Source organism: Aplidium turbinatum, chromosome 10 (genome assembly GCF_918807975.1).
Source record: "Aplidium turbinatum chromosome 10, kaAplTurb1.1, whole genome shotgun sequence".
Taxonomy (NCBI): Eukaryota; Metazoa; Chordata; class Ascidiacea; order Aplousobranchia; family Polyclinidae; genus Aplidium; species Aplidium turbinatum.
The window spans coordinates 8,791,978-8,931,691 of record NC_137481.1 but is presented as its reverse complement, the minus strand read 5'-3'; the positions used below and the strand labels follow the sequence as shown (position 1 = coordinate 8,931,691).

General features: G+C 38.3%; 6 protein-coding genes across 6 annotated transcripts; 2 read left to right on the top strand and 4 right to left on the bottom strand.

The window, feature by feature from the left end:
- The first annotated feature begins 20,189 nt into the window (after positions 1 to 20,189).
- Positions 20,190 to 40,184, top strand: LOC145777928 (lysosomal alpha-mannosidase-like). Its single transcript, XM_082589290.1, has 24 exons — positions 20,190 to 20,315; positions 20,480 to 20,582; positions 21,396 to 21,569; positions 22,156 to 22,349; positions 26,223 to 26,355; positions 26,892 to 27,037; positions 28,435 to 28,551; positions 29,055 to 29,249; positions 29,457 to 29,532; positions 29,904 to 29,996; positions 30,209 to 30,324; positions 30,643 to 30,771; positions 31,114 to 31,224; positions 31,855 to 31,953; positions 32,028 to 32,169; positions 32,429 to 32,508; positions 32,734 to 32,787; positions 32,966 to 33,063; positions 33,462 to 33,533; positions 33,729 to 33,897; positions 34,135 to 34,356; positions 34,742 to 34,891; positions 38,504 to 38,618; positions 39,374 to 40,184. The coding sequence occupies exons 1-24, from the start codon at positions 20,220 to 20,222 to the stop codon at positions 39,499 to 39,501; spliced, it is 3,012 nt and encodes a 1,003-aa protein (XP_082445416.1). The 5' UTR covers positions 20,190 to 20,219; the 3' UTR covers positions 39,502 to 40,184.
- A 10,805-nt stretch (positions 40,185 to 50,989) lies between these two features.
- Positions 50,990 to 60,886, bottom strand: LOC145778201 (rabenosyn-5-like). The gene is made up of 10 exons (XM_082589655.1): positions 60,760 to 60,886; positions 57,791 to 57,931; positions 57,305 to 57,405; positions 56,874 to 56,913; positions 56,457 to 56,618; positions 55,921 to 56,114; positions 55,614 to 55,684; positions 52,565 to 52,757; positions 52,206 to 52,390; positions 50,990 to 52,127 (listed from the first exon to the last, which is right to left on the bottom strand). The coding sequence occupies exons 1-10, from the start codon at positions 60,884 to 60,886 to the stop codon at positions 51,599 to 51,601; spliced, it is 1,743 nt and encodes a 580-aa protein (XP_082445781.1). The 3' UTR covers positions 50,990 to 51,598.
- LOC145778202 (uncharacterized) lies at positions 53,230 to 55,545 on the bottom strand. Its single transcript, XM_082589656.1, has 2 exons — positions 55,330 to 55,545; positions 53,230 to 54,164 (listed from the first exon to the last, which is right to left on the bottom strand). Exon 2 carries the CDS (start codon positions 54,080 to 54,082, stop codon positions 53,570 to 53,572), a length of 513 nt encoding a protein of 170 aa, XP_082445782.1. The 5' UTR covers positions 54,083 to 54,164; positions 55,330 to 55,545; the 3' UTR covers positions 53,230 to 53,569.
- A 12,524-nt stretch (positions 60,887 to 73,410) lies between the features above and the next one.
- On the top strand, positions 73,411 to 122,460 carry LOC145778587 (isoleucine--tRNA ligase, cytoplasmic-like). The gene is made up of 29 exons (XM_082590104.1): positions 73,411 to 73,562; positions 78,784 to 78,940; positions 79,242 to 79,361; positions 81,488 to 81,679; positions 82,088 to 82,237; positions 83,366 to 83,521; positions 84,247 to 84,342; positions 84,874 to 84,996; positions 85,305 to 85,495; positions 89,187 to 89,387; positions 89,669 to 89,792; positions 90,377 to 90,534; positions 91,023 to 91,158; positions 91,437 to 91,519; positions 92,246 to 92,376; positions 105,689 to 105,780; positions 107,100 to 107,177; positions 107,560 to 107,675; positions 109,397 to 109,499; positions 110,623 to 110,809; positions 112,283 to 112,433; positions 112,829 to 112,949; positions 113,363 to 113,536; positions 119,137 to 119,257; positions 119,755 to 119,909; positions 120,320 to 120,374; positions 121,063 to 121,227; positions 121,744 to 121,890; positions 122,314 to 122,460. Exons 1-29 carry the CDS (start codon positions 73,444 to 73,446, stop codon positions 122,367 to 122,369), a joined length of 3,858 nt encoding a protein of 1,285 aa, XP_082446230.1. The 5' UTR covers positions 73,411 to 73,443; the 3' UTR covers positions 122,370 to 122,460.
- Positions 101,001 to 103,396, bottom strand: LOC145778691 (uncharacterized). The gene is made up of 3 exons (XM_082590242.1): positions 103,268 to 103,396; positions 102,485 to 102,883; positions 101,001 to 102,105 (listed from the first exon to the last, which is right to left on the bottom strand). The coding sequence occupies exons 1-3, from the start codon at positions 103,288 to 103,290 to the stop codon at positions 101,421 to 101,423; spliced, it is 1,107 nt and encodes a 368-aa protein (XP_082446368.1). The 5' UTR covers positions 103,291 to 103,396; the 3' UTR covers positions 101,001 to 101,420.
- Positions 122,461 to 128,923: 6,463 nt separating the features above from the next.
- Positions 128,924 to 131,027, bottom strand: LOC145778809 (uncharacterized). Its single transcript, XM_082590393.1, has 3 exons — positions 130,877 to 131,027; positions 130,132 to 130,509; positions 128,924 to 129,927 (listed from the first exon to the last, which is right to left on the bottom strand). Exons 1-3 carry the CDS (start codon positions 130,897 to 130,899, stop codon positions 129,249 to 129,251), a joined length of 1,080 nt encoding a protein of 359 aa, XP_082446519.1. The 5' UTR covers positions 130,900 to 131,027; the 3' UTR covers positions 128,924 to 129,248.
- Between the last annotated feature and the right edge of the window lie 8,687 nt (positions 131,028 to 139,714).

Here is a 139,714-nt window from a genome sequence, read left to right as displayed (position 1 = left end):
TAGTTTTTTCGAATTGGCTCTAGCTTCTGAGATATTCGACAATGCAAGTATTTTTAAAATCGTTGCCCAAAATATTTTAACGAGAAAATTATTCACTTTTAGCACTGTTTGCTATTGTCATAATTGCGTTTGTCTAGTTTAATTGGTTGATATTGCAGGAAAGTTCAAAACACAAGCAAAGGTTGAAATGAATTGTGATTTCCAAGGTAGGCATGAAAATGGTCGCGAATCAGTGGTCTACATAACAAGAAAAATAGCCTGAAAATCATGTGTTTATTAGTGCAGCTTTGTAAAAGGTAGAGATATTGAAATTGAAATTACTTTTTTAAGTTTTTAAGTCATTGCTAATGTCTACTCTTTGCTTCAAAGAATGCTTTTCTGATCTATAGGCTGATATTTAATATAGGCTAATAAAATGTGTCTCAAGTAGGATCCGGTCCCAACGATCCAGATATATTTTACCGCAACTGTGACAAGTATGTTAGCCCAGAAACGGGTTTTAGTGCAAGAATTGATACTTCATAAAGACCAAGTGCATTTTCGAAATCAGGAGGCTTGAAATACTTTAAAATCACTCTCACCTTTTGTACCAAAATATTTTTGTTGGCCTGTGTAGTGTGTGGAAATAATTAAAACAATTGAAACAAAAGGCCAAGTAGAACAAACATAAGAAAGGTTGACAGAATGTCTGTAGCCTGTTGAATCACGTTAACAATTGAAGTACAATGTAGGCTAACATACAATCATGTTAATTGACTTATCTTCAAATAACATTTTATTGACAACTCGTTTTAGAGCTTGACAACTTTTTGGCAAAGTATTTAAGATTTAATTTAGTTAAAAAAATTCAATTTAATTGGAAGCACTTTTTTCCCGCTTTCGGAATTTTATTTTCCAACATATGAAATTCAATGTGCATTGTAAAAAATCATCTCAATTTCTCATGTAGGCCTAGGCTACTGTACTTTGTAAATGTAGCGATGCAGCCTATCATTGACAGAATAGTTGATCACTTGAACGGCTTATTCTTTGACCTAAACGTGCTAAACGTTTTCAGACCATTGCAAAATATTCACATTTTGGCGTCAGAAGTTTGATAACATCTCATTTTAAATGGGTAATCATTATTCATTCATTGCAATTTAGATGCATAACAATGATAATGTCGAAGGCCTTTTTCTATCAAGCGTCTATCAAGTGACGTGCAGTTCAATTACACATGTTACTGCATTACTTGTTTCAAAGTTTTGAATTGCAAAATTTTTTTAAAAACCGTAAGATAGAACAAGTTAGAATATATGAACTAGCTAATTCATATTAACTGCAGATAAATATGAATTAGATAAAACAAGAAAAATTATAAAAAGATACTGTCTAAATCAGTGGTTCCCAAACTGTTTTAAAAGTTTTGCGTGGTGGACCGTTTGGAATTACTTTGCGACCCTTTAAAAATCAATAAAAACATAAAAAATACACGAGAAACAACTCTGTCTCTGCATGTAGGCTATTGGAAAAAAATCAATTAAGGTTATGGAAAAAATGCAAAAAAATCTCAATTTAAAAAGAAGATAAAAACAAAAAATTACTATTAAAAAAACAAAAAAAAAATCTCAAATACAAAAGCTTAATGAGATGAGCCCATTTGTTTTGCTGCAATTAATTGATCAATCTTGGGTTTGGTTGTGAAAAGCGCAACTCTTGCTTCGTGTGCAACACCCAGTCGATTTCGGTACAGTAGCCTAGCCTATGTTATTTGTCTTTCATCTCGATGAGAGTGGAAAAGGCTGCCTCACACTTGTATAGTGACAGCAAAAGAAATAAAGATTTTTAGAGCCACCTTGGAAAGATTTGAATAGGCTGGCCCATTTTTATCCCAAAGTCATTGCAATAGATTTTTCGACGAAATAATTCCTATTGTGTTAATTCGCTTGCTTGAAATACAATCACACCTTACGTAATAACTGCTTAAATTTGTCTTGATGGCCGTTGTAGATAACTGCATGCAGTTTTAAAGTTGCATGTGTAGCTACAGTGCTTATAACAACATTGAATATTGAAACAAAATCACTAGAAAAAAACAAACAGCTTTTCTTTTGCGGACTTTTTGAAACTGCTGCAACAACCTCAGTTTGGGAACCGCTGGCCATTACAATACCTACTTGCACGGCGTTTGAGGCTTTCAACTTTTTTGTTAAGGGCAACCATCGACAACATCTTGCTTGTTATTAGTGTTTTGAAAATTTGTAGCCTACCTCTCCAATTAGCAAAACAAAAATAAAGGATGAAAAATCATGTAAAACTTGAGGATCAACTTCCCCGGTTGCAACTTTCCAAAAGGTACCATAAAAAATCCACTATGTTAAAACTTCGGAAGAACAAAGGAAAAACGCAAATTGTAGCTAAATTAAATCATCAGTTTGGCATCGACTGACTTGGCGCAGAGGGTTAGGGCGATGGTAGCCATTTCATTGATGTGGGTTTGATTCTCACCACTGCTATTGCTGTTTTTTCTTCTGTAATCACCAAACAAAGTTTGAAGTAATAAATGTTAAAGTGTCTGTCTACCCTACTGATCAGCGTGACTCTGATTGGTCAAATTTCAAAGTATGGAATTTTTTTTATGGTAGGCTACCTTTTGGAAAGTTGCTCCCCGGTTGATCGTCAAGCCACTTGACATAGATATATTTTATCATGTTTCATTTATTTTCTTCCCGACAAAATAACTGGCCTTCGCACACTTGAGGACTTGACAAGAAATTGGTTCCTATAGTCCTTTCGTACTGCTGACCACAAACTCTCTGCTTCATACGAACGAAGACGATCATCGTTAATTCTTTGCAGCTAAATATCTGACATTATATATTTTAGTAAATCTTTTCTTGTGTGCATGTTTATGAAATAAACATCTGAGCATGACTGTACGACCCATGCAAAGTTTCACTCTAAAGTTAAATGGTGTGACCAGCAGTGGCATTACTCAACTGCTAAGGAGGGCGTTGTTGTTAGTTATGTTTACATGAGCATCGCGTTTTCTTCAATAAAAATATAGGCCTATAGTTCTTTATCATCTTCTACGAGGATTATCTTCTAATATACTTTTCTTTGGGTTTGTAGCCTACTGAACCTGCTAAGGCTCAACTGCTAAGGAGGGGGTTAGTGTTAGTTATGTTTACACGAGCATGGCATATTTTCTTCAATAAAAAATATAGGCCTGATGAAAATTTTCGGAATCGGATTGGTGGAGTCTGGTTTCATGGAGTAGGAGTAGAGTCGGAGTCTCAAAAATCGCACTCCGCTCAACACTGGTGTAGGCTTTTTGCTCGTTAAAACTCTCTGTTTTAGGCTATCTGCTTGATAAAGAGACCCTGAGTGACTGAGTCTCTATAGTTGAGGTTAATTTAAAGTGTTTCTGTCTTCGGTATGATTGCCTAGGGGGGGGGGAGGGGGGAAGAGAGGCGGATGGCTCCCTGACCTCAATTTTTCTGTGGATGGAGGAGCAGCTAGGGAGGCAATGGTGCCCTTTTAAGGTCATGTAAGCTACTGCACAAATTGATTTATAACAATTTCTGTTATTCGCTTTTAGCTTATCATTATACCCTTTCATTTTTGCCTCCAAATAATAATCACGACACAAAATTCTGTATCATCGTAGGTTACATCATTATAACATAGCATGATGCCCTTCCGTGCCATTGTTCTTTTTATACCGGTCACTTCTAGTTCTATCACTACTCGATAATGAGCTGATAGATGAGTATTATCGCTATATCTTATGTAGGCCTAAAAGTGGTGGGATAGCGCAGCGGGTAAGGCTCTCGCTTTCCAGTTATGCAATCCTCGCTCGACTCCCGGCTTATGCTGGTTGTTGACAATCACAGCTCACCTCTACCCAGGGTGTAATAAATTGGGAGGTTGTAGTTTCTGAAGTAAAGGTGGCCGAGAGAAAGGAACTGGCCAGTGGCCACCCTACTCTCGTTAGTCCCGATAGAGGGCTTATAGTAGCTAATAATGAGAACCTTATCTTCTGATCCCTCAATGCTTGGATTCAAGTATGTGACTCAGACTCACCTTTACCTTCTTATGTAAAAACTTTAAAAAAAAATTGGCCTTTCAGGAACAAAAGTGCCCCTTTTTCATGATCCTCCCCCCAGTCAAAAATCGTTCCGGTGCCCTTGTGCGCAATAGCCTAAATAAAGAATGCGCAGCGTTTTCCTTAGCATTTCGTGCCCCCAAATCACAGCAATTGATAGCTCAGTTGGTTTGTGCGTGACTTCGTGAACGAAGAAGCTTCAAGATCAAGCGGCGCTGGTTCGACTCTCGGAGTATGCGCTTGAGCAACGCACGCTAAGGATTGCTCTCCATTCAGCAGCACCTTGCCTAATGGATGGAATAATTCTCTGGCAACAACACTTCAACAATCGGAAATTTCACTCTGTCAATCTCGGTAACCGGCCCTGCTTTAAAAGCCTTTACAAGTATGCGAGCGAAACTACCAGGAATAATTTATTGTAGTGGACGCTGCTTTTCAGCATACACGCTCATACGTAGCCATCAATGGGATGGCGACATTCCTGGGTGAAGTCGGCAAGGAATGATCGGACACGAGATCAACTTTGCTGCTGTATCTCCGCTGACTCAAATCCCACCAAGTAGTGCTTGCTCACAAGTATATTTGTTTATGATTTTAATCTTCGACTAATCTCCGATCCAATAACACAAAAAGCAAGAAAAGAAAACACCCGAATGGATAACGTTCCACCACCGAAAACTGGACATAAAGTATCGTCGCTTCTACATTATTAACAGTCTTGAGTCAGAAATCATAGCTGCTGCAGCAAAATCATAGCATAGGCCTACAGACTTTTGATCACAAATACAAAACTGATTCAAACGTTATATTAGCGGCAGCAAAAATAGAAGCAGTAGCGACAATAAAGCTGGTACATAGATCTCTGACCCTTAGTATACCGACATACTGATATCATTCTGATTTTGATATCTTGATTTTTTATACTGATTTAAAATCATGATTTAAGCTTCTTTAAGAAAGGTTCTAGTTTGGAATAGCGAGTTTTACATACGATCATACAACGCAACACGACTGCAAATGTACATAACGATGAACCATGGTAGGAATTCGGCATAGCGCCTTACAAAAGGTTGATTACCGTACTGGATTGAATTCCCGAGACGTGCAAAGCAGTTTGCGGTATGTGCTCAAAGGCTAGAACTTTCTGGAACAATTCTAATGACGTGGAACGTGACGTCAGAGACAGAGCTCTCTGGCGCTACACTATCAAAGCTTATGTCAGTCCGAGGATAAAAAATTCAAAACCAACCAATCACTCGTCCATCGACTGCCAATCATCACACTGAATCGGTAGGCACTTTAACATAGGATGGTTTTCCGTGCAAACCAACTACCACCATTTCGCCGCGGCGCATTGGTTAAGAAAGGTAGGACAATTTTCCTTATAAACTCAATTAATTACAGTCATTAAGGTCCTTCTTGCACTCAGTTTAGTTGCAGAAGAAAAAAGAACATTAGCAGAGGGTGGGAATCGAACCCACGCAATCGAAATGACTATTTCCTTGCCCTAACCTTAACCTTTTGCCCTAACCTTAACCCTGGGGAGGAAGACAAGCACCTTCACGTGGTCCCCCCGTCAGTAACATACAAAATTATATAAAATACGTATGCGAAACGAAGCTTGTCAAACAAGAGCTAATGAGACTGTTCAGCGCAGGGTAGGTAGGGAAATGCCCTTTTCAGGGCACGGCAGTGCTCGCACTGTCGAAAAGTACCGACGACCCACCGTACTGCAGCTGAACACCGAGGGCATCACGGCCAGCAAGCTCAACATCATCGAGCACCTGGCCACCAAGCATCAAGCCCTCATTATCCTCCTCCAGAAGACTCACTGCACATCTGTTGATAAGTTGGTACTAACCAACTTCACACTCGCAGGCGCAACCTGCAGCAGGAAACACGGCCTCGCCACGTTTGTCCATGACCGGCTGAGCTGGTCCTTGGTTGACCAATCCCAAGCTCAATCGGTGATCGAGTGGCTTTGTGTAGGGGAGACCGGGGATAGTTCGGACGCGGGGATACCTCGGATAAGGCATTTGACGTCACAGTAGAGTATTGTTAAATCACGTTTACCAAAGCTTTGTGGCTCCATTACAAATCAGGATAAAGTTTGCAAGTATGTCTGGTTTTCTTAGAAAGTTGAGGCCGAAAAAGTAATTTTATCAGTGATATCAAGATTTCAAAATTGTACGTGTAAGGTCATAATTCCGTTGCAGTTAACCAAAACAAACTTTTTATTGATTGAGGTTGTAGTTAGAAAGCCATACTCCGATAAGCAAGTGATGATTTTGACTAGCAGTTAATCAGGTAGCCATATTTTCTTCATTTACCTGTAGTCACGTGGTCGGGGATACTTCGGACACAATGGCCGAAGCATCCCCGTGAAAAAAATCAAACTTAAACAAAATCTTATTTTCAGATTTTTTCAATAATTTATTGGATTTTAAAGACATAATGGTTCGGAAATATAAAAGAAAAACAAATATTCTGTATTAACTGTCAAATCAACTCAAAACGTCTGCATAAAATTGCTGTCCGAGATGACCCCAGGAATGTCCGAAATTACCCCGGTACCGGGGTGACTTCGGACATTTGAGAACCGTAGAAATTATGCTTTTTATAAGCATTTCCGGTTTGCTGAAACAAACGATACTCCTACTCTTTTTTGGCAAAGTTTTACGGTTTACAACAAAATAACATTTACGAACTTGCTGTGTAATTTAAAAAAAATATGAGCTGTTTTCAAAAAATCGTCCGAGCTATCCCCGGTCTCCCCTAGATGTAGCAGGCTACAACATCGTCAATGTCTACAAGCCCCCACCTTCGCGGATAACATCAACAGCCATCCCAGTGTTCCCTCACCCCAGCCTCTACGCTGGCGATTTTAACTGTCACCACACTGACTGGGGCTACAACTCCATCAACAACGACGGAGAAAGTCTGGCCGCTTGGGCAACCAACAACAACCTCGCCCTCTTATACGATCCTAAGGGCGCACCGAGCTTCCACTTGGGTCGTTGGAACACTGGCACGAACCCAGACCTGGCTTTCGCAAGTGATGACCCCAATGATCGCCAGCCGGACAGACGTGTGCTAGAGAAGTTCCCAAGGTCTCAACACCGACCCTCGCTAATCACGCCCCCCCTGCTTGCCACACCTATTCCGAGCAAGCCTGTCAAGCGATGGAACTTCAGAAAGGCCGATTGAGAATACTACAGCTTCCTCACAAACGAAGCTACGCAGTACCTCCCATCCCCACACACCATCAAAGTGGATAAAGCCTACCAGGACTTCTGTGATGCAATCATATCTGCGGCAAAAGACTCCATCCCGCGAGGTCGACGGAAAAACTACATACCTTGCTGGGATGTGGAGTGCGACAGGCTCTACCGCGACTTCCTCCGTTCCCCCCAGGGCACCGCCACCACCAACTCAGCAACAGGCCTGCTGGCAAGATTGGATTCAAAGAGGAAGGAGCTCTGGACAGTGGTCACAGCGGTAAACCATAATCTCTTCGTGGGAAAATTGTAACATAAGATTCTCGGATCCGTTCGTCTGTATGTAATGACCGAAAAAGAAATACTCCTTTGAAACGTCTATTCAAAAAGTGTATTTCTGTAAAATTAGCCCGCGGCTATCGAAAATGGGGTGCAACGCGATACACCACTAAAAACTTGTCACTACGATACAAACTACTGAGATAAAGACGGAATTTTCGTCCAGCTGGCAAGCACTAAGCAAACAGTTAAATATGCGACCAACTTTCAAGCAACAATTTTACAAATGACTAGAATACATTGCTATATCTCAAACTCACGTACGCAGTTACTGTGACGTCATAGTAAAACATTGTGAAGTAATTCTCAACAGGTGTGATACAAGTCTTACGAATGATGGTGCAATCTTGGCTCATTTTTTAGGAAAAATTCCATGACGTAATACGCTAAGATTCAGTAGACTTGAACGGTTTTATATGACGTTTGATTTGGTGAACCATTGTCGGGAACAGACAGTAGCCATAGACTCAACCGACTTCACGCACTCCAGCCGCACAGCATGGAGTACACTCAACAACCTCACTGGCAGATCACGTGCCTCTCGTCGCCAATGCCCCATTTCAGCAAATGCCATCGCCTCACAACTTGTGAAAAATGGAGTGCACAGAACGAGAGACCGTGAATCAGATAAGTCCGTCCTCAAGGAAATGACGGACCTCTGGAAGGTCCCAACACCTGTCGAGGGCAACATCTCTGGTGAGTTTACCCCAGAAGAATTTGCCTCCGCCCTCCAGTACCTAAAGCCAGGCAAATCCCCGGGCCTTGACCACCTATTCCCGGAACTAATACTCCAAGCTGCCCCCTCTATGAGGTCTTATTTAAAAGACTTCCTTTCCTGCTGCTTGCATCACCTGCGCATCCCAAGAATCTGGAGAAGAGCCCTAGTGGCTGCAGTCCCAAAGCCGAAGAAGCCCCGAGGGGATCCGAAGAGCTACCGCTCCATCTCTCTGCTCTGTATCCCCTTCAAGATACTCGAGAGACTTATCTACGCCCGTGTCGAACCGATAATAGACCCTCAGCTCCCTCGGGAACAAGCCGGCTTTCGCCACGGAACATCAACCGTAGACCAGGTCACTCTGATGACCCAAGACATCGAGGACAGCTTCTCGGCAAAAAAGAAGGCTGGTGCCGTGTTTGTCGATCTCACGGCTGCCTACGACACTGTATGGCACAGCGGCCTTACCTGCAAACTACTCCGTCTCCTTCCTGACAGGCACATGGTCCATATGATTATGGAACTTGTGCAAAACCGCAGCTTTACCCTTTCCACCGGTAGCGGCCGATGAAGTAGACTACGTCGACTCAGGAACGGCGTCCCACAGGGCTTTGTCCTGGCTCCCCTCCTCTTTAACACTTACATTTATGACCTGCCTGATACCATCTCCAGGAAGTATGCTTACGCAGACGATCTGGCTCTCTTGCATCCAGCCGAAGATTGGCAGTCAATGGAGAGAAACCTAAGCCAGGACATGTCAACTGTATCAACATATCTCCAGAAATGGAAGCTACAGCTCAGCAAGGCAAAGACAGTGTCGACGGCCTTCCATCTAAACAACAAGGAAGCAAAACGTGAGATCAACATATTTTACCACCGATGACGAACACCTGCCCTACTGCGCCGAACCCACCTACCTCGGCGTAACCCTGGACAGGTCACTCACGTACCGACGACACATGGAGTCACTGCTCAAAAAACTATCTGAGCGCGTTGCACTTTTGAGGCGACTGGCGGGTTCCGGCTGGGGAGCTGATGCGAAAACCCTTTGCACAGCTACCTTGGCCCTCGTCCATTCTACCGCTGAGTAGGCTACTGCGCACCAGTGTGGTGCCGCAGCTCCCACATCCGCCACATTGACACCGCCATCAATGACGCACTACGCACTGTAACTGGATGCCCGTGTCCCACTCCAACGGACTGCCTTCCCATCCTTGCAGACATCCAACCTGCTGAACTTTGCCGTAAAGGAGCCATGATTTCCCTTGCTCGTCGCGCACTGGACCCCGACCACCTCCTCCACAGTACATTCCAGCGCCTACCTGGAGAACAGCAGCGACTGAAATCAAGACGCCCATTTGTGCCCGCCGCACGACAGCTTCTGAACAACGTTGAAGATCCTGGAATAAGTGCGGCACACTGGACGAACTACACATGGAACATGGAGTGGCAAAACAACACCTCCCGACTCCGTGATTTCCTACCCGACGTCGATCCCCACCCTCCGGGAATGTCCCTCGCAAGACTTGCGTGGGACCGACTTAACCGCCTACGAACCGGCGTCGGTCGCTTTCGTTCAGACATGTGCAGATGGGGCCTGGCTCCCTCAACGGGATGCGAGTGTGGCGCCACAGACCAGACAGTAGACCATGTGGTCACAGCGGTAAACCATAATCTCTTCGTGGGAAAATTGTAACATAAGATTCCCGAATCCGTTCGTCTGTATGTATCGACCGAGAAAGAAACACTTCTTGAAACGTCTATTCAATAAGTGTATTCCTGTAAAATTAGCCCGCGGCTATCGAAATCGAGATGCAATGCCTTACACCTCTAAAAAACTGTCACTACGATACAGATTACTTGGATAAAAGACGGAGAATTTGTCCAGCTAGCAAGCACCAAATAAACCAGTTGAATGTGCGACCGACTTCCAACACACAACTTCAAGAATGAATCAGAAAAATTTGTGATAACTCAAAGGCACATCAGCAGTTCGTGTGACGCAATATTTCATGTTTAAACAGGTTTCAACAGGTTTGACACAGGTCTTACGAACGATGGCGCAATTTCGGCTCATGTTTTAGGAATTTCCATGACGTAATATTCAGTAGACTTGAACGGTTTTTATATGACGTTTGACCAGGCGAACAACCGTCTGGAACATAGCGGCCCCTAGTTATGACAGTCTGACATGGCATAACTAAAAAAGAATTGACGACAATTGTGAGCCAATGAATAAAAACACATGATACACAAATTGTTTGAATCACTCACGTTTAAGTTAATACGCAAATACAAAGGGCATGCAAAGAATGAACAGCAATAAGAATAAACACGACGATACATGAAATTGGTACCATAGGTACACACTAAAATGACGCTATATACAATGGTTGCGATAATAACCGACTGTTCCGGGCTCAGACAAGGGTCGGCCACCGCAGACAAAACCAGGCTCAAACCCTAACACTTAGGTGTTCTTTACGGGGGCGAGGCACGAAATATCCCTCAACACATAGTCTACTTTCACTTTCCCCGTACTCTCATCATAGTTGCAGACGGCAACTTTAGCTCTACGAACCACAGGCTTCCCTTTCCTAATTTGTGGAACTACCTCATGCACCCTCCCAAGTTGATACTTCCCACGTTTACCAATGTCCTGGAGAGAACCTACCACTACAAGCTGACCAGGCTCCAAATTCTCGGCCATTTTTAGCCATTTTTTCCGGCCCTGAAGACCTGGCAAGTAAAAATCGATCCATTTACTCCAAAACTGATGAGAAAGTGACAAATTGAACCGATAATCCCTTCTTAGTTGGTCACGATCATGTGGTTGCCCAACAGCACAGTATGGGTCTAAGTATGGGGTCAAAAGTGAGGCAGGGGTGATGACAGTAAAATCCCTAGGGTCGTCACTCAAAGGTACCAAAGGGCGTTCGTTCACGATCCGAACGGCACTGCCTGTGTACGTAAGCAGTTCAATAAAATTGGGCTTACGACTTGAAGAGTCCAAAATGTGAAAAAATGCAATTTTAAATTGTTTAACCATTGCCTCCCAGGCGCCACCTTGCGCCGGAGCATACAGAGGTATAAATTCCCAGTTTATCTCTCTCTGTCTCAGGGCGTTGTAAAATTCAGCTGATTCTATCAACTCGGGTAACTTCTTAGATGCTGCCTGAAAGGTACTTCCATTGTCGGAATAGATAGCATTAACCTGCCCACGTAAATCTGTAAACCTTGTAAAGGCAAGTAAAAAATCACTCAGCGACAATGACGTAACCAGCTCAACATGAATAGCGCGAGATGCCATACATGTGAACAAGAGTCCCCAAGCTTTTTTGTGACTTCTACCTTCAACAAAGGTTAAAGGTCCAAGATAGTCTAAGCCGCAATCAAAAAAGGGTTTCCTATGCGCAGTTGTGCGAGACAAAGGTAAATCAGACATGAGCTGCCTTATAGGTCGAGCTTTCTCAATCGCGCATACACCACAGTCATTAAGATACCTCTTCACGGAGGCATTACCATTAGCGATCCAAAACTTCTGTCGCGTAGACAACAAAGTGTGCTGTACTCCACAGTGCGCATTTTCATTATGATGCGACAGTACAACAAGCCTTGTGAAGGGGTGCTTCGAAGACAAAACAATCGGATGCTTTGCTTCAAGAGAGATCTCGGGAGAATTACTTAAGCGCCCTTCAATGCGGATTACACCAGCGTCATCTACACAAGGTCTGTACTTTTTAAGTGAACGTAATTCTTTCAAGCGTTCCTTCTCACGTTGCGAAGCGCCAACACTACCTTGCTTTATCACTTCCTCAAGGGCATCTGGCGATCATTTGGTCATTAAATGTACCACATCGCCATACACGCTCTTCTGAACAAACTTCACAGCCAACTCTGAAGCACTGTTAAGATAAGATGCATCCAGTTTTGGCTTCACAAAGCTACGCTTTCTCGTTTTACAGCACAAAAATTCAACAAAAGCAACCAAATAAGCGATTCTCTTTTTCATAACATACAAAGAAGGTGCGGCCTCGATCAATCTGTGAAGACCACCCTGTCCAACGTCAAGCGACTCCTCTTCGTCACGAAGATATAGGCTATGGACAGGTACTGGAGTGGCATTTTCTACAGATGGAATTTCCTCACACTGGTAGAGAAGACTAGAACCATTTAACCACAACTCTCGAAATTCTTTCTTTGTAATAAGATTTGGCCTTGTGCCAACATCAGCTGGGTTCATATCGGTAGGGCAAAAACGCCAATCCTGGGCTCCAGACAACAATAAAATATGCTCAACTCGACGCGTAATAAACTTATTCAAACGTAAATCAGGGTTTTTAACCCACTGCAACACAGTACGAGAATCACACCAAAAATACTTAAGGCAGTCGGGCATCTTCAATGCCTCGTAGGCCTGCTTCACGAGTCTTGCTGTATTCAAAGCGGCAACAGGCTCTTTCCTAGCTATCGGCCAAGAAAACTGATTTTTTACAACAATGGTAGATTTACCCAGAACGAAAGACACACTCGGAACTCCGTTAACCAGTCTACGTAAGTAAACAACAGAAGAGAAAGCTTGATTCGAAGCATCACTAAACCCATGCAATTGATATGAAACAATATCATCCGGACTGCACACACCAGAGTTTGCAAAATACCATCTCGGTAACGAAAAATCCTTAAGCAGGTCCAAAGAGCGAAGCCACGACTCCCACTCTTTAACAAAGCTATCAGGGACCTCGGTGTCCCAATCAAACTTGTCTATCGCCAATTGCTGAAGTATAAGGCGTGCTTTTAGAAAAAATGACGCTCCAAAGCCTAGCAGATCAAAATTTTGTCCAAGCTGACTGAGCATACTTCGGCGCGTGTGTTTAGCTAAGGGCTTTAAGGAACATGCGATACGCATCTCGTCAGACTCGGTTTGCCACACACAACCCAATATCTTCGCTGATGGCAAAGTCATATTTTCAGTCTGAAAGTCAATGTCACGAATCAAAGGTGAAAGCATCTCATTATCCAAATTTGACAAGACAATCATAGCCTCCTTGTTAGCACTCCACTTACCAAGTTTAAACCCACGGCTATCAAACAAAGCAATTGATTCATGAGTGATTTGCTGAGCTTCCTCTAAGGCTAAGCTATCAGCCGAAAATATAAAATCATCCATGTACATATTATTTGCAATATTGCAGAGAGTCAATTCACCAGCACTGCTGGGATTCTGCTCGATCATTTTCTTTATAGCCAAGCAAGCGATATACGGACTACTCTTTATTCCCCAAGGGTGTACACAAAAACGAAATGGTACCATCCTACCATTTTCAAGGTCATCATCTTCAAACCACAATATACGAAACAAATCCCTTTGCGACTCAGGTAACTTTATTTGAAAGAAGCATTTAGTCACATCAGCCATGAGACCAAATCTACCAAGCCGAAATCTAGCCAAGACATCTACCAGAGGGTTTAACAAGTCAGGACCCGAAAACATTACATCATTAACACAAGTTCCTCGAAATTCAGACTTGCCATCGTAAACAATGCGCTTTTTTAATTGTGACGTAACAAAGTATGGTAAATACCATTCAAATCCCTTGACATTTCCTGCTTCACCAGTATGCTCAATATAGCCATTTGATTTAAGATCTTTCATGGTGTCAGTAAGGAAATCACGAAGTTCAGGTTGTTTTAAAGCTTTCTTCCTTAAAGCAGCAACTCTATCTGACGCCAACACAAAATTGTTAGGTAGATCAATATCTTCCTTCAACGGAACAGGTATCTCAAATCGACCATCTTTCAACTCAATATTCGGTTCAACAAGTTCTCTAGCCAACTTATCATTGCGAGACAATTCACAGGTTTCATTTTGCAACGTCAAATCCTGAATGACTTTATTCAGGTCTGCTATTTCCATATCACGAGACTCAATTTTACGCTGAAAGCCAGAGATTACATCCGACTCTGAAGACGTCTGCACTCTGCACACTTTAGCAACGCTTTCATCTAAGGGTGACTTACCACCACAAGCCAACCAACCGAGAGGAGTGAGCAAAGCATGTGGTTCACTACGATTTTCACCAACACGCTCTTCTTTTGCACACATCAAATAAGCGTTGTCGTTGCCAATCAGTACATCTACAGTACTACAATCATTCAAATGAAACATATTCACGACATGAAAATGACGAAAACCATTTAAATCTTGTTTATGCGGTAAAGTTTTAACATCGTCAGCCCAAGCTGGGTTAACCACCGAAGTTATATATCACAAAACAGTTCATCTGTCTCTAACGACTGGATGTTGAGTTTGACAAGGTCAGCACAAGTAGCTTTCTGACCAGCCAGGGTATCCATTTTAAACGACGCTTTATCGTACGGTTTAAGATCAAGTTCACACACCAAATCACTCGAAACAAACGTCAACTGCGAACCAGGATCATGCTGACAATACACCAACTTCGATTTGCCAGTCATTGGATTCAAAACACGAGCAGCAGTAACGCGGTTAAAGGCTGCTTTAACATTTCCAATCTTAACATGACGCACAGGAACTCTGGCACGAGCATCATCTTTCCCAACAGAATCCAGAGAATCATGTGACGTCACATAAAAATCATGCAGAAGAAAATAGTGTTTCCTATCGTTGTTAGGCCCACACTTACGACAGTTATTTGCATGAACGCAATCCCTAACCATATGCTGGCGCAAACAATTCAAGCATTTGCCAGCTTTCACAATGACATCTCTCCGATCTTTAGGTGTCAAGCGCAAAAATTCTTTACAATTAGACAAAAAATGATATTCAACTTGACCACGTGACGAACAACAAATGCATGCCGGTAGGTTTTTACGTCTGGCTTCACCACCGCGCGGTGCGCCAACAACAGTCGAGTACTGCGAACTCCCTGACATCACATCATCATGGGGTTTTACCGACGTCTGCCTAACCGGACATGAAGGCAATTTTCCTTTGCCAAACTTTTTAAATTGCTGCGACTCACCAGAATCGCCCATTAGCATAATGCTAAAATCAGTCGACTTACGCGTTTCCTCCCGTACTACAAATTCAAACAAACTCTGAAAAGTAGGCTCATCAGTGCCACCATACTGATCACCTAAAAAGTCAAGATAACGCTGCTTAGCGTCAAACGGGAGTCGCTTAGCCAAATCCAAAACAAAACGTCCTTCCAATTTGTCACGCTGACCATAAGCTTGCGCGTAAAGCAAACACTGCGATAATTCATCTTTAAACTCTTTCAGATCACTGGAAGAGGTCGAAGTCAATTTGCTACCATAGCGATACTTTCTAATTTCCGGTTCTGCAAAAAGACCTCCACGAACCCCAAAACGCTGGGACAAGCGAGCTAATGACATTTCTATCCTGTCTTCCTCTGACAAGCCAGGGGTGTCAGAAACCAAATTAGCAATCGTTTGCGCAGCTGTCCTAACACAAGCTGCTTGTAGGCTAACAAAGTCAAACAAGTCCCCTTAAAGGGCGAAGCTGCCATTAAGGCCGTAACACGATTTTTAAAGAAGATAAATGGCATATTATTATCATCGTAACCAATCAAGGCCGCCTTATCGAAAAACGTCCTACTATTTTGGTATTCAAAAAAGCAATCCTGCTGTTGAGAACTCGATTTAGCGGGAGAAGACAACCTATATCCCTTAAGGGGCTGAGTGGGCTCAGTCACGTGCACAGCCCGATCACGATCCTCACACACGTTAAAATCAGGAGACGCGATACGCCTCTCACAACCACCCAAATTACGTGTAGCTGGGCGATCAAAACCTAGCGGCGCAGAAAACTGTGAAGGGGGCAAAGCATTACTACTAATGGCGGCCCCGTGACCTGTACGCTCTGGGGGAGGAGTTCGGTTGTAATTCGCAGACCTTGGCTCTACAGCATTCGGAAGACCCTTAGCCGCGGCCCCGAGACCTCCTGAAACAGCTGGAAAACGTGTGGATTGCCCTGGTCCACTCACAGGTTGAACGGGCGTTTGGAAAAGGTTATGTAAATTAAACTGCGATTGATGTTCATTTCTGGAATGCCTAGAAGAGCCCTTCTTAGAGCTACGCCGAGAGCCCACCTCTGATCGATATTCAGCTAAAACTACCTCTTTACGTTGTTCAGCCCTCAACTGAGCGTCTTTGAGTGCGAACTCAGCAGCTCTCGCGGCTGCCTCAGCTCGAATGGCCTCAGCTCTCGCGGCAGCCTCAGTTCGTATGGCCTCAGCTCTCGCGGCAGCCTCAGCAGCTCTCGCTTCGGCCTCAGCTCTCGCGGCAGCCTCAGCTCGAATGGCCTCAGCTTGTATCTGGAGCTCCTCTCGTCTTAGCTGCAAGTTAATTTGTGCCACTATCCGAGACGAAGTCCTAGACATCCCAGTGCTTACATTTGAGGCGCTATCCTCAGGATGTATGTCAGCATCCAACATATCTGAGAACTCACTTTCTTTTTGTTCAAAGTTATTTTTTAACGAGTTAAATTCGGGATCTACCCTATCACGAAGTTCTGCCAAGATTGCAGAGTTAAAGATTTTAGTCGAAAGAGCATGGAAATGCCGTAATTCCTCTTCTAAAGTAGATAACTTAGATCTAAAATTTAACAGTTCCTGCTTATCACTCAAAGAACCTAGGGCTACAGAAAGTTCCCCAATTTCAGTCAAAATATCCCTTCTAAGATGCCGGGCCTCTCGAACTGACTTAGCCTCATCGTTACTGGGTCCCTCCCCAGAATGGCCTGCCCGACCGCAAAGAACATCATCAGGCTTAAACTCAGTCGAGTCTACGGTGGTCGAGTCCTTGTCGCCACCGAGTGTAGACATATTAAATGTTGGGGCTAAATTTAACAAAAAACAAAAATTAAGTTACACAAACACACAAATTTATTAGGCTACAGTAGTTATAAAAAACTTAACTGCAAAGACCGTAAAAATACAAAAAAGAATTTAAATGCACGATACCGTAGCTGTACGAGTATGAAGTCCTAAAGTCCACAAAACTTGCTTGGATTCTTCCACTTGAATCTACAAGCACAGATGGATTGTCTTTTAATCTTCTTTCTTGCCAATGAATGTCAAAGTTATTTTTCTTCAGTACCAAACTGAGAAGAAATGTCTTTACTTTTCTTTACTTCTGTAAGAGTGTAGACTACCAACCAACAAATCTTCTTTTATTATTTCTTGTACTTCTAAGTAGTTCTTTTGCACTAGCTGACAACAAACACGTCGTTTATTTTTATGCCTTCAAGTGCTTCTTGGCCTACCCGCTAACAAAAATCGGCTTTTATTTTTATTTTTTGCTTTAAATTCTTCTTGACCTACCAACTGACAAAAATCGTCTTTTATTTTTATGCCTTCAAGTGCTTCTTGGCCCACCAGCTAACAAGAACTCGTCTTTTATTTTTTATGGTCACAACTCACAGCGGTAAACCATAATCTCTTCGTGGGAAAATTGTAACATAAGATTCCCGAATCCGTTCGTCTGTATGTATCGACCGAGAAAGAAACACTTCTTGAAACGTCTATTCAATAAGTGTATTCCTGTAAAATTAGCCCGCGGCTATCGAAATCGAGATGCAATGCCTTACACCTCTAAAAAACTGTCACTACGATACAGATTACTTGGATAAAAGACGGAGAATTTGTCCAGCTAGCAAGCACCAAATAAACCAGTTGAATGTGCGACCGACTTCCAACACACAACTTCAAGAATGAATCAGAAAAATTTGTGATAACTCAAAGGCACATCAGCAGTTCGTGTGACGCAATATTTCATGTTTAAACAGGTTTCAACAGGTTTGACACAGGTCTTACGAACGATGGCGCAATTTTGGCTCATGTTTTAGGAATTTCCATGACGTAATATTCAGTAGACTTGAACGGTTTTTATATGACGTTTGACCAGGCGAACAACCGTCTGGAACACCATGACTGCCCAATCCATCAACCACCACATGGAACGCTTGGACTGAAGGCCCTGGATGACGAGACTGTCGAGTGGCTGATGACATCATGCCCAAACACATAGTCCGGAAGAACAGCTCATACGACGAAGAAGAACCCATTAGGCCACGCTGCTTGTGGCGATACATTCACTTAATTTTCTTTGTATCAAAAATCTTTCGAGTAGATCGGTCAGAATATCACGTGCTGAGTCGTATGACTGAAATCAGCTGATTCCCAAGGAAAACTGTCTTATGTCAAAGTGCCTACCCACTGCATCAGCTGTTGCAAGGCTGTTTAAATTATCAATAGTGTTGCCAGATTTTAATTTTTACCCAAAATTAGGATGTTTTGTTTTTGAAACTGAAAAGTAAATTGAAATGAAAGTTGATCAAGTTTGGTTTTTAATAAGAGGTTTATTGTTGAGATTTTAATTAATTCAAAAATTATTATCGATTATCAGCCTCCATAATTATTTGAAGAAAAATTTATCACCAATATTTTCAGTTCTCGAATATTTAATCAACTTTGTTGAATATCTGTTTTTTTTGTTTTTTTTTCATATCTTTATCTCCCTACTTTATCCTGCATTGCACGGGAAAGCGGACTTGAGCGCTATGCATCGTCCCACAGGGGCTATTTAGCTTTTAGATCAATATAGGGGCTATAGGCTATACGCTATAGATCAATATTTTTGGTACCATGTGGCAGCGCTGATGTTTACATTTTACACCAGCTCAGGTAGTAAGAATTTTTAAGATATTAGAAATATCAGTTGTTCAGTTCAGTTTGTTTTTATTTCTGATCATCACAACGAAAAAACAATATATGACAAACATAGCAGAGGTCTAGAGAATGGTAGAAGCGATAAAACGCGGACGTTATAACGTGCATGATACCAAAGCAGGACGATCAGTTTAAAATATGGCATGGTCACAACACCTCAAGTATGGGGATCGATGTCAAGGTAGGCAACCTATCCATTTCGTGATTTACACCTGTCGGCTCTATCTATAGTTTTGATATGCACAATCGAACTTCATATTGTTGTTTTGCAGCAAGGTGGTTTGGTTGGTTGGTTTTGAATCTTTATCCTCGGACTGACAACTTAGCCTTGATAGGTTACCGTACCGTACTTCTGGTAGTTTCGCATACTTGTAGAGGCTTTTGATGCAGAGCCGGTTACACAGATTGGCAAAGTAAAATTTCTGATTGTTGAAGTTTTGTTGCCGGGGAATTATAATACAATACCTAACCTTACAATAGCCTACTAACAAAAACGATACAATGGATATTATTAACACAGCATAGAAATATAAACAGTTTGTTGAAGGCTTTTATTAAAATCGTGGAGATCATACTGGTAGTCAGTTAATTGCGTACTGCTTAGTTGTAACCGTAGGCATATTTGCATTCCGTAGGCCACCACAGCAGATTGAGTGATACATGCATATAATATTTTGAGCGCTCTTCTCGCAACATCTCTGACAGAAACTAAATTAAGAGAACGTTTAGCAATTTTCATCGTAGCCCAGTGGTCCAGAATTTGGGAAGCAGCCATCTTAACGACGTGAGCTCAATTTACCCACGCCACCACTTTTTCTCGTCTTTAAATATCAAAGTTTAAAGCAAGCACAGCAAATTACGTTTAAACTAAAAAGATAGCACAGGCTGATGTATAGGAGTGGCGGAGAATCGTTCCCTTCTTAATAGGCCCACCCATTTCATAAGTCCAAAATTGTCCAGTCTCGAGGTGGTCTTAATAAGCGTGAACTGTTGTACTAATATGGAGATATGCATAGAATAATACAATTGTCCTTGTTTTTATACAGGAAGCTTAAACTTATTATAGTTATTAGCTTTTTGAGTTATTTTTCCACGTTATTAGTAATTAGTATACTATTGACATAATGTCATTAAAAGAAATATTGGTGTTTGAAATTTTAACAAGTACGTTTCTTGTAACAAATATATTTGGAAATGAAGATTTAACTTGCAAATACCAGGTAATGTTCTTGGGGGTTAATCTTTATGGAATATTATTGTTTTTGTAGACTGATTTGGTTTTGTTTTGACATTTAATTTTTCCTTTTATTCATCATGACTCAACTTTCTATGTATAGGCCTACAGTGCAGGCAATTGAGTTTATGATTTTGGTATAAATTTCAGAATTGCAATTTGGGAAAAGAAGGCCACTTAAATGTTCATCTTGTTCCACACACACATGATGATGTGGGATGGCTTAAAACTGTTGACCAGTATTATTATGGAGGTAACTTTTTATACATGAGTAAGATAGGTCATATTGACCTGTAACGTTAGATTTTAAGTGGTACAATTGCAAGCATAATTGCTATAAATTACATTATACAGTATATATCTATTTTGGTTCAGTTCAGTTCAGTTTATTTTTTTGTTTTGTTGGCGAAAAAGAAAGACACAAAAAGCAAAAACACAATAAACACAAATAATTCGCATAACAAGGATGGCAGCGAAAGACCAAAAGGTCACCAAAGTCAGCTGCCACCCAAACATTTAAACAAAAGACCCAAAATTAAGAACATTAACACATACGGTATATAATATATAGCACAATACCAGCACTTTAATTTGTAAAATTGGTGTTTGGGTTCAAACGAAAAAGTACTGTAGTGACATTTTTTGTTTTCTTATAACATGTAAAACGATTTTTTTAAGGAAGTTGTTTTTATAACTGCACTAGATTCAAGTGGTATATTGTAGATCATCTCAATAAATGGTTAGCCATTGCTGTTGATTTACTTTTTGTCGTACATACTGGTACTCCATAAAACTAGCAGTTTTTTGTATTGCTTATGCTTGATAGTTCATTCCACCATATTGTGTTAAAAGGCAATTTTAATATTAAATTATCAGGTCGATTAGAATTCCTACTTGGAGGGTGGTGCATGAATGATGAAGGAGCCACTCACTACAATGCAATTGTTGACCAAATGACTTTGGGACTAAACTTTCTAAATAACACTTTTGGTTCGTGTGGTCGCCCCAAAGTCGCTTGGCAGATATAATAAATATTTTGAGTCATTATTTTCACTGTTTGTTGCAGCAAATCAAACAGTTGATCAATCTGGTGTGCAATACATTCTTGACACTGTCATTCCATCCTTGCTTGCTGATGAAACAAAACGATTTATTTATGTTGAAATGGCATTTTTTTCTCGTTGGTGGAATGAACAAAATGCAGCCATGCAATCACAAGTGAAATCACTAGTCCAGCAAGGTCAATATACAACAATTTTTCTTATTGGTTAATGGTTAACTGAAGTCCACAAATAAAATTAAAACATTGTAGTCTAATTTGTGTGACATCATATTTATGACTGTTCACGAATAATTTGAAAAATATAATTTCATTGTAATCTACAGTATAATTTAAATAAAGTAGAATTATCATTGACTCAATTAACAGCTGGGTTGAGTAATTAAGTTTTTGATTATTTTGACAAAATCTTGTGTTTGAATTTGTATGGGAATTTTCATTACATGCTATAAAGTTTTTATTATTATCATACCAACCAACTGATGTTGTATTGTGTATTGATATAGTGAGTATTGTATTGTGTAGTGAGTATTGATAATGAAATATTTTCCTTTCATATCGATATTAAAGTGTGGTAAACTTTTGTCAAAAACTGTGGTCTGTTGCCTTTAGCAAGGTCATTGCTGTTGGAAACTCGCCTGTTTGATTTAATGTCATTTGCATTGGTCAGTTCTGTAGGATGTTATGACCCAATAATGTGCAGCTTTGTAAAATAGTTTATCCCACCATATTGTGTTAAAAGGCAATTTTAATATTAAATTACCAGGTCGATTAGAATTCATACTTGGAGGGTGGTGCATGAATGATGAAGGAGCCACTCACTACAATGCAATTATTGACCAAATGACTTTGGGACTAAACTTTTTAAATGACACTTTTGGTTCATGTGGTCGCCCCAAAGTCGCTTGGCAGATAGATACGTTTGGTCATTCAAGGGAGCAAGCTTCCTTATTTGCCCAAGTAAGTTAGTGTTGCTTAGTATTCTGTTTTAAAAACCTACTGGCCGCATTTAATTATGATCGGTTTTAACAGAGAGCTTGCTTTGTGAACAAAAAACTGCGTTTTTTTAAACATTTTAAAAACAAATGTTATACTATGACGCAAAGCAGAGAGAGGGCCCAATTTACAATGCGAGTTTTTCAGAGAAGTTGGCTAAAGGCATATGCTTACCCCTTTGTCATTTGAACACGAGTCACAAGCATATACATTTGTTATGACAAAAAACCGAAATTATCTAATCACAGAAGGCTGTAAAAAAGTAATTAGTCCCACAGTCACATTTACAAATATGAGACTATTTTTGTGGACACTCTAAGATTCTGATGAATAAATTCCATATATTAGTCGGTGTGCCATATTTAATCACTAGTGATTTAACCCAAATTTGTTATACGTTTGGTTATATGCTTTCATTATCATGTTTAAAAATTGACAACTAAGTTCAAACTTTGACTTGTTTAAATAACGTGATTCGTTCTTATGGTGGAAATTAAGCTAATCTAGCCCCCTGAAGAAGTCAGTTCTGTCTGATTGACGAAACGTTGGAATAAAAGAAGATTATCATTACATCTTGTAATAGTTTAGCTTAGTTTGCACCAGAAGAACGAATCATGTTATTTAACTAAATCCCTGGTGGACAGCCTCATTCACTTTTTAGCTTTGACTTGTTTGTTGTGAATTACAAGAAAATAAAAATCGATAGCTTTTTGTTATGAAGAAGACTGTTGTACTGTAGAACAGTGTAGATCAAACACATGTAAATCAGGGCTGTGGAGTCGTATTCAAAACATTGTACTTCATACCCTTGATACAATATATACCTGACTTAACTGTAATCAGAATAAGAAAGATACGGTACTGATGGAGACCAAAATAGTGCCTCATATTGCTTCATTGTCTCTGCGGTTGGATGCCAATAGGCATTGTGGTGTGTGGTCTTCAATCTTTATAGTTAATGTCAGGCTCTTTCTTAAAGCGAGTGACATGGAATTTCTTGCTGGTATGCTCAGCCAGTAAATTCAAACATCTGCAGACGTTGAATCAATGTAGAAAATGACTACTTTGCTGTCTAGGTGAGAGAACACCAATTTGTTCAATAAACACTCCAATAAGTTTCTGGGCAGCCGATTGTAGCATCGAATAGACAGCGATAGACACGTGTTTCGCCCATGAGGCTGGGCTCATCAGTATCGCACCGTATGTGTTGAACTGTTTTATTCGCAAGAGTACAAACAAACATAGCCAGGTCGAAGACTTTAAGAAACCGGCCTGCCACACCCCGCGGCGGCGGGGAGCGGCGTGATTTATGGGGTGACAATGCACCCGGAGGGTTAAGTCCACCAGCTTAGGTCGCGAGGGCCAGGCTGGGGAGTCGAGGTACCTGTGGAGGGAGAGTGTGGATCGAAACACTATATGGCCCGTCCGCAAATTTAGAATGGCGGAGCGGGCCAGGGAGACAGGCTCTTTCTGCATAGCCCAGAATGAAGCCCTGCGACGGACCGGGCAACCCGTCGCGTGTGGACGCTGGAACCGGCAGTAATTGACCGCCGGGCAGCGCCCACGTCTCCTTCACGCGTCCTCGCGCAGGTACTTTGACTCTTATACCCGGTCTGCCAGTAGGCAGAGCGGATAAAATTTGGGGTCTACCACGAGGAAGAGAGTCGAACCATTTAAGGATAATTTGGCTCTCGTGGCAGACGAATATTCAATAAAAATGTGGAGCAGAGGCTCGATGAATCAATATACTGTAATAAAAAAAAAAAGATATGTAATTAATACTCACTGGAGAAGAGTAAGCTTTCATTCGGCGAGCACGGATGTGCACTGGCCAGACGTTGAGGCAGGTTCGCCCAGCTGGGTCGGGGAGGCTAGCGATCGAAACCAGAGGCACTGATAGGCTACATTATCGGTAAAAATAGAAAATTGGGGTAGAAGTTTTGAGGCTGCATCGAGTTGATCAGGGGATCGTGTTGATCAATGCATTGAAAGCGGAGAGATGTTGATCCGAGCGGGCAAGAACAGCGTTACAAGGCGAAAGCAGCGTATGACAGTTCGAAACAATTGATTGATTAGTACATAGAGAATCTAGTGATGATTGAAATTGCTTAATTGCTATTAAACCAGTCTCAAGTCACAATGTACATGAGGTATTTCATTTCCTTCCTTTTTACTTTAGAATGATTGTTTTTGAAGAGACTGGAGTATCATATAAAAGAAATGGCGCAGGTTTATAGAAATAAGGTGATGTCATAAGGTGATCAATTTTAAGCCAATATCGTTATAAGGTTATAACGTCTAAACGGTTTGCTGTCTTGCGCGCTCGGATACTTACTGCAACGTTATTAGGGAATAAGTTTCTGATCGCTGATGTCGTCTTTTCTATGACGTAGCCCCTCCACAAGTGAGCCCGGCGTTCCAAGCTTTCCAGACGCGGAAGGATCCTTCGATTGAGAGGGAAGCCACTTTTCTAGCCACCTCTGCTACCCCACGAGAAGGAACGCCCAAGGCCGTCAGAGCTCGAGAGCTCGTCGGGGCATAGCTCCCAAGGGAGCCTACGACAAACGGAAGTGACAGGACGTCCCTGCAAGGGCGCTTCCTGTCTTCCTTTATGTTGACACATAACTCGCCGTACTTGTCGTGTTTCCTGTCGGCGGCTTTTCGAAGAGAATCCGCGCCGTTGTCGAACGGACATGTGACGTCACATACGACCGTGACACCGTCAGGGCGTTGCAAGACGATGTCAGGACGCAGATCGGCACCGCCCGCTTCCACGTGCTGTGGAACCGTACTATCTATGGAAAGCCCGGGTTGCCATTCGGCAGGCACGTGCCCCACGATCTCCCTCAAGTGTTAAACTGTTTTATTTGCATCAACAGCGCACGGGTACAAATAATTGACACGGCGAGAGAGCACAAACAAACATAGCCAGGTCGAAGACTTTCAGAAACCGGCCTGCCACACCCCGCGGCGGCGGGGAGCGGCGTGATTTAGGGGTGACGATGCACCCGGAGGGGTAAGTCCACCAGCTTAGGTCGCGGGGGCCAGGCTGGGGAGTCGAGGTACCTGTGGAGGGAGAGTGTGGATCGAAAACGTTACATGACCCGTCCGCAAATTTAGAATGGCGGAGCGGGCCAGGGAGACAGGCTCTTTCTGCATTGCCCAGAAAGATGGCCTGCGACGGGCCGGGCGACCCGTCGCGTGTGGACGCTGGAACCGGCAGTAATTGACCGCCGGGCGGCGCCCACGTCTCCCTCACGCGACCTCGGCGCAGGTACTTGACTCTTATACCCGGTCTGCCAGTAGGCAGAGCGGATAAAATTGGGGTCTACCACGAGGAAGAGAGCCAACTATTTAAGGATAATTTGGCTCTCGTGGCAAACAAAATTCAAATAAAAATGTGGAGCAGAGGCTCGATTAATCAATAGAAACAAAAAATATAGGTCGGAATGTAATACATACTCACTGGAGAAGAGTAAGCTTTGATTCGGCGAGCACGGATGTGCACTGGCCAGACGTTGACGCAGGTTCGCCCAGCTGGGTCGGGGAGGCTAGCGATTGAAACCAGAGGCGACGACAGTCATCACGGTAGGGCAGTGATTCAACATGTGGGGGAGAGTCTCTTCCGCTTTCCCACACGCATGCCACTTCGGTAATCGACCGCCGCTTTACCAGTCAGTTTAACTCTTTTCTTTGTGGAAAGAAAAGAGCCAACAAAACCAGCAGGTGCCAGGGGTAGGACATGTGAAGAAGGGGTGTTCTTCCCAAACACTCCAATGTTGCAACATAAAAAGACAAACGTATTTTTAGAGTAACAAACATCATGTGTACACTTAGATGGGTTTTGATGGACTGTTTTTTGGCCGATTGGATTTCGAAGATAAAACGGTTCGTGAAAAGCAACATAAGATGGAAGAGATTTGGATCGGAAGCGCAAACCTATCTCCACCAGACGCAGATCTCTTCACAGGTTTGACGCATGCAAGAAGAAGCGTCACTCTCTATTGCTCCATATTGAGCAGCAAACTTGATTTTTTTAAGCCACATGCTTTAAAAGTTCAACCTCTCGATTTTTAAATTTTGGAAATGCCGAGTTCATTGAGTTTACACTGATTTTACATTTCAACTTCGTTTAAAATCTATTAAAACAACAAAAGCTTTCTTTCAATTGGGTAACGTCTTGAATTTTACTCCCGACTTTACAGACTATCTCTTTCGAGCTCTATAATAACGGTTCAGTTCTTGTAGAGTTAACATTCCCTGGTCCCAGCATCTCACCACATTATAACCTGTACTACGTATGCGTTGTGTGGTGTGGGAGAGATAAAATTAAAAGGAGTTAAGAAATATTTAGGTTATTTCAATTCAGCGGGGTTAGCTTTGCTTTTGTTGTTCCCCTAAAAAGATCCACCCTAACAAATTGTATAATTTTACAGCCAAGGTACATGCATAATGTTGCGAAATGTATGAGCTAAACGTTATTATCTTGTATATTTTCTATGGCAGGTGTAAATGAAAACGGTTATGGCCCCCCAAAAGGATTCTGTTTTGGTGTTTATTGTAAGGACCAACCGATCATGGATAATCCTAAACTAGAAGATTACAATGTTGATGAAAAAGTCGATTTGTTTGTGGACACGGCCCATGCTCAGGTACAGGACCAGTAACCACCTTTTCATGACGTAGCGGCCTACCGGTAACAGTTCTTAAATCTGCCCCTTTCTGATAAAAAGAAGCAAGCCCGAAAACACTGTTCTGAGAAAATTGATGAAACGCGTTTATTTTTACTCAATACAATTTATCAAGCACTGAAAGAACAAACTTTGCTGAAAGAGAGGCTTCATTTGTGAGCTTTGTTTTGTCAGAAAAATTTTTCCATTATTTAATTGTCCATATTCCATTTTCTCTAAAATGTGGGTTATATACTTCTTTTTGTCATAAAGGGGCAGAAATCTTCAGGATTCCCCTTTCCTTTGCGTGTACAAAAATTGTATAAATTAGCGTGCAGACACCCTTCCACTATCCACTATACTGCCACGCTTTGAGTCATTTTTTTACATAGTTCTGTCCGTTACAGCTGTGGTTTTGTTTTGTAAAAATAAACATAGACTGATATGCAACGTGGCAGCATGCAGGAATTCGTCTCCTGAAGTAATCACATGTGAGTTAGTGCTTCGTAGGAAATGTATTTTCTTTCCAAAACCTCTCTTGCTTCCCTGTTCTGCATTACAGCGTCGCATCGGTTTAACGTTACCAGACCTTAAATCACATCAACGAAAATAGTTTTTGCCAACTTGACAATCTCACTCGAACGGGGCATGCAATGGAAAATTGTTCATAAATTTCACCATTCATTTGGTATAAAGTGTAAACCAATCACGCACTTGAGTAGAAACTAGAGAGGCTACTTTCACCATAAGTTAGCGAAGCAACACGGCATTTATCATGATAAAAGGAACCAAAATAGCAAACGTTTTCGGCTACATATCTAGCCCTTGTCAAGCTTTTAAAAAACTACTTTGCATTGCTCGAATACGAAATGATATGAATATACAGTCTTGCGCAGAAAACGGTTCAAACATTGGAGAAAACTGTTTTACATTGATCAAATACAAAATGATCAACAAAACATAACGATGCAAAACGAATTAAGCATTTGAAAAAAATATTTTGGGAAGAAAGGAAGGAATGTCAGAGATTAGATTATGCATCAAGATAAATGGAAGCACAGCACATGATAATTTAATTGAAGACTGTGCACAAATACGGAGCTCCGCCGGCAAACAACTGCCTGTTGAGCCCTGGATTACAAGATTTGATGTTAACTCGGACAAATACTTACAAACAATCTCCAAAGATTGCGATAAGGATGACTATTTACATACGATTGGCAATTTCGAATGTAATCTTTTATAGCACTATTTTTACTAAATTAGCTAATTTCAAGTGCTCTCCCAATCTAACACTGAGTCTCAAAAGTTTCACAGGAAATTATGGACAAAACGTAAAATTCGTCTCGTCACTGATCAGTTTATTGACATTTCTCTAGGCCAAGCATTTCAAGACCAATCACATAATGATGACCATGGGGTCCGATTTCCATTACGAGAACGCAAGGATGTGGTACAAAAACCTGGACAAGCTCATCAAATACGTTAATGCCGCGGTGAGCGACTTAAAACCGGTGCTGTAGGCAAAAACCTCCAGTGAAACTTTCATTACAAACGAAGGGTTGTGAATGAAGTGCAGAGATTTTTGCGTTTAATTTTGACTTCGTGAAAAGTGCTGCGACGACTCCAAATCGCTTGGTTCTTCAAATCTTCATGGAGCTTTTGTTGTACGATTTAAATACTGAAATACTATAAACACAACACTAATCACGACTGAACCGCGATGCTAGACAGCTCTAATCCAACATTTAATCCTTTGAACACTGAGACCTCCTGTCACAGTTTTCATCTAGGAGTCTTTCACTGCAATGTCAAAAATAATTGTTTGTAAAATTTATAAATGCTACAAAATGCTAAACACGATTTTCTTGACTGTTGACGGTAGTTGTAAACCTGAAGGTTTGTTGTCTTTTTTTGTGCATTAGTGTGCTGGTATATAAAATTTATTTCTGATTAAAGATTGTGTACAATCTTAAACATATTTGTATCAAATTTCCAGCACAGAAATGTGACAGTTTTCTACTCCACACCATCGTGTTACTTGCACGCATTGAACCAAGCTAAAACCGACTGGACGGTAAAATCAGATGATTTTTTTCCCTACGCCGACAGCCCTCATAGCTTTTGGACCGGCTACTTCACCAGTCGGCCAGGATTAAAAGGATACGTGAGAAACAGTAACAATGTTCTACAGGTTTGTGTTTTTCGAAAATGTGCGCCTCATTTGTACGTATTGTCAGAGTTCCTTGTGCAAAAGCGCAAGCCGTTGGGCTAAAGCTGTTTACAACATTTCGACGACTTGTTAAAATTTAAGTTGGCTTACTATTTCAGAAATACAGGTTTAGGGATTTTGCTTCGATTCTACCGTTTTAGAAATTAAAATTGTCTTGCGTATGTCTAGGTATGCAACCAACTGGAGGTATTAGCCCAGTTTAATAACCGAGACACGCAAATCTGTGCATCCTCTCACACGTTGCGTAAGTTAAAATATAAATTGCCAAATTTTAAAGTCCCTTTACGTTAGATATACAGTACTTACCATGTGACTTTTGTTTTTTACCAACTCCAAGTGACAGTCTGCATTTGCATGTCAAGCTCAGAAACCGGTCGTCAGTTGCGCTTTCGGTGAAGTGAATCTCGTCAGCAATTCATGATTATCTGAAGATTTTTGCATCATGCAGTTCGGAATTTTCTGCATTATTGTTTGTCATGGAAACGGGTTAAGACGTTCAGTTGCCACCGAACACTGACATCAGGCCAATTGAAACCTCCAAGTGTACATCTACCTCCCAAAATCCACTTCAAACGTTGTCTGGTTGCCGTCTGGTCATTGGTTGTTATTTTGTAGGCGAAGCAATGGGCGTGGCACAACATCATGACGCAGTGTCGGGGACCAGTAAACAGCACGTGGCCAATGACTACGCCAAGAGACTTTACATCGGTAAGTCAAATGATTTCATCATCATCCTTTCAGTCAATTGCGACTTTTGGTCATTCTATAAATCTTCCTTTATAGCTCTCGACTGCTCACAAGTTTAACAATTTGTAATTAGCTTACTAGAAATGTGTTAGATTCTACTTAAAATGCGTAAAAACGTCTCTCAATTTTTGAAATAATATTAGCCAGTAGTCTTTTATTTTATTGTCTTTTAGGTCGACAAGAATGTCAGTCGGTCATTAGCGAAGTTATAACTGGATCTGCAAATGAATTTTATTTTTGTGATTTTTTGAACATTTCTGTTTGTAACTACACGCAACAAATGCTACAGGTAACTACTTCACAGGCAGATCTATTAACTGCAGAGGATCATTTCATTTCCTACTTTATATGTTATACCTTTAAGCTATAATGTGACTTTTTTAATTTTTATATGGGATTTGTATTGCTCATCTATTTCTAAAGATTTTTTTACCAACCTAGAAGTTGTTTAGAATGACAAAAAACACAGCTATTCCATCATTTCAACAACTTTGCTTTTACAATCAAGTTTCTTTGGCAACACGGAAAATTTTATGTATAGTTTTGTCGCTTATTAAATTTTGTAGGTGGTAGCTTGGTAGGTTAGTTTTATTTATGTGATTTACAGTTTTCTGTTCACGTTTACAATCCTCTGGCTCGTCCACTGTCGAGATATTTTCGCTTTCCCGTCAATTGTCCATCGAAGGATTCATCCATTACTATGCAGGACTCCAGTTCTGTCCCTCTATCGTTTGAGGTAAGCCAGTCATATAAGCCAAGATTGTTATTGTTACAGAGATGAAGTTCATCATCCAACTACATCGAAATAACGTAAAAAAGGTTGTTTTCGCATTGGAAAATTGCATTGTTCCTGGCACGATTTTCTTCAGTCATGTTATTCAGTCATGTTGCCGTGTTAAACTGGTGTTATCACGTCCATCCGCATAAAGGGACTGTCTGGCGACCTTGAAACGAAAGTTAAAATGGCAACTCTGCTGGCTATCTGTAACAAAAGGTAGTAATGACAAGGCGTTGGTCGTAATGTTTGTTAAATGTAACTTTACATTACTTTATTGCAAACCATGTTTGTTTCATTCAGCTTGTGCCTGTCAGTGATGCAACTAAAGCTGTGCGCCGACACCGAGGTAATGCGCAGTGCGAGCTTTTATTCTCGGTCCAATTGCCTGCTTTGGGATACGAAGCGTTCAAGGTAAGAGTGATGCCTTATGGGTTTCTGTAATGTATCTCATGTGCCGCGGACTGGTAAATGAAGCGACTGAAGGTCGAAAATGTTCATTACGTTGAGGTTTTGCAGCGTCATTGGTTACACTAAAAGACCTCTAATACCCGTAAAACATTCAATATATTCAGTGCGTTTTGTTTTTCGGTCATTTTGTGTCAATGAAATGGGTAGCCCATTTTGACGATAATTTGCTGCAAAATGGTTGCCTACGAATCGCTACGGATAGATTTGCAAGATTATAGTTACCACAAGCACACTATACAACAACACAACACCATATAGGCCATAGGGCGACCATTACTGTCATTTTAATTTATATTGTTAATATCGGTTTATGGAGATGACCATGATCGTTGTAAAGGAAAACTATTCAACGAAGTTTTTTGCGATGCCAAATAATTTTTAACATTTAAACAATTGTAGTTTTTCTTTAAATTTAATCATTTGTAACTTGTTTCGTACGAAACCAACGATCGTAGACTCTTGCTTGCTTTGCGCATGAATGCTACATAAACTCGGCTTCTTGTTTGTTTGTAATACTACAAGTGCTATTACACTTGTGTTTAGTGTATCAATTGTACAAATCCCAATTTTCAGGTCACCAAACTGGCTGAGAAAGACAAGAGAAAACGAAACTCGGATCCAAGATTTGTGAAGAAAAGAAGTGCCAATGAAGATGTTGAAATCAACAATGAGGTCAGAGAAGCTCAGGTTGGTTTTGATACGATCTTTACAACGATTTAAATCAACAGCAGGATTTGTTTTTATAGTTTTACAAAGTTCAGTTCGATGGGACGACAGGCTTATTGAAAAGCATTGAAAATTTACAAAGTTTGGTGGTGACCCAAGTCAGGCAACAACTGCTTTGGTATAATTCAAGTCTTGGAAATCATGCCAGCCCCCAACAGTCTGGTAAGAAAACTGAAGATTATTTTTTGTGTTGACAATCTTAGCCAGTTACTGCATTTAATTCTCACAGATTTGCAACTGGGGTTTATAGCTCTCAGATAAAGCTATCATTCGTGACAAATTTAATTAAAAAGGACCACCTAAAAATGTGTTCAAAATCCGGAAAATATTCAACACGGACCCAAACAGTCGAAACTTTTTAAATCTCGATACGTTGTGATTGAAATCCTCTTTCAATCTGGTGTCTGCATCTGTTTCTCAGGCGCTTACATATTCCGACCTAACTCCTCTACGCCTTTCACCTGCTCTCAAGATGGCCACGCACAAATTACCAAGTTAGAGGTAAGATTGGCATCGTACAACTCATCTTTGTTCACTTGTGTTGATTCTTGAATACTTCACTTGAAACAATTAAGCTCTTAATAATTAATACTTATTTTATTTATTTGTATGTCACGTTAACACATTTGGTTTTTGTTAAAACATCTGCTGTTAATGGTTAGATTGCAGAAGACTGTCTTATTAAAGTCGATTTACAAAAATCCACCTTTGATGCATTGTTTTCAGGGCAGCAGTCTTGTACAGGAAGTTTATCAAAAGTTTAATGATTGGGCTTGGCAGGTAAATGTTTCTAGTTATTTTCTTATCAAAAGCTAAAATATGTGACGAAGAGAGATGCGTTTTTTTGTGCTTCTGGTTTATTTATTTGTCATTCAACAACAAGTAATTTTTCGTCAGATTCAGCACTTTTGTGCATTTGGTTACGTTCAAACACATGCATTGAATAACTCTCTTTTAGGTATTTCGGCTTTACAAAGGAAGAAATGATATTGAGGTGGAATGGACTGTCGGTCCGATACCGCTGCAAGATAAGTGGGGAAAAGAAATCATCGCAAGGTTGGTGGCTTGGTGCGTATTGCTACACAGCAAAATCCGTCATTGCATCAACGTAAAATAATGGATTTTGCTGTCTGGGTGGCCTTGACACCTGTGTTTTCATTTCAATAACTTCAATGGAGTTGTAACGTTGGACGATGTAACAGTCGTGTCAGCTTGTGAATTTTCATCACTTTGTGTATTTCAATCTTTAGCCTTCTAGGTTGGCGATGTTGTACATTACAAAAGAAGTCTAAAGACCTAGTGGTGTTGGATCACATTCCAGTCTTGCAGTCTTTTAAAAATAAACCCTTTCGTGCCAATTGATTGGTGAATGACGCAACATAACGTTCCGCCATCCACCATTGTTTTTGTTTTTGCGTTTCCCACTTGCAATAACATTGTAACATTTACTGTAGATACGACACTGACTTACTCACTTCGGGATACTTCTACACAGACGCCAATGGACGAGAAGTTCTGCAAAGAAAGTAACTGCGCTGAATCACATGTTTTTGTTGACTCTCTGCTCAGTGAAGTAATTTCAGTACCGTTACATTAGAAGCTTCATTTGAGAACAAAAAGATCAGCTTGTGTAACACTTCGTACTCTTTTTTTTTCAAAGCTGAAGGTATGTAGGTTAATGACGCAGACTCACATATATATTTACTGTTAAACATATGAAGGAGAAACTATAGACCAAGCTGGACTTTAAACCAATCCGAACCGGTTGCTGGCAACTACTATCCCGTGAACACACGCATTTACATCAAAGACACCAAGCGACAATTTACTCTATTAACTGACCGATCGCAAGGTGGCGCTAGTATCAAAGACGGATCACTTGAAGTCATGGTTGGTTAATGTCTGTTGCTGTTAAAAAACCTTCTCTTAAACTGAGAAACTTTAGGGGCCCGTAACTTTTTCAAGGAGCCCGTAAACCTGAAGAAGCCACCGCGTATTTTAGATATAGTGTATTTCTTAAGCGAGTCTTGATTTACAGCCAGAAGATCTCATTGGTACCGGGTCCAAATTTTCCTCTCAGCGGCCACGGTCCTACACACGAAACTACAACTATGTGGCACTTTGCAGGTGCATCGGCGTTTGTTGGGCGAAGATAGCGGTGCTGTCGCTGAGCCGTTGAATGAAACTGGACAATATGGCGACGGTTTAATTTCGCGCGGAAAACACTGGTTGCTATTGGATACCGTTACCGCGTCTGCGAAACAACACCGACTGCTTGCCGAAGAAATCTACATGGCTCCAGTGATCATGTTCAAGAACATCACCAGGATAAATAACTCATTGAACGCCGTAAGTCCATCTAACACATAAGCTTGAAAATGTGGTTATGTATTGTATTGTGGTTTGCTTCTTTTCGACATAGCCAGCTTAAAGGTATTGGGTTTTATATCTTGTTTGGAAATTTTTGTTGCATTATGCGAAATCTCAACTTGATATTAGCTGCGCAACAATATTTTTAAAGATAAATCGTTTGAACTTGATGTCGCTTGAAGGTAGGCTGAGTGCTTTGGAAGCTTGAGAAATACAAGAACTTCAACTCAATGCCGGGCTTGAATGATCTTACGCACGAAATCCGTTTTTACTAAACTGCCTTCGTGTATTTCCTTTTCATGTTCTTTCTAATGAACATCACTTCTTAGAAACTTAATTTTAATAATTGTTATTTTTCTTCAAGGGATCCAGGTTGTTTGCTGCACTTCCAGAGAATGTGCATCTTCTCACTCTTTCCTCTCACAAGAGCGGTGGCATCCTCATTCGTCTGGAGCATCAGTTCGAGAAGACAGATCATGCAAAACTTTCTTCTTCCGTGACTATCTCTCTGAAGGTATGTAGCACCAGGAATATTGTTGACTGTTTTAAGTTCATAGACCGAGAATTAATGTCAAAAGCCATAAAGTTCACTGATTTTTTTCATGCGCAGCTGTTAATGAGAGTCGACTGTTAAGCGAAAGTGATAATGGATTGTAATCTTGGTCTGGCACAATCGCAATCCGTTTCTTTGTCGAACTCACTTCAGCGGTCTAACGTTAAGTTGTCAGAGTTGGCGACTTTTTCATTTCATTGACAGCGACAGACAGATTAAGCTTAGTTTGCTGTCTGCTCGTGGCCGAATGGTGAAAGCATCTGAGCGACGCATCATAGGACGTTGGTTCGACGCCTATCCAAAGCACGCGACTGTGCTTTTGCTAGGCACTTGACATGCTTCAAGGTGGACACTAGGGTGCATCATCTGCCCTTTTTCGTTTAAATTTTGTTCTGCAGTTGTCAGAAGTGTTCCTTTTATCAAAGTAAACACACCTGTGAAGTTTTATGCGAAATGATTTGGATCTAGGGGTACCACATCGCGAATGAATTTTTGACATATAGACATCGAGCGAACAATGTGAAAAGCCTAGTTTCAGATGGCATGTCTGTGGTACACATATGTACCGTTAGTCCAAAAGCGTTAAATCATTCATTTTAGGGTTTTTCTCTCTAAACTGCACACCTTTTGATCATTTTAATGCAAAAAAATATTCGCTGAACTTTATCTAAACTTTAACATTCACTGTTTTGGTCACAAAACACCAATAAATGCACATTGTTTTGCCGAATTTGCAAACTTCTGTATTTTCCGAATTGAAATAACACAGTTAAAAAAGGCACAGTTTCCTGCTCAAATAAATATGCATTATGCAGTATCCATTAAACATTGTTGTTCATTTCCTTCTTCCGTAAATTCGAACACTGCCGATAGCTGCCTCAGTCTGCAGAACAGTTTGGAATCTCTGTTCAGACTTTGCCGATAAAAGATAGTCGCATCCAAGCTTGACGCCCCGTTCAGCTGCATCCTGCCTTACAACTGTGCAGCAAGCTGCATATGAAGGACACCTGTCTCACTGAAGAACATCTTCGTCCATGAAACTTGTACAATGGCCAAGCTTTATTGCTGCAAAAAGGAACCTGGAATCTTCATTGATTAGATCAGCCAACTTGGTGGCTGGCAACACTGGAATCAACCTTGGTTTTCCAAAACCTTCTACAAATCTTTTAATGGCTATCTGAAACTTTTCATTTTCTTTAGTATTGCTCTTGCCCTTTCTGCTTTCTCAGCTGGCAGTGTCTTGGTGCTGAAAAGGGCAAAGGGAGCAAGTACCATGTGTGTAGCATGAAATACTTGAGCGCTACCTCTGCTACCAGCTTGTCTTCTTCTTTGTATTGGTGTAAGACTTCAATAAAGTGCAAGTCGTTTGTTGGTGCATTGACTTGGCACGGTGCTAAAAACCAGTAGCCTACCAGCCATAGCACGACAAGATAAATTTGACAAGACGTTTAAACTTTGCAATTTGAATGTAATACACCATTTACACATCATGAATCAGTATGTCTGAATGAAAGCAAAGGGATAAGTGTTCAACCATGTTGGAGTCGGTGTTTTTGTAATAGCAAAGTACTGGATGCATTGCACAGTTGCTTGGGCGTGTGTCCAATGAAAGCCCTGGATTTCATTTTGCACAAGAAAGAGATAATTCTCTGAAAAGTCCTTTGCAATCAAAGCTTCACCTTCTTAAAAATTTTCTTTTCTGGTCTTGTAATAATTTGATTGTGCTTTGGACACATAACTATGTGGAAGAAGTTAGACCAGCTCTTCAATCAAGGTTTCTATGAAATCTGAAACACTCATGATCATCGTAACAATTTCTGCTCTATCAATTGTCGTCCACTGTAAGTGATGTCTTCATCATGATCCTCAAACAGCGAGTGAAGGTGGCTTTTCAAAACTTCTGAAGATGGACATTGGTCACACTTGCAAAACATGCATTCTCTTAAGGTAATATCACAGACCATTAAAGAAAGCAAGTCTGTAAGATTTTGCCACGTTTCTCGCCTCTATCAGTAACTTGGGATTCTGATAAATTAGACAAACACAAACTGAATGAGTTCCGCAAGCTCCTGCCAAAACGCACCATTTTGGCCTTAATGTGCAAAATTTTGACAAACCAATCTTGATATCTGGTTGTCTCTTTTTAAACTCCTAATTAAAACTCATTTAGTGTCACCAAAACCAATCTTTTTTGTTGATAGCACTTTTTGCGCACAGACACTTTATCCTTTTGACCTGAAAGTAACCTACTAAATTTATCATCTTCATAGAACTTCAACACAGAATCAATAATCTCTTGAGGAAAAGCCCTTCGTTGACGTGGTTGAGGTTTTGGAAGATTGGTTTTGGTGACACTAAATGAGTTGTATCAGGAGTTTAAAAAGAGACAACCAGATATCAAGATTGGTTTGTCAAAATTTTGCACATTAAGACCAAAATGGTGCGTGTTGGCAGGAGCTTCCGGAACCCATTCAGTTTGTGTTTGTCTAATTCATGAGAATCCCAATTTAACGTTGTAACCGTTGTATAAGACATTGTAATCGGTCACGGAATGGATTTTAACGTCTCCCCTCAGTCATTTGTTAAAACTGTGCTACCCGTCCTTACTTCACTTTCAAAAATACATGGTACACTTACTACAGCAAACTACCTCATTTTTGCTCAAATATCCCACTTCATATTTGGAAACTAGAAAGCGAAAAAAATTACCTTTCATTTAAGCCAAATTGCAGAAAAATCAAAGTAGAGTGTTTTTTGCTATAAGCGATCAAAATTTCGTCATACATGACTGATCACTAATAGTCATGTGTGAAACTAGCCACTTGGTGGCCTGTAGTGATATAAAAACAAACAAAAAATATATCTTTTCAGAATCTCCTTACTTTGAATAACTCATATGCATAGGAATTTTGAAGTTACCATTTGAAACACCTTCATAATAGGTCAAACAAAATTTGCAGTTAATTTTTACGCATGAGCGATTACAAAAAGGGGCAATTTTCAATCGCCGATATCTCAAAAAGTACTGGGCCGATTTTGGTAAAATTGGTATCACTTTTCTCAGAATTACACGGAAATTCTACAAATGAAATTTCATAGAAATTTACAACATATCGTTCCACAACTGTACCAGTAGCCATGAAATAACCCCAAAATAACAAAAAATGACATAATTTAATCCAATTGTGGTACCCCTAGATGTTAATGAATTCTTCTGAAAAGTTGCACATCTTCAACAATCATAAAAAGGAACATTTTAATCCACTGCAGAAAACCAAACAAAAAAATGAGGGGCAGATGATGCACCCTAGTGGACACTGGACACGAAGATAGGATTCCATGCTTGTACATTTATTTCAAATCTTCACAATAACACGTGAATTTAGATAAGCAAAATAATAGTTGCAAGCGTCAATATTTTTTGGTTGTCATCCATATGATTCAGGTTTCATTAAAAAAATTACTCCAATAATTATAGGGTGCTCTATGACTTTGAGAATCTGGAGTTAGTCTGGTTCTTTCGCTTGTTTTCATCAGTCTTTATGGCATATTTTGTTCGAACAATTTTTCTAGAACTTGTTCAAAAACTTTGAACCATCCTCGGTGGAAGAATTGTTGCTTGGAGCTAATGTCAAGAAGGATGACGTCACCAGACTGAAGTGGAAAGCCATGCAACGAAGAAGGCCCGGTATTGACCCTATATAAATAAGCGGTTTTTGAAAAACAAAGTCACGCCTTTTTAAATCAAGTACTTGTTGACTATATAGCAACTTATAGCCTTTGTATTGCACAAAACATCAGACAAAATGTTTTACTTTCAAATCTTGTTTTTGCGACCATTTAGGCGGAGGATTATGCCTGGCTCAGCAATGTCTCCGTGGGAACTGACTATGGTTATGGTTGGCAGTTGAACGATCATCGGATATCTTTAATGTTTTTACGAGTTTTAAAGACTTTTGACAATTTCATGAGAAAATGTGTGACATGCTGTGCCTTGTAAAAAAAGTTTAGAAATTTTGTCCTGTTTTCCCCCCAAAATGTATGTTTTCAGTAAATGTTATTACGTGCAAGAGTGACAAGCCCATACATGACCAAGTGCTCTCCTAAATCCTCTACTGAGACTGCACATAAACCTATTCGGTCTAAAAACCTGTGAAAGGCGATTGCTGCATTATTATTTAAGAAAGCTGGCGTAAAGTTAACAAACAAGAGTGAGATTGTTCTTGATTTTGAACCAATTCGGATTTGTGTTTTATTTTACGGATTCTAGTCACTTCAAAATCCCCCACTCCACAGTAGTTTACCTTTGTAAACTTTCAACTTTAAAATTCAATAACTTTTGCCAACTTAGTTCATATTTGCAGTGACACTTACGCTTTGTTAACGCAACATTCTAGATGTATTGTGCTTTATTGGTGCTCATATTGATTTTTATTTTTTCAGACGCTTCACATGGAGTGCAGTCCTTTGAACGACCATACGTAATTGACGAACACGTCATGGATGGCTTAAATGACGCGTTTGACATCACTCTTTTTCCCATGCAAATCCGCACTTTCTTGCTAAAATAGCTGCAATGTTATAGCAGTTTGTTCTAATCGTGGAGTATATCCCCCTTCTTGCTTTATTGTGGTTGTCTTCGCGAGGGCGGAGGTTGACCGTTTTTCTGAACGTCACATTTCTGATCGTGAAACTTTGCATCTCTGCTATCCCACACAATGCTACACATTTCTCCACAACGTTTCTATTCTCCACACACAACGTTTTTAATATTGCAGTCTTATTCTTTTGCAACGCATGCGTACTTTATCTTACCCTCCTTTTGTTTTCTCAAGTCTCACTGCAATCGAGCCGCCAGAGTATTGTTAGCCTATAGGCCTATGGCGCTTGCCTCCAGATGATATCTCTGGCCTCTGGATGATACCTCCGGCCTATGGCATATAACAATGTTCTGGCGGCTCGATTGCCCTCTCTTAGGTTTGAAATTAGTGCCAACGTTGTTTTTTCCTTATCTCGCGTTTTTTTTTGTGACGTGACCTTCCTGCTGACCATAGGCATTTTCACTGCATTGTCGCTTCTGCTACCTGCCAACAGCTATTGTGTTGAGCCCATGTACCTCTTTGTGTTGGAAAACTAATAGTATTCGTTAACAAGCAAGAGAATGACAGGACGCCTTCCTAGTCCTAGACATTTGTGATGTTAGTTTGATTTATAACTGTATGTGAAGTTCTTAAAGTGTGTGAAAATATCAAGTTTTTATACCCAATCGCTGACTCAAGTAAATAAAAAATAAATAAACAATTGGAAGTTATGTGTGTGACTGTAGAGCGAGCGAAGGAGGGATTGTAGGAAGGCATCAAGCCCCTACTCTTTATAAGAACCAAACAACTTTTCTTTTAATTTTATCTATCTCATATCCCGTTGGCCTTACACTGTTTCGGTTTTCATTTTTTCGGAGCAAGGGCAAGGCTATGCTGCTTTTTTTTTATCAGTAGCCTAGGCCTACTAGCAGTAAAATAAACGTGCACTTACTGTAAGGTTTTATAAGCAATACAGAATCCTTTTTATGAGAGTAGGAGCTGTTGGTAAAATCGGCTTGGATCCATGATTAGAATAGTAACAATGTGGTTTTTACAGCGGTGGAAACTGTTCAGTGTTCATTACAGTCCGCCTCGATAGCTCAGTTGGTAAGGTTTAGCATCAGTGACCTGACCTGTTTCAGTGGTTCAAAGCCTCTAGGCCTACAAGTATGCGAAACTGCCAAGATTAGGCTCTCAAAGAAGCCTTCTCAGTCCGAGGATAAAGATTCAATCAATCAATAGACTAATAGCAATTCAGAGGTGGACACTCACTGCCGCTAAAAAAACGCGAAAACTTTATGGCGTAGCCTCAAGCGACAACTATCCAAAAAAATGTGGCCGTAAGCGTTAGCTTAAACAAAAAGTCTACGGCGTAGAATTTGCGGCGTGTACGTAGCCTACATCTCTGCCGGTACAGTAATATTTACGCTCTTCCGAAAAAATGAAAATGAGAGCAAAGAGGCGTGTAGGCTACCCTTCCTGAAGCTAGAGATGGTAACTGAAACTTTTCCCAAAGTTAGCCGATTAGGCTACAATAAAAACTAAGATGTATTTTTTATATGGCTGGCCTATTAACTGGAAGTTTTTCTTGTAAGATTACTAAGAGTTCCCGACAAGTGCGACTTAGTTGTTTTTACATCGTTTCAACGTCTGGAATCGTTTTTTGGTTACCGTACCAGATGTTGAGAGTTGAACCATTGCTGTTTGATGAATCCATAAGACAGAAAATATATAAACGGCACTTTGGTCATTATTGCTATCCGAATTTCTATGAAGCTATTGCTACTGCTATGATGATGACCATTGAAGAAAAGATGATTGAAAAAATACATAGATTTTTATGGAAACTCTGATAATTTCAAATCAGCTGAGAGCGTAATTTCAACATCAAGTACACTCAGCTGATTTGAAATTATCAGACAATGTTAAAGTTATTGAAGTTGAAACTTTCAACTTTGTTGTTTCAACATCTATGACGGTTTCACTTTTCACCTGCTTCACTCTTTTTCTGCGAAGTGAGACTGAAACATATTTTTGTATGGCAGTTAGTTTTTTTGTAGATTTGGATTTGCTGTATGGTGATATGATGGCTTGTCTATGATATAATTTCAAGTTGTTGATACTATAACCAATTTTTTGCACAATTTTTGGTCTAGTCAAGGTAGTTTTTGCTGGCAATAAATATGGAAATTTGTGGAAGTTGTGACTAACTTAACCAGTATTGCTAGTAAAGATTTTTTAAGTTTAAACACCAATAAAATAAAATTGAAGTTCTTGACTATAGTGAGGAAGGATTTTGGATGAAAGTGTCATGTGTGAGGTGAGAGCTGTGGTACGATACTCGAAACGGCGTCGACACAGTTCAAGAGCATACCGCTGTGTCTTAAGAAAGATACTTAGAGGCATGCCTGAAGGTGGACAGAAAGATTGGCTTCCATGCCTTCCTGTTTACTTAATTGCAATCAGCTGTGACCAGACATAAGCCTGGATACCACAAAGAATGGATGAAAGGGTGAGGCTGGCTGCTGAAGCAGTTCAAAAGTTCAGTAACAGGCTGGGGAGGAAATTTTCCCCCTGAAATGTTTTGAAAAAACGTTTTACCTTCAGTTACAACATCATTTGACAAGTTTTTCTGTGAATTTAGGCTGAAAGTACTCTCTGAATGCGCAATTTTAAGGTAGTTTGTTTAAAATTTTCTGGGGTATGCCCCTTTCTGAGTACTTCAATTTTGCCGACTCGTTGCCAAGATCACTGACAGATGTAGTTATACTTATTTCTCCCCTGTAATTTTTTGCTGGCTACGCCCCTGAGATGGCTATGAAAAATTATAGCTTTTAGTTTTTTTTACCAGATGGGAGAGATGATAATTTTAGGCGACACATTTTTTGAATTTATTATGGAAAACTTTATCCTAAAACTAAAAAAGCTATTTTGGAAACTCAATCCTGAGTTTGCATACCATGCTTGTGGAGTAGGGGAAGTGTGAGACCAATCGGAACAAAATTCACGTTATTTCATTTTTTATAAAGTTGGTTTGTCAAAAGTAAAAACTTTTCTTTGTTTTTTTACACTTACATCTACCACGAGCTTAAGCCAGAAAAGATAGAGCTACAATAGCTTCAAGAAAAGTTAGCCATCTTTTTAGAATTAATGCAACTGTAAAAATAATATATTTACAAACGAGACTTTTCAAAACCTATGTCCGAAAGGTTCCCTGACAGTTATTTTCGAACCATAATTTGTAAAAATTTTGCGATTTAAAATGCAACTGATTCAATCATTGCCATCAGCAAAAGTTAGGCATACAGTACCTGATACATTTGAACACCAAACATCCTGAATCCTATTCTTGACTATCTAGAAATTCGATAAAAACTACCTCTGTCTTTTTTACTTTGAGATACATAAAACACATTTTTCATCATAATATCTACACTCCTCGCTGGTTTGTCATAAAAACACATGGTCTAGTAAACAGTGAAGTATAGATTACGTTACAGAAATATTGGCTAAAAAAAACACCAAAAAACAGAAAAATACTGCTGTCCAATTGGTACTCATGTCCAATAGGTTCCACACTTCCCCTATGTTGCTTTGGTGCCATGCTGTGGGCATGAAACCGATGCTGACAATACTTGGAAGCTCATATTATTATAACCCAATAATTCCAATATTTTTATTAGCTTGCTTAATTAAAAAGAAACCTAATCTAATATTGCTTTTCCATTAAATAATAATTGCATAAGTAAGGTTGATGTAAACTGGAGTAGCCCATTACATAGGAAAAATCTCAATGCATAAGATTTGTTTTATCAGTTTTGTTCAAGATTGAGCAGAGCCTTAAGTGATGTACATTTTCAGTGTACATTAATCAAAACTTACCATAAACCACACAGGTTACTGAAATTGTATAATGTAGATAATGTCATCAACTTCAGATGTTTTGTTAAAAAATAGAAGAACTATAATTTCTACCATTGAAACTGATGGAGTATTAATTGAAAGTTTATATATTAACAACATACTGAGTGAAAGACAATATCAAAGTGTGAAATCTGAAAGGACACAATTGGGTGGTGCAGAAAAATTGTTTGATATTGTGAAGTGTTGTGGTTTGAATGGTTTTGTTCAGTTTTGTGAAGCTTTAAAAGAAGACCATCACTGGCTGAGTGAAATATTGATTCAAGATGCTCAAGAAATTGGACTCAATTGTGATCTTTCAAAAGGTAGAAGTGCATTGTTATTCAATAACTGTTCATCTTGTAAGTTATTTTGCAGTAGCCTATATGGAAATCAAATTGAAAATAGTTTATAAAGGTTAGTGTTCCAGCATTCCACCACCTCCAGAATTTGATTTAGCAAAATCGTTATGCTGAAAGCCAGAAACCTAAAAAGTGAACCAGTCCAACCGCTTGATGTATTAAATTCATTATGCAGTAACCGCTAGATTTAGAACTAATATGCAATGAAAGTAAGGTTTGAACAAAATCCCACACTCAGTAGTAACCATGTGTTAGTAGTGTTTTTAGAACATAAAAAGAGATCGACAAAACGCTTTTAATAGAGATGATGGCATAAACCCAACCCTTTATTAATTACTTACAACACTGCTGGTTGAAAATTAATTTGGATACATTGTGTGGTTTTGTTTTAGTAAGCTATGCTGAAGTTAGTTTTAGCAGACAGGTCTACTCTACAGTAAAGTTATATTGCTTGTCATACTTTTCCTACCGTACCGAATAGATGGACTAAGTCCGCCCCGATAGCTCAGTTGGTTAGCGCGTGGCTTCGTGAACAAAGAAGCTTCAAGATCAAGCGGCGCTGGTTCGACTCTCGGGGTGTGCGCTTGAGCAACGCACGTGAAGGACTGCTGTCCAGTGTCTATTCAGCGGCATCTAATGGATGGAATAATTCGTCGGCAACAACACCTCAACAATCGGAAACTTCACTCTGTCAGTCTCGGTCACCGGGCCTGCGTCAGTGGTTCAAAGTCTCTACAACTATGCGAAACTGCCAGGATTGAAAAAGGTTTCCTAGTTCGAGGATAACGAATCAATCAATCCTTAAGTGCTTCATATAAGTATAATAAAAAACCCTTTTTGTTAACAGTACAATACTGCATTTGCGTGTGGCAGTAAACTTACTTTTTATTTTTCAGGGAAAAATGAGAATTATATCTCACTGCCTGCTCACATCTATGAAGCAATTCCGAGTGAAAGACAACTGATGAAATTGAGCAAAGTTCTTGTCCGCAGTGACTGGCAATCAGTCATGTACGAATTGGGACTACATACATGCAACATTGATCAGTGCAAGCAGTCGAACGCCGTTGAGTACATGCAGTGTATGTCTGGGTTAGTGCTGTGGCTGAGAAAGGCTGGGCAGACCGCCACCTTCAAATTATTACTCGAATCAATGGAGAACGCAAACGTTGAACACCATTGTCTATCCGACTTTGTAAAAATTGCGTGTAATTCATGACTTTACGTGGTACAGCATCGTGAGTGTGTATCATGAGCTGTTCAAATGGTAAATGATTAAGAGGGCACACACGGAAACGTGGTGGTAGTGGTGACCTCGTATAAACGTCTAATAGACTCTAATATAAAGATATGTCCACAGCCACTAAAAGTTATTTTTCCAAACGCTTTTTTCACATTTTTATAAATATCGGTGGTGTTAAAGCGGGACTATCATTGACACGGCACTGCGATGTTGCGCCTCAATAGGCTACCTGCTATCCTACAGTATTGTTCGAATCAGGCGCGGATTTATGGGGGGGGCCCAGGGGGCCCGGGCCCCCCCAGAAATTTTGTGAAAAATTGTATGTTTCCGCATCAAATGGTTTGATATGCTTCTAAACAGCTGATATTAGTCCCTCGGCATCACAATTGCTGAAAATGGTTGTTTTAATGTCTATTTTCTAGCATATCGTATATGTCGTAGTATCATTGTTCATATCTGTTTAGCTTTTTCTTTGTTTTTAATTAATTTTCAAATTTTCTGGCCCCCCCCGAAAAAAACTCTTAGATTCGCGCCTGGTTCGAATTAATTGAAACTGGGATGTTTTTGCTAACTAAGAATGTTTTTTCTAACTTGAAACTGGGAAGCTGTTCTGGGGAAGTTTTAGCCACAGTGGTGTTGGATCATTGTTTCCGGTGGAAGGAATGACGATTTCCGAATGATATTTCGATGTGATCACAAAAAAAAAGTTATCCCAGACCTGCGAAGAGCATTTCTAGAAGGTGGGGACAGTGGCGTAGGAGCATATGCTGCCGCCCCTGGCTTTCGTTGAAAATGCCGCCCTAAATAGACTGCAGCAAATTTTGAAATAGTTTCATGTTCAAGCAATCTTTTCAATAAAAATAATTACAAATAATGTGCCGCGTCTCAGAAGTTCCATATTGCTTGAGAAAGAAGCCTCACGGTCTCAGCGTTAAGGCCAAAAATAAAAGACAAACAATGGACAACAAATGTATTAGGCAAATAAAAGATCAATAGCCGCCTCAAAATTGAACTTTTCGAGCTTTCGCCGAAGCAAAATCAGCGATAATATCTTCAAAATCAAGTTTTTGAAAATTGAACGTAGTCTCTTTCTAGGCCTATAGAAAGAATCGATAGAGTTGATAGCCGATCATCATTCATGGTAAAACGTAAATACGACTTTATCATTTTGAGCTTTGAGAAACTCCTCTCACAGCTCGCAATTGAAACACCAATGGTAAGATAAAGTTTCAGACACAAGCATAAATATGGTGTCGAATCAAGTAGGTGTGATTTAGCTAACCACTGTAAAACATCAAACGCTATTGTATTACGATCAAACGTGGTTTCACTGCTTCGCACCAGCCTCTTAAATCTGTCAATTTCCACAGCTAACTTCAAAAAGTCCACCTCGTCGTCATAAGTGCTTTTAAAAGCGTTGGTGAATCCATTGTGACTTTCGCTTTGCAGCAGCGCGTAAGGATTCAAAAATTCAAACATATCATTCAAGTGGTGTATGCCGGTAAACGTAGTTTCAGCTTCCAGTTTAAATATGTCCAAAGCTTGAAACATGCATCGTCTTACTTCTCCAACAACACTAAGGCCAGCATCTTCTGCGTGTTCACCAGGCATTCGCTTTTTTCTGCGAACTTGCCGCCCCCTTGCAGCCTGTCGCCACTGGCGCAGAGCCAGAACCGCCAAGTGGCTGCTACGCCGCTGGGTGGGGACATTTCTCAGCAGGACCTCGCACCATGCCAATCTTCTAAAAAAGAAACACTAATCTTTTGAAGAAAAACAAGATTACAGTGTTAGATTGGCCTAGCAATTCTCCAGATTTAAATCCTATCGAAAATTTGTGGAACATAATCAAGGCACGATTTTGCAAGAAGGACTGCACCATCATAAGGAAGCTCATGGAGGCCATCATTCAGGTGTGATTTCGGGTCCCAAAAATTGCAGAAAACTGCAAAATACTAATCGAATCCATGCCAAACCGTGTTCGTGCAATATTGAAAGAAAGTGGAGGCCACATTAGGTATTAAACTGTACACATCTGTTAAATTATTGCAATAAATCAAATACACACAAATAAAGCCTGTTTTCTTGACAGTTTCAATTAATTCGAACAATACTGTATAGTGCAGGTCCTTAGGGGCAAAAATGAGCATCTTTAGGCTAAACGTGTTACACGTTGTTTTTTTGTAGTTGATGAATCTAACTTCAATTTTAGTGGGTGCCGCAACTTTTTGGGTCACGTGATCACCCCCAAATCAATTTTGAGCTCTTTTTACGGCATTTCTATGCAATTAGATGCGTTATTTTTTTTTTTAGGACTGACTGCCACAACAAAATACACGAGATAAAAATCACGCAAAATTATGTTATTAATGACGTCATTATGACGTCATAACATTAATTTTTTGCTTGTTTTTTTCTTATTGTAGTCGCCTGTTTGTTGTTGGTGTTGCTTTTTAGGTTACAATAAGTTACCAATGCTAAAATAATTCCCTCTTCAAATATGACGTGAGCATTGCTTCATGAATGACGTCATAATTTTGTTTTGCGATTTTTTTTTTCACATGTTTTTCTTATAGGCTATTATAGTAGGTAGGCAATAACTAGTATTTTATAGTATTGTTTGGAAAGACAAAGTGAACGACAAACTTATTGCTAATTTTAAATACAGCAGAATTCGCCTGTAGCCCACTTGAAGGGACCTCTGAAAAAGTATAACTAGAACCGAATTCCACCGTCACTGGCGTAGAGTACGGGGGTGCAGGGGTGCGGCGCACCCCCTGCTCTCATCGGTATTTTAATTCTTTTTTTTTTCATTTTCATTTTATTACGGGACCGTATTCAATACATAGCTGTTTCAAATTCACACTAATTTGGTTCGTTTCCTACACAGCATGCTACAACAACGCCTGAGGTTTAGGGTCCATTAATAACTATACAGTGTTGTCATTCGAAGAACGCAACAATATCGTTAAACGCCAGTCAAACGCAACAATAGCTGTTACATCAAGAATTGCTGACTTGTTCATTTCCCCGCCGTTTGAAGCCCACGCTTATTGAATGACTTCGATTCGCTATGATGTAACAATGCAGACGTAACAAGTGCAGACGCATGTTTAATGTACTGTAAATGTAACCTGGTGTAGCAGTCTTGTGGTTAACCACGTGCTCGAGCGTTGTTATTGCGTTGTAAGCAGTTGTAAACTACACCCGGTACACGTCTAGGTACAAAGCCGCAGCATCACATTGGAAAGCGCAAAACTTTGATTGAAAACACAATTGCCATCTTAACAGCCAAATCCAACATTTCAATTGCCTATCAGTTCTTCGAATTAGTCAAACAAGAATCAGTATCTCTGAAATTGCAACTGCCTACTGTCCCACGCGGCCGTTCAGCGTTCCAAACTGATGATGATGTTTACTTTCCACAAATATATGTGGAAACTTTCATGGCTGCCATTCACGATTTAGGCGAAAGGTTCGATAAAGAAAACCTGTCCCATGTCGCACAACTAAATATGATAGTCGGCTCCCCAAGTTTGACGGAAGAACAAATTTCTTGCAAGTTTCCCGATATTGATACGTCACAATATTTGAGAGAGGTTGGGAATCTCAGAGCTTTTTTGAAATTAAAAAATGTATCAGAAGCAACTCCTCAACAAATGTGTAGTTTATTTCATGAAGACGACACCTTACCAATGATGTTTCCGAATGTAGCAATCCTCATACGACTTTACTTGACTTTGCCATGCACGTCTTGCGAGGCCGAACGTTCGTTCAGCACACTCAGACGGATCAAGACATTTGAGGTCAACAATGACACAAAACAGGCTAAACCACGTGTGTGTGCTTAACGTACACAAAGAAAAAGTCGATCGTCTCGACAGAGAAAACCTGATGGCAGAATTTATTGCTAAAACATCAGTTCGAAAAAATACGTTTTGTGGTTGAATTGTTGTATGATTGTTAGTTTGTTTCGCTGTTTTCATTTTTTCGTTGGTTGTCATTTGTTATTTGATGTTTATGCGACACGTGTGATATTTTGATGTAACTGCACCCTGGGTTTTTTTTTCGGTCATTGACCGATTTTTTAGCAAAATGTCCGAAAAAAATAGTCAATTCGGTCAAAATGTCCGAAAAAACAACGTTTCTCAGCGAAGCTGAATGCTGTAGCTGGTCAGGTAGCGCAAATTTTGGTTTGTATCAGCTACTTAAAAGGAAATATTTTCATCAAAAAAATGACCGAAATAAATAAAAAGTGACCGAATTTTTTCAAGTCATTTCGGACAAATGACTGAAAAGTCTCAGCGAAAAAAAACCTCACTGCACCCCCGGTAATTTCTAAAACTCTACGCCTATGTCCACCGTAGTTTGAAAACGGGCTTTGCAACAGATGTCACTGTGGCCACTACCAGCAGCAAATCTAGATGAATATTTTACCGGTACCCCATTCTCTTGATCTGCTTTATCACATCATTGTGTATCTTATCACTTTTTTATTTTGAGGATTAACATGAAAAGCTCATGCGAGTGAACGTAAGTTGGGCTTATAGATTCTCCTTTTAAGCCAAAAGTATACATTCTGCCCTAATCAGTAATGACGCGCAAAAAAATTAGTGAATACAGTAGTTTTCTTTCCGTCAATAAAAGTGGATGTAAAGTTTATTCGGTTCAATAGACCTTTTGCACATTTAAAATCACCAGAGCGTGACGTTTGAGTTACGCGGAGTCTGAGGGTTGAGAATTGCTTGTTTACTACGGTTTATGAAGGCGTTTCTTGTTATTGCAAGCAAGCGTGAGGTCGGTGGCAGGTGAAAGTAAATTTTTTGTGTTTATGAATTGTTGTACATTATTGGCACACTTCAATTCTTGTTCGTTTTAATCATAGTGTTGGCTAACAGACTAGGAAAGGCAATTTAGGACGCCATTGTGAAGCGTGTGCATTTTGACCGGGAATTATGGACCACGATAGTGGCACCTTGTCTTGCAACATTTTATTTTCATTCTGCATAACATAATATGCAACGAACCAACCACATTTCATTGATGATACCAAGCATAGTCACTGGTATTTTCCTGTCGAAGATGTGAAATTGACAAATTTTTTTATGGTCCTCTCTACATGAATGCGATGGCGTGCAATACTTCGTTTATTCAACACTTTGTCCTCACTCATTTGAGGCCTTCTGCCTAGGAACGGTGAGATATTCAAATGTAGACCAATACCATGTAGGCTAAGTCTTTTTCTATAAGAAACCCTTTATCGGCCATAACAGCATCATGACGTGCAGTTCATTAGCAGCTATTTTCTGCTTCAAAAGGTGAAAAAATCCACTCCTCTGATATATTTCTTTGTCACTCACATTACCAGTGTACAACTGAAATACAAACATATTACCCCCATTTGGATCAACTCTCACTAATGACTAATGCCTTTGCAGTGTTCGTACTTTTATAGTTCGAGTGCGTTTGCGACTGACGGTGAAGTGAGGACAGTGTTTCGAGACGTAGGCCTACTTCAGTGCAGTCGATGATGATCATGGTGCTTGGGTAGTCCTTTTAGAAGTCTGGCTTCATGGTTGCTATGATAACGTCACGATGAGGGAATATGTTCAAACCAATCAACCTTAAATACATGAGGTGCATTCATGAATGAAAAATACGATGTACAGTACAGTACGAATGCAGAACTAATACCAAACCTTGTGCTTTAAGTCTGTATAAAACAAACCCAGGCGAAGCTTCAACACCAGCAAAAATTCAATCTTCCACCGCTAATCTATGTAGATGCAGTGCTCCTGTAGCATTTTGAGGTATTTCGAAAGTAGCCTCGTCATTAAGTTCTGCATCAATATTTTGATTTGCATGCTTAGCTTTTGAAGCTGTGTAATACAGGAAATTCTTCCTATCTTTGCCTGGCAAGATCGCTTCCAATACAGCAAAGAACTGGTCGAAGGTTTACACTTCTGTAGCCTAAGTTTACAACTTAAAAGAGTTTTATTTTCTGGCAAATTATACTGAAACACTGATACACGCCTGTAAAGACCACAAAACAACAGCTAAAGCAAACGTTAAACAATTTACTCGCCTGCAAACTACGCCACTAACCCTATCGCACAGCATTGTGAACAGCGGCTAGTCGTTCACGACTCCAACGTCACGCTCTGTTGGTTTGTTATGCAAAAGGTCTATTGAATGATATAAATAGAAAATCGATTGTTGTGGTATATCTCTTCCCATTCACTTATTGAGAACAAGAATTTTTTGCGCATGATTGAACTGGTTTAACTTCTCCGGACTATTGCACTTGTTCTTCAATGTTGAGTCGGCTTTCTGGAATACTGAGTTTGGAGAGTTACAGAAAGTGTACATGAAAATCCGTGTTGAATCCAGCTGTGTTGTTGCTTCAGAGTTTACATGTGGTAAGCAAATTATAGAAAAAAATTAATATGAAGTTTATATAATTAACTGGAACACTTCAGAGTGTAAAAGTGCAAGAAATAATTCACACAGCAATAACGAAAAGCACAAACGGTGATATAAACGATAGATTGAACTGCACTTCGTCAATGTATTTGGTTTTGCGTCGTCACAGAAAAGGATTACTTTCATTATTGGTAAGAAAAGGATTGTTCTCATCAGGAAAACAATCGCTTTCATTATTGGTAAGAAAAGGATTGTTCTTATCAGGTAAAGAATCGCTTTCATTATTGGCAAGAAAAGGATTGTTCTCATCAACACCTTCTAAAAATGGATTTGCAGTATTCGTGGAAGAATCATTGTCATTTTTAAGGGAGAAGAGGGTACGATTTTGAATTTCTGCCCGATCCAGTGGGGACGAAACGGTCAAGGTGGTCAAAGCCAAAGCTTTTCGTTGCTGTTGACTTTCTCTTTCTAATTCAACCAAGTTCATCGAAAGACTTTTCACTTCTTCTGTTCTACCGGCAGATTTAGCTTGTAAAATCATTTCCTTGACGTACATAATCTGTTCCATAATAGGATCTTGTTCATATTCATCAAAAGGTCCATTTCTGGAATTACTACTGGTCATGTTGCTTTCCGAAGTCCAACCGTCGCTTAATATAATACCTGGCTGCTGTAATTTGGAATCCATTTGTCTACAAAAACAATATAAGGAGATAAAAAAAGTTGTAGGCTAACGAATAACCGCAATAGTTATTTTGAAACTATCTTACTTCTTCTGTGTTTGACTTTGTTTGTTGAGTCGTTCTAATTCTTGAAGCTTTAAAGCTTCTTCCCTCTCCTTTTCAACTTTCTCCATCTCTCGACGCAGATGGATTTCTTGAGCTTTTCGTTTTTCTTTGCGTAGAACCTCCAGCTTGGGGAGTGACGGCAACGATTGCAATGTTAGCATATTTTCCTGAAAAATAAACCAGGAATAGATTGATATCTCGATTTCGCATGAAGATAAAACAACCAGCACACTGCAGAACTGAACTTATATTTTCATTGAAGCTTTTTAAAAGAGCAGCTAACTTTCTTATTAAAAATTAGCAAATTTGTAAAAAAAGGGATTTTCGATTCACAAAGTTACCTGCAAGTAGGAGTGAGAGGCTAGGCGGATGGAACGTTGCAGGCGCAGTGCAGTAGGAAGAGGGGGATTATCATCTTCATTTGTATCAAGACTGGCAATCTTCTTGCTGATCACGTCAATTGTTTCGTACAACTTCATTAATTTAAATCTCATTTCATTTGCTTTATTCAGATCACAGTCTTCCTCCCCGTTACTGGAAATATACAATATACACACCGTAAGGTGAATTGCAAAGCTTTTCAACATTTGTTGAAGAGAACCCTGCAATGACACACGCAGTATCTACCATGATAGCTAAGCCTCACACAAGGCGTTGAATTTATGAAGAAACCCTGTGGAAGAAACAATAACAATATCGCTGAGGATTGTAACGAAAAGAAAACTTGAGAAAATTAACGATACCACGCCACGCCTCTCATGAAATGCGTACCGTAGCTTGATCATACCAAGCAGACAAAACCAAGCAGCGACACGACATTTAACGTAACAGATATAAAATGTGAAATGCCGTGTGGTTGCTTGGTTTGATCTGCTTGTGGTTCAACAACATTGCTTTTCTATCAAACTCGTGATCATGTTAATGTTAGCAATCAAAGCATAGTATTAGTGACTGTATATTAGGGTGTTTCATTTTTTCACCACTTTTGAAATTCAAAATGCCTGGGGTCCCATCTGGTGGTATTTGGGGAAAAAAGTTTACACCCCAATTTTTTTTCAATTATGACGTCATATTGAGGTGGTCCACGAGGTTTGAAATTTTTGGGCCTCAAAATCTCGAAATTTGGGCGTATCTCCGGAACCACACATCATAGATCGACAAAATTAGTATCAAAATGCGCAGAAGGGTCGGTTTCCTATACCTGATGTAGAGAATATTAAGGTCTATCTGCTTGAGAAAAAAAGTTATTTCAAAAAATCTGATTTTCGGTCTATTTTCTCCTGATGAACAGAGATCAGGTGATCAAGATAATAAGTTTTTCTGTATTTTTCCACTCTTGGAAGCTGTTATTGCGTAGTAATAGTTGGTGTTAAGGTTTCAGTACTGGGCTTGTCTAGTCTTGCTATCTGGTTAAGCAAAGCCCCATCTTGCATTGCTCCGGGTCCCTTCTTGGCGCCGTCCACAAAAGAAATGACGTGGGAAAGATATATTTCGTTTATGTGGGACATACATTTAAGGGTATGAATATCATGACCAACTTCATCATTATAATAATTGACCAGTCGAGTATTGACTCCGGACTTTTTTCCTGTATTGAGAGCAGTCGTATCAGCCATGACTGAATATACTTGGGATAGGTGAACTCTGCAAGCCTCCTGGATGATGGTGTCAAAAATCAGTGCTGCAGTGACCGACACAATTTTGGGAAAATATTTAACAGCAAGCACACTTTCGTGCTTCATGCCATTATCATCAACAAGTTGACCCAAGAAAACGTATCGATCTATTTTATCGACAACGCGCCCATCATAACATAACTGCATGGCAGAAGCTGAGTTGAGAAGGTTCTCACTTTCCATCAGAGATTTTTCTCTTGTTTTTTGTCGTTGGCGGTATACTGTCGAAGGTGCTGCAGCTATTTGATCTTTTCCAAGAACCGACCTCATAAGATCTGACTGTTGGCGTACCGAAGTCATCCTACGATCAGCAAGTAAACAACTTCTATCATTTATTGAAAAAGAATGTACTTTCTTGTACACTTTTCCCCCAATAGCTGGTTTCAGAGGCTCGTATTCCCTATCATCTTCCTAATTCATATCCCCATCAGAGTCGCTTTCGCTACTGTGTAGACATCTAACTGCTTCATTTCTTTTTCTTTGTTTCGAACATAGTAATGCCGATGCTTTGGCAGATTGTATGCCAGAAGTGCTCGGTTGTTCAACTTCACTGCTCGTTTCCCACCTCCTTTTATGATTTTCCCGTTCTAAAGCCTTTTCTACATGGTTGACATCTACGCCACTGATAAGCATTTTTCAATCTTTTTGCTGCTCTTTCAAGAAAGCGATTTCTTTCTCCTGGACTCGGTTTTCGAGTTCACAGGTGCAAGAGAGTTTCTTTTGAAAAACAACCAGATTTTCGGAGATCGAACACTTCACTTACATGCACATATATCGAACAAGTTCTGTAACCATTCTTGATTAACCTCATTACCTCTGCGTTTCATTTCTTTTTTTCTTGCTGCATTGTACTTCTCTATCACGTCTTTTAACTTGGCTTCAATTCTCTGTTTGCTAAGCACTGGAAGACCAGTTTTGTTCCATATGCCAACTACATCTTTCAGCAGTTCATCTTTCAAATCTTTGAAATAGAGTACCGTATTTTCTTCAAAAACTTGGGATTAGTTTCGGCTACCGTACTCTCTTCCTCAAGTAAAAATAGTGATGATTATATCTGAATTAAGGGGAAGCACATTTTTCTCCGATTCCTTGAAGTTTTGCATCGACTTACTAATACTTGGCCTTAATGCCATAATGACACTTAATCAAAATCTAAAGCAGGTGAGCATACATACCTCTTCCTCAACGGTTACATTATAATATCCTCGACGAGGAATAGCCATCATCATCATTATAATAGCATTACCTTCAATTATTACCCTTTCGTCTCTTGCAAAACGAACAAGGACTATTATTACGCAATAGCAGCTTCCAAGAGTGGAAAAATACAGAAAAACTTATTATCTTGATCACCTGATCTCTGTTCATCAGGAGAAAATAGACCGAAAATCAAATTTTTTGAAATAACTTTTTTTCTCAAGCAGATAGACCTTAATATTCTCTACATCAGGTATAGGAAACCGACCCTTCTGCGCATTTTGATACTAATTTTGTCGATCTATGATGTGTGGTTCCGGAGATACGCCCAAATTTCGAGATTTTGAGGCCCAAAAATTTCAAACCTCGTGGACCACCTCAATATGACGTCATAATTGAAAAAAATTTGGGGTGTAAACTTTTTTCCCCAAATACCACCAGATGGGACCCCAGGCATTTTGAATTTCAAAAATGGTGAAAAAATGAAACACCCTACTGTATATATACCATAACTTACTTTAGTGATTCAGCCATCTTTTTATATTCCGGTGAGTACGTGGCTGCACTTTCCATAGCGCTGTGTAGCTTCTGTAAAGCAACAAAGAATAAACAGGACACGAAAAAGATAGCCCTAAATCTACAAATAAGCTTACTTACAGGTTGACAGTGGAGTGACAAAAATTATCAGTGAGAAATAATTAACAACAAATAACAACGCAAAGACTGGTCAAGCCGTATACCAAAAAAAAAGCAAACTCGTCCGTGTAAGCTTTAATATCGCCGCTAGCACAGACCAGAAAGTACACCATCATCTCACAGCTCACCTCATATAACAGTGCTACCGGTGGCTGATGGGTCTGGTGATCTAGTTGATCTTTGCGTTTTATGAGCAGCTTGTGACATTCATGACAGCACCTTGTGCGAAGTTCCTGGTCTATTTCCGGCGGCAGAGACACTTTGAGCGATTGCGTACGCGGTCGACTGGAAGGCAGCTTTTTCAGCGCTTGCACCGCTTCAGCTGTGCAAATCAATCATTGTCTTCTCATGAATTCAATTGGAAATTATGAACACAGATTGATTTACAAAAATACAAGACCGTTTTAGCACGTTAATTTCCATGTCATGATTCTTCAGTAAGTTTTATGTCAATCACACTGATTGACAACTACTAGAGGTACTCACCCTGGGTCCATAAACTTACAAACTTGCTCCTGAGGATTAATTTTGACAGTATGTTTGAACAACTGACACACTGCCGTATTTTAGTTTACAGAGGTACCCAGCCGTTTATCGCTTTAACTATGGAGAGACAAATCAAAAGTGTAAGACCTTGCAGTTCAGTACTAAAATCAATTTTTACCTGCAAATTCAAAAGAAATGAACAGAGAACATGTCTTGCACATTATAGCGCCACATAGTCGACAATGGTGCCTTCTCCGGGCCACATTAAATCGATCCCCACAGGTTGGACAATAAGGGACATCAGCGTCCTTTACCCATGGAACCAAGGTTTGTTCAAATTCTATCGATAAAAAGGATATTTTTATGAACAATACAATATGAAGTACCTATATAATATCATCCATACAGTATCAATAGGGTAAGGAGGAAAAATGTTATTGACTAACTGAAAGCAAATAGATACTGTGCGTATAATTTACATCACCATGCATCAGATTATTGTACCAGGCTTTTCATCAAATATCTTTGGGAAGAGCAAATAATCACAAGAAAAGGCATTTAAGCATGAAACAATGTAAGCAACAACAGTATATACCTTTTCTCTTGGCTTTGTCATGCACGCCGAAAAAAAGAAGCTGTTATAAAACAAGAGTTAAAAATAATACAGTGTGTTAGAGAAGCAATGCGATGAACACAAATTTCAGAAATGTTAAGACCCAACACACAAACGTGAAATGGTGCGTTGAATTGTGCTAAGGACTACTGCATGCAGTAAGTATTAAGTTGAAAAAAATGTATGGATGGTGTTTTGGTAGAGCACCAGAAAATGAGATTTGGTGGTTTCATCCTCGCACTTTGACTAAAAATTGATGAAGACATGCCCATGAATAATTAATATTTGCTGGCATAATGACACCTGTTAATTGCATTTAGTGCCGCAGTTATTATACGCCCCAACTGATCTCAAAAAAACATATCTGTTATAAAAGAACAACATAAGTAGGGCTAAGTGTAACACTAATATACCTTGTCTAGCCTAATCAACACTTTGTTAGATTCAATAACAAATCTGTCAATTTTAGAATGCCTAATTTTCTTGAAGTCTTCAAAGTAAGATCGTGTGATGCCTGAATATAAAAACAATCATAGTTGAGTGTGACTATCCACAATCATGCATATATTATCTTGTAACATTGGTAGATTGGAAGAAAACATATTTCTTACTAAAATTAAACTAACATCTCAGTTTTCAAAAACATGTTTATTTTATCAAATCCCATCACCTATTTAAATACAGCTCAATTCACACAATTTCAGCGCAGTAAACAAGGAACATACAATACTATGGCAAAGCTCCTTTGCGAATTGTGTCATAAATAAGGATTAGGGCTGTCGCTAAAAAAGTGTAGGGGAGTGAACAAAAGCAATTTCTGGTTTCATACAAGCTGATAGTAAATTCTATCCAATACTAGTTGAAAGTATAGCTGTTACGAATAATTTTTGATATGGTACCTAATTCTTGGACATCCCAAATTGAAACAGTGAAAGCATCTTGTTGCTGAACATGGTCGTGTGGAGAGGTCAACAATTCGTTTACTTCATCTTGCTTCAAAAATCGACCTTTAGCCTTACCCTTAGCTTTGTTAAATAAACCTAAAAAGAAGAATGAGTTTAGAACTTAGGAGTTATCAATAAAGTGAAATTCTCCATTAAAAAGAAATCTTCTTGCGTTTGAGAAGATTGTTACTCTGACAGGAGGATGAATGTCTCTCGTTGGACACTGGGGCCGAGGGTTTATCCTTCTAAAACCCCGGGTGCCCTGTGAGTTGCAATCTCTGATTGTTGCCATTCGCTTCATAAATTTGAATTACCAGGACTCACCACGAGGAGTTTGGCAACATGAGTCGCATTAAAATTAAAAAGAAATGTTTTTTATCTAGAATAATTGGAAAAACTCCACCTAAGCAATAGCACCACAGAAATTATACATATTGTTGTTGTGCTAAATATTTACCAAATAAAATTACTTCATTTTGAGCTTATTGTGATAAGCATACATTACAGTAGCCTATATTGTGAATCGCAGATCAGTTCAGTTTGTTTTTATTTCTGACCATCAAAACAAATAACAATATATACACTATACAGTACAGTATATGCCAAACATAGCAGAGGTGCAGAAAATGTAGAAGTGACAAAATGTAAAAAGATGCAACAAAACAGATAGGCAGAAACAGCAAGGCATAGTCTGGATACAATACAGGGTTGTCATACTGTCCCTATTTCTAAGATTTATCCTTATTTTGAAGGGCAATGTCTTGGAAAAAATTATTGTCCTTTCTAAGAAATGTCTTTGTTGTTTTTGACTTGTCCTTATTTTCAACAATTACAAAACTTCTATCTTGTTTGGAATACTGTATATCACTAAGTGGTATCGATTTGAGAACCATCCAACGCACAATTGCACATCAACTGGACCCTGCTAAGAGATCAAACACTTGAGTACGAGGCAACTAAGAGATTGGCAAAGCAAATTGATCTACCAATGGCAATGACATGATAAATTGTTTGATGAGGTATCTGCAATTAATGCTCTGCTCGAGAAGATCTCAGATGATGTGTTCCGCAAGGTTGAACCTAAGGACAAGTGGATAAAGATCTTTACTGGAGAAGACTCTTTTCCGTTGCTCTACAAGCTGGTTAACATTATCTCCTCTCTTCCAGTCAGTAATGCATTAATGGTACAAGTGTTCTCCCTTGTTTTGGTTCAGTGGACAAAGGAAAGGAAAAGGCTTAGTGAAATGACAAGTAAAGGTAAACCTAGACCTGAGCTGTCGTGAGATAGATATCCCTGCGTGAGATGCACAAAGTATTTTCTATGAACAAGAAGTTGCTGTAAACAGATTGTTTCTGGCAAAAAATATGGCATCTGATACGTCAGGGCTTGTATTGTATAAATGCAAAGATTTGTTTAAAAACGTTTGTTTCGTATGAAAATTCAACTTTTTGGTTATCCTTATATTGGGGTCCATGTCGATGGCACCAGTGTTCCCTCTAAGGTGCGCAACTGAGCAAATGCGCAGTACCACCAGACTATTTGCGCAGTAAAATCTCATTCTTGCGCACTTGCAATTTCCAAATTTAAAAGTAAAATGATCTTCAACATTATTTTTGGACAGAGCGCTTATCGCATTTATACCCTGTGCTGATGCACATGAGCATACAGTACCCTTTTGTTACATCACAATCCTTTGTCTTTGCTTCACAAACACTCCACACTCGTGGATGCAACTAACTCTATTACTTAGCTTGCAAAAGATAGCCTATTTTCCAGTTTCGACTCTGAAGACTGGTTTTACTATTTATAATACAGTAATTACATTTTCTGTTGGTAATTCATTTTAATTTAGCATTAAAATGCTCATGCTCACTAAATCAAATATTTGCTCAGCGTAAAATTTTCTTAGAGGGAACACTGGATGGCACCCTTGCCTACCGGCCAGCAAATTTGGAAAAAGCACAAGATTTAAAAAAAAAAGCACAAGATTTGGATACAAAAGCACAAGATTGCAAAATCGAACCTTTGCGACCCATTTTGTGCCAATTTGAAGAATAACATGACTCTGAAATCAACAGTTTAGAGAAGATACATGCTTACTAAATCACTGTTCTCTTTCAATTCGTGGTCTTTAATTCAATATCACAAATCTTACAAAAGGCTACATAGCGATCAGTTTTGTCTTCTTGCATCAAACTTTTAAAATCAGGATCATTCAACTATTGACGATTGAAAGGCTGTTTATACCACTTTTTTGTTTTGGGACTTGGTGAATGATTGTTATTATTTAATGCTGATGTACACTTTTCGTTGCTCTTGTTACCTAGCAACACAACCTCTGAGTCTGGCGACGAGCACATATCGTACTCTCTTCAGATCAAATTTTTAACTAATCTTGTCAGGCTTGATAACTCAATGTGTTAAATTGGTCAATATGCCTAAGTACGGTACCAGAAACCTAGTTACCAAAACCTTTTAGTGCCAGTCCTTAATTCTCTACCAAACTCAAACCATGATAGCAACGGTTATTTTGACTTTGACTAAAAAACACAAGATTTAGCCAAAAATCGACCGGAAAGCACAAGAGCACAAGATCAAAAGTAAAAACACAAGATCTTGTGCTAAAACACAAGCCGTGGCACCACTGCTACTGGCATTATAATAATAATCAAGTCCACAACTCTCAAAACATTTGTGATAAAAAGGGTTAGTTATAGGGCAGTTTAAAACAAATCTCTTTTGGTCAAAAGTCGTTACAAGAATTTAATTTGGAACAAAATCAAGATAACAAATTATTTTTGAATTCACAAAAAATAGAGTACCATAGCTTTGTTAAATATGGTGCAAAAATATAAATGTTTTGTTACCTGTTAATACTAACAATACAGCAAATCTTTAAAAAAAATGTTATTAGTTGCATCACCTTTTATTTGATTAAATACTGCTTTGTCTTCAGTACTGTGAGAGAGTTCAAAGTGTTGTTGCAACTTCTGGAAGGAACCGAGGTCTTGTACACAAATAGGGCAAAGAAATCCTTCACGCACATTCATCACACTGATTAAAAAACATTAAAGTAACTGGGTCTTAAATTAATTTAAAAACTATGACTATTTGGTACCTGCAAAATTGTATCCGATGTACACATTTAGGCCTAGTACCTAGAAACTCACCATTCCAGTAAAAACTTTGGACACTGCAAATGCAATAATATCTGGCACCTATGCCACAAGGACTCAATAATTATATCACTTGACTGTATTTCTTCTGTATTTTCTACACATAAAATAAATTAATGGTTTATTTGTTGGCAAGTTGAGGAGGAAGGCAGCAAGGTGGGCTTGACAAGAGAGGACGCGTTAGACAGATCAATGTGGAGGCAGGGTGTGAAGGCGATTGCGGCACTTTGGGGTGAATCCGGCCACCCTTGGTAACTGGGACATCACCGGATTAAAACTGGACTACTACTTGTCAGAAACAGTTCATGTTTAAATGTGCAAGCTGAATTCTTTATACAATATACACTGCAAAAGTTGCTCGATTTTCCATACTCATTACGGTACTGACAGAAAGACAATGAGCCGACCACATAGTCTATTAATCAACTATAACCCTACAAGGTTTTACCCTATGACACTTTCAAGCCTTTTACCATAATCATTTAAAACGCTAGAGCCTACTTCATACAATCAGTTGATATTAGGCAAGTTTTTTATTTTAAATTTAGGTAAACATGTCCCAGAAAAAATCTACTCTTAAATATCTCTAAGTCCAACCTGATAAATAATGCCCCCGATAAAATACCTCTGATAATTATTCTCCTTAATAGAAAACTGAAACTATTTAATGGAATTTGGAAAAGTATTTTTCTGGGGGATATTTTCTGGGTGGATCTTAACCAGTGTAAGATCATCTAGCGTACGGGTTGCCTGATGTTACACCCGATCTTCATTGGAATAGGTTGTTCTATGTTGGAAAAACATGCAATTGTCTTGTTGAAACAGTCAATCGCCAGGTTGTGTCGAGTCGCGTTTTTTCTTTGGGGAAAATAACCGTGACTTTACGAACACGAAAACATAAATGAAGAACAGTTACAGCAAAGTGTTGATATGATAATATCATACATTATAAATAATGCGGTATACAAAGTTTTATATGAGATGCATAGCTGGTTAACAAATTCGAAAAGCTAAAATTAAAATGATATACCGGTTTGTTGACAACCCTCTTTTTCCAGAATTTATTTACAAGGTGGTACCGGAATGCCTATAACTATAAGCATTATAATATATCACGTCTAAATAGAAACAATTATATATAAATAACAAATATTCTTGAAAGATCCAACATAACCTTTCTTAAATTACAGTACGATCAAAGTTCTTTTCAATAGCTCATTTAACAAATGCAATATTTTGAAACTGCTAAGCATTTCTATCCATTAACGAGTTCTGTAAAACTGATGCAAAGCAGTGTTTGCGTATAGGTGAGCTACCGGTATATTCATGCTGAATCAAAAAATAATGCAATGTTGTGCTATCTAAACTTACAACTAGAAAAAATTCCTTTTATAATTTACCTTGAAATCATCTTATGATGTTATGTATTAAGCATAGGCGCCTAACCCGTGGGGGCCCGGCCCCCACGCATATTTCTCCGTGGGGGCAACTTTTATGCTGTATTGGTACATAAAACAATAGATAAACTAGCGATCGGCAGCAGGAAAACATTTTTTAAATGCACACCACAACAGCTTCGCGATAAATAATCACCAGAACGAGCAGCGATGCTACAATCCCACACCAGACAACAAAATCTGTCATTTTACATTGATTTAACGTCTGCAGACGCACCCAAAAACAACACAATTTGCTACGTAGACACGGAGCGTGCGTTTAGCTTTATGCACTTGCAAACAGACTCGATGTCGCTTTCGAAAGTCGAAACCTCTGCAGTGAATCGCTCGCTGTGAAAATGAACTCGAAGTCTCGGCCCGAGGTAACCACTAACATTAACCAACGCAACAAGGGCTGGTACAAACCGCATTGCGCACACACGACCGTTGCCATAGAAACCCGATCAAAGGCGGGAATATGTGCATCTTTTGTTTCATCTACAACACGAAAACCGGCGTTTGACAGCGAATTGAAAGCAGGTCAGTCATAAGTTGCGACATTGTAGTGAAAAGAGAGAAATGTCAAGCGGAAAAATTAATCAAACGTCTCTCCGTAACTATTTTCAAGGGCTGTTTACGGATGTCAGCCACTTCTAAATTTATTCAAGGTGACGTGCTGTTGAATTGGTGTAAACATGAATGATTTTACTTTCAACAGGTATATTTTCAAGCGTATGATCAAGTTAGTATTTGCATTCCATTTTCAAAACATTGTCATTCCATTAATACAGTATACCTTTTAGTAAACCTTTCAGGCCTCGAAACAACTTTTTTTTCCGGCAGCCAAACGTGTCCGACTGAAGCAAGCTGTTCGGCGGCCAATCACAAGCACATGGCGGCCATCGGAACTTCGACACGCATCAACATACAGTCTTCGAAATTAGCACATTTTTAATTTGGCAGAAGCGAAAAATATACTAAAGTAGTCTATCACGACCGCACTGTTTGATTTGTTGTGATGTAATAATGCCAAAACTAGCGATAAAGCGAGCAACAAGATACGCACGTCGCACGCTGTTACAGTCATTCACGATAACTCACGGGCGGAAAAGTAAGTTAATTTCGGGATGATTCAACGTTTGAGTCAGCACAAATCGATTTAATTTTCCCGGCGGGTTATATTGCGTAACAACAATGCCCAATAAGAAAGTTACGTTTGTTTTGCATTAATTCGACATCTAGCAACGTTGAATTATCATAAAATAACGTCAATTGCTCAACCAGGTACCAGTAACAAATTAATAGCTCCCTGCGAGAAGATTGCCTAGATTTACGTATACACTAACATAATTTCGGCACAATTGGGATACTGCGAACAACACAAAGTCTGTTTGATAAAGAACTAGCTGTCAGAATCGGAATCATCAGATGCTGTATCGGAGCACGAGGTTGTCGCGTCATCACGTCTTTGCCGTTCGCAATGAAGCGTCCACGTTTTGCGGCTTTCGTGCTTTGATACCAATCCACACGCCTCTTCCTTTTTCATAGAGATCCATCAGGGTGTTGACTAAGGAACAAATCTATGGCTGTGCCATAACGACTCGGAGGAATGTCTAATCCTAACCTTACAAGCGCTCGTGTAACCTTGGCATTTTTATTGCCGACGCTAATTTCGAAGACTGAATAGTCGCATCAATAAAGTGTATTGTGATGTCACTTGCATCCTGCGGATGTCAGACATCAGCTGCTTGGTCAATCAATAATGTTAACAACTCAAGCATAGACAGTGTGTATTGTGATTTATCGGGTACTTTGACTGCTTTCTAATCCTTTGTGATTATAAGTGGCAAGGTACTTTATTCACAAGGCTGCTTGCGTAAAATCGTCTCGGAACGTCATGGCGGACAAATGCGGCCGACGGAAGGGTGAGACCCGGTGGACAAAATGTCGATTTTTGTAGGTTAATCGCGGCCATGGCCACGATGGCCGCCTTCAGTTTCGAGGCTTGCCTTTTCGTCTCGTGTTTCTTGCTAATAAATCTAGTTCGTTGCTGAACTTTATGTTGTGCTTAGCTTAAAGAGTCGCAGTCCATCAACCTCTAGCAGACGCATGGCATGTGTTTGCTTAACCGAAGTGATCGAGTTTTGTTTATAATAAATTAACGATAGGTCGAACGTAGCGATAACTCCGAGTGTGGCAATAAAAGCAATCTTAGTGTGACGGCATAATTACGTCATCGATCTGCGTGACATTTTGCTGAATTTACGTTGCTGCTGATGAAACACGCTTTCGCCCCCACGGTCAAAAAAATAGTTAGGCGCCTATGGTATTAAGTGACAGTATTATTGTGTATGTATTTTTCATGTGTATATGACCGTATTTTTTTATTTTCTGCTCCCACTAATGTGTCTTCTAAAAGTTTATACCGTATGATATATGTTATCAGATGTTATTGATGGTTAGAGTTATTAGTACCATATGTTATATTACTTATTAGTTATGAAACTAGCTGTTAACCTAATTAACAGCAAATGCGTTGTGTATATCAGAATGATGAAAAAGGGGTGCAACCTAATTCGTACCATGAACAATTCGTACCGTCAGTTCGTACCTTGAAAAGATCGAGAAAAAAAATTAAAAAAAGCCGAAGTCGCTGATCGAAGTGTCCGCAAGGTTAGGGTATCGGAGTATCGGTTAGGTAGGCTATAGGTATCCGCAAACAAACAAACTGAACGATCGAGAGAAAAAAATAGAACATTGTTGATCGCAGTTTCCATTTTTCCGCAAACATTTTAAAATTTCCAGTAATGATCCTAAGAGTTTGCCGAAGTCGCTGATCGCAGTTTCCGCAAACATTTTAAAAGAGTTAGGGTTGATCAGAGTTTCTGCAAAAATTTTAAAAGAGTTAGGGTGTTTCTGAAAACAAACAAACTAAAAAGATCGAGAGAAAAAATAGATTAAAGCCGAAGTCGCTGATAGCAGTTTCCAGTGGCGCCGGCAGGGGGGGGGCAGGCGGGGCAGCTGCCCCCCCAATGTTTTGGGCACCATCTTTTTTTATTTTTTATTAATACATATTGATATATTTATTTTAATATTTGGATCCCAACCTCAAGTAAGTCAACTCAAGTTGCAAGGGGGGGGGGGGGGGGGGGGGGGAGGTAAAAGCTCTCTATTTAAAAAAGAATGGAAAACCTTGATGACTAAATTGTACAGTAGATAAAAATATTTTCTACAGAAGCAAAGATATAGACTTTTTAAAGTTTTAACTAACATCACATTGATGTAGAAAAATAACAACCTGTTAAACTTTTGATACCTCACACTCCCATGACTTCTTCCGCGCGCATTTTGGCATTGGTTGCTTGCAGTGATCCTTTCACTTAAACAAAACGTTTTGTTTCAGCAGTTTTGAGTTGTTCGATTCTTTAGTTGTAAAGGAGACTCAATTTCTCCAATATTTATCATTTATGTTTCTTCTTTAATCTCAGCAGAGTGTAAAACTTGTAAAAGTTTTTCATCCATACGACGTCATGAATGAAATTATATCTCAAATCGGCGTAATGACGTGACATCATCTAAACATTTTATCGAATAATAAATTAACAAATTCGATCGTCAAAAGTGGTTTGGTGGTGGTAAATATTACGTAATAAAAAAAATGTGATAAGGTTGGAAGACATTACGTCATGTATTTTCAATACAAATTGAAGTTTAAAATTTATTCTTTTGTTCATAGTCGTAATCCACCTTCAAAGCGGTACTACAAAGAACAATTGTCGATAAGGGGGGCATCAAGAATAAGTCGACATGACTTTTATGCCTTAGAAGGTTGGGCTCCTGGAGTCTTGCTCAGTTTGGGAGGGGGGGGGGGGCTGTCAATTCTTCTTATACTTTAGGAGTGATATCTCTGTTATTTTGGCACGGTTTCAAAATTTGGGATTCACTTTGTAAAATTATTCACGCTGAGCATATCCGAAAATTACAACTATTATGTGAATTTTAGAACTGCTCATATACGTTGAAATGTTGAGGTCACTTATGAGTGTAATTTGTAGCGTGAGTTTACACATTATTTTTTGGTAGAGTAATGAAGAACATGCATTGTAATTTTGTGATTAATTTTTTTTACATTATTTTACATACAGCCAATGCCCTTTACGCTGTGAAACAGTTAGGATTAACGAGACATGGGCCAAATTAATTACTTTTATCCAGCTGATGGGAAAATGTTTTACAACAGAATATGAAATATTTCAGAGGATGTGCTGAGAAATGCCTTATATCTTTCAATTTATAACCTTTATTTGCTCAAAATTTCAGCTCAATAGAGGTGAATAAAAGTTAGGAAAAGTCAAGAAATCTCGTAGTCGCAGCCTCAGTGGTTTTAGAGATACAACTGTTGATACAAAAAAGTTGAATTGGCAGCCCCCCCCAACCTTCAAAGGATTTGCATTGAGTCAACAGATCTATACCTTAAGGTTTACGTCAGCTCCGGAGATCAGTAAAATATAAGGTTGTCATCTTCACTGCAACAAGACCATTGATTGATTGGTTTAGTGAGGATTCGTACTCCCATTGCTTTCATTTTGAGTGATCATACTGATTTTCAATTTATTCCTACAAGACGTTACGTAATGAAAAAATATATAACTAAGGTTGGAAGACATTACGTCATGTCTTTTCAATTCAAAATGAAGTTTAAAATTTATTCTTTTGTTCATAGTCGTAATCCTCCTTCAAAGCGGTAATACAAAGCACAATTTTCGATAAGGGGGCATCAAGAATATGTCGACATGACTTTTAAGGTTTACGTCAGCTCAGGAGATCAGTAAAATATAAGGTTCTCATTGTCGTGATTGTAAGCCGCGGGAACTTTTTTCTCTAAAAAACAGATTCCCGGGAAGCTAAACATTTTTTCCAACCCTGGTAGAAAACAAGAAAAATTAAATAATATACCCTGTCTTGCATGTCTTGCACCAGTGGCGTAGCCAAGGGAGGAGGGTTCGGGGGTTTCAAATTGAATTTACGGATGTTAATACATTGTTTACAAGAAAAGTTTTAGCCTATGAGAGACTTAGCTTTATTTCCGAAAAATGCCGAAGAAAACATGATCTTATCCTTTTGCTATGCCACCGCACAGCACCATTTTACAGAAATATTTATACCCACAATTTTGTTGAAAATGCTCTCAGAATGCACCAAACTGAAAGTAATTTTTCAAAATTTTCTGGGGGAGGCCCCCCAGACCCCCCGCCGCTAAGTGTCGCCTTCGGCGAACACGCCATCGGGCTTCGCCCGCCGGCTGTCAACACCCCCCCTTTCAAAATTTTTGACTATGCTACTGTCTTGCACTGTCAATATTTTGCCCCTTCAATGTTGAAGGTCTGGCGGCGCCACTGGCAGTTTCCGTTTTTCCGCAAACATTTTAAAATTTCCGGTAATTATCCTAAGAGTTTGCTGAAGTTGCTAATCGCAGTTTCTGCAAACATTTTAAAATGGTTAGAGTTTAGGGTTGATCAGAGTTTCCGCAAATTTTTTAAAAAGGTTAGGGTTGATCGGAGTTTCCGCAAACATTTTAAAATTTCTGGTAATGATCCTAAGAGTTTTTGTTTGTTTGCGGAAACTGAGATCAGCGACTTTGGCTTTTTTTAAATTTTTTCTCTCGATCTTTTCAAGGTACGAACTGACGGTACGAATTGTGCATGGTACGAAATAGGTTGCATCCATGAAAAAGCACCTCGGTGCTTACAACATCAAATATTTATTATTATTATTAATATGATCTTGATATAAAAATGTTATAGTTGCGTCAGTTAGTTGTTTTATTAACTTAGATGCTAAGTAATCCATGACGCAACAGATCTGGCACAAAAAGTACTGTACATTCACAAACAAGCAACTCATTTAGATCTGAAACAACGTTATGCCAATATGCACATGTCTTTGGTTTACAATAATACACCAATTTGAAAGAATCCAATAACAATACTAGCTAGTTAATAGACTTGTTTTTTCCTGGCATTGCAGACAAAGCAAAAATAACAATAGAAACATACAAGTTGTCACATTGTAAAGTGTGCAACATTTTTCAAAACTTACTATTGAAATTGTGCTACATACTTTTTTCTCATACTTTTTGAAAGCCTTCTTTTTTGTTACGTTCCAGTGAAGTTAGACACAATCTTAGTATATTCTTTATTTCTCTCCATGTCCAAACAGTACCGTACAGCAAGTGTTGATATTTGTAAATTTTGACTTGGCAACGCAGCAATTGAAAGTGTTGCCAGTGTGGAGTTTTGGCAGCTCATCAAACAACTATAGGCAAGCAGACACCAGGCAGAGCTTCAGTTTCAACATTCTGTGTCTCACTCTCAACAGTGCAGTCACAACTCACCTTCACCCTTCAAATGCAAAAATCCAGCAAGTGAATCAAATCAGTTTGTCCAACCGGCACCGTTGACCGCCGATTGTACTTTTGCACCCCACTGCTGATGTGAACCAGGCTTCTATCTCAGAGAAAATCATGCAGAATAATAACTGCAGACAGAGCCCCTGCTTTGATTTTTGGGTTTCACATCTCAGGAGTGCAGCCTTTGTTTATTTTTCGTATCCAGGCTTACGCCCGGTAATTTAAGATAAAGTGGAGGGGAAGGCAAGAAAGTCAATCTTCGTGACCACTTTCAGCAGTGGCCGAGTGGTTAGCGCTTTGGGCTCACAGTTGAGAGCCTGCATGTTCGACTCCAGCCACCCGCACCTGCTGTTGTTTCTCTGGGCAAGAAACTTTACGATAATTGCCTCTACCCAGTGATCGATTTCGAGTAATGGGTAGTTCCAAATTAAAGTCATAAGCAGAGTAGACAACCGGAAACAGACATTGTCGTCGGCTGCAGCGTGGGTCAGGTGTACGTCGGAAGGCGTACACTAGGGTGTGGCTGGTCCCGACCAAAAATTAAATACTTTACTAAATCAGCTCTTCTTTTGGCATACTCTGTGGATGGGTGATACAAACTCACCTGCGAAATTTTAGCTGATTTCGACAACATTTAGGTGTAGCACACGGGATTTAAAGATTGCACAATTACGCAGCACCAAAAATAGTCAAAAATTGCTTGTTTTTTAACATTTTTCAATAATACAAGCATATTTTCAACTATAAAATGTATTATTGGCCTATGTCAAAGTAAGTACCGTATTGTTTGCATTATAATATTTGGGTATTATTGTGATAATTTATTTGCTTTTTCTCCTAATTTCCATAAATTTTTGGAATTTTTGTTGTCGAAGCAACGAAAAACTTCGATTTTTGAAAATTTGTCATTTCATACAGACACAGTACTACACAAACACAGTTAAAACCAATATTAAATACTGTATAATACACATTAGCATAGCAACAATGTTTATAATGTATACAGAAACCAGGTTTTTGAACTATCTCCAGAGGAACGTTTACGCTGGTTAGGAAGAACCTTTCGATCATTCTCAACAACTTGGAGAATGTTCTGATACTTTTCTTCAGTTTTGGAGTGATGTAAGAAACCAGAAGCAAGCTTCACCCCTCTTTCAGCAGTATCATTTGAAACGTTCACTGTTGATAATAGCTTTATACTTTGTTGATAAGAAGCATCAGACTCCCAACTTTCAACGGGTAGTTCAAGGAATGCTGTATCAATTGTAAACAAATCAAAAAACATCCATGAATCAGCGCCGACAAATCGATCTAAAGAAGATGACGATGATACCTCCTTGAGAAACTGTGGTTTTCCATAACCTTTTTCAGCAGAGAAACCAATTCGGTTGATGAATTTTGTACCTTTATCAAAGCTCTTAAGTTTTGTTGCAATTTTTTCCTTTGAAGACAAGTTAACCTTTGAACTAAACAGGGAAAATGGTATCAAATCTTCTGTAAAGTACCAATGATGCTTTGCAAATGACGCGATTGCAATAGTGGAAATTTCTTCATCAACATCTTTATATGCGAAAAATTTACTTATTAGTTCCAGGTCATTGTAAGGTGCATCAACTGCAATTTGACAAGTAAATCACCATGGCACATACACAAACACTATGAAATTTACAAATCGTTTCAACTTTAAAAATTGTGATGATGACAAAATTACATTTTTTTTCAATTCAGTTTTAATCTTGTTTTCAAAAAGAACAATCTTAATTGCATACAAAACTCGTGCCATCCACCGCGCCTGATGGAGTGCACCAGGATTTAACATCGTGTAATTATCAAGTTCCACTAAGTTTGAGCCAGCGTATATCAATGAAAGTTGCAACATCTCTCTGTAGTCATCCCTGCACCGAAATCTCATATTTGCAGCCATCATAGAGGTAGCTGTTTCAATTAGTTGTGCTTTACAGTCGTATAAAAACTCTGCATTATTAACATCTTTCCAATTGAAAACATTTAATTCCGCAAAATCCTGATTTGTAATACTGTCCCAGTTTGTTTTAAAGCGATTAAATAAAGTGTAATTTGGTCCTTTGGATGCTTCAATTTTGAGTTTGTCATATGCATGAGTTAATATGATTTCCCCAACATGGTGTCTGCAAGCAAACCACAGTAAACCTTTATTCAACTTATCCTGAATAATATATACAAGCTCCACTTTTGTGCCCGGTGTTCGATGCAGTTGTATCAAAAACCATTCCTGCAATTGAAGTTTCACTCACATTCCATGTTTTAAGGAGTGAATAGGTAACTTCTGCAATAGAAGGCCCAGTTTGGCCTGCACCTTGGTGTGTGTGCATTGCCGGCACGCCAACAAATTTGGAATTTCCATTACCACTAATTAAAATTGGGATGCTCTCAATTGTTTTGTCCTTGTTGTTCAGTGTATCCATTAGCTTCCCGTCCCAATGTATTAATCCAACTTCTGGTGACTTCCACGTTTCCAGAATGCATTCTGCAATTTTCTTGATGTAATCCTATAACGATACGACTGAGAACAGTGTAGATTGACTTTTTTGGGATTACCAGAGCAGGCAACAATAAATGACTCAAGCAGCGCAGATAAAGCAGTTGGAGAGATATTGTTGCGAATAGCAGTAGAATTTATTACTGGTGACTTTAAAACATCATGGGGAAGAAATATGTTAGTTCCAGTTTTCACCGTTCTATCGTGAGACTTTTTGGGTTCTAAACTAACAGCCATGTCATGAATATCCCAATCATTATCCTCAGCTTCTGATTCCGTGAGTATGATATATTACATAGTGTTGATGTCGATGGTTCTTGGTTCGTAGCTTCAAAGACTTTTTGTTTTGATTCAGTTTGTCTCAATTCTCGCTTCTTTTCAATTTTTGTTTGGACTTTATTTATTCCGGCTATCGTTGCTTTTCGGTTTGACATCATATCCAATAGAAATGCTATGTCTTCATGGAATTGGACATTTTCTTCAGCCTTTTTACCTACTTTAGATTTGGTCATATTAGCAATAGGGTTTTTTATCCAGAATGGCATATCAATGCACAATCAAGCTAGAATAGATAACAATTGGCTATTATGACATATACCTTAATGGAAATTTACCAAAACACGCTTGTAAAATTCCATGTAATGAACTATTAGCTGGGACATTGTATTGAAAAACTTAAAAATCATGTTTTTTTAATTAACTTGAAAAATTGAACAGCTGGAACTTACTTTGACGACAAAATCTATAAAAATTGAGAAAAAAACAAATAAATTATCACAGTAACACCCAAATATTATAATACAAACAATACTTTACTTTGACATAGGCCAATAATACATTTTATAGTTGAAAATATGCTTGTATTATTGAAAAATGTTAAAAAACAAGCAATTTTTGACTATTTTTGGTGCTGCGTGATTGCGCAATCTTTAAATCCCGTGTGCTACACCTAAATGTTGTCGAAATGAGCTAAAATTTTGCAGGTGAGTTTGTATCACCCATCCACAGAGTATGCCAAAAGAAGAGCTGATTTGAATAACATAAGGGGACCAGCCACACCCTAGCGTACACCGATGCATAGCGCTCAAGTCCGCTTTCCCGCAATGCAGGATAAAAAGATAAACAAACAAACAAAAACGGCGTAAAGTGTCCTACCAAAGACACAGCTGCATGCTCTTGAGCGGTGTCGAACTGGCACCGTTTCGAGTGTCGTTCCAGGGCTCTCACCACTCGACAATGCAGCAGTGCAGTGATACATGTAGTTTTATGAGTCACTTCTAGGCTAATTTTGTTTAAAAACTTTGGAAAAAATATCAGCAACTGCTGATTTTACATCCAGTTGGATGGAGAATGTGCATATCTGGCTACTCTGATGGATGCAGAATGAGCCAACTTGGCAGCTTTCAAGCTTTAATAGCATTAGCTGGCAGCTTCTTGGAGTTTGGACATAGCTTGGAAGAGTGGAGGACCAGGAACAGTCAGCGCTCAACGATATAGCTATGAGTTTTGGCAGTGGCCGGTATTGGAGATTCTAGTCTAGCAATTTGATCTTACACTGGCTTCTGCATTGATTATCCGAGTGGTTAGCGCGTTGGGCTCGCAGTCGAGAGCCTGCATGTTTGACTCCAGCCACCCGCACTTGCTGTTGTTTCTCTGGGCAAGAAACTTAACGATAATTGCCTCTACCTAGTGATCGATTTCGAGTAATGGGTAGTACCAAATTTAAGTCATAAGTAGAGTAGACAACCGGAAACTGACATTGCCGTCGGCTGCAGCGTAGGTCAGGTGTATGTCGGAAGGCGTACACCGATGCATAGCGCTCAAGTCCGCTTTCCCGCAATGCAGGATAAAGATAAACAAACAAACAAAAAACTTTTTTTAGATATTTTAGGTTTGAAAATTTTTGACACAAGGTAGCTTGTAAACTACAGTTTTATAAAACAATAATCTTGAACATGGGTAGGCTAGATGAATTTGAGGTGCACATGGGCACACCTCATCTCTTTTAAAAGTGTTTTTTTTTTCTGTAGGTTTTGTTGCAAAAGTTATTTCATTGTTACCAAGAAAAATGGTTGAAGCTGTGCCAGAAAAAATTGATTTTCCAGCAGAAGAAGAAAATATTTTGAGATTGTGGAAAAAAATTAATGCTTTTCACACATCATTAAAGCAATCAAAAGGAAAGCCCAGGTTTGGAAAGTTATTTAGTTGTTCATTGTTTTCTTTTTGCTTAAAATGTTTTATTTTGGCAGTGGTTATTTGACCGGCTCCGGTCTTTGAATCTGAAACACTATTTGACCGGTCATGACGTCACTATACAGGCACCTTTTTCTTTTTCTCTTTCAGAGCAAAAGACGAGAAGCGCCTATATAACTTCTAAATTTGACAGTTTTATTCAACACGTTCTCTGGCGCGTGCGTTACGTCTCCGGCTCCCACTCTAGAGGGAATGAGTTCGATACTACCTGTAGGCGTTTTTTTTTTTTTTTTTTTTTTTTAACTAAATTTTGACCGAAGTGCATTTTTGTAGTCAATTTTTAATTTGAGTCGCCTACAGCGCAATTTTTTATGTCTTTTCAAATGTGAGTAATAAAGTTAGAGTTTTTTTAATTTGCTGAAATTTGAGAATGTCTCTGGGTAATTTTCCGTTCGTCATAAGAGGATGTGACTGTGTTTGCCGAACGACGCATTACATTTACATACCATTACCATTATTAACATCCTCTTGGAAAATTACCCAGAAAAATTCTAAAATTTCAGCAAATTAAAAAAAGAAAAAGAACGCTTCCGCGTAGTATCGAACTCATTCCCTCTAGAGTGGGAGCCGGAGACGTATCACACGCGCCAGAGAACGTGTTGAATAAAACTGTCAAATTTAGAACTTATATATGCGCTTCTCGTCTTTAGCTCTGAAAGAGGAAAAGAAAAAAGTGCCTGTATAGTGACGTCATGACCGGTCAAATAGTGTTTCAGATTCAAAGACCGGAGCCGGTCAAATAGCCACTGCCTTTTATTTTTGCTTAAAATGGTATTTTCTGTCTAAAATATACTTTATTGTTAATGTGTATGTGTAATTTGAAACTTGTAATTATTTAATAATCTATCAGCTATCAAATTAAATAGCCTAGCTTAACTGAACAATTAATGTGACAGTGAAAAATAAATATACCGTAATCTAAATGTGTATTTGTAACCATTTTTTTAAGGACCTCTAAAAGTCGTATTTGTTAACTCAAACAGTTATTCTTTTTTTATTAGAAAGATATTTTCATACTATTAAGCATGTAATAATTTGGTGGTATTGTTGTGTGCATTAAAATTACAATTTAGTGCATTTTGTGATGCTGTTTCAATTCCATTCCATTTAGTGCATTGCTGTTTCAATTCCAAAATGCGTCTGACCACCACTGCATACGCGCCGACTTCCGGGGGGGCCGGGGGGCGGCGCCCCTCATAAATTTATGGTTGAGGGGCAAGAAAAATGGTTGTTACAAGTATTGTTTCAAAGATAAAACACTTTGCAAAACAGATTTAGATCATTTAAACGGACTTAGGGAATACCGAAAGCGAAAAATAGCCTACGTTGCTTTTGCCCGCAAAACAGCAGCTGGCTTTCTCATACGGTATGGAAATTTCAAAGTAGATGGTAGAGTAACTTACGCTGCTGGAATAGTCACGTAACTCTTCACTGCAATATTAACTAAACCAGCTAAATTAGACGCGCTATTTTCAACGAGGTCTTCCGCTGTGAGATCAATATGATTCAACAGAACTCATATTTTTGTTCGCAATGTGTGAGAATTAAATCGAAAACCGATAAAAGAAAAGGTGTTCAATGGTTTTGGTCGCAGATGTTGCCTGCCTTAACGACGCCTCTTACCGCTATTATCACCAAGCCAACTGACATCATTGTTTTATGCGGCCGCTAAGGTTTGACATCGACTTCAACGATCATGGAATGTTACGTAATAAGAACGATTATATCCTACACGCAAAAAAAAAAAAAAATGATCTCTTAAAACAGCTCTTTCCGCTGTTTTTGTCTCGTGAGCTTTGCATATTGCTTAACATTGCATAAGGTTTAGAATTGACAAGTAATCATTAAATTTGAAACGTAAGTTTGAATGACTGCAAATAAACGTATTCAAAATTTTGACTTCAGCCGACGACTACGCCATTACACACTCCGTAATCTACGTCGACAATGATTTCGCCCCAGCAAAAATTTTGAAAACTGCCGAGCTGGAGACAACAGCTTGTCCTGTGTATAAGTTGAACCTGTCTTTTTGAGGGGAAAATCACTTGCGAACATCTCGATTTATACTCGAGTATATACGGTATTCGATAAAAGACTATAAAGAGTAAAGACTTTTGATAAAAAACAGAAAACACTTTGTCGTTGTTAGCGCTTTGAAAATAAGTAATTAGCAAAACGAGGTTAATAAAACTGATAGCGGGTTTCTACTCTACTTGAGATCATGATTTTTTGCGTTTTATTTCAATGACTTCACTGTCTTGAGCGTTGTTATTCACTCGCACGAAAAGGAAATGAATCGGCTTGTTTTCCAACTGTTCCAATTATGAGCTAACAATATCAAAATTTTTACGACTAGGCGTACAGCATGCGTAAAACTAATCGTTTCAAGCAGCGGTTCTAATAAATTCGGTTTGCGACCTAGGACCTAGGTGTCAATATAAACAAGACACTAAGCTTAATCAAAGACTATTTTAATTGAGTAAAATAGCGTTATGGTTATGACGTCATCACCTTTCTCGCCCCCCAAGGTTTTTTGAAAAGTCGGCGCCTATGCACCACTGTCATTCTGGCAGAATAATTTTGTGCAATCTGTCCAATAAAGCAATTTGTAAAAAAACGCGCTGTATATAATGCGATGACAGCAACAACATGTGGACTCTGATAAAAGCACTTCTCATTGACATATTCATTTTTATGTCGTTTAAAAGTCAGAATGTCATTTTTTTTGTAAAAAACAGAGTTTTTCTAAAAACGTAATTTGAAAACCAAAAAAGAAGTCACATAGTTAGTGTAAAAAGATAAAACTTACACAAATTGTGATAACATTATTGATAAATAAACTGTTGAATTTTTTTTGTCAAAGTATTTTCAATTACAAAATATTTACAAATTTGTCAAGTGGATGCAACGTCATTAGTCGTCGATTGTCGCAAATACACTCATCGACCCTACATACCCATTGCTAAGACATTTACATGTTTGAGAATTTGTAGGTTGTATGCTGCCTAGCTCTTTCGCATGAGTCTCTGAGTCACCCGGCTGAATAGCATAAAACTTAGAAGACCCTTTATTTCTGTTACCATGTGTGTTAATGTTAACTAATTAACTATGAATTTGGCGTTTTTTTTTTATTGGTGTGTTGTTCCCATATCTTACTTTCAATTTGTCAAGTATCACCTCAATTCATTCTCTTTGACTGACCTAATTCTTTTTCTGTTATGCAAATCTGGGTTTTTTTTTCGCTGAGACTTTTCGGTCATTTGTCCGAAATGACTTGAAAAAATTCGGTCATCTTTTATTTATTTTGGTCATTTTTTCTGATGAAAATATTTCCTTTCAAGTAGCTGATACAAACCAAAATTTACACTTCCTGACTAACTACAACATTAAATTTCGCTGAGAAATGTTGTTTTTTTTCGAACATTTTAACCAAATTGACTATATATTTTTTCGGACATTTTGACCAAATTAACTACATTTTTTTCGGACATTTTGCTAAAAAATCGGTCAATGACCGATAAATGACCGAAAAAAAAACCCCAGGTACAAATGCAAAAATATTAAACTATTAGGATGAATGCAAACCAGCAGTTTGTATGTTATATATATATACTTTTTCTAACTCAACATTGATCGTTCCTTGTCATTTAAATCAGTGGTTCTTAACCTTTTAACAGTGGGGGACCGGCAAAATTTTTAAAAAATGTTCGCGGACCGGCAACCAAAGATCGTAGTGAATAGAATGAATATTTGTAAAGTTTTGTTAACCAAAGTTGTCGTTGCGCACCATAATGCAAGGTTTTAGCATATGATTTGTATTCAGGACGAAAATTAGAATGAAACGGCAATCAAATCAACTCAAACAGAAAAATGTCAATCCATTTCCATACAAAATCAATGTCAGTGGGAAATTTGCTACTGTTACGCTGCCAGTAGCCTATGTGAGGAAAACGAGATATCAAAGAAGTTTCTAAAACACGTAGCTCTGTTTCGGCATCCAGGCGATTTCTTTGCTTTGTAAAAGCCAGACATGAAAAAGAACTGTCGTTTCTAAATAGCTGGTTGAAACAATTACCATCAAATCGATTGTTTTGAAAGTTAAGCACGAATTCGTTTGCAAGAGATAACCAGAAGTGTGACGATGATGTTTTTCGAATCTGGACTGCAAAGTAGAAGCATAACATATTGTAATTCAATCAGACTTTCTTTTTCATGAAGATTAAGATCGCATGTGTTGACATCATCGATGCATGGATTGTTTATCTAAAAGTTTCCATGTCGAGGATCTTCATGTTACGCGAAATGAATCGTTAAAATTGTTCTTTCAATTGTTGACTCACAACGCTCAGCACCTCTTTTTACTTTTTTCACCACTCCATTTCACCAGCATTTTCCACAGCAAATCGGCTTGTCTTCATTCCATTCTTTGAAAAACAAGATCTTTGCTTTCTCAAACTCCGGTTCTGGCAAATTTCCATTGCAGGCCTGACTTTATCCCGGAACTTCAAACTTATCTAATTCCAAATTTTCGTCTCCAACAACTTTGAAATTTTTCAAAATCAAGGACAAAATTCCCCATTTGTTTATGTATTTCTGTGTTTCAAAACTTTTTGAAAACTATTATGCAATTTGTCACAAAAACATTATCAACCGCACAGAATTAGGTCATCAAAAAGTTCACCTTTATTATCAAACAATTTTACGTGGTGATATGTCAGTTTTACAGCTGTGCATGTTTCACAATGCGATCACAATTTTACAATATGCTAATGACTCCACATTAAAATAAGCTTTGCAGAAAGTAAGATCTTTTGCGGACCGGCAAAAAAATTACACGGACCGGCACCGGTCCGAGGACCGGCGGTTAAGAACCACTGATTTAAATCATTATATATATACATATTTGACCCAGTTGTTGCCGTTTGTTGTAACACATTTCTATACTGCATCAACTGCCTATTTTGTTCCAACATTTAAACTGAACTTAACATAATTAGCTGTCTTTATTCTCATAGATGGTATCTTCTCTTGGTGATACATCAATCACTTGACTTCGCACCTTATCTCTCAAGTTTGAAAACTTGCTCTATACTCAGTGTCCAGATGGATTTTATTGGCATACTGATGTGATTACACATTTTTGTTTTGTTTTAAGATATGCTTTCTATGATGGTCCCCCATTTGCCACTGGTATGCCTCATTATGGTCACATTTTGGCCGGAACTATCAAGGATATTGTAACAAGGTTCGCACATCAAAGTGGTTTCTATGTGGAACGAAGATTTGGATGGGATTGTCATGGATTACCAGTGGTATGTAAGGTTTTTATACATTATTTGTTAATAAGAAAATATTTTTTTGTAGGCATAATGATGCATGATCTGCATCACTGTTACCATCAATGTTGAAATGGTTATGTCAACAAATGATAAAGAAACGTGTTTTAGTCACTGTTTTCACTGACACCTCCAAAGTATTTTTGTTCCATTTTACACCATCATGTTCTTTTGGCATGGTGGTGTATGAGTGGTGTCATTCGAATCATGTGATAAATTCTTGTTCTTTCTTGTTTTACTTCTTTATCTTGGCATAGCCATTGTATATTTTTAACAGGAATATGAAATTGATAAAAAACTTGGCATAAAAGGTCCAGAAGATGTTGCAAAGCTTGGGATTAAAGCATATAACAACGAGTGTCGTTCAATTGTGATGCGTTATGCTGGAGATTGGGAGGTTGGTACAAGTTCATACAAGTTTAAACATAAGTTGATGCAGTTTAAAACATTTTTTTGTGAAAGTTTGAGCGCAAACTTATCCCATACACGATGGTTATTTAATTTTAGCCAGCGACCATAGTCACGATGAAAGCTCTTGTCTGAAGACCAGATCTTGTCTATTTTACTGATTAATCTGATCCTCCAAACAATTTCACTAATATTTTTAACTACCGGTACCAGTCAATGGGAGCATGAGTGGCTGCATCGTGAAATTAACAGCAAATGTACTGTAAAGTTTTTGATGCTTATCATCTGGTCCCATGTGAATGTTTAAAAGTTTTTCTCGCAGCCTACAAGTTTTTTCACTCCTTTACACAAAGAAAGGTTTTGAAGTGTTTTTACAACTGTTTTCTGCTGCCAATTGCAAGGCTGGTGCAAATTGAATGGTGAGATAAAATTCTACTGGCTGATTCATGATAGATATCATTTAATGTCGTTTGGGAGCAACAGGTTATGTCTTACTTCGATAAGTGCACAAAAAGATTGATTTTGTTGCCGTCTCAACCACCTGTTCCTTATTCTCAACTTCAAAGCACAAGGCTAAAAACAACAAAAAGAGTAGCTTCAAATTACAAATATACTATTTCTTGATTTGTTTAAAGTGCCCCTGACAGGTGGGATCTAAGTATAGTAACTTTTTAAAGCATTTCCTAGCGCAGAATTACACTTAGCGAACTTTTTAATCTTAACCTCGTAGCTCGACTGGTTAGGGCGTAATTTAATCAAACGACTGCTCCGCAGCGCCACCACAGGCGAAACTCCATATTTCACTGCTCTGGGACGACTTTGGTGGTATTACGTCATCCTAAGTGGACGTCGTTAGCAACGGATGAAACAAACGCTTCCTAGATGTAATTGGTGGATCACAGTTTGGTCGGAGTTGGTACAAGCGGTTGCTTTTTTCGAAGATTTATTGTTTTTTGCAGTTTAATAAAACTGTACTGGATACGTTCCTACAAAACCTAAAATATACTTTAAGTAAAAAATGAAGAAATCGTACGAATCATCATTCATATTTAATTCATCATCACTATTCAAAAATAAATAAAAGTTCTCTCTCTCTCTCATAATGTGCCTTCAGTTGGCCATTGAAATCCTGTGTAACGGCCATCTGGATCTGGAAAATTGTTTCGGATTCGCCAAACAATGCATGACGGCATCACAATCCGATTGTTGCTTCCGAGAGCATCACCTTGTAGTATACACTCCAACACATGCCTGTAGGCATATTTACTTTAGTGGTATTAACAAAATCATCTTCAGTGAAGTGAACATATACGACTAGTTTTGTATGGCCCATCCCACTTTCGAACACTTGAAGAAAACTTTGATCATTTTCTTCTCAGTACCTTGTTTTGTGGGAAAGTGGGAAAAGAAAGCACACGGTCTTTGTCACTGACAATGTCACATAAACAGCAATTTGTAGGCATTGCCTCAACCATAAATCAAAGGTGCTGTTTGTGAAATACTGTTGTTACACTGCAAATGGCTATAACCAGATTAGGACAAATAAAAAAGTATGAAAATTGTAGCCCTATGAAACTGAAATTTCAATTGAATTGAGATGCTGTTTGATAAAAGTAAACTCAACCTATTTGATCGAAACCTGATAGTAATAATAAGTTCACTTTTTCATTTCGGTAATTCTTAATTTGCGCATGCTTTAGATCAACAGAGCCCAACACATTCACGTTTTGCAGTAGCCGTACCATACTTTACCAAGTCATCACAGAGAAAGAATGTATCCTTCCCGCTTACTGTGACGTCACAGCGGTGTTGCCGTTTTTATTTTCGCAATTGAATGAGTGCCAGATTCGCCGATGTCAACGAAAGTTTGCAAGCGTGTAACTTAGTAGCCTGTTGATATTTTTTACGATTTGCTGGTCAGGAAAGTTTGTTAGTGTCATCTTTTTGGTATCTTAGGTAAATTTAGCGAATTTATTTTCCTGTCAGAGGCACTTTAACGATTCTGATTCTCGGACACTCAGTGAATCCTCTTTCTTCACAAATCCCAATCACTAACATTAAATATTTTGCAATTTAAAAATGTTTTTTTTTTTACCTATTATTATTCATTACTAGGCTATTGTAAATCGACTTGGAAGATGGATCGATTTTGAACATGACTACAAGACTTTATACCCTTGGTTTATGGAGTCGGTATGGTGGGTCTTCAAGCAATTGTTCGACAAAGGATTGGTGTATCGTGGGTTTAAAGTTATGCCCTTCTCTACTGGTTGCCACACCCCTCTATCCAACTTTGAGGCGAATCAGGTAAAATTTTTGTTATGATGTTTTTTTTTAGCTGTGTTTTTTGATAGAAGTATGTATATATGAGTAAAATCGATCCTGCTTAAGGATTAAATATTTTTTTCTAGCTGTGTTTTTTGATAGAAGTATATGAGTAAAATCGATCCTGCTTAAGGATTAAGTTCATTAGTTTGCACAATGCACATTGGTTACTAAAGCTGTTTTTAGGTATCGTATAGCATCTTTGGTGTTGCATCAAAATGTTACAAAAGATTATACGATAGTTATGAGATTTATTCATACATTCTATTGGCATCAAATCCTGTAAAACTACGTTATAAGCATAAAAAGTTTTACGTGGTCATATTCTTTTGGCGATTCGGGCCAACTTTTTATTACAACAATTATTATATTTCTTTGTCATGTTGTCAGAATTACAAAGATACTGTAGACCCGGCAGTTATTGTCAATTTTCCATTGGATGAGGATCCAAAGGTAATGCTAATCGCATGGACAACGACTCCTTGGACACTTCCAAGTAATCTCGCTATCTGTGTCAATCCTAAAATGACCTATGTCAAGGTTTGTTTTTATCTTACGTTTCAATACAATGCGTTGGAATGAAATTCATGTTCAGTCGCACCGATTGCTGTTCGTCTGCCCCCTTTTCTTTCAAAGTATGTGATGTCTGCCAATAAACGTTTTAAGAGCACGTAAAAATTGTACATGCCTATGTTCCATTGCATACAACGGCGGATCCTCCCCCCTAAAACACAGAAAAGTAACTTTATTTGCAGTAGCCTACTTTTGCAAGGTCGGATTAATGTAGACTTAAATATTGTTGTGTTTTGTTGAAAACCTCCTTTCCCTTAAAGCTACTTGCTGGATCCGCCCCCGATAATATAATATTTATAATGTACATATACAAAGTTATACAAGCGAGAGTGCTCAACACGAAGGTCCATTCGTATACATACGTAGACCTTCGTATACAAAGTTGCAGACAGTGCACACCGTTTCGGTCTTCCGGCCTCCTCAGTACAGTAGGTACACTGGTATGGCCAATTGGCCATGGAGATATATACCTCCATGTGACATTTTCCCATTTGTGGAACCTAAGCTCCAAAAATATATATATTTAAAGCTGCTTGATTTCATTTAAATCGCTTGATCTTGCGCCAATGTATTTTGCAATATCTCTACACGCATTGAACAATGCTCTCCTACACAAATACATCGTTAAGTCTTTCGCAATGTTGCGTCACTGTCTTTCACCAAAGCGATGACGCAATAAAAAGTAAATTCGTTGAAGGAAAGTAAAGAGGAACTAAACGTTCGTCCACAAATTTTCCATCATGCCAGCCACGATCCTGATACCATCGCTTGTCTTTTTTATTGAAATCCTTTACATTTAATTTACAAGGAAACAAAGACAACAAGAACTGTTTATTGATTATTTGTACTTTGTGATGTATTGCGCAATGCTTTTTTTGGATGTAGCCTACCTGTATCAAGTAAGTTTAAACTTATACCGTACTAATGGCATGGCGATATAACCTATTCAACAACTTTTAGGCTTACTTTCTCGTGTCTCGCGTTGACTTTGTGAATATTGCAGCATGGTAGTAGCAAAGATGATTTGTTTATTGGTTGCAAGATTCTACTGCTCTTTTTAAACATCGCCATGGTGACTATCGGTTATGCTTTTAGGTGAAAGACATAGCAACCGGGAACATCTACATCTTGATGGAGGCTCGACTTGGAGCTTTGTACAAAACAGAAGTCGAATACGAAATTTTGGCCAAGTTTACCGGCGACACTTTGGCTGGGAAAGGTTACAAGCCTCTATTGCCTTATTTTTCTGCGGTATGTAACTTATTATATGTGACCATTGAGTCGTTCTAGCGTTTGCATAGTAAATGTTAAAATGTCAAAAGCATCCATGACTGTCTGCGGTTACGGCCTTATTTGTCGCATTTTGCAGATTTTTGACAACACATTGACCGAAATTTTCTAAAAGTCACATTTTACGGTTTGTCACTGTTCGATAATGTTGTAATAGTTTATGTCGCCTGGGGAAGCCGTGAAAGATGAGAAAATGTAATTTTTGGAAGAACCAGAACTTAGGTTGTCTGACTGAAATCATCAAAAGCGAAATTTACCTATTTTTCTCTTCCCGGAAAAGTTTTCAGCCGCGTCTCACTTACTGGAGACTAGAGTCACAGTTTGTTAATTGCAAGATGAGAAAATGTGCCTTCTACAATTACATTGCTAGTCGGCAAAATCTGTAATTTATGTGACAAGTGATGCAGTATAACATCCATGATAAAATATTCCAATGCTAGATTGACATATGGTTCTGTGATTAATTGAAAGACCTTTACATACCGTACCTTTATGGCTTTTTGCAGAGATTGACGAGGCGTTAAACTTGCCACTTAAGGCGACTGATGTAATCTGACTAATGTAATCAATCAATACCGTTCCACAAAGCATGTGATTCTTGCAGTTCCTGTGTCGAACACCGACGCTTATCAGAGTGAATACTCTGCAGTGTTAGATACATTGTTGTTACGCTGGTTATTTTTCAGATGAAAGAAAGCGGTGCCTTCCGTGTCTTGTGCGATAATTACGTCACAGATGATAGCGGCACCGGGATTGTACATCAGGCGCCTTTCTTTGGAGCTGTAAGTTATTGAAAAGTTTTTACATTATTTCAGTGAGTAGTCTTCTGCACTCTTTTTGTAATGAAAATTTACGTTTGGTTTGCCATGAAAGTTTTGTCCCACCGCTAACTCCAAATTGGCCAAAATTTGAACTCAGGCACTAATTGAAACTACACTCTTTAATGAGAGAAGTTTTTGAAACAAATTATCATTATGTTTTCTTGCGCTTTGTCAAAAGTTTTTGAACGTTTTTTCTTCATGAATTAGATAAGCTGTTTGTTGTCTAAAGACTGTCATTGGAGAAATCCTAATCCTGCCTGCAAAAGCTGGCATTTTTACATCCAATGTTTGGTGAAGCTGATCTCCAATCTCGACGTGTCAACCTATCAGTTTTGTGTGAATAAATTCTACAAACGATATATAAAAGTTTTTCAAGAAAATATTATGAACCCTGCCCTCTTCGCAATCTAAGAATTTGGTCTTCTCGCAAAGGGTTACATAGATCTATTGCAATCATTTGTTCAACTTATTGATAAACTTATCATTCACCAGGATGATTACCGGGTATGTCTTGCTAACGATGTCTTCAAAAAAGATGGCGACCCCATATGTCCTGTTGATTCAAGCGGCAAGTTTACTGCTGAGGTTACCGACTTCGCGGGCGTTTACGTGAAGGTATATGTTGTCTAATGGGATGCACTTTTTCAATAAAATTCAGATATGAAGCTGTGTATGGTTGTTTGGGTCGTAATTAGGATTGGAACAGCCTCAGCCAAGCACATTTTTCCATGAAAAGGATTATCATGAACTTTTCACACAGGAAATTTAAGTATTACCAACTAGCAAATCAGTACCTTTTTTACACTGACTCAGCCTCTGCAGACGTTTAATCATTTTTAAAATGACTGATTGCTATCTTGGTAATTATTTGCTTTCCTTTTTATTTGTTAATTTTTTTAAGAATTTGTCAACCCCTTGTGTAGGATGCTGATAAGGCGATATGCAAGCACTTGAAAGCGGAGGGGAGGTTAGTCCACCAAAGCACTACCAAACACAACTATCCGTTTTGTTGGAGGTCCGATACCCCACTGATATACAAGGCCGTCCCTAGCTGGTTCATCAGAGTGGAACAAATGTCGGAGAGACTTCTCTCTAACAACAGCCAAACTTACTGGTGAGGTCACTGGTTTGAACTAACAACTAAGTCCTGTTATGTTGTAGTTACAAACGTGATTTAAACTTTTTCGATTAACTTTTGAGTGAGTCGTTCCGGTACACGACAATGCCGCGGTCCGAATGACGCGATTCCTAAGCCGCAAGACCCGAATGACGCAAGGCCCGAATGTCGTTATGCATGAATGACGCAAGGCCCGAATGTCGTTATGCATGAAATGCGCGAGATTTGATTATTTCGTACTAAAATTAATTGTTTTGTTTATTACGGTAGTAGTTTCATTTGTCACGGTAGCAATTTTGTTGTAACATTGATCGTCATTATGCACAAAGTTGTCGTTGTGCTGTCATGAAAACTTAATTCAATTGCTGAATCGTTTTTATGACGTCATAATCTTCAATCGCAAAGCCATGATGCTGTCAAAAATTTCAAATGCCATTTGCTAAAACTTTAGACCTGATGAAGGAAAACGGATTACATTTTTGGATTCAGCATCGAAAAGTACACTAGGAACCGTGAGCAGTTTAACAATCTTAAAATTTACGCAGCACAGTGTTATATTGTTTACATGGAGGGCGGCTAAAGAAGACATATATTTTTTCTGGTATCAGAAATTATAGCCAAGAAGTTTTCTGTGACGGAATCAAAAAGTAAAAAAAATGTGTGATTGATATAGATATTTCTAAACTTTTTGCCTGCTTGAAGCTATGTTTTGTTGTTTATTAGCCAAGCGAGGCTGTATGATAAAAGCAAACCTAGGCAACTGTCGGCCCAGTCGCCCACCCACCGCCGTAGGCATGCGTAGGCCGTACTGGCGAGGCAAATGCACAGTATTTTATCTTCGTGACCATACTTCAGGAACTGTAGCCTACTTTCAATTATTAGTTTTTCAAAACCCGTTGGCCGAATTAAAGGAGCCCTCGACTAATTGCGCATGTGTCTTCATTTTTGTCTGTTACGATTTCTTTTTGTGTTGCGCAGAAAGTGAAAATGGCCAGGTTTTGATACAAATACGTTTATTGTATGATGGGTAAAAAACTTCTTATTTCTTCATATATTTTGTTCGATTACTTCGGCATTCACTTTGGCAATTGCCGACGCCAGTTTCGAAGGCGGGCTACGCCACTGCACTCCTGTGAATTATTCTTTCAGTAGTCAAATACCATTGTGGGCTTTCGATACTGTCGCCATACAGACAGTTTTAGTCATGAAAAGCTGTTTGACAGCGAGTCCAAACCTAATCAGTCTTCTTCGAAAACAAAAGACTGTAACTGACCTGTGTTGTTCCTGAAGCAGCAGCGAAGAACAAGATTAACTGCGGAAGTCAGACCAACACTTCGAGTTTGCCAAACGTTTCTGGTTGGTAAGATTTCTCTGCAGACGTGTCCATTAAGATTAAAAAGCAACAAATAAATTAGTAGCACCTTCATCTTTATTTTGTAAAATGGAAAAATACAATTTTCATATTTTTGTATGTGGAGAAAATTAAAATTGAAATTGCTACTCTGACAATTGAAACTACCGCATTAAAAAAAAAGAATTAGTTTTAGTGAGAAACAACCTAGTCTCATCTTTGTTTTGTTAAGTTCAAAAAACAAGTTTTAAATTTTTTGATTGTATAAGAAATGAAAATTGCTACCGTGACAAATGAAATTACTACCGCATTCAAATGAACAATTAATTTTAGTACGAAATAATCAAATCTTGCGTCATTTATGCATTGCGCATTGAGGCTTTACGTTATTCGTGCCTTGCGGCTGAGGAATTGCGTTATTCGAACCGCGGCATAATCTCGTGTATACGATTCATCTAGTGCAGTGGTTCCCAACCTTTTTGACCTTGCGGCACCCTATCAAAGAGACAAATAATTTGCGGCACCCTGGCAAAACTGGATCAATTTTATGAGGTTTCTGTATTAAAAATAACTGTATGAAATAACACAGAATGAGTTGTACAGTATAGCGCGTGTAAATAAATGTATTTATTCAAAAGTCAGTGTGAAATTTGGGCTTGACTTTTTGCACAAAGTCCCTTAATATCTGGGGGCATATTCGATAAAGCCACCCGCATTTCTTCCTCGACTTTAAGCAGTCGTTCTCGTTGTTTAGTTTTATGTTCGATAATACGGAAAATCCACTTTCACATAGGTATGACGTGGAAAACTGCAGCAAAAGCACAATAGCTTTCTTTCCAGCGCAAGGATATTCATTTTGAATTTTTATCCAGAACTCGTCAAGAGGCATCGGCTTGTGCATAAGCTTAAAATTTCCATCGCTACGAATGTCAATTTATTCTTCTCCTTCTTTAAGATTCAAAACAATATCAAAGTCCAGTAAAAATGGATTTCTTACCCATGCGTAATTTTCCGTGAACAAGCTGGGAAAATATTCTTCCAATGATTTTAGGTGCTGAGTAATTAATGAGACAATTTCTTTATTCTTCATTTCAAAGAAATGTGAAAGCATGTCAAAGTTTCCGTTCTCCACTTTTAAGGACCACATTTGCAGTTTTTCTCTCAGTGCTTTTATTTTATCGGTTGAAGTTGAGAGAGTTTCATTTTTGCCATTCACGTTATTTAAATGGTCGAAGATATCTACTAAATACGCTAATTTGGAGACCCAATTGTGTGCCGTAAAACGCAAAATAAAATCATGAAACTTGGCAATAATGATGCGTTTCAAACGTTTTTATGGAAAGAACAGCAACTAGTCAAAATCTCTTTCACGCTGTTTTTTCTGGACGAGAAAACAAAGGCATACCGCGGATTATCTACTTGCCGCCAGCGACTTCCCCACTAAGTGACTCCCCAGAAAGGAGCCGTCAATAACTGGGAGACGCAAAACTTAATACGCACTGAAACTCGGTTAGAAAAAAATAAATTCTGCACTTAACGAGTTAAAGTTAAAATAAAGAATGGGCCGCAGTATTGCAATATCTCAATATCTCGCGGCACCCTTGAGCATTGCAATTGGCACCCCAGGGTGCCGCGGCACCCCCGTTGGGAACCACTGATCTAGTGACTCTAAGTTTCAACTGCGTTCTTAGCAAAAGTTGTCGTTTTCACAAACTTTTACGTATTGATCATCAAATCTTTCAACCCAGTTCTTAACAGGCAATTATTTGCTGGCGGGGCCTCCTATCTTTTAACCGTTTTTGATTGAATTGTCACCTGTTGTGCTTCTCGTATTTTTGATTTGTTTGCACCACTATCTCGTGTTGTGCTTCTGTCCATCTTGCGTAATATGCTTGGATACTTCTTCTCTGAACAATTAAATTTACCTTTCAAATACTTGACACGTTGTATTGCATAGTTTTTCAGTTATCTTTTTGTGTGAAAGGTGAGCAAGTTAAGCAGTCTCTCAAATTTTGACCATATTTTTGGTGTGACACTGCATGATTCTTTAGTATTTCTTTTTAAATATTTCTTTTATAGGCTTGAAAAGGGGCTGTATGACGAGACGAAACAGTTCGCTTATTGTTTTTTTTTTTTTTTTTATAATGTTAAATGTAGTGTTGCTGAGTTATGTCTGTTTATGATTCAAAAAAGTAACTGCTCTACCCAAACTGTATCCTGCGTATGAGCCTTTGAGGCCTGAGGTTAATCATTTTACTTCCCCAGACAATAGCTGATTATTCTAGTTGGGTATTGCGGATGAAGTTAATTTTTGTACGTATCTTCTTTGACTGGCAGGGTACCGGAATTTGTGAAAGAGAAGCGCTTTGCCAACTGGCTACGAGATGCCCACGACTGGGCCGTCTCCAGGAACCGGTACTGGGGCACTCCGATCCCAGTTTGGGCCAGTGATGACCTTGAGGAGGTTATTTGTATTGGATCAACGCAAGAACTGGAGGAATTATCTGGAGTAAAAGTCACGGATTTGCACCGAGAGAAGTAATATTTTTTCAATTTCAAGCAGAGACTTGTCTCTTTCCGTGACTAGAGTTGTGTTCAACAATTTTCCAGAATTAAGCTTGAGAAGACGTTTATAAGTTTGAGGAGAAGATTTTTTTTCAAAATGCAAAAAAATGGTGAAATTCAGTGATACAATTTATCAGTAAATCTTATTTACTTTTCTTCTCGATTTTATCCTAGTTTTTTTTTTTTCAATTAAAAACAATCAAAATTCTTCCTCAGTGTATCAGTTGATTCACGTTTTTTTTGTGTGATTTCAGTGTTGATCATCTCACCATCCCATCGAAACTTGGCAAGGGGGTCCTCCGCAGGATACCGGAGGTGTTTGATTGCTGGTTCGAAAGCGGGTCGATGCCTTACGCTCAGATGCATTATCCCTTCGAGGTAGGTGCAGGTTTCGATGATGCGAACTGGTTAGTTTTAGCCCAGCGTAAGGTTTTTATGCAAAGTGTGCACTTTTTAACGCCATGTTTGCGTGTGACAAATCGAAATATTTGGAAAGTCTCGATAGAGGAATTGCAATTGTCTTATTCAACAGACATGTATAGGGTTGCGCGCAATCATCATTATATAGCCCGGAAACATAAGCGTGAAATTTTTTCAAGCACGACAGTAGATTTTTACTTCCTTAAACTAAGTTCCTACTTGGTTATTAATGAACCAGACAGATTTGCTGTGTGTAAGGGTGAGGATGGTGATTTGCAAATTCACACACGCGGTATTTCTTGACGGCCTTCAAAATGAATCCTTTAATATTATTTCCGGTAGGTGGTGGTGGAGGCTATTTGAAAGAACACTGATTCGTTGCGTCATCGACTTCCAAGCTGAATCATTTTACCTAAGAGTAGTACTCATTCGATTTTACTTTGTCATAAACGAGTTTCCGCACACTCGTCCAAAGGAAAATGCAAGAACTCAGACGGGTTTACTGTGACGTATATATCTTATGCAAGTCTTTTGGTTTACAGAACAAGAAGGAATTTGAAGACGGATTTCCAGCAGATTTCATTGCGGAGGGGATCGATCAAACACGCGGTTGGTTCTACACTCTGCTTGTTCTTTCCACATCCTTGTTTGGTAAACCTCCCTTCAAAAACCTGATTGTCAATGGACTGGTGTTGGCAAGGTGGGTATTCAACGCTGTTTGTATTTTTTGTTTAATTTGCTGTTAGTATTAATGATTTGAAGCGAAACTTGTTTAATTTATAATGACAACTTTTATCAATATTTGTATTGATCAGATGTTTGTGTAGCCTACTTTTTCTCAATTTAGTTTCGATTCTGAAACTCTACATAGAGAATACTATATTTACGCTAAACCTTTACTTTTTTTGCTATTACCAGAGATACCACTCTGAAAAGCAACTTATCTCGTCAAGCATGAAATTTGTATCGTTTTTTTTGCAACTTAGGCTAAATTGATAAGAAAGAATAGAAATAAACTGAAGAAATTTAAACTGATAGAGCGAGATAGCCAAGGAAAGATTTAATTGCATCACATTTTGACGTGGTTTTTCCTCGCGTCCTTGTTTTGTTTTTCACAGTTCAGGATTACTGTTGATAATATTTACAAAGCAAATTATTTTTATTTTCCAATTTTTTTATGCGATGCAGCGATGGGCAAAAGATGAGCAAAAGGAAAAAGAATTATCCTGATCCCAAAAACGTGATTGATTTATACGGATCTGATGCTCTCCGCCTGTATCTGATCAACTCTCCTGTCGTGAGAGCAGAAAACTTGAGATTTCAGGTTGGCACGATTGCATGAAACTGAATTTCATGCTTTATTTTCAGCTCTTTGGTAAAACCGATATCGCGTGATGAGACCACGTGTAGCATGAAAACTTTTCCTGATATAGTTTTTCCATATTTTTTGGTTGCTTTGTCGTTTTAGTATTCGAGTCCCGTTTCAATATCATCACCCGTTCCAAACGCACAACTTAGCAGTAGTCGAAATGTTGCGACTTTTATCGCACCGTTTTGGCGTTGCGTTGTGTATTTATTAAATTTGTGTCTTGTTTTAAACAGGAAAGTGGCGTGCGTAACGTTCTGAAGGACGTCTTCCTTCCGTGGTACAATGCCTACCGGTTTCTCGTGCAGAACATCATCAGGTAATTGCAATGCATGGAGTTTGAGTACGTGTCTCGTTGCCAAATAAACAATCTAAATGCAATATTAGCGGATAGTTTGTTCTGTTGATTTTACTTAATCGTTTTATTGCTTCATTATTGTCGGAAGTTGAATGCTTGTTTACGTCTGTTTAACGAGAAGTGACGACAATATGAAAGTTCACTTCACACTTTGTGTGAAACGTAAAATGGATCTGATCCTTGTGTAAACCCCGTGCCAGTGGACCTGGGTAATTCCGGGAATTTGTTGATACGTGCAAACATGCACATGTTCATGGTATCTCACCTTTGTCTCAACCGGAAAAATAAACTCTTTGATTAGGGATGAGATTGAAAAGAAGTATCACGACCGCGATTGCAAGTTTAAGTCGTTGACAATAAATCCGTTTCCAAATTGAAATCGCTTACCTTAAAATGGCATTTTATTTCGAAAGTATACTGATTTTTACCATAACAGAGTGTTCGTCTAACGCGAAATGCGTCCAACTAGCGTACCTACCCAGACAAGAAATCCGTCATTTTTACATTGATTCAATGTCTGCAGATGTTTGCAGACGTTGAATCAATGTAAAAATGATGGATTTTGCTGTCTGGGTACAAGAAATCAGTCGTTTTTTACATTGATTGAATCAGTGACGTTGAATCGCCTGGAAGACGTTGATTCAATGCAAAAGCGACTGATTTGCTGTCTGGGTATGCAATGTGTAGGTTGGAGAAGGAAGAAGGAATTAAGTTCGCCTACAATGAAGACGACCTTGGCAAATCTACAAATATAATGGACAAGTGGATATTGTCCTTCGCTCAAAGTCTTGTACGTTTCATGAAAAAAGAGATGGAAGGTTAGTTTTAAAAGTCGTTTTTAGGTATCTGACCACAGTTTTATTTCAGTATTACTGAGCTTTACCACCGGCCGGTGGAATTCCGTACTTTTCAAAGATGCAGTAACTTACAGATTAGCTTTCGTTTTATTGTAAAACAATACGTTTGAATTTCTATCTATCCCATGCCATTCTACTGTTTTGTGAATTTTTTACCATTTGCAAATGTAAGAAGAATGGATTCACAATTGCTGTGTTAATCCATGGTCAATCTTAAAGAGGGATCTAGAGCCAATTTTCTTCCACTGTTTGAAGATCCAGCAAGTTTTTTTTTCAATGTTTCCATCAATTCAGTTGATGCGACCTTAGTGTAGTTTCAAGACCACCCTTCATTTTTGTTAACAAAAACTTTACTTTTAACTTATTCGTCGTTGTAACTTGAAGAATTGTGGTACTTTTAGTGTACTATAACTGAAATAGATGTTTCATATGACAACACACTTTTCTAAGGTTCATAGGTGACTTACTTGTTAACACAAAATGTCTTATCACTGCTTTCTTAACTCGATTTATGCTTTATCTCACATATTTTCAAAACAGGACCAATCCGGTTGGAACCAGTTCTTGTTACTGAAACGGGATTAATATTTATAGTTATTGTTGTATTTTTTGTTAAATTGGATACTTTTGTATGTCTTGCTTTTCGTCATGGCTATTCTGATAGCAAAACGCTTCGCATGCTTCTCTTTCTAAGGAATTCTACGTTCACAAAGTTGGTTTAACAACAGTACATGTTCCACTAAAGCCATTTTGTAAAATAACCAACCTATCCAGACAGCCAAATCCGTCATTTTTACATTGATTTAACGTCTGCAGACGCTGAAAGAATGTTAAAATGACGGGTTTTGCTGTCTGGGTAGGTTATTCAGTAGTGGGCTAATGGTGTAATTTCAGATTTGTGTCCAGAAGCGATATAAGCGTGAAGGGCTCACTCCTTTTTTTTTCACAAGTGTAAGGAAATACAACGCTTCAATTTCTTGGCTTAGTTTTCCAATGGAGTGTTTCTGACTTCTGTCAGCTCTCTCTATCTCTGTCATTGAGTAATAAGTTTCAAATCTCATATAAATCGTTGCATGCAACATAGTATGCATGCTTTATCACAATGACAAACTGACGAGGTATCAACGTGGCAGGCACTTCACTTGGTTGCTTACGTGTACCAACATCCTCATTATGGCTTCCGTGAGCAGTGGTATGTCCAGTCATCATATCAATCGTCTTTTGCAATGATTCAACGTTCGCAGATGTTAAACCATTGCAACAAATGACTGATTTGCCGGCCCGTTGTCTGCAGTTGACCTTTAGCTTGGATAACATCAAGCGGAATAGAAGATTTTAATTTTTATCGTTCCATGGAAAACTAAAGGACACAGGACATTTTGGTTTTAGATAGCATGGCAATTTTTCGTCTGCTTCTACAGGTAGTTCTAGAAGTTATTAAACCGTATCATCAACAACTCAATTGCCCTTTAAACTTCATTTATCTCTAATGTAGTAAACATCGTAATCAATACAAAGATTTTTTGATCTTGACCGTTTTAAGCAACTAACTTCAAACAGAAGAAATCGAGTTAATATCCTGTATGAGGTTGGACAGCATGATTTTTTTATTATTTTTATTGATATCAGTGACCGCTAATGCACAATGGTATTTGTTTTTTTTCTTGGTTTAAGAGACTCTTTTTTGCTTCATCTCTTAATAAAACAGTCACACGCCCTTGGGTAAATAATTCAATTGCGCTTTTGAGAAGGTATAGTTGACGTTATGTTTTTTTCGTGGAAGACAGTTTTCACATTCCGGCTTCTTGCGTTTGGCTTAGTTTCAATGTCTTGCCAATTAGGCTTTAAGAAGACTTTTTAAGTCTTACCATGCGTCGCTATTGCCTTTGCTAAATGTAGATTGAGAGTGACTCGGAATTTCATGTGAATGTAATGATTAGGGCCATTTAAAGTCATTAAAGTCATATTTTTTTCTATGCATCAGTAAGTCGTGAAATCAATTTTAACGCAAAAACCGCATCCCTATGAGGTATATTAAAAAAGTTATGAAGTCATATAAAGTCATATTTTCCTGGTTAGGTCATATATCAGCTTTTTAAGCTATATAGTCATATTTTTGAGTTATAAAGTCATACCGTTGTATACTTTAAATAAAAAATACCAATTTAAGCGGGGAAGCAATTAAGCACTAAGAAAGTGAGGCAATTTCTGATTGAACGAAGGCAAACTGTAGGATTAGCCTATATAACACTTACAGTCACAGACCTATATTTTATGAGGTCACACATTGAGGTCAACTTAATACTCAAAATGGAAAGTTGTACGTACACCATCAAAGAGACCCATGCTGATCTAAATGCCCTTGATTTCGGAAAAGATCCGCTTGAGCTCAAAAATTACATTAAAAAGCGATTGGACAAAAACGATGTGAAACAAATTATGGAGCTACAAAGACAAGACATTTCACCAGCGCTTTATGCAAAACTGCAGAAGTGTCAACCCACGTCAGCGTCTGTGGAGCGCTCATTTTCCTTACTAAAGTCATTTTTACGTCCAAATCGTAACTTCAAAGACTCTAACATTCCACACTACATGAAACTGTACTACAACAGTGGTTTAAAATAAAAATGGATGTGTATTACTGTTATGTTGCGTATGTTTTACTCTTTAGTTCCGTGAGTGACGTTGTTCGTATGTAAAAATAAACGATTTTCACATAATGTCATATAAAGTCATATTTTCCAAAAAATAAAGTCATATTATTGATTTTTTAAGGTCATATAAAAATGGCCCTAGTAATGATGCTGGAAGCGGCGACAGCTTGTCAACCTACCGCATCCGAATTTATGATTGTGGTCGCTTTTTGCATAAAATAGAAGTTGTATCATACCACAGTGCGCGGATTAGCGACTAAGGCATGTTATCTTTGTCTGTAAACCATGAGTAAACTTGAACGAATGTGACACATTACAACGGATTATTGATGGCGCACTTTGATAAATCTTCTTTCATCACTCAAAAAATGTCGACAGTTTGTCGCTTCAACGTTTCTCGACGTTGTTTTGACATTTGCACTGTTATGTTTCTGTGCTATAAGACCCCATCGCTTCCGTTGTTTCTTTGTTAGTTTACGTTCTCAGGTAATGTGATATGTTCTTTAGCCAAAGTGACAGAAGATCTGTTATCGATTAGTAACGGCTCTCAATTAGTTATGGCAGCTGCTGTTTCATCTATCTAGCGACCTAAAATAACTTGTCCGGTCGTAATTTTTAATTCTGTTGTCGCTTGATTAATGTGACGCATCAGCGACAAACCGGCGAGACCGCGTCAAAATCTGATATTCCTCAACGCTCTTGGCTCTGTCCATGCTTTGTCATGTCAATCGCTTTCACTTCTACCTTTCCTTGTACGCGAATCGCTCAGGGATTAACCGCACTCAGGTATAGTCGGTTTCCTTTCGCAGCTCAGCTGATTTGACTGTGCTATGTTGTTTCAAAATTTATTTGCATTGAGATGATCATAATGTAGAGCAGGGATGGCCAAATAATTGTGGCCATGATCCACTACCGCCAAATCTGACAACTTAGAGATCCACAATGAGCTGAAGATGTGCATTTTTCCTTTTGTATCATACAAAAAACATGCAATTATTTGTGTACATCTAAAACAAAGCGTGTGCAGTAATAAACAGGTCTGGTATTAGTGAGAAAAATGATGAGTGGGCTTTGATTTCACAATACTACCGAAACGGGTTTTCCAACTGCCATTAACATCAGTGGACAGTGGATGTGACACAAGGTCTATGACTGAACTGATTGCATAAAATTCCTTGAACATACTTAAAAACTTTTTTCAGAGCCAACTTGAAAGGTCCACAAAAAAGTTGAAAAGATCCGGAACCGGATCGTGATCCTCCGTTTGGCCATGCTTGATGTAGAGTATCGCGAGCAGATAATTCTTTTCTTGATCACATTACCGTTTTGTTTGAACTTACTCGACACGTTTTCAAACCGATAGGCCTACATGTTGGTCAATGAAATGCCAAGTTAACTCCAGTGAAATCTATTGGTGAAATACAATGTGAAAACCTTTATCCGATGAAGGGAAAAAATCAATTTTCATCTGGGGAGAATCCAAGTAATTTAAAACTCTTTGTGTTCACAAAAGTTGATTTGAAGTTAGAAGCTAGTTGGATGAATTTACCAGAAGGAATTGTTGAATCATGGCCAATTAGCTACCCTGCTTAAAGTTGTTTCAGGTTTATATTGGAAATTTTATTTTTAGTTTGTGAACTTTTCCCAGACCTACGTGTTTTGGGACTTGATTCATGCAGATGGTGCGAGTTTGTCGTAAAGCAATTGGCTGTGCGAGTGTTGTAGATTCTTTACATATCCAAGGATATTTTTCTTCATTATCAGCGCTGATTATCGCAATTATAGCGCCGATTTCATCGCTTTGTCATCACAGAATCTCGTCCGTTTAAACGTGATCGCCAATTATCGACTAGATTTCAAAGGTGTTAAGTTAGTGAAAACAAGGTAAGAAAGGGTTTTGTATCCTCTGATTCACTAATTCCTTAATCTGCGATTTACCAAACACCAGAGCATATTTGCACGCGGGTGACCGAGCCTGCGACACATTTTTGTTGCTTCTAGAGCAGGTGCCGGATCGTCTTTGTTTCTGCCTGAGGTAACTTTACCCCTGCACCTCCCACAGAGCTGCGGTGCTTTGTTTACGAAAAACGGTTTTCCTTTGTTTCTTCAATAATGTTGAGACAATGTAGAGGTCAGTTTCTTGTGCACTTGACCGATCTTTTATTCAAATTCTTTTTTTTCTGAAGTCCTTTTTCTTTCCAAGTTCATCTCTTTGATTGAACTTGCGTCAGTTTAACATACTTAATTTTTGCGGTAAACGTTGCTGTTATCATCATCAGCAGTTTCACACGATGAATGTTATCACTCTGACGTACACTCGCAAAGGTTAAAATCACAACAGCAACGATTGCAGTTGTGAATGTAGGTTATGTATTCAGTTGTAATGTTTTGGGATATTTTGTTCGCTTGTTAAAAGCCACGGCGGTTTGGTCACTTTTCTCCAAATCCTGAAATTTTGAACCTCGCATGCTAATTGCTAATGGCACTAAATAACGCCTTGGTAACCTTTTTGCTCTTACGGTGTTACTTTGCTAAACGTAAATGCAGATCAGCTGAAACATCGGACCACAGTGTCATATCTGTGACTTGACATGGTTTTTCATGTCCACCGGAATGTTAGCTGTTGAATTGTTTTGTTCCGTCCACTTTCTTCCTTTACGTCAGTTTCTGGTCAAATGTTCACTAAACTACCTTGAGCTTGCTACCCAGCTAACGTAGATGTCAAAGTTTGTCAGCTCGGCATTTTGTCATTTTCTTCATGTGGTGTTCAAATAAATTGTCGCCAGTCCAGCGTCTTGGGTCAGTGGCTTACGAATTGAAACCTGATCTTTTTGCATTGTTTTACATCTAATTTCGTTGAAGCATCTTTATAATATTGGCTCTGACCTAATTGGCCTTCATGGACACATCTTTTTTGCAGAGACAATTATTTTTATCGAATATGATTTCATTGTTTTTGAACAATAGTAACTCTTTGTTTGCAATGCTGCAGGTATTCTTCCAATATTTTCTCACGCAGACATTCCATAGTAGGACTAATCAAAAAACAGTAAAATCGCGTTTTCCGCTCTTGCACTTGGGTGGGGATTTGATCCGCGTTAATTAGTTGTTTAAACTTCTGGTTACACAAAGTAAATAAACCCTTGTGTGTTTATGCCGTGTTTTTGGCAAATTCTTCTTCGTTAACGCTTCAACCTGATATTTATTTTTCAATTTCAAACATTTTAGCATTTGACCGCAACGCACTGGTCACATCACAAGACAAATAGAAAGTTCCATAAAAAATATCGATGAAAGCTCAGAACCACCGCAAAGCAAATAGTTTCCATTTAAGCGTTGAATTTGACTTCTGTGTCTTTTCTGTTCTTTCAGTTTGCTGAAAAGCTTTGAGCAATTTTGTTAGTTTTTCAAATATAATAAGTCAGTAGAATTACTCAATCCTTTAAATGGTTTCCTGCGACCACTTTCCTATTTTATTATTGATTTGGTTGATTTTGTGGAATGCTTTTCAGTGGAATCCGTGTGGCTTTCTCCAATTGAAAATTCAGACAAGCTACACAAAATAGTACACATTCGCATTCGATACAGGGCAACACCGTAGCAATGACCCGCACGCTTGTTGATTGCAAAGCTTTTGCATACACCGGCCGTTAGTTGAATGTTTATTGTTGTGAAGTATTTGCAAAAGGAAAGCGGTTTCATACCGGAACACGGAGCCATTCTGTAAAATTATTATTGCCAGTCTTTATGCATAGCGCCTGAAATCATAGATGCTTAGCAATAAAACAGATAGTTTACTAATGCTACCAAGTACCACCCTTGTAGTGTTGTTATTGTAAATACATTTTTTATGGAACTCTAATGTATGAGTGGCGATTTTCCACCGTTTGATTACGGTTTTGTATATGAGAGTTTGATCCAATTAACCTTTCACACAAAAAGGATAGCGCTACTGTTTCACTCGCTTGTTTGTGTTGAAACTATTATGTAGCTTATACTATATTTGCTGAACCATCACTTACCCGACATTTGATTAGAATGAGCAGAACTTTTAAAGTTTGTTCTTGGTGCGGTCTTATATGCTCCGTCTAGTAATAAGTTTTGTTTCTAAACTGATTTTATTTGTTCGATGAGCAAGCTTTTCTAAGTCACCGTATTGCTGCTATGAGGATCTCGCACCATCAGCACACCTGGTCTGTAATGGCGGTCTGTTTGTAGACCATTTCTTAAACGCTAGTTAACTGGTCATGCTTACTGTAGTAATTTGATTGATAATGTGCAAACATTGGCTGTGTCCATGCAGCAAATTCCATGGTTCTCGTCTTATTGTACTTGGGTTTGGTCAAATACAACGCGGTTAGCCACTTCAAAAAAACTTTTTGACATGTTTTTGATCTTTAGTCTGCGTACAATGATCGATGCTTGAGAACAAAATTACATTTTAAAAATTGCTATTGTGATTTCTACCGTTTGAACTTTTAATTCATTGTCTGACGGCTGGATCTCTATTCAAGAAGTCAAAATTTGTTGCTGCAGTTTAGTGGACGTATGTTTGTACGAAACGAGTTTGTTAGAGACTGGTTTTATTCGTTTGGCTTAGTCAGATCGTGCATACATCCACCACTTTGATCACAGCATTGCATGAAGATTGCCAATATCTTGCGTTGTTCTGTGCAGTGATATTAGTGTCAAATTAATAATAAGAATTGTGCTGATTTTTGCTAACATACTACTGGTTGACAATCGCCGTTTCAATCTGTTTGTTGGCTTGCTTTGAAAAATTGAAATGAACAATTTTCCACCTTTGCTCAGAAAATTTGTACCTGAGTAAACAAATCGACTTGTTTATATTGCGCTTGCCATGTATGTAACGTGACTTTGTGATGATTAGCTCTAGGTTATTGTTATGATGTCTCTTATCTTTTCAATTTCCTGCCAACACTAAATTTCTACCTTGTACCTCTTCAATAACTTACTCCCCCGTCTTGTAATTATCTTCTCTTTTTAACGAATTTTTTTCTTTCCACACCACAATATCGATTCAATGAAACAACACATTCTGGTTTGAACGAAGCCGTGTCGTTGAATAGATACAAAATCATACACACCGATCGTTTTGTAAACTTCACCCCACTGACCTGCATGAATCTATGTCAGCGTATTGTTGTTTATCTATACATTTCACGTGAGAATCACTTGCGACCATGTTGGAGAATTTTTGGATTTCCTGGGAAAATGGTCGTCGTATAAATGTTTACTTTCTTGATGGTTGTGACGTGCAAGTAGCGAAGTGCCGCGCATCTCGCAGAAAAAAGTTAAAAAAATATTCTTAGTGGGAACCGACTCACAAATAGCGTTCACAAAAACTTGACAAGTTGATGTTTGTATCTGTCTACTCGAGAAAGTTAGCGCTATCAGCCGTGTCGAACATTTCAAATTGTGTTGTACAATTAGATTTTTTATTTTATTGTAAAGCAAAATTTTAGAGACGTTTGAAGAATAATAATCCGGGAATAATAAAGCTTTCTTTCAGTAAGGAAAAAGCTTTTTATTTGAATGCAATAAAACTGAATGGACATCGCATAAGTCACTAATTTGAACTTAAAATATAATTTTTAAATACAATTTTTACTTTAGTCGCGCTTTTGTGCGATTATAACTTTATAAGTTCACACATTAAAAGCCAAATTTGAAATCTTGCCTCATGCAAGTTTGCTTGAGCCGAACTATTTTCACTACCACGTCGCAGAACCTGGCCACCATCCGCACTTGGAACAACCTAGCGACAGGAGGTTAACTGAATTTTTATTAATCTGTTGTAAACCTTTCATCTTCATCACATCTTTTACTCATGTTTCTTTATAGTAGGCAAAGTCTTAATCGTATTCATACTAGTCACAAAAATCATTTATTAAAACTTAAAGCGTACGTAAAAAGGCAGCAACATAACGTGAATATAAAATAATATGCTGAATCAAAATGACAAGAAAGAATTTTTAATTTCTTTTCCATCGTTGGGTCAACAATGAACAATGAAACAGGTTGCGCAGTAGCAGCTTGGCAACGCTTTCACTACATTTCTGGACGTCTACAATGCCACTCAAGCGTGTTAGAAAGACTTTCGTCATGTGGTCTTTGCTAATAGCCACCGGCATGTCCGTTACGACAATGTAAAAAAAGAAATAAAACTAAAAAAGTTTTGTAAGTATAAACATTAGCATAACACGAACCCTTCAAACTGACAAGATAAAAAAGTGGAAACTGAATCATGTCGTTCCATCACAAACCCAAACATATACAATCACGCCATTCGCTGGCGACAAAATCTAATCATTTTCAGTCGGATTGAAGTCATGCGTCAATTTTTTTGTTGAAACACAAAGTTCTTTTGAACTGAGACGAGGTGGTGTTAAAATCATCAGCTATGTCCAACATTGCAGAAAATTCGGTCATTTTTCCCGTTCGGAATGGGTCAAGTACAAGAACGTGACTGTAAAATGGCGTGATGTCTTCCACAGGGTCGTGATAAGGAATTCTTGCTACAACTTGAAATCCGTTTGATTTGTGAAAATGTGCTGCTCTTTCACTTTGGCTGATGGCCACTAATAAAGGGAATTGTGGCAGGGTTGGCAAGGTGAATGGTTTGGAAGTTTCTGAATTTTTAATCGACGCTTTTGAATGCTGCTCAAGTTTTTGTAACATGTCTCCGCGTGGAAGAAATCGGTGACTGAGCAAAGGAAAATAATGGATTTGCTTTGGTGTGAGTAACTTTCTCAACTTATTCAAAAATGTTTCGTTCTCGTTATCGGAATTTGTGGTTTCGTTCTCGTTGATTTGGTTTTGTGTCATCATCAGCATTTCCTTCTGTTGCTTCAGCGAGTATTGTGCCATGATGCGAATGCATTCTCTATATCCCGTTGTTCCGACTCCCTTGGATGAGTACTCCGGCGAGATAGCGCAGAACAAGCCATTCCATAGAGGGACTCCAGTCGCTGATGCTTTTTGGGATACCCGCTCGTTTTCCCAGGCTTCGTACCTAAAGAAAATATCTCTTAAGTTTTTTTTTGTTTCAGCAGAAAGTAGATCAGTTGCAAAACACTGGTCGACAAAATGCTATTATAAAACTGCTATTAAAGCGCAGTGGTACAGCCGAAATATTTTTATCAATTTTAAAATCAATGCTAATTTTTTTTTGTCAAAGATTTTATTTATTGGAATATTTATTTTGCAAAGCATATCACAATTTTATGTGGATTTCGCTAAAAATATAAAAAGAAATTCACAAAAATATATTCAATAGAAAAGAATAATACAAAACTGTCATTATATTTCTTAACCTATTAACAAGTCATCGGAAATTGTTATTCAAAAAATAATAATTTTCTTCTAGAATATTATTTCTTCTTGATTCTCACCGTTTTGCTCTCGCCAATCCTTCTTTGGATATCATCCCAAGGCCGTGTTTGTCATAAGCTTCCCAATAGGGCTCGTCATTCCCAATCGCCCATCCAGACCCGTCACCAGAGGGTGGTACAAAAACTACTCCTCCTACAACTTTAAATGACGTCATCTCGTTTTCATTCTCATCCGAAACGACGTCATCGAACGATGCTCTGATGACGACGAGAATACCTTGACCGCTCCCGACCGTTACTTCGTAGTTAGCATCGAGATAGGCGCGAAGAAATGCTTCTCGCTTTGATTCGTCTGGAACCATGTATTTGTAGAGAGGGTAATGATGGAAGGATTTGACGAAACATTCACGAACTTGCTTCCAATCTTCTTCAGTTTTTGATAAATGAACTTTGACATTTCTGAAAATACAAAGTTGTAAATATTTACACTTTCTTCCACCGCCTACGGTTTCAAGCGTAGGTTGTCTGTTTATACTCGTGGAACTGAAGTTTCATAAATGTCCTGTCGTTGTTTTTGAAATCATTAAAGAAATGAATCAATGCTGTACTAGTATATTTTTTCCATTAATATATTTGAAGTGATTTTTCCCCCTATGATTTGTCTCGGCAATGTTGCTGGTTACATAAAGAAACATTGTATTTTCTTGATGAAATACTTGCTATGTAGGCTACTTTGTATAACTAACTTCAGCGTATGATAGACTTCATTACATGCTGTATACCAAAGTCTCACTTTCTTGACATACTTGTGGTTGACTATAATATCATTGATAAATTCCTTACTTGCATGCTTTGTTGCTATTCATAGTGTTCGGTTTGCTTTGCTTTGGACTCTGCTCTTGCGCAAGCACGTGATAAGCGAAATTCTTATACTTTGTTTCGGTTATGCCTTTCCAATTGTTTCCATGTGGTTCTGTGCTGTCTTTTCAATGCAGCTTGCTACGGTGCGAGTGTATGCTTTGGTAACGAAGAGCCGGTTTAAATATTCCCTCCAATTGCTTTGAGAAGAAGTGTGGGTGGCGAAAGAGAGCTCCCATTGACGCCATCTTTGTTTCGAATCTAACCTGAGATTATGATTCATCGAGACAATTGCGTTTACGCGACAAAAAATTTGTTTCTTCTTCGTCGATTAGCGTCGCAAATCTTCAACTGGTCGTCAAAGTGATCGCATTTAAACGCACGACGCGTCGCGTATTAGCGGTCGGTTATGTCGCCTTCTCCACTGAATGTCACAGTTGTTGTTATCTGAAAAACACCGCAGCTTTTGCCATTTGTTTACAACTACACCCTCTGTATATTTAAAATATTTTGTTACCTACAGCAGTTGAAAATCCCTACTAGTCACTACCTGTTGCACTTTCTTTGATTCATCTTTCCTCTCATAAACTCCCATGATCTTTAAGGTTATTGTTATGTTCCTTGATGACCTTACTTTCACATTAGATGTGTGGTTTTGAATTGTTTAGAATTGTAGTGAAATTTGTTTGAGCGTTGGTCAGGCCTTGATACATCGTGGCGTAGATAGGTTAGTAAAAAAAAAATGAAGCAAAAACTATTTTTGACTTGGCAATTTCACTTTCACCGACACAAGCTTCTGAGGGAATTGATCTAAATTGTTGGAGATACCGTAGGAAAGGGAAACCTGACCTTCACGATTGCGATAAGTGACAAAATACCGTAGTTGTCTTCTGGCGACGTAATATCAAAGCAGATCGTTACCGGCGTCCAGTCGATTGATTTATGACTGGTTTGTGATCTTTTCCCAGCTAGCCAATTGTTCCAGTTTTACAAAGCCATTTAACGTCTGCCGACGTTGAACCATTGTAAAAATAGACTAATTTGTGAGCTGGGTATTTTTATTGACAAGTCTTCTGTTTCATACCGTCACTGTCGCCATTGTCTTGTTTTGTCAATTTCAAGTTTGAAAGTTTGTATGAAAACTGTGGTTTCCAATTTACTGGTTGGCAGCTCACAGTTTTTTTTTCGCCAGAGAAAATCCCATGTAATTGCATTAATTCAAATGTAGCATTTGAAGTTGCCAACTTAGGCGGTTCTAACTGCTGGGGTGATTGATGCTGACAGGTTAACTAATTCTTTCCTTTTTGTTGTTGAACGTAACAAAATCGTTAAAAAGCTACATTTGACCAGGTACGCCAGCGCGTTCAGGTAGTTACCTTAAGCCCAATTTACCACTTGAGACAATGTTGACTATTCCTCAATTAAGTCGCCCACTTTATAATTTTGGTGTTTTCTTTTCTTGACAGAAATGCTGCTAAAAGCCTGCAGTCACGGTTACGTAACCAAGTTACACTTCGTGGTGATGACGGCATACCACAGGCACACTGTAATCTTTTACAGTTTTATTTTGGTCTTGGTCTTATCATTGAAATGCTCCCCATAGATTCACCAAATTTCATGTGATCTTAAATTGTCTGGGGAAACCTGATCTTTGACACATTAACATTGACTCTCTTTTTTAGAATTAGTTTTGTCTGTCATCGCAAACTTCCTGTTCCACCTCTGTGTTTCTTTTACCCTCAAGACCGCCATCTGATCATATATGGACTGCGCGTGCAATAGCAAGATGGCGACATATCTATTTGCATGGCTGGTGTTGGGTTTTAGCGTTGAAATCATAACTTTTTTTCACCACAGTGCGAAATGAATGTTCGAGATTGTCACTTTTTTTCCTAAAGAATTGTTGTCAAATGGTATTTTAGGTTTTCCTTGGGATGTATGGAAAATGGGCGATTATGCGACAACGATACAATGTATACCGCAATACCGCATATTCGGCATTTTAGTCGATATGCGGTTAAATTAATTGCACGTCACCCTATTCTTTGTTGTTACCAAGCAATGGGATTTGGGGTCAAGTAACTTTTGCTTTTCACTCAAAGCGAGTGATTGTGCCGGCATCATGATCAGGTTCACTGTCAATATACTTGATTGATGGGGCGTGGTATCTAATGTTGTAGGACTTGACGTCTGCGCCTGGCAGACTAAACTTCTTGTTTAAACTAGGCTAAACAAATCTATAGAGACTCCGAACGGTAATCCGCTGTGAGAACGACCCCGTTTATGTAATACCTTTATGGCGGCTGTGTTTTTGAATGTGCTACCACACTCTGACCTTCTTTGTGATATATTTTATAGCGATAATTTTGATGGACCAGAGCTAAGCAATATTCTATGCTTTATCAGGTTACAGGCTGTACACTGTTGTGCCGCGTTTGGTCAAGTTTGTCGACCTCCTCACAAACTGGTATGTCCGCTCTAACCGTCGTCGCTTGAAGGTGAGCACACACATGTTTTATTATTCTTTATTCAGTCTTTAGACTTGCCGGCAAGGGCAAGGGTATTGGTTTTCTTCTGCGCAGGCTATGTGGTCAGGACTAGCGACTGGAACTTGCAAACTGCAATCAATGTATTTGTTTTTTTTACTTAAACGAAAAAGATTTCGAATTATTTCGTAATTATGCATTTTTGACCTGGTGGTTGTAGATTTTCTGAACCACCCTCAACGTTTCGGTTACATTCCACAAGCACAATCCCAGGCTTCAAAAGTTACCATTTTGACGTAGTCTCACCATCTGACGACGTTGAAAAGATCAAAAAAGCCACTTTCGGCATCTGCGTGTTTATGTTGGCTTGTGTTCAATGCGATTGTCTGTAATAGATATGAAAGCATGACAACGACTTGACCCCAAGTTATCGCTTGAACTTAGATAACTTTTATTCTGTGCTTACGTCATTTTGAAGCCTGGGCATGCTTCTTTGAAATGATGACTGGGCTCTCTTGTGTCATTGCTGTTTTGAACATCACGACCAAATTATTTGTGTGCATTCGACGTTTAACTACATTGGACTTATGCAATTGATGCCTTAATCTATTGGACTTATGCAATTGATGCCTTAATCTATTGTCATCTGCCAAACGCATTTTGTTTTGTTTTAACGTTGAAAACAGTGGATTTAATTAAAAACAAATGTTTGTCGCTCAGTCGAGTCTTATTCCCTAACATAATAAAAGCATCATACACTAATATGGCTCGGTTTTACTGCATCAATTTGCGTTGAGTCATTGAAAAAAGGGGATTGTTTTTCATGTACGCGCCGTAAGTTTTAAAGAATTTAAACACATTCAGTTTGACACTATCTATCGGAAGAGGCTTGTAAGCTTCAGTTTTAGTCATAATCGTGATGACGATTCCTTGGATGGTGCGGAAATTGTATATATTTAATCCATTTTAAAACCTTGTAGCTTTCTTGAGGATGACAGTTTCTAAATGCAAAATTTTTATATATTTTTCTTAGTACTTTAGTCTTGGTTTCCTATTTTGTGAAAACGTTGGATAAGAATCTGTGGTTGTGTTGTCTTTGAGAGCCTAAACATGATTTTTTTCAAGCATATTGTGGTCTTTTACTACTCTATACACAACAACGTTAGATTTATTTCTGTTTGTATTCAGTTGCAACTTCGTCTTAATACTTTCTTTTTTTATACATTATATTTAACAACAATGTTGCATTGACCCACATTCTATCGTTCTAACTACGTGAATTTTACAGACAATTTATTTTCACAGATAAAATAAACCTTCGTGCTTTTTAGGGCGACAGCGGTTTGGAGGATTGTCAAAACGCCTTGCAGTCTTTGTTCAGTGTTGTTTTCACGATGATCAAGGTCATGGTGAGTTGGACATAGTAAATATCTCCTCCCATGTATCAATATCTATATCGTCAGTGTTGACAGCGATGTCGATTCCTGGACGTGTGGTGTTGACACTTTTTATAAACACTCTGTAGAACTGCAACGGCACTCAGAACAGAGTCAGTTAAAAAAAAACAATTTCTTATATAGTTTTTTGTATGATTTAACGTCAGTACAATGCATTTTTGTTCTCAACTATAAACTTGACGTGCAAAAAGTATGTCTTTCATACGCTGCATTTGTCATGTCTGTGGAGAGAAAATAAATTCGTCAGTTTTTTTGTTAGTTTGTGGTTTGCACTGCGGTAGAGGTCGCGACAGTAGCATTTTGAATTCACCTTGTTGTTTGTTCGCTTTTTCAGGCTCCATTTACTCCTTTCCTGACCGAACAAATCTACCAGAATCTACGGAAAATCATTCTAGCTTTACAGAACGAAGATTCGAACAGTGTACATTATCTCATGCTCCCTGAAACTATGTGAGTACGATTTCAACTGCACTTAGGAAAATGTGCCTTTATACGTCGTTCCAAAGTCGCCAGACGTAGAAACAATTTCAAACCGAAAGTTTTCGCTTGCAGTCACGAAACAGCTTTTCGATGATGAAAGAAGAAATTAAATCGTTTTCATGAAAAATTTGTATTTTTACGTTGAAATTTTCAGACCCCACACAAAAATCTTTACCGCTTGTGACCAGATCGTGGCGTGATTTTTAATCCATTTGCTGCTAATACACAAATATCACGGTATGTTAAATATTTAAGACTCTCATAGTCTACATGCCCGTTTTTCTTCACGATTTAGAAAGGCAAATAAATATAAAACTTGTTACTAGCGCCTGCTTTAAAGATTTGAAACAGATTTGTTAAAATAAATTGTGAAAGCCAGTTCGAAAACGATGAAGAAGCACCACTTTGGATAGATTTTTTGGATTTGTCAAACGTGAGTGTTTTGCGACTAAATAGCTGCTAATCTTTTGCGCTATCGTGCGGATAGATGAACTAGTTTCTTTTGGTCACACAGTGATGATTTTGCGCTGTTAAAAAATTATTATTGTCACGGCACAAACACTTTGTGAAACTGACAGTTAATGGAATAATTGCTCAATGTACGTTATTAATCGTTAAGATCAGTGAAGTTTTAATTGCGATTTTGACCAAAATGCATTGCCTAAAAATGACAAAAAGGCACTGAATTTAGCACAATTTTTTCGATATCTTTCTGGGCATTGGTCGTAATCGCTGTCAATTCCAATAATTTATTGAGCTACCAGACGTTAAGATTTTTGAAATTTACATTTTGATGAGACTCCCTCAAAGACAAACACACCCGCAGCATACATTTTTTTATTAGACGACTTGTCGCTAAATACAACTTGACGCCGCAAACGGTAGCACCTTAAAGGTATTTCCCTTTTTGCTATCGTTGTTGCTTTTTACAAGAAATTCTACCTGCAGTACATGCAAGTGCAATGCAATATTTCATTTTTCCGCTTCAGATAGGTTGCATTTAGGCTGTTTTTTTAGGTGGCTATAATTGATGAAAAGAATGCAAGCTACCGCATATTTTATATCTGTCATTCGTAAATGTTCGACAACTATCTTTTGTTTTCTTATAATTTCTTGATTTAGCAACGATCCATTAATAAAAAGTTGCTGTATTTTTATACATTACGTCATTTCAGTTCGATTATTTTTGAGCTTCGAATGGCATTCTTTTTACCTCATTGAAGCCACATACAACCAGCCACCTCATGGCACGAACATCGTGTAGATGTGGAATATGTGTCTTGTTAATCCATCGTTTATTATAGCTCGTGTTTTAGATTTGCCCGTTTCACCTACAGCCTAACTTGTTTGCACGATGTGTTCTGTCTCAAAACCATACCTTTTGTAGATTAGCTTGTTTTTTGCCGCTGGCTAAATTGGTTCTGTTTGCATTGATTCAGCATCTGCAGATCTTGAATCGATGTACAAAAGAACTGATTTTCTTGACTGAGTTTTTATGCAGTTTGTAATCCGTTATGTTCCATACACTGCACGAACAAATCACTGAATAGACAGAGATATTTCTGTACAGTCCAGTAGACCGGACTTCAACGAATATCCAAAGTTTTCGCAAATGACAAATGCTGCTGGCTTGCGACTATCACTTAAAAAGGTAATGTTTTTTGTTTTAAAATTAAACTTCTTTACTTCAGGGAATCGCTCATTGACGTTGGCATAGAAACCGCAGTGTCTCGGATGCAAACCGTCATTGAGCTGGGTCGCGTCATCAGAGACAGAAAGACGATGCCTACCAAGGTACGTCTGCGCTACATTGTGCTTTGTTACTTTTAACGTCAATTTAATTCAAGATTTAAATGTTTTACTAGAAAAATTAAAGATTACTATTTGGAAATAAAAATCATGATGTTGGGGTGTTTTGTCCTGAGCACTTTAAAACGAATTCAATTTGTTTCGGAACTAATTATATTAATGACTTGAGATGTAAATTTAGTGTTTATGGCGCGCATGAGTGTTTATAGACCTTAACCACGTAGTATCACTGAGGCTCATTCACTATAATTTCAATTTATCGTGTTTCGCTTTCGCTCTACCAACAATTCACTTGGTGCCAAGACAACCATCTTTTGATAAAACAGATGCTTCATTTCTGTCTATGGTATTGCTAAAGACATACGAAACAAAGTAGCTTCACTGGGTTTAATATATTTATTACACAAAAATATGCAACATAATTAAAATAAACTTAAACGTACTTGTGTTCTCATCAGGAAGTATTTTAAACGTTTGGGTTTATTTTATTTATTTGTTTATTCTTCGTGTAATTAATAAAATATGTTAAACCCACTGAAGTTACTTTGTTTTGTATGTCTGTGGTACAACAAAGCGAACTCTCTACCAAAACTTTACATTGCTAAAATCAGCAATTGATCCTCTAAGTCTAGCATGAATACAATTGTGTTGACATGAAACATTAAGATCAGTTTACTTTATACAAATTTTGTTACACGATTGTCATAAAGCTTTTTTATTTTAATTTTTAAATAAGGTTTTTAGACTAAATTCTGCCGCCCGGCATTTTCTTGTGAATTCACTGCCACGTTGTTGATGCAATCCGAACTTATTTGGTCATTTTGTGACTGATTTAGAAAATATTTGTACTTTTGTTGGTATATCAGACTTTGAAGTTAGTCTTGAAGCACTGCAAAGTTTCTCGCTGAAAGCAAGCTTGCCATGGAGTGTAAATATTAGGTCAAATTAAGAACTGACCCTTGTAAGCGTGGCCCATAAGGTGAAGGTTTCTGTCCCTTAATATAATCTTCTTATCTTTGAAGCACTTAATAAGTACAGCTACGAATTCTTTATGAGATTCACTTCCAAGTTGATATCTTCACTTTAATTTTAACTTCCTCCGCAATAGTACCCGCTTCCGGAATTGGTGGTCATCCACAAAGATCCACGGTATCTTTCTGATGTCAAAAGCTTGGAACGTTACGTCACTGAGGAGTTAAACGTCCGCCGGATCACTATGTCTTCGGATAAGGATAAATATGGAGTCAGTCTCAGGGCGGAACCCGATCACGTGATTTTAGGCAAGAGATTGAAAGGTGAGACGTTTGAGCAATAAGCCTTTTACATTACGAATACAGCTTAGATCTTTTGCACTCGTATTGTCGCCTATGCAACTCTCGTAGTAAACGCTGGAATGAGATTTAATGACAGACTGCGCAATTTTCTTTTCTTTAAAACGTAAGACGTAAATCTTCGTCTGCATTGACACAATTTTTCTAAATAAGACATTTTTTTCGTGCGTGATGGGACAGTTGTCGCGTTCATCAATAGCATGATCGTTTCAAAGAAAATTAAATTCTTTGAGAGCATCATTAAGGTAATTAAACCAGAAATCGCGATTGTTAACACGCTATCGGAGTGCTCGGAGAAACGTAATGGCGCAAGCAAACCAAGACAGAGCCAACCACGTATGTGCCTCTGACAAAATAAAGACGTTCAAAACGGCAGATGCTACACACGGCACTCTGGCTAATCAGGTTGCAAATGGCCAATTCCGAATAGGTTAGCTTTGCATATTTCTGAAAGTTAATGTCTTATGCAAAATCTCTCCTGAAAATGTGTTTGTTTCTCCTGCACCTAGCTGCTATTTTGTGTTGAATGTTGAAAGTATGGGTATCAGCGATCTACTCAAAAGACCATGTCAACTTGTTTTTCACTACCTTGCGTCATCATTTTGCTTTCTGTTCCGGTTGGGTATCACGCCCTCTGAGTTGCTGCCAATTTTTGTCATGGGCGTCTTATAGAAACCTCTGTCCACGATTGTGTCTCGTGCAATGTTGGATTATTGCAACACGGCTCCCTAAAATTTGCATAATTTGTTTTTAAACAAAAGCGTGCTTAGATTTGAACACGTTGAAAACAAATTATCCTGTGAAAACAATTGGCAAATACTTATGAGTGCTGCCGGATATGAATCTAGAAGTTCTCCAGTCTATTGAGCTCTCAAAAGGCTTTGTACTTATCGTTTAAATGTGAAAAAATGTTGTGCATGTCTAAAAGTTAATGTATGGTTACTTAAAACTATGCAATGAAGCCCGCTTTGTCATGCTAGTAAATTCAAATGACAGCGTTTGGAAAACAACAAATCCGTGGTGTGTAATATGACGTAGACGTGACGTAGTTATGAAAAGTTATATCACTTTTCTAAAATTCTCAAAATGAAAGGGAAAAGACTTTTTTAAAGTGCTGCTTTGTTTGTTGAATCCGAGCAGTGTTTGCTTAGATATGTGTTTTGGTGAGTTGCCGTTTGGCGACTTTGGTCGAAAAGGTCAACTCGCAAAGAACCATCTCCCCAATTCGTGGACTTGAATTGAATAATGTGAGCAACCGCAAGATACATTTGATTATTCTGTCAATTTTAAGATAAATTTTTGAACACTTGATTTAAAAAAATTGAGTGATTTAAGATTGTATGACCCACTCAGCTTCAAAATCTTTCACGACTGCTTTGATTTTAATTTGCTCATCAAAATTTTATAGCAACGAAGTATTGTTTTCTTTTCACTCAGGCGACTTCAAAGCGGTTACCGCGGCAATCAAGGAACTGAAAAACGAAGAAGTTGAAAGTTTTCTTAAGACTGGTCAACTAGAAGTGGCCGGCCACGTTCTCACATCGGGGGATCTTCGACTTATTTACAAATTCGAAGAAGGCGACTCAAAGTATTCATGTTTTTTTTCCATAATGTATAAACAAAGCTTCACAGTTTAAGAGCGTTGTTTGACGTAAATGATTCGAAACTTTGTGACACTACACTAATTTTTTAAAGACATGTTATTTCTGTGTCATATTAAAAAAAACTGTTTGTAATTCTTTCAATGTTTCTTAATGCGAGAGTAAATACAATGTTTAGCACTCATCATTTTTTAACGTTGTACCCCAGACAACAAATCTGTCGTTTTTTACATTGATTTAACGTCTGCAGACGTTGAATCAATGTAAAAAAACACTAATGTGCTGTCTGGGACGTCACTACGTACGTTATGATAAATTTCTTATTTACGTAATAATAACGTTACTGTTCATCTTCATGACATGGCAATATTTTGCTTTCCAGATACGTAGCTCACAATGACAACGATGTGCTAGTCCTGTTGGATGTGACCCCTGACCAGTCCATGTTGGACGAGGGGGTGGCGCGTGAGATCATAAATCGTATTCAGAAACTGAGAAAGAAGGTCAGTTGAGTGAAACGGATTTTTAAGTTTGAAATTGGTGAAGTTGGTAAAGGTTCCTGCAGCATTTACTTCAATGCGGCGCAGCTTTGGCGTAGTGATTGAACGTACATGTGTTTTAGTCTAAGATCCAATGCTGACTTTATTCACAGTTTTACGAAGAACTATGTTCGAGTACATCACTAAGCATGCGTAAAATTTGTAAATCCATCATGCGTACACTTTCTTTACTGGAATGAGAAATAGCCTGTGCCAGACGGCAAATCAGTCGTTTTTTACATTGATCCAACGTTTGCAGATGTAGGATCAATGCAAAAAACGACTGATTTGCTATCTGGTTATCAACCCGAGAAACGTTTTCAATAGTTGTTTCTTAAGCTTGGCAACACCAAGCAAACTTGTCACTTTCATCACAGGCAGGTTTGGTGCCCACTGATGAGGTGAGCGTGTTTTACAACGCGACCGACGCGAATTCGTACTTGAAGCAAGTCGCCGAGAAGCACGCCGAGTACATATCGACCTCAATAAAGTCGCCTTTCAACAGCTACCCAGTGCCACCGTGTGATCGGATAATAGAAGAATCTACTCAGGTACCGGGAAGCACTTCAAATGTGACAGCATAGGTTTTCATTGGTCTGCACATAAATATTAACAAAATCGCACGGTACAATGACATTGCAAAAATGTGTGGGGTAAAAAAAGGAAAATAAATTTAAAGTTATATTTTTATGCTTGTAGCGTCGTCTCCCAGAAGGCAGATCAACCGTCTGTAGACGTTGAATCAATGTATAAAAACGGTTGATTTGCTGTCTGGGCTGGTTTAATCCATCTATCTATACACACTACACAGTCGAATTAAAAACGTTGCAACGCGTGCAGTTTTTGGCTTTTAAATCGTCATTTGATGTATTTTCGTCAAAAAACGTCTGTGATCATTTTTTTTAACTGGAAGTTAGAAGCGACAAACGTGCCTACAATCCGGCACTTGGGTGAGGTTTGTTTTTATTTTTGTAATGTTCAAATCACTATTAAATTTAATGTTTCAAAGCCTTTCAGCATAAATTGTTTCTCACTTTTGCCATATCAAACCTATTTTCTGCCTATCTTGGTCAGTTGTTCGCAGACTTCATTGGTGATTCCGCTGAATTTAATGATGTCTCTGTACACACATCGTGTCTTGTCTTTCTGAAACCACCTACATTTCTTTTCTGACTTATAATAATAATAATGTTAGTTTTTATATACCGCTGTATCCATCGCAGAATGCGTTGCTCCTCAGCGCTTTACAAAGCAGAAATCTCAATGCAGCCGTATAGAGGCGCAACTGAGTACATTATTACCCGAATCCACTCCATTACTCAGTGCCAAGCAGAAATTAGATTCAGTACCATTTTTAAAAAGTCTTTGGTATGACCCGACAAGGTATCGAACCCATGCCTACCGATTCAGAGGCGGGCGCACTAACCACTAAGCCACCGAGCCGAGACTTGAGTAAATGTTTTAACATTTCATGGCTTACAAAGCGATGTCATGTCCTTTCTTCGACCGGTCCGTTATATAATCAATAACATTCCCACCCAAATCGTCAACGATTGACGCAACTTTAGTGACTCAACTTTCGGTTTCTTCAAACTCCAGTCAGTTGAGCATTTACAATGGTCACTGATGTCAGTTTGTCACGTGACTTGTGCTGCAGTGTGACGTTCTCATTATATATTTTAATTTTTTTTTGAACCTTTCAACTTTTCCAGCTTGCATGTAGGACCTTTATTGAAATTATGATTACTTAAAATAGCTCAGGTGAGGTTGCAATTGCTGAGTCTTCAGCTGAACACGAGAATGACCAGTTTCACAAGAGGATCGTTTGCAATTGGTGGAAAGTACCCAGGACGTACCTGAATCGGTTCACTGGTTCGCCTTGTTTACGGTGATTCAACAATTAACTTGTCGGCAACTCAATGTGCGAAATAGTTTTTGCACCGAATGTAACTTTTGTCCTGGTTTGAAAATTTTGTTTTCCTACTCCTTAAAATTAAACGTAGAAGTCAATAGAGTTAAACACGCGAATCTGTAAACATGTAAACGCCAAGATCAAGCAGCAAGGATTTGAGTAGAGAAGCAACACACTTCGACGAGTGTTATCTATGTAGCGACATTTCGTTTCAAGGCAGCAACACTTCAGTTCAATAGTTCAAAAAACAACCTCTCATACGAAAGAAGAAGAAGAACACTTCAGTTACTCGCTGCTATCAACTTCGAAATCCGAGTCAATGTCAGTGGTTCAAACTGTAGTTTTAGAATTAGATTTTTTGCGAATGTTCCAGAATTAAATTTCGCACTAGCTTACTTCACTACGTTGTGCAAGAACCTTTTTTTGTCATTTGCATTTCACAAGATTTGTTTATGAAGTGATTTTCAGTGCAGTAGTTTCTACTTCTTTGTATTGCCGGTAAACATGCCACATTGTTCTATTCATTTATTAAACATTTCACATTGCAAGTTTGAACTTTTCCTGATGACTTTTTCACTCCATGTAGTAAAAGAAACGTTCAAATGACAACAATATGTGGCTCCTGTTGTTTCCTGTTATGTGATCTTTTTCACAGTTTTCGCAGAAATTTTCCATCCAATTCTATGCAAGTGACATTAATCAGAACACCCGGCATATGGCAAGCATAAGTTATGACCAGACTATTCAAATTTGGCATTTTCAGTTGCATAGCAATTCATTGTATGTTCAATTGTTAAGCCGGTTTGTCGGAAATGAGTGACGTGATGACACGACGAGAACCTGTGTCTATTTTCATCTTTGCGTGTTCCACTATATCTGGAGACTAGCCCACCGTGACTTTTTGATAAAATAGAACAAAGAACCATGATGGCCGCCGTCTGACTTTGTTAAAAGAATAAGATGCATATTACAGCGAAAATATCGTGATTGGTTTGTTGCCGATATACAGAGACCATTCATCAAACACGCCATTTGTTATGAATCCATGCACCGCGTGACCTATTTTCTTTTTCCTCACGCGACTTACGTTTTGTCAGATTAACACTTCCTGAAAGCTCCCACTCAGGTTTATGACGCATTTTTAACAGAATATAACTTAAATCCAAAACCTCACAATTACACAAGCTATTCAATCACTTCTTTTAAATAGAAGATTTTTTGTTGAGTTGAATGGTCGCAAAAGTCGTTGGAAAATCCAACGTAATGGCCTACCACAAGGTTCTGTTCTTGCACCTATCTTATTCAACATCTATACTAATGATCAGCCAAAGCCTCCAAAAATTGTCTTTTTCCTCATGTTTGGAATGCCTGAAGTTTTTAAATTATGTTTTCAAAGCTTTCCAAATCAAGTTTTTTTTTTGCTGTTCTCGACAGACACTAGTTACCGCGATACTTTAGTACTTTGTAGGTAGCAACAAAGCGATTTCGTTTATTTCAGGTTCCTCTCCCACTAACAACAGTGTTAGATATTGCTATCGGTCATGGCATGTAAACTGACCATCTGCAATTGCTTGTTATTTTCTTGCATTAAACTCAAAATTCTGCTTTAACTTTGAAATATTATAATCTGATATTTTCCCTGATTATAGCGCATGCTTGACTTTAATTTCGGCAATTTTGCTGTCACACACAGTACTAGGCCCATCATAGGCTTAGTGCAAGTGGTGGTTGTGTAGTTTAAAAGCCAATTTTAATGGTTACGTTTAATGCAGCGGCGAAGAAGTTTTGACCTAATTTCCACCCTGATGTTATTAACTTGCTGCTGCATAATTTATAACTTGCAGGCATATCCTTTACTTCTATTTTAATTGTTCTTTCAAAATGTGCAATACGTGAAGTCTTTGAATTTTACTTTTGTTACCAGTTTAAAAAATGTATGACACCCAAGAGTTATAATAATCTGCAAAACCTAATTTATTTTATTTCAAGTTTTGTTCATGCTTAGCTTATATGAAGTAACACGCTAGCAAAATCTAGCTATTTTACGTCTGCAGACCTTGAATCAATATAAACAATTGGAATTTGTTGGCTGGTTATTCGCACAGCATTCGGAAGCCGCTTTTTCATTGTGCGATTTTATGGTTACCTTGTTTTAAATCTGTTCAAGAATACTGTACAGCACCTGTGTTAACCGGGACAGTTGATTTTGCAAAGTAATTTTTTGGCTAAGTGATAAACGTGCGAGGCAATAGTTTCAATCGTGGATAGGGATGGTTAAAAAAATTTTTTAGGCGTCGTTTTTTTAATATTTTTTTTTTACGTTTTTTTGTTTTCTTTTATACTATTTCCAATGGTTTCATACATTTTTTTTTCAAGTACCCTAACAACAGTTGTCATTTATTATAACAAAGAACTACAAAAGAAAGTGTTGAATTATAGCGGCTGAATAACTTATTATGAATTAGTTTGCTGCAGTTTTGACTAACTTTTCCAAGTCATACATGTATCCAAGTCCAAGTCATATTAAACTACACAACCACCACTTGCATACATACTCGTGTAGTCGCATGTTCAGCAAGTGGTACCAATGAACCACCCAACTTCAAGTGCTACCAATGATGAGGATGAGGACTGTTCAATTTCAGCGGCAGCCAGATTAACAGTCAACCTCCTTTGTTGTTTGTCTTAATTTCTTTTATTTAGTTTATTTCTTTTATTTCGGTCAATTCTTTTATTGCATATACCTTATTATGATGGGTATTATAATGGAGTAAGGTCTAATTGGTGAATCTACAGTCTAATCGAGTGATACAGGTTAACTTATCGACAAAAAGGCAGACAGCACCACACTAAATTGGCAATTTCAAGTTCTTTCAATTTAAATTTAATAATCTTGAATTTGTCAATTTTAGTGTGATACGTTGTATTTTTTGGTTGTTTTATCTCACTACGCATCTTTTTGGATCATTGGTGAAGTCAAAAGAAGATTTTAATGAAAGGTTTAGTGACGAAGTTTGTTTTGGTAAATTGGCCTATTGATGTCTTGAGTATTTCTGAACAAATATTTCAGAGAAGCAAAAGTACAAATTTTTGTTCCATTATTTAAATTTTAGACAAATTGTTGGTGCAAAAAAAACAATTTTTTTTTTCAACAAAACCATGTTTTTTCAACAAAAAAAAAAACAGCACAAAAAACGACTTACATCTCTAATCGTGGGCATCATTATTTTCGCGCGTTCCTCCCACTCATCATTCACTGCACAACCATAAGGGGCGCTCGTGATATTTTCAAACCCAGCATTTTGTTCAAGGACGACAAACAACGACAACTTTAAAATTTTCAAACGCTTTGAAACGCAATATAGACGCCTTGGCTAACGCGTTAAGGACAACATTTGTAAAACGTTCTTTCTCTGAACCTCTTCCTGTGGTCGGGATGATGACGATCGCATGCGTTCTAATGGTTTCATTTTCTGACATTTCCAAGTGTCATGTTCCCCAAGCAGCAAATCAACCGCTTTTTACATTAATTTAACGTTTGCAGACGTTGAATCAATGTAAAAAGAGATTGATTTGCTGTCTGGGTCACAGTTGATCCTTTTCCTGACCCGCTTACCGGTTCGAACATGCCGTTCAAGCGCTGGAAAAACTCAAGCCAGCTGAGTTTCCATTTTTACACCATCGCTAGTATTGAAAAATGTCAACCTATGTTAACTGAAAAGGGATGGGACATGGGATGGTTTTGAATGCGTATGTTGGATCACCATTGATCACGTTTGCAATAGAGTCAATGACCATTTTCTTATGAAGAACATTGTTTTATTAATCGCTTGTTCCTGAGATTATTATCTAATCTTGGCTTAATCAAGCGGTGACATTTGCTCAGGTTTCTCAAACCTTATGTCTCATTATATTGTCATGATAAAGCTTCTAATGTGATTATCGCTTGCTACTTCTTGGTAGCCGTGGGAGGGCGCAGCGGATAATGCGCTGGCTTTCCAATAATGCGAACCTAGTTCGAACTTGTTCATAAACACCGTTCACCTCTACCCAGGGTGTAATAATGTTGCTGATGCAAAAGCGGCCGAGAGATAGGAACTGGCCTACTTTCGTTAGTGTCGAAGGTTCAGTTTGATGAGAACCTTATCTTCTCATTCTCCAAACTCAGTTTCTGAGTATAGGACCTTTACTTTTACTTTTTAGTATTTTTGTTTAAATCTGACTTTTATCTTTTTCAAGCTCAAGGAAAGCAATCTGGATATCACTTTGGTCAGAGGACGCATCGAACCTGCCAGGTTCAATGGCCAGCCAGTTTGTAGATACATCAACATCCAACTCCGATCCAATGGTTTGTTCACAGGTTGGTACCAGTGAAAGTAACCGCGTCAATTCAATGTCACCATCTCCAACACGCAGGGGCGTAGCCAGCACAAAATTTTGGGAGCGGGTGCAAATAAGTATGATTGCATATGTCAGTGAGCGGGGCAACGAGTTGGCGAAAGTGAAGCACCCAAAAGGGGTCTATGGGGTCTCCCCCAGAAAATTAAAAAAATAATACCTTAAAATTGCGCGTTTTGAGAATGCTTTCAGCTTAAATCCATAGTAAAACTCTATCAAATGTTGCTGTAGTAGAAGGTAAAATGCTATTCAAAATATTTCGAGAGAGGGCCTTTTGCCCTCCTGACTACTCTCCTGCCAACACGCACTGTCGTTCTTTCGCCGTTTTAAAACGTGATCCTACTTTCAAGAGTGTCGTATTGAAAACGTGATAAACTGCATTATTGACTAAACGTTTTGCTTAATTCACTAAACAATTAAAACACTTTAAAATATAATTTAAATTTTCTCCACTTCCAGATCGGCCGGCCACGATCCTCTTGGAAAACCCGCGAAACAACCCCACCATGCGGACCATCCACGATCTCCGGAGCTTCATCATTGACTTGTATCAGCTCCACAGGGTGGCACCAAAGGTGAATTTCGTCAGCGGCGGCTCGATGGCCGGTTACACGGTGGGCTGCAAGTTTGTTGCAGGAGAAGTGCATGGCTTTGTGTGGCTGTTGAGGAGTTGTTGATTTGCTGCCGATTTGCCCCTTTTGTTTCTTCACATCAGAGATCTACGTTGTATCGCACTACCGTGAAGGGGCTGCCATTGCAAAACAAAGTCTCGATTGTTTTAATCGGGGGTATATTTATCATTTTGGGGGAAATTTTAATGCGCAAAATTTCTATTAAATTCTAAGTTTTGATTCCAAAACTGAGTCGGATCCGAAAATAACTCGTGGGGATAAATTTACCTGTAGAAAGTCGACAAGAGGTCAAAAGTGGCAGAAAAATTGACAACGCCGTGTTGAATACTTTAAAGAATTTTCTATTTTCATCTGTGACCAATCAACCGGTTTACTGTGACAAACAATTTCAGTTCAATGACGGGCCACGACTTACTTTCGCCATGAAAGAAGCCAAGGATGGGCAAGGTAAGCAAAACGCAAACATGCAATCTTCATACGCCAGTCTTTACAAACAATTGCTATCTTGATTTCTACTATTACTTGAGATAACTCACGTTGTTGGGTGAGATAAAAACTAAAGATGAAAAATTTGCTGGAAAAGTATTTCCGGAAGCGACACCGCATAACATGTTGTGTATTGGATTTTTGCCTTTTGATGCAAAGGTTGACACGTCCGAGCCACCGAATGCTTTTATGACGTTTTTAACAAATCCTTTGAGGCATCTGTGTTGTGACAGACTGTTATGATATCGCGTGAAGCCAGTTCAGTTACTTCTAGGAAATCGTGTTAGTTACAATGTTCCGGTTTCGTTTTGTATTGTTTTTAATGCATAGAAATTACCAATTTCTAGCTCCTTGAAAATGCTAAGCTGATATTATTGTACCTGTTGGTGATGAGTTGCTATTTGTACTCTGCGTTATATAATAGTATGACCCGCAAAGTGAACTTTGCTGTGCATGAATTCTCTAGTTTTTACTTTTTGCATGAGGTTAGACCAGTCACGCGATTTGTATTTTCCAAATAATCGACTGGACTCACCGCATAGAAATTGATTGCAAACAAATGTTTATAATATAACTTTACAACACATGCTCCTAGCACAAACCACAAGCGGCTCACGTCTGAACTTTTTTTTACTTTTGTCTCTATCAGAGAGTTCCGTAACAATGGCAACTGATCTCCTCAGTTTGTCAGGCCAAACCTTAGTGGTCGACATCGGAGTCACTAACGTACCCACCATACCTTTGCCAAACTCCCTGCCGACAGTTATCGCCTGCAAATATGTTAATATCAGCCTGGTACGAGGCCAATGCAGAGGTGAGTTGATTAAAAAAACAACGCGTTGATTCAGAGAAATATTTTGATCTATTTTCACAAAATGTGTAAAGTAAACATAAAAGTATGAACAACGGTATAGATTCCCTATAATAGGTAGATCCACTCATTACCACTGATCTTTTGTGCCACCTACCAAGGTAAGAGGTGGGATGGCGCAGTGGATAAGGCGCTCGCTTTCTAATCAAGCAATCTTGGTTTGACTTCCGGCTTAAGGTAGTTGTTAAAAAACGCGCTCACTTCTACCCAGGGTGTGATAAATTGAGTGGGCGTAGTTGCTGAAAGAAAGGCGGCCGAGAGAAAGGAACTGGCCACCTTATTAGTACCGAAGGCTTAGTATAATGAGAACCTTATCTTATTTCCCGATGCGTGGATTTGAGTGTGGGACTCACCTTTACATTTTTTTTACCAAAGTAGGCTATTTTATGTCTGTTTCATGCTAATTCTTAAACTTTATTGTGGTTATGTTGCTCTACCTTCAGTGTACATTTGACGCAGGTGGAGGGGACACTGCTGCTGTTGTGTTGCTTGAAAATCCAAAGAATTCAAACGACATTACCCTGGAAGAACTTACCGAACAAGCGAAAAACTTGTTTGGCCAAGAGAAACCCATCCGCCTTTCAACTTCTCCTGATCTAACGACAGGTATTGTTATAGTTTGTTGTAGCTTGTAGATTTCAGGCGTGCAAGGATTATTAGATTCAATAATCGCATTATATTTTTTATGTATTTGTTGTTGAGGTGATGTTACCTGCCTTTTAAAACGTGATGCAAAAGTCCAACTTTTCAATATGTCGTTATATCAATATTAATATTAATAACACTAGCATTCTAATGGTAGCCTTCACACGATTCTCTTAGCTATCGCCTACAAAAATATGCCATTGCCGCTTATAGTCTACGAACACCTCCAACCTTAATACTGAATTAGTCGAGAAAAAGTAATAGCTCAAGCACAACAATATGGTGTTGTTTTTGTTTGTTTTTTCTTAAATCTATTGATTCTTGTTTGATGTCATACTTGTAGGAGTTGAATGTTGATCAAAGCGGCTATTCTTTCATTTGCAGAGCTTAAATCAGTGAAGGACTTGCAACCTAACAGTGTGGTGTACGTCAGGTTTTAACGGGAGCAGTTCTGTTTTATCATGTGGTGTATGACGGTTTCATCATTAGAGAAGCTTGCGCAATACGGAATAAAGTGAATGGCGAACTTCAGTTGTTGCTTTTGCGTAGTATTTTCCCATTAACAGAGATAACTATTTCCAACAAGGTTTCATGTTGAAAAAAAAAAATACGCAATGCTCAATGTGAACAAGAAATATAAAGAACGACACTCATGCCTGAACAGTGGATAGTGCAGGACCGTATCACGGATCATTTACTTACAACGGACATTGCTTAGAATTTTTTTCACGCGTTTCTCAATCATGACGCACTGGGTTGTGGTGACGTATTTTCGCAACGGTTGCAGGGAAAATCATGCAAATGAGGTTAGAAGTTTAGGAAAACCTAAAACCTTTTCTTTTTATTCACGTTGCTTCAACTTTGTGATCTTTTCATTTCAGGAAAAGCAACTCAGGTGGTATTAAGGCAATTCGTGATTTGGTTAGTCATGTGTCATTAAGTCATATGTTGGTCAATAGAACAAGCCGGTGGGATTATTTCCTGTTTTCTCGTGAACTTTTCTCAACAGCCAGAAAGGATATATTCGCACGATAGCATATTGATGGGAACCGCCTATCCGCTTTGTTTCTCACGCATTTCACAGGCTAGCCAATGGTTCTTGTAATTTTTATTCTCATGGTTACCCGCCTCTGGTGCAACCAATTTTGAATTTATCAGCTGAACAGAACTATTTGAATTAACCCTGCCGCGTTTAAATGAAAATGGTGATAGGCCTATTCAACAAATAGAACTTTCCAATGCAAATTTGACGCATTATTACGATTAATTACCGATCTTGAAAAACAATGTGAAAAAACTTCGAATCGATGCAACACTTTCAGTTTGACCTTCAGTTTTGCTTTGAACACAGGCTTTAGCTAGGTAGTCTTAGCACCGGTAGAAGACGCGTTTGACAGTATCACCTTTTCAATAAGTTCATTTTAGATCGTTTTTTTGTAAATTAAATTTAGCCTATGTAGAAAATGTAGTAGCGCATGAAGTTATTTATTATGACGATAATAATGCATTATACCTTCTCGAAGTTTTCAGTTGCAGTAAGTTATTCCCTTAACTGTTAGCCTGTGGGCCGCTATATTCACGCACTGATAACTGTCCAAAAATCACTAAAAGAGGAAATATTGTCATTGAGTTTTGATGCGGCAAGACTTTGTCGAAGTTCATTCAAAATGTTGACTTTATTTTGACCTAAAAAATTGATGTAACAAGTTCTGAAAACTGAAACAACTGCTTGCAGACTTTTATGTTCTTACTGACGTAACAACACTTCGGTCCCGAGGTTGGTTTTCAATTTTCATCCTGGGACTGACAAAGCCTTGATAAGTTATTCTTGGTAGTTTCGCATGCTTGTAGAGGCTCTTGACACAGGGCCGGTTACCGAGATTGGCAGAGTGAAGTTTTCCGATTGTTCAAGTCTTGTTGCCAAGGAGTTATTCCATTCACTAGGTGCCGCTGAATGGAGAGCAGTCTTGAAATGCGTTGCTCAAGCGCACACCCCGAGAGTTGAACCAGCGCAGCGTGATTTTGAACCGGGCGCGTAACCACTGAGCTAACGGGGCGGAGTTCTTCTGCTTTTGCAACTTTCTGTGAATCCTATTGTCAGCAAGACAATTATGTGGTTGGTAGGTTTGAATCTTTATTCTCGAACTGAGAAAGCCTCTGATAGGTTGCTTCGCATGCTTGTAGAGGCTTTGAACCACTAACGCAGGCTCGGTTACCAAAATTGACTAAAGTAAAGTTTCTGATTGTCAAAGTGTTATCTGAATTAATCTATTCATTGGATGTCGCTGAATTTAGAGCTGTTCTTAAAATACGTTGCTCAAAGCCGAACCAGCGCCGCTTGATCTTTGAGGTCTCTCCTTGTATAAACTCGGGCGCTTAACCGAGTTATCGGGACCGACCCATTTTTGATTCTTGCTCCTCGTAATGTCTCCATGTAAAAAACAACTCTCAAGGCAGAGGCATTATGTCGTGATTTTTAAGCGAAGCCAATTCTACAGGTGAGAGGATATGTGGGTTATAGCCAGAGGTGGGCAAAGTTACTTTCAAAAGTAACTGAGTTACAGTTACTTGGCCAAAATAGTAACTGAGTTACCGTTACAGTTACCGATTTCAAAAAAGTAACTAGTTACCGTAACTAGTTACAGTTACTAGTTACTTTCAGTTACTCATAAAGTTCTGCACCTGGCCAGCTCTGCATGTAAGTTCAGTTTAACCGCAATCTTTGATATATAGGCTATTAGGCTAGTGTTAGAGCCATCCATGCTAACATAACAGCACAAGTACAAAACCAACAATGTTTTATTTAAAAAAGTACTCAGTATAAATATGCTTATTTCCTTTGAGAAATACGAGCATTTCAAAGTGCTCGTCACTTAGGCCTGCCCTTTAGGGCTTTAAAATATCCTTGCCCAATGAAAACAACCTTTCCACTGCAGCACTTGACGGAATGGGAGTGTTATGTTTTAAAAACAGTTTTTTCATCGGTCCGCTTGTGAATCTGGAACCGCTTAACTTGGGCTCAGGGTCAGCTTCCAAATACTCCTGCAACAGATTCAACGCGCATTGCTTTCTCTTGGTTTTTGCATAAAGTGGTGCAAAAAAGTCCTCTGTGGCTCTATCACTATCCACTTCAATATCGCTTCTGCTCCCCTCTTCAGCAGAGCAGTTTGCTTCTTCAATTGCTTGAAGCATGTTCTGTTTTATTGTGGTCTTCAATTCAGCAGTGTCGATTAATTGTTAGGCATTAAACACAGGTAAGTCTAAATTGTGGGTGGAATGCAGTCGCAAGCTGAAAGTCGCTGTCCTCGAACCAATGACCAAATCTGGTTTGTATTGCTTCCACAAGAACGTCCACCAACGGCAAGCACACAGCAATGCTGTTGCTGGTTTTGATGTCAGACAACCTTTTTAGAGTCATTGCAAGCGTGGGTAGCAATACCCATGCACTCATCACAGAAATTTTGTCGGGCGATAAATTCTCTACTGACTCATTTAAAATTTTACGCAAAAGCAAATCCCAATTTGAAACAAAAATTCAGGAAGCGCTATTAATCAAACGCTGCAATCCAAATTTAAACAAACAATTATTTGCGGGAGGCGCCTCCATTCTCCTCAACATTTATTAGATGTATCACGCACCCTGTGGTGCAAATTCTTTTCTAGTTACGCAGTTGCCTTTTCCTAATGTAATTGGTTTTCCGTCTGTCTGTTTTCCACACTATTGCTTATAATGGTTGCGTGTTTCTTGATGCTTATAGTCAGTTAGTTAGTTACTTTCAAGAAGTTTAAATTTATTGCAATTTATACATATTTTCAGATTATTCCAAAACTACGGCTCCTGTACACCTCTGGCAGCTATATACGACAAGCATGAACTGAGCTATAACATTGCATAAACATTGCATAGAAAGTCACATATTGATCAATCACCAAAAGCAATTAATTTAGCCAAATCAGTTCTCAAAAAGCGCCAAAAAAAGAGCCAAATCGCCAAACCATAAATATGAAGCCAAACGTCTTAAAAAATCGCTAGATTTCTGAATTTTAGCAATGAATTCGCCAATATGGCAATCCTGCTCCATAAGATGACTAAACAAGAGCGCCGCGCATGGGCAGTGCTGCTCCGATACAGCTGCGAGAAGAATGCATTATTGCGCAACGCGCAGTAAACACGCATAAAGCATGACACAAACATGTGCAGAGAAATGGACGGCAATTAGAAACAAAAAGTTCAATACAAAAGTAACTTGTAACTGTAACTGTTGAAAAAGTGCTAAAATAGGAACTAGTTACCGCGTTTCGTTACCTTTGGAAAATAGTAACGAAGTTACCGTTACAGTTACTCAAAAAGTAACTAGTTACAGTAACTAGTTACTTTTGTAACTAGTTACTGCCCACCTCTGGATAGCCTACGTTTAAGCTCAATCAGAGTTTTTACTTCAACAAGTAGCCTACTTTTTTACACGGCACCCTTACCGGTATTTCATTCTCTGTATATCCTACTTTGAGCACCATAACACTGAGATTCCAAATGTTTTTATTTCATTAAATATCCTGCAAAGAGCTTTACCGAAAGTTTCCAGGAACATAAAGATTTCGTAACTTACAATAAATACCTTGAAATAGAGAGATTTCCTTAGGCTAAACCTGGTTGTTAAATTACACCGTTCACCCAGGGTGCAATGCATTGGGGGAGAGTAGTTGCTGAAGGAAAGGCGGCGCGAGAAAGGAAGTGGTTACCCTGATCATACTCATTAGTCATTAGGGCCGAAGGCTAAATATCATGACATTATCTTCGCATTCCCCGATACTTGTAATCAAGCACGGCACCACCTTAGGCTCAAATCAATGCGCGATCTAACAACCAAACCGCAACGCCAACACCCATGCTCAAAAGGAATCCAGCCATCAAGAAGGATATTTTTTACTACTCATCTTTCCACGTCTGGCGACGTTGCAGCGATGTAACCTACGTAAAGTGGCTTCTTTTGCTAAGTGAGACCAGCCCGTGTGCATTATGTTCTGTCTTTGCAAGATGATTAATGGCGTGAATGAAATCAAACACAAGCATTGCATTCTTTCTCTTCCACTTACTCCAAACTTGCACAACCAGGTGGGCAACAAAACTGAACAAGGTGAAGATATCCAGATAAAAGATGTCACCTAGGCAGGGGCGGATCCAGAGGGGGGCGATTGGGGCGATCGCCCCCCCTAAAACCTAGGAAAGTAGCTTTATTCTTCATTTATAGCCTATGTATGCGATTTGGAAAACAACTTATCGAAAGCAATGCTGAGTAAGTCTTTCGCCATGTTTAAAGATTAGGTTAGGCTAGGGTAGGCTATAATAATATAGTGTAAGGCTATTATTTCGTCACAGCGTCTAAATACAGAACAAAATTACTAAAATTTAAAAAGTTTCTAAAGTTTTTGCCGGCACTGTAGAGCATAGCGATAAATCCCTTAGCCTAGATAAGTTGGTTGACAGAGCAGGTTATTGGCAACTTTGGCGGTCAGACGTTGAACTAAAACCATTCGAATTCTATCTTTGAAATTGCATCTAAAAACAGCAAAGTTCAATTTTTTTCAATGAGACTTTAGCATCTTGTCACCTAACATCATTGCTACCACGAAATTGCTCAAGTATGACCCGATAGCATTGACAAAAGTCATTTGCAATGCCTACAACGGCTTGTTACGTCATATATATAGTGTGGAATCAGCTCTATGTTCAGAGATCCACTTATGGAAGGAGATTAGGAGAAGTGGGCAAATATAACTGTTTCGGCGACTGCTGCAGTCTTACCGATGACTGCGGAAGAAGCTTTACAGCAGTGTGATGAAGATGTGTGCACAATCGTACACTCTCTTCTAAAAAATACTATCAACCTTGCCAGTCAGCGTATAGCATCAGCCGAAAGAAGCTTTTCATCTCTTCGGTCGTTGAAAACCTGGCTGAGGAACAACATCGGCGAGGAAAGACTAAATGGATTGGCCTTACTATACCAGCATCGGGACATTTTAATTGACATAGACTCCGTAATAAATCGATTTGCCAACAGTACAAACCGCAAACTTGACTTTGTGTTGTAGTCAAAGGTACGACACCTGTTAGTATTACCCGTACCGGCAAAGTAGCTTTTTTATTTTCGTTTTAATTGTGAAGTCCACAGAAATAGTTGCTTCTGTTATGCTTAGTTTCTTTTTTTTGTCTGGTGCAGCGACCGTGCATGACACGTTTTAAGGAGGCCTATATCCTTTGGTCGTCATTTAACTATGTTTAGCCTAACTGTCATTCTATTTGTACAAATTGTAGTGTTTCGCTGGACCAAAATAAAAATTTACAATCGAAAGCTAGCCTATAGTGGCGATTCTACGGGGGTGGAGCATGACCCAGTGTTCTGACCTGGCCCCACTTTTGTTCAAAACAATTCAAAACTTTTCAGAGGAATAAAACCTCGAAGTTATAGACTAGAGTAAGTCTATAACAACCTCAATGTCTGTATCAATAATAGGCTATGCTGTGACATTTGGAAGACAGAATTACCTGTTATCATCGTTCCGTGGTCACTTTTTAAATTGCTGTGAAACAATCAAGAGTGAAACTTTCAGTCTCAACTATAAATGCGGCTAGGTTGTTCAGATTTCAACTTGACATGGCAAGGACACATCAGCTCTTCATCCCTCCCTTTGTTAAACAACAGCATTGTTGAAGATTTTTTAAGTTATAGAATTTCTCATAATTTGTTTTCGAAATGCTCTCAAAACGCACCAAATTCAACCTAAATTTTCTAGGGGAGACCTCCGTCGTTGTTTGTGCGGGCTGATCACTTGTCTGAATGTCAATGACATCGCCCCCCCTAACGTTAATACCTGGATCCGCCCCTGCACCTAGGCCTACGTGGAGGCTTTCTTTGTGCTGTTTCAACACGTCACTTTTGAAGTTTTCAGGTAAAATTTTATTGAAGTAAGCAGTCACAAATTGGACAATCCCCACGCGGGGTTTATAGTCTTATGATCATCCCAGCGTACCTATAAAACTGCACTGGTGAGGCCATTTAGACCGAAACGGTGTGCCACTGTCATAAGTTGTCATTTGGTTCTTAAGTATTAAAGTTTTTAAAGTTTAAGAAATTGGATAGGTCTAAACACAAAAAATAAAAATATTAGGCTTACCGACGAAATACATCTTTCGTGAACAATGCACGTGATAAAACAATAAACAATGCATAAAACTGCTAATTTCTATTAAATTAATGAACAATTTAGCACGACGCGTAAGCACGAAATCTTCTATCATAATACAGTAAACAAAGAGTTAATTACAATACAAGGATGGGATCTAATTTTGCAGGGGCCACGTTTTCATGCACAGAACATGAAACGGTATTGTCTTGGGGTTCACTTTTGCTGTGAAGGCCAACAGCTAGTTTTTCTAGTCGTCCTGATTGAAATAGGTCAAATATTAAAACATGAGTGTCAAATGGAGTAAGCCCCAGAACATCGTCATTAAATGGCACCCGGGACACTGGGAGAAAGCCATTCATTTTGTGGAAATTGGCGGCTCGGTCACCGTGACTAATTAAAACCAACAACGGTGCATTTGAGCTAAACATTACACTTTTCAAAGCCGCTTTTCTTTTTTCTTTAGTACTTTGTTGTTGTTTTTCTGCAACAGCAGTTTCAAAGTTTTTGTGGTTGTTTTTCATTATTTTTTGAGTTTGTTTCTGCTGTTTCAATAAACTTTTCGTATATTGTTCTGCATCTAAATCAATTATGCGTGTTTTGTCCATATCGATATTGGTTGATGTTTCTTTGCAAGAAGACATTTCTTGTTTGATTGTGTGCTCAGCAAGAATTCGAAGGCCTTCCTTGTAAAGTGTGGATCCGACACCTTGGGATGTGTACGCTGGAGCGATTGCGCCAAACAGCCCACTCCAAGCTGGGATTCCGGTCTTGACTACCTTTTTTCCTATTTGTTCATCTTCCCATGCCTCGTACCTGCAATGTAACATATTGTTTATTTTTGCAATAAAAAACGAGCAATTTCGGCTATTTCGCTACGGCAGAAGGTTTTATTACACAAAAACAAGTAAGTCTATTTTATGCAGATATATAGTTTTAAGCTTACTTCAAGCCAAATTTTGCATGTAAAATCCAATATTTGTACTCACAATGTAAAAAAAAAGATTTTTTGTGATTTACCTAAGAGCACGTTCCAAGCCTTCTTTAGAGATTTTGTCCAATCCGTGTTTGATGTAAGCTTTCCAAAATGGTTCTTCTCCTTCAATCGCCCAACCGCCGCCAAATCGTGCCGGAGGTACACACATGATTCCTCCAACTATCTTCATTTCAGCCGATTGGCTTTTGTCTTCAGCTGCTTTCAGCACGAAAAGAATTCCACGATCGCTTCCGACCGTTACTTCGTAGTTAGCATCGAGGTAGGCGCGAAGAAATGCTTCTCGCTTTGATTCGTCTGGAACCATGTATTTGTAGAGCGGGTAATGATGGAAGGATTTGACGAAACATTCGCGAATTGCAATCCAATCTTCCAAGGAACTGGTCAATTCGACTTTCAACTGTCTGAAATTAAAAGTAAAAAAATAAATCAAAGGTCTGTCGGCACTACTTTAAAACGTTGTTTTTGTCATTTTTTTTACTTATCAGCGATAATAGGAAATTAACTTTAGCAATAATTACTAATCGTAGTTTAGAAAAACTTCTAAATTTTTGTTCTATTCGCAAAGATCTATCAAAGCTCCTTCGTCGTCGTTTTCTATTGTAGTGCTATTATTGCTTTTCGCACTAGTAAATTTGCCGGTTTTCGATAAATATGACAGTAGATTCTTGTTAGAAACTTTTTGCATTGATAAAAACTGTGTTTAGATCAGCAAACAGACACGGTAGGAACTGCTGAACACATTAGCAAACAAAAACATAATAAACTAACCTGTTGCCGTTTCTCTTTTCCATTTTGTTGATGTTTTTTAAAGGACAAATTTTTTTTTGAAAAATCTTGTTTCACCGTTATGTGCTTTCAGCAAAAAATAGCACTATCTAGATATGATTGAGACAACTCTCGTTGAACCGCTAAGCAAAGTGCTCTCGGCGGGTTGAGTGGCTGCTTATGTATATCGCCTAGAATGAAAGGTCAATTTATAAATAATCAAATCTTTTTCTTCTTCAAAAATGAAAAAAAATGACTTACACATATTTTAAATGTTTTTATGATAGGCTATTGTTCTCTTTTCTGCTAAATGTTATCACATTTAATGCTAGTTGAAATTTTCGCTTCTGTTTAGAAATAAACATTCAAATGAAGCCATCCCAGATGTTAAAGTTTCTAAAATGCAATACGTTTGTTTCACTCCTCTCTGTTATGTTTCACTTCTCCTACAAACATTTTTAAAGTTTAAACATTGTACAAAATTTCAAACATTCAATAGAAGTAACGTAACTTTCAGGCATATGATTGCTTGAGAAACAACACGGCAATAGCTTACTTTTACAAATCTGAAGCAACGCGTTCTTGACAAATTTGCTACTGATAATTACACGTAGTGACATCATTACTGTTTGAGATAATTTTAAAGGATATTTTTCAAACAACACACCAAGATTGCCAGATGTTTTCAAAATTTCCAGCTCAATTGCTATTAAAAAGTAGGCTAAATTTAACAAATTTGTGCAAAATATAGTCAAAATCGAAAAAAAAAATAGTTAAAATAGAAAGAAACCAAGCGAAAAAATTGCAAGTGCCAAAATTTTTCCGCGACTGCTAAAATTTTCTCACAACCCCAAAATAAAACTAGCGCAATTCCGCGGGAAAACCGTTAAACTGGCAACTCTGCATTACACAGTAAGTTGTTCTTTGCCTTTTCAGTAGAACAATAGCCTACTTTGTTTCTTCTGGTCTGTTATTAACACTTTGATGGCATCGTCCTTTGAATCAAAGCGGAAAAAACCATTGTAGACACCCAAAAATTTTCAAGGGAACCCTCAAACGAATAAGACACCGAGGATATTTTACAGTCTTTTTATTTCTTTAAAAATTTCTTGTTATGGATTGTTATTTGTTATTACTGTATCTAAACATATTTAAACAGGAAAGCTAAAAACAGAAGCTTTCTTCGTTCATTTAGGAGTAGAAAAAAAGTTTTTAATAATCGCGTACGTTCGTTCATGAATGGTTTAAACAGAACTGCCGAACTTCAAAACTTTTCAAATATTATCAGTGGAAATTTTTCCCAAATAAATTCTCTCATACCTCAGCTAATCAAAGTAATAAGTTGCAAAACTAGAGGCTGATGTCCTTTAATCTTTGTTCTGTGTTAATTTTTAATTTATTTTTTTATTTTAAAGAGGTAATAAAATATAGCCTACAAGAATCGTGGATGTAAAATGCAAATGGTCGATTGAATTATGAAGTATAAAAGCAATAATCTTCCTAAACTTGTCCACTACAACTTGTTATTACAACTTTTATCATCATTAAACTGAATTTCTTTTGCAGTCTTTTTCAAATGAATGGCGTAAGCCGGAACACGACAAAAAATCAAATGAAAATATGAATTGATTTGTTTGAAATAATACAACTGTTATTTGAATGATGTCATTGAAGAAGAGACCTTTACGACAGTTAGCTTCAACGGAAAACATTATGTAAGTCACTAAACCTGTTTGCATATGCAGCATATGCATCATAATAGAAAGCATGCTTTCACACGCCGATGTTGTACAGAACATAATGTGGCTGGGCGTATAATTTTTCTTGCAGTGTGGCACTGAACATGTCACCAATTTTTCATCAGTCAATTTTAGCAATTGACATAATAGCCTACTAGAGATAATTGGGGATTTGTTCTATGCAATAGTCGGTAAAAGATTGTTTTTTCTTTGCTGTTTGAAGCATGATAAGACATTAGAAATATGAGAATACGAATACGCTCCTTTCAGTGAATTATACATAGGGTTTCCATTTACATTTTTATAAATTGTAAAAACGCAAAAATTCAATTAGGTTTACCAAAGATATTTTCAAGCAATAAAGTTTTGACTTTTTCAAACATAAAAACTACCGTAGGCTACTAGTAAAAATTAAACATTTAAAAGTATCACTTTTAATATGATTAGGCCTACTACACATAAAATCTTAGATTAAAACCATCAAAAGCATTTAATTGGGCAGTCCAATGCATAAGTGTTGGCAGCTTTAACTTCTTTAATTCTACATACAACAAGAGTAATTTAGTATGCGTCCGTAATCACAGGAAAGTACTGTTTGAAGGAAATTCAAATTTTAATTTTCTTCATGAAATGCCGTTCAGATAACCTGACTGCTTTTTCAGATCTTCAGCACGAACTGTGGTGAAATATTACAAAGGAGAAACAATTATAAAATAAACCTTTGGCGTTGTCACGCCATGCAATATTCAAACCAAAAGCTGTTGGTACTTTTGCAAAAAGAGCTAAGCTACAAAAATAAAGATGAATAAGCTCGATGAATCGAAAGTGTTTGTTTCATACAGAATATAAAAAAAATTAACGAAAGCCAAATAACTCACAATTTTGCTCGCATTACTATTAGGCTACTACTTGAGGGCTATTCAAATAATTTTATGTTTTAAAGCAATTTTGACCTGACATTCATCGAAGTTTCCGTTTTGGAGCTATGATCAACAACATCGCCTTGGGCAGATCTGAATTGACTCTTCTTTCCTGGCACATCTTGCACCTGGTAAAATTACAATTTTTAGATGAATACTGCGGTTGAAAACTAAGATTTTTAAGCCTTTTTTTTTGAAAGACTTAAAGTATGGTTAATGTTAACATGGTGTTATACCTGAAATGTAACACCTGGGTTTCTCTTACCGTGCTATTGCAACAATTTGTTGGTAGCAAGATATTTTTTATATTAGTTACGTAGTGTCACATCTGAGTTGCGAGACTAGAATGTGCATTGGAGCCTTTTGGTCCCTGCTAGAGCCACAAAAGAACCACAAATATTTAACTTAAACACACTCGACGCCATGTTTGTTTTTAGAATACTCTAAGATTAACTCCAGTCTGATTGTGTGCATCTCGGATATCGGTTTGATAAGAAGTGTCCAACTAGGTAATTTTTTGATAGGAAGTTGCTACAAAACAACTTTAACTACTGTATTAAAAACGCGTAACTATATTTAATTATAGTATTGGATAAATAGCATCTGTAGATACTGGACTTGATAAGTTCATAAGTTTATGTTGAACTGGACTATGAATAAACAATTTTGCAAATACCTGAAGAACATCAATAATTATTATAACTAGCCTACTGTACCGTTTTCATTACAGTACAATAAGACTATGCATGCTGTTACTTAGCCTTGATGGCTGCGATGACACAAAGATATCAACATTCATTGTTTGATAACGTTAAATTTTACTGGTTGGTTAATTGAACAAAATGAGCTCGTAGTTTCGTTTCAAATGCTTTTACGCCACTGCTTTTTGTGTACAGCTGTACGCCTTTCATTTTTGTACAGTTAATTGTTTTGTGATTCCAAATAAACATTCCTGTCTGATGCAAATAAATAACAATAATAATAAGAGGATTTAATGTAAACTAATCTTATTTTTGACAACCCATTGGGATGCTTCAAACAAATTTTAAATGAACGAAGTTGCACTAATAATGTATTTTGATTGATTGATAGTGGGGTTGAGCATTGTTGTAGTTTAGGAACTAACAGAACTTTGTGACTTGAAAGTCATGACGATTGATGGGCAGTGTACGGAGAAAAGTTTTTATAACTCTCTGTCACACAACGATAATTTTAATGCAAACATTTTCTCATTTCTTTGAGTGGGTATTAAAGTTTTTTTTAAATCAGCACTCATGATAATCACACAAAAGTTTGCAATGATAAAAACGTAAAGGTTTATTCAACGATTACTTGATCGTGATACTGACATCTTGCAACATCATATCGCATTTCGGTTTTGACTCACACTATCTCGTAAAGCCAGTATCAACTTCATCTTGAAATGACAAATGGTCGCATATTGGATAAAAACTAATTTAATTGTTTTTTTGTTTATGAAAAAGAATGTATTTTTTGTTCATACAGTTAAACAAATACGGAGTAAATGAACGTAGCTTATAGTATCATTGATTTCAATTGCTCTGCACTTTTGTGACAAGTTATCTGCCAAATAAAGCCTTAAGAAGGTTTCTTTTATAAACTGTATGTCTGACAATCTCTCAGACTACTTATTTTGGTAAAAGCCAAACAACTCAGTTTAGGAATCCTTCTATAAAGCACTGAACAGATATTGAAGTTTTAAACCACTGAGTATCACAAAATAATTACATTATATTGCACTATACATAGTTATGTTCTTTTTACAGCATTGAGCAATGAGCATATGACCGAATATGAAATCGATACCGCAATGGCGTGCAGACAGAGTCGCGGTTGGTGAGCCCTGATGTCACGAAAAGTAAAACAAACTAAGTGAAGCAAGTAGCCTATTGGGTGATATTAATTGCGCTATGTATCCAAAGAATATAGTCTGGAATAGAATAAGACTATGGTCATTGGTCATAATAAAGAACATTATAATTTAAATTTAGTGATGAAGAAGACACTGATATATCTGAATCTCTGTTCCGGTTTCGATGTTATTGAGAATGAAAAGCTACATCTTTATTTTTACATATATAGTTAAATGTACAGTAATTTGATATATTAAATATTTTATATATTACATGCATTAAATGTTACATATAATTTTAAATCGATTTTATAAACATTTGTTTTGCAGGAGCACTTAACAAGCATTCTACTGACAAATATGTAGGCAGAGGCGCCGGAAGCGGGGGGGCAGGGGGGGCGGATGCCCCCCTGCCCTCAATTTTTTTGCAGATGGAGGGGCAGGGGGGGCAATGGTGCCCTTTTAAAGTCATGTAAGCAACTGCACATTTTGCAATATAACAATTTCTGCTATTCGCTTTTAGCCTAATAATAATCTTTCATTTTTGCCTCAAAATAATATTTACGGCAGAAAATTTGCAACACAGTACAGGCCTTTTTTTCGAGAGCTCCTTCTCGGCGGCCAAATCTGTGTGCTTGGAGGCCAAAATACAAAATAAAAATAACGATAGCACAAGTAAATAGAATTAAACTTGCAACAATGCTAAAATGATCACTTAGCGTTGTTGAAGTCTGGGCCTGGGCGACGTCCTACAATAGAATCGTTGCACCACGCAATAACTGCTTTATCGGGATTGTAATCCAGTACTGCGGGACCATCTAACGACACTCGCACGAGTGTCTCCAATGTGGCTGATTTTAAAGAAGTTCGCCACTCCCCTAGAATTCTTTTTAGCAACAAAAAACAACGCTCGACATGATTGTGTTGACGATGACGACAAGGTAATAAAATAAGTATTTCAATGATGTGAAGGACATTACTAAAAGAAGCAAAATTTTTGCAAAATATGATCAAAAAATGTTTTCCCCTTGGATGTCAACTAACCTAGTTCTCCTTTTTAACAACGATTCAATGTCCGACAACATCGAATCGACATAAAAACGACAATATTGCCAGCCGATGTAATTTAGCACTTCGGATTAAGACTTTGTTAAAATAAACGTCGAGAATTACAAACAAGACTTACAGCGCTGGTGATCGCAGATGGATATATTCCATCAATAACAAATATCCCCGCACAATGCAACAGTGGCGATTATGACGCGCTGACCTAATTTTGCGTCACTCTTTGATACTACATATTTTCGACAGTTAATCCACGATCATTCTATTGCGAAATTAAATATTTGGCTAGAAGAGACCGGCGGCCAAACTTGGCCGATTGAGGAGGTAGCACCGGTGGTCATTCAAGCACTACTTAGCGGCCATGGCCACCGGCTGCTTTAAGGCTTGACAGTAGGTTACATCATTATAACATAGCATGATGCCCTTCTTTGTATACTGGACACTTGTAGGCTATCATTACTCAATACATAGTGAGCTGATAGATTAGCATTATCGCTATATCTTATCTTAAAACTTGAAAAAAAATTGCCTTTTAGTAAAAAAAGTGCCCTTTTTTCGTAATCTTGCCCCCCCAGTCAAAAATCGTTCCGGCGCCCCTGTATGTAGGCTATCAAAAAATAAATTGTCTGAATTCAAATGATTTTTATTATTACAGTCATAGACACCTTAAATAGAAGGACTCGTAACTCGCAATCTCGGGTTTTTAAACTTGGGTCCCATATCCAAACTTGGGTCCATCTAAAATGTGATATAAATTATTCATAAAACTTTGCTTTTGATGTCTTTTACAGGGTTTTGGGGGGCAAGGATTCCATTTTTCACACTTGTTTTGTTCTAAAATATCAATGAAAGGTCTTTTGAAGCTTATTAGTCGCAAAAATATTACAATTTTGGCCAAAATGGGTGTTTTTTTTACTTAAGTCAATGGAACAAGAATTAAATTAAATTAAATTTTACACACCTTTTCACTATCTTATATGATGAACACCTGCAAAATTTGAGTGAAATTTATTGAGAAACACGAGAGTTATAAAGCATTTAGTTTGGGGGGGTCTGTCGAGGGGGCACAATTTTTTTTACTTTTGGCCATGTTTGAGATCCTGAAATTTTCTCAGTTCATAGAGAATCCTGTAAACAACATTTCTACTAAATGTCAGCCAAAACCAATCAAAAATAGGGTCTTGGCAAGGTTGAGTTTGGAAAATTTTAACCGAGAGCTGGAAACGGCCACATTTGGATGTCTATGACCTTTGACCTTTTAGAGTGACAATGTGAACGATGTTATTTTTTCAATATTTGGCAGAAGTACTATCACCTGTAAAAAAATTAGGTTCTTACCTTATTTACTTAAGCAGTAATAGGACCTCAAACATGGCCAAAAGTAAAAAAATTGTGCCCCCTCGGCAGACCCCCCCAAACTAAATGCTTTATAACTCTCGTGTTTCTCAATAAATTTCACTCAAATTTTGCAGGTGTTCATCATATAAGATAGTGAATAGGTGTGTAAAATTTAATTTAATTTAATTCTTGTTCCATTGACTTAAGTAAAATAAAACACCCATTTTTGCCAAAATTCTGATATTTTTGCAACAAATAAGCTTCAGAAGACCTTTCATTGACATTTTAGAGAAAAACAAGTGTGAAAAATGGAATCCTTGCCCCTCAAAACCCTATAACAGACACCGAAAACAAAGTTTTATGAATAATTTGTACCACATTTTGGATACACCCAAGTTTGTATTTAACACCCAAGTTCCAAATACCGAGCATAGCAGATACTAGTCCTTCTATTTAAGGTGTCTATGATTACAGTACTTGGTTTGTTTCAGATTAGAATGGTCCATATAGCACGAGCATAAACAAACAACTGTTACGATTATATCAGTGCGCTTTACAGCCTATCTGCACCACAGCAACCATCAAGGGCGCACAAGTAGCCTACGAAGAATTGTGATTCAACAAACAGTCGATAGCCGATCAATGATAGGTGAGAAGGTTATGGGAAGGCTTGCAAGCATTCAATATACCTGTTATTGGGTGCTTGGACTAAAGCCATGTAATAATTGATTTAAAAAGTGCCTCACGAGCGTGTAGCCTACTGTAAAAGCAGGTTCTAAACTTACATCAATCATAATTAACAAAGGTGCATGTCGTAGAAATATCATTTCCGAAGACCACATGCAATTAAAAAATTTGAAAAGCATTGGGCTAAGCCCTATATAGCAATTGTCAAAATTAGTACTTGAAAAAAAATCGATGAGAGTAGCCTAACTTCAGGTTTCTGCCACACTTACTAGGCCTACATATCACGACCACCCCACTTCACTGATTTACGTCTTCGAATTATAAGGACAAATGTAAGATTGTAAGTTTGATGATAACGAGAAGGAAGAAAAGTGAAATGCCTTCTAAACACGCTAGCATTGTTTTTTGATATTTTTTCTTTTTTATTTGCTTTATTTAACTGTGCATTTAAGATGTGACTAAACCACCCTTATGGTGGCGAAAGCTTTATCCAAATGAAATACAACCTATAAGCTACAAAACTTGACTGACTCAACTTATTGTTGGTTTAAAGAAAAGTATGTTTTAAAGAAGATTTTGTTTAGGAAAGACACCAAACTGATATTAAAAAAAAAAAAAAAAAAAAAAAACATTATGAAAGCAAACTGAGAAATGTATCGCAAAAAGCAATGTCAGCAATGTGCCTTGGATGTATGCTAAATCTAGACCATTATAATGGTGTTTGGTGCGCAAAACATCGTCAAAGCGACTGGGACAAATATGTCAGGGAATGTGCATCATCAAATATGGTAACCTAATTCCAATAAAGAACCAAGAACTTTTAAATAATAATCTACAAATGTATTGATAGTATAACCTTTTTTTGTAGCAAATTAGTAAATCATTTTATTTCAGAAGTAAAGCAATTAAGTTGGAGTTCCGAAATACAACAACAAGAAATCCACAAATTGCTAAATGAAGTAACACGTGGGAGCAAGCATTTACAACCGAAAGTGATGTTTCTTGCAGGAGCTCGTATCAAAAAAAGCATTTGCGTTGTTGAACCACAGTTGTAACTAACGTACGAAACTGACCCCACTACTTAAATTGTGGGCTACACCCCCTTTTTATGCTTAGCCAACTGTATTAAGAAATGCTGTGATAAATAGTTTGATTAATGTCATTTATTGTTAAAGAATTGTTAGTAGTTGGAGAAGCGGTGATGTTAGTTTCATGTAAT

Bases quoted from the DNA above. Each gene is read 5' to 3' on its own strand.
- LOC145778201 (XM_082589655.1), bottom strand. From the start codon at position 60,886: ATGAATGTGCGTGAAGGATTTCTTTGCCCTATTTGTGTACAAGACCTC. The intron at 56,619-56,873 runs GTATATACTGTT...TTTTATCGATAG, and splicing joins TGACAAAGCCAAGAGAAAAG to AATTTGAACAAACCTTGGTT. The intron at 52,128-52,205 runs GTAAGATAGTTT...TTGTTTTTGTAG, and splicing joins CAAAGTCAAACACAGAAGAA to ACAAATGGATTCCAAATTAC.
- LOC145778202 (XM_082589656.1), bottom strand. From the start codon at position 54,082: ATGGAAAGTGAGAACCTTCTCAACTCAGCTTCTGCCATGCAGTTATGT.
- LOC145778809 (XM_082590393.1), bottom strand. From the start codon at position 130,899: ATGGAAAAGAGAAACGGCAACAG. The intron at 130,510-130,876 runs GTTAGTTTATTA...TTTTAATTTCAG, and splicing joins GAAAAGAGAAACGGCAACAG to ACAGTTGAAAGTCGAATTGA. The intron at 129,928-130,131 runs GTAAATCACAAA...GTTACATTGCAG, and splicing joins GGCTTGGAACGTGCTCTTAG to GTACGAGGCATGGGAAGATG.
- LOC145777928 (XM_082589290.1), top strand. From the start codon at position 20,220: ATGTCATTAAAAGAAATATTGGTGTTTGAAATTTTAACAAGTACGTTT. The intron at 31,954-32,027 runs GTCAGAGAAGCT...TTGTTTTTATAG, and splicing joins ATGTTGAAATCAACAATGAG to TTTTACAAAGTTCAGTTCGA. The intron at 34,892-38,503 runs GTATGTAGCACC...CAATTTTTCTAG, and splicing joins CCGTGACTATCTCTCTGAAG to AACTTGTTCAAAAACTTTGA.
- LOC145778587 (XM_082590104.1), top strand. From the start codon at position 73,444: ATGGTTGAAGCTGTGCCAGAAAAAATTGATTTTCCAGCAGAAGAAGAA. The intron at 82,238-83,365 runs GTTTGTTTTTAT...TTATGCTTTTAG, and splicing joins CTAAAATGACCTATGTCAAG to GTGAAAGACATAGCAACCGG. The intron at 109,500-110,622 runs GTACGTCTGCGC...CCTCCGCAATAG, and splicing joins GAAAGACGATGCCTACCAAG to TACCCGCTTCCGGAATTGGT.
- LOC145778691 (XM_082590242.1), bottom strand. From the start codon at position 103,290: ATGAATAGCAACAAAGCATGCAA. The intron at 102,884-103,267 runs GTAAGGAATTTA...TTGTATTTTCAG, and splicing joins AATAGCAACAAAGCATGCAA to AAATGTCAAAGTTCATTTAT. The intron at 102,106-102,484 runs GTGAGAATCAAG...TATTTTCTTTAG, and splicing joins GGATTGGCGAGAGCAAAACG to GTACGAAGCCTGGGAAAACG.